General features: G+C 41.7%; 1 protein-coding gene across 6 annotated transcripts; it reads right to left on the bottom strand.

The window, feature by feature from the left end:
- Positions 1 to 256: 256 nt before the first annotated feature.
- Positions 257 to 84,202, bottom strand: EYA2 (EYA transcriptional coactivator and phosphatase 2). Of its 6 annotated transcripts, none has more exons than XM_071572596.1 (16): positions 84,146 to 84,202; positions 48,200 to 48,318; positions 44,362 to 44,410; positions 43,601 to 43,743; positions 40,615 to 40,731; positions 28,052 to 28,119; positions 25,969 to 26,146; positions 24,277 to 24,404; positions 23,718 to 23,801; positions 11,618 to 11,707; positions 6,093 to 6,151; positions 5,128 to 5,288; positions 4,003 to 4,117; positions 3,288 to 3,409; positions 2,554 to 2,654; positions 257 to 795 (listed from the first exon to the last, which is right to left on the bottom strand). In XM_071572596.1, the coding sequence occupies exons 2-16, from the start codon at positions 48,306 to 48,308 to the stop codon at positions 715 to 717; spliced, it is 1,605 nt and encodes a 534-aa protein (XP_071428697.1). In that variant the 5' UTR covers positions 48,309 to 48,318; positions 84,146 to 84,202; the 3' UTR covers positions 257 to 714. The 6 variants fall into 6 exon arrangements, with proteins under 6 accessions (XP_071428697.1, XP_071428695.1, XP_071428698.1 ...); XM_071572594.1 differs by lacking the exon at positions 84,146 to 84,202 and adding an exon at positions 83,232 to 83,308; XM_071572597.1 differs by lacking the exon at positions 84,146 to 84,202 and adding an exon at positions 82,916 to 83,048.
- Between the last annotated feature and the right edge of the window lie 59,977 nt (positions 84,203 to 144,179).

Here is a 144,179-nt window from a genome sequence, read left to right on the forward strand (position 1 = left end):
TGCCTTTCACTCATCACAAGGTACTTTTTCCCCATCCCCAACCCCAAGACGGCAGCATAAGGCACCGTGTAGACACATGCACAGACCTCATACCATCTTGGTAAGGTTCAAAACACAGCTACAGTTCTTACCAACAGTACCATGTGTCCTTACTACTCATGTACACAATATGGTTCTCTCCAAAGTTTGTTCTGGAGAAATGAACTATTAATTTAGAACAGTAAGACTTTCCCCACCCACCCACCCCAAAAAGCCAGATTAAAAACACAGGTACAGAGCTTAATACCAGAGTAATGAGATTAGTTCATAAATTAAAGAAAATATAAAAAAAATCAACAGTTTCACTCTTATTTTCAGAAGGTCCCATGAGATGTGATGGACTGTGCAGAGACTCCTTGGTGTGTCCTCTTCTCCTTTCAAAACCAAGAAAGCTGACAGGGAGACCCAGACTTGTAGCATTTGCTGTTGAAGGCAAAAGGCCATTAGGGCTCTGTGCCTCCAGCTTAGCCAGCAACTGCAGCATCCCAGCGACTGATCAGGAGGTCCTTCCTCTGTCCAAAGGAAGGAGGACTTGAGACAATGTTCTTTGGCTGCAAGTTCTTAAAGGCTTCCACTGAAAGGGTTCTCCTTCAAAAAAAAAGAAAAACTGCAGAATAGGTGGAACTGATGCAACAGTCTGAGTGAGGGCCTCCCAGTGCTGAGATGTTGGGTCTGCTACAAATACTCAAGTTCCAAAGCGTGCCGAAGAGCTTCCAGGTCAGCATGACAAGAGATTCTCCAGAATGGCATGTTGTGCTAGAGTGAAACCAAAAGAGAGGATTTTTTTGTTTTGTTTTTGTATAACACTGAGATCAAAACAACTTTCTTAGTTTGCACCCTCGGGATCAGAGCTTTGTATTTGGCAACAGTTTGTCACAGCGCCACAGGCAAGGAAGTTCATCTTAGAGAGGAGGGAAGGGAGAAGAGGGAGGGAGAGGGAATTGTCTCTTTGCTGATCTGTTTCTCTTGTGCAGACAGGAAGACACATTCTCCACAATTTAAGTCTGCTGCTTCACAGATGATGGAGGATGTGGGCTTAACTTTCTGCATGAACTAGATACTAAACTTTACTCCTGTTTTTGTTTTTCTTGTGCACGAATTAGGAATGTTTCTAGAACTGCATTATTTCTAGAAACAGTTTTAGGCAAATATCAGTAGTGGAAGCTGTTCAGTGATTCACAGACAAGTAAATGATATATACCACAAAAGGACAGTAATGTAGTTTTCTTGGTATGTTCTAATGAGCCTGAGGTTTGTGCTACATTTGTTTCTTCTCCAAAACTGATAAAGCAGTTTTACTTGAGATCAAAGACACAGCTCATTTCTGCACTGTGATTTTATAACATTTGAGAGTGATCTTCTTCACCTTCTCCCGAAATGTGGTATATATGCAGAAATAAATATACAGAAAGCCTTAACTGACAGCGCTTAGTCCCTTCCAGTATAGGAATAACATTCCTAAGAATCTTTCATCACTAAGAATTCACCTGTAACCATGCTGCTTCTGAACAAACAGCTTCCATAGAGTTTCAGAGAACACAAACTTCCTAGATAGATGATTCTGATGGAGATGTTCCTTTTCCAGTTGTACCTACTTGTAAAAACTCCAGTGGTTTCAGATGTTTATGTTACAGTGTCTATTTCCACTCCTCTAATGTTTAAATACAACTCAAGCTTTCCTCTGGTATGTTACCTATCAGTAAACAAATGTTTCCTTCAAGCTATTTATCAGTGTATGTAAGGACAGGAAACCCAGACAGCTGTAGGGACTGAAATCCACTGCTATGCAATTTCACTTTATAGGGAAAAGTTACTTCCTTCTCCCTCCCCAGTTGCTATTAAACAAAACCCTTCCATTAAATTATCTATTTTTCTTTCTTAAACCAGAAGAAAACTTGGTCTCCCAACCACTCCTGTTGTCCATGGGTTACAGATTTATCACTCATCAGACAGGTGAAGAAAAACGACCCACAAAACGAGATATTATCAGTGCTGTCAGCAAAAAAGCAAAAGACTGCCCCCTCCCTTTTTTCTATTTCGTTTTTTTTGTTGTTGCTTTTTTTTGTATAAAGCTCAGGTGTGTAGAAGCTTTGATTAATGACTGTAATCAATCAAAGGAGGCAACAACCCAGCAAAGAATGTGCTCTCCTAATGGGAGAGCTGCTTAGGCCAGGAGACAGGAGCAAGAGGCTCCTGAAATCCCAGCACAGGAGACGGGTGAACCTTCCCACTTCCCCACAGAGGCAGAGAGCCCCTGCAGCCTTTGATGGAGTCCTGGTCACTGACCCACTGCCTTTGAAGTGTGGCACTGAGCTGTCCCAAGCAGCAGGCAATTATCACTTCAGCACCAGTCATGCATTTTGGACTCTTCCCTAACAGCTCCTTAACCCTTCACGAACTACATAATCACCTGCAATTCTTCACATGGAGGAAGCTTCATTAAGTACTTAAATAAAGAAAGTGTAACTGAAAGGAAAACTGGGAAGAATCCAGCACAGCATCCACAGACTGTACCTTTTTTGCTCCTTGTTCCTCTTCAACACCATCTCCTATTACAATGTACACAGCTTTCCTTCCAAACCTCTGCATTATTCTTTCAAAACAGCTCTCTTTCCCTAAGCAACACAAGAGAAGACATTTTTTTAATCTGGACACAAACTGCAGTCAGAGCTAACACTCAGGTACTGAACATGGAGTTGTGACCTTACTGCTACATCCATGTTTTCTTTGGAAGCCAACTGAATCTCCACCTGAGGTGGACTCTCTATCTCATGACAGTTACCAGCATTTTCTTTATCAGCCAAGGACTTCCAAGTGCTGCCAGTTTTCCATAAGCTTTGTGCCTTTGATGCACCCCTTAGACCAGCAGCTGGCAGACAGAGAATGACATGAGTGTCACATCATTCCAGAACCCCCTCCTGTTCATTCTGGTTGCAGTAAAAACATGAAAACCTCAGAGGTTCAAACACTTATACCAGAAAGAACAGAACACAAAAAAGTCCCAAGCCAACCCTATCTGTACATCAGGCTCACTTCTCCATGGAGACACTCAGAAGTCTTTTTTTTCTTCTTTTTTTCCCCCCTTCTGTACTGGTGTACAAGTCAGGATGTGAATCACAAATCTGTAAATAGGGAGCTAAAAAGAAACCTCACACGTTGCTTGTTGTGATCAGGTTGGGTGGTTGTACCTGACTTAGGGACAAAATTTCAGCCTGTCTTTGATAAGGCCTAAGTCAGTTTGCTCTTACCTGTTTTTGTTGCACTGTAAATGTTTTCAATGGGGAAGACAGTGCCCAGTCCATAGAGAAGCACTTTAGCAAGAGCAGGTATAAGCTGAGTTGTGGTGACCAACACATTCACACAGTTGGGCCTAGAAAACAAAAGTTATTAGAAGTGGCAATCTGTATTTCTCTCTTTCACTCTGGACTGAAAGATGGTAGGAAGCAAACCTTTCCTGCCACTGGAAGTTCCCAAGCCAATGAGGGATTATGCAGCCAGAGTCAGATAATGCGAGTACCAGAAATGCCTTTTGATCAGCTTAGTAGAATGAAAAAAACATAAACCAAACTAGCAGCAGTGATGCAGCACTTGCCAGGATCTACTTGGTGCAGAATTAAACACCACATGGTAATGGTCCATGCCGGGTTCTTTGAGTGTGCTCAGGGAAGAAGGGCTCTTTTCTCCCTGTCCTCTTTTGTAAATCTGCTCACACAAAAATGGTGCCACAGATGAGAGAGCCAAGGAAAGGAAAGGCAAAGGACTGTTTTATTTTTGCTCAGTTCATCATCCCAAGCTCACCCCAACTCTTGACAATTCAAGCCTGGCAAACGTGCAGACTGGCCTCCCACAGGCTTGGCCAACAAAGTCCTATAAATGTGTCTCAGTTTGTTTAGAGGGGGAAAACAAGGGAAGCAAAGGAGCTCCTGGATCAAACCCGCAGGCAATTCTTTAAGCTGTTCTTACCGGGAATGTATCAAATTCAGCGCCTTCAGAGCATGTGTGAGCCAGAGATCAGTCAGCGCTTCCAGTTCTGCTCTTAACTGCAGCCAGGTTTCCCTCTTAGGAGCTCCTATTAAACCTGTAACAGGAAAAGCATCTTTGCAGAAGCACAGAAAGGGAACTACATGTATTTGTACACAGATTGCCAAAGGGCTCCTGTCTGTGTTCAGAGCTCTCCCAGTGCCCATCCCTTGGTCTCAGTGCCAGCTGCTTCCCTTTGTCCACTGCCACGTGACTCCAAGGCTCTGCCTGAGGTCCATGAGGCCCAACTGCAGCACATTCCTGGGCTGCAGCAGCTCAGCTTCCTCCTTCTCTGGGGAATGGTTCGGTCAACCACACGCTGCAGGACCTCTTTGGGACACCTTTCTTGGAGTGAGCGTAAAGCTTGTATGGGAAGTGAGCAAGAGGATAGAAGAGCTGTGTAATGTGGGCAGTGACCTGGGCAGACACACCTGAGGCCAGGATGGTTTTGTTTCCATGTCCCATTACCAGTACATGTGAGCAGGCTTGTCCTCAACCAAAAAACAGGTTGTGGTGATACTCTGAGTTCTGCTGCTTTTCCTTTCTAGTCAGAGACCTGCACTAATGTCCTGATAGAGATGCAGAACAGCCTATTGGAAGAACTGTCTGGCACTAGGTGAGATGAAGGAACCCAGGGTGTCCTGGTATATGGTGGTATTGTTTTGGGGGAGTTAAAGACAAGTAGTTATGATAAAAGAATGCTTCAGACAGAGACCAGCCATGTGTTCTGTGGAAAAACAAGCATATTTAGCTTTGAACTGTTTGCTTGCCTACTAAACTTTCTGGAAAACTGGAGAAGGTTGCTTTTCCTGCCAAACAAATTACAAAATAAAGCCCCACACTTGCAACTTGAGTACTTCTCAAACCACTAAAAGAGGTATTTTAGCATGTCTCCTGCAAGCCCCGCACAGAACTTTGTTAAAGGATGACTGAGGAAACACTTGCTCAGCTCCCTGTGAAGCATTTTTATTGAGAGGCTCCTACACCTCCTCCATAGATGTCCCTGCAGGGTCAGCAGCTTTTTGGGAAGATGAAAGGCACACTGGTTGCCCAGGCACAGACACTTACCCCCCACATTGTTTTTGTAGGTGTTGTACATCTCTTTCACCCGACGGTAGCGAAATGCTAATTTCCTCATCCAGTCAACTCCCCCGTGAACACCCGAGCCCAGGCACAGGTTTGCACTGGCAGAGGAGTTGTGGAAGCCATCTGCAGAGAAGTTGTATGTGCTGGGAAAGGGAGGAGGGAAGGGGAGAGGTCAGTGTAATTACAGGCTGTACAGTGCCAGCAGGGAGGGGGAACAATTGAAAAGAAGTGTGGAGACAAGTGGCAGCAGAGACACACACAGGACACGCTGTACAGAACTAAAGTTCATCTTTAGCACAATTAGTAGCACAGATATAAAAAATGTTCTTTTTCTGCATCAATTTTTCACAATAAACCATCCATAAAACCACAAATTTCAAAGTTCTATATGAGTTCTGCACATTTCATTCTCATCCCATGACTCTGCAGGCAACACTTTGGGAAAAGTACACGGAATTGTACAGATGTAGTTCCTATGAACATGATGATCTGACTTACACAGATAATAGTAATGTTTGGTGCAGTTTTGGTACAAGTTTCTACCAGTGACAAGGATCTGGTGCAGCAAAGTCCAACTCCTCACTGCTAAGCCCATCCACTGCAGACTGAGCAGTGGGAAATCTTTCAGTCTGGTTTTGAAGCACTCTGGTCCCATCTATGACAACTGCTGGGTCAAATAGTATCAGAAACTGGTGTGGTGTTCAACCTAGTTTAGATATATTTCACAGACTGGTTCAAAGCTCAGTATAGTCAGGACTTGACAAAAGGCACAGGCACAATAATGTGAGAAAAGGGACTCTGGGCTTTGCTGTGTTTGTTAAATGCAGACAGCACAGAGCCAGGCAGGGGATGAGAGTGCATGTTTGAGAATCACTGACCAGGCCTCTGCTATTTTCAAATGCCTGGGGACAACCTGACCTGAAGCTTCCAGCCCAGAGATCCCATACCTTAGATCTTGACCATTATCATCTGATGATACATCATCTATGTGGATCTGGTCACAGTCCTGAGAAGAGAATGAAAAAAGATACAACAGTGAGCAAACGTTTTCAAAAAAAATTGAAATAATATAATGCCAAATTATTTTAAGTGCAGTATTGAGGAAATAAAATCTTGAATACTGCTAGCATTGTCTGGCATAGCCTAGCCAGTTAACTGTTAGGAACAAGTATCACATACTTGAAATGAATATGAACAGACAGAGAATGTGTGTGAGAGATCTGCTGTTATCTAAGGTACAGCAGCTCTTGAAAAACACAGTACGTGGAACTCCTAAGCAGACAGGAGGGAGAGAGATGCTTGTGTTTCAGCCAGGAAAGCTGTGGTTTTCTCAACTCTGTATGCATGATAAGGCAGAAATTTGGCAGCTTTTCCCCTGTGAGAATACTCCTTCAGACAGGAGGTGTATGCCCACATAATTACAGGGGGAAAAGATCTGTCCCAAAGAAATTTCCAGAAATGCCTGTCCTGCTGGTGTTTTCCCAGTTTGTTCTGAGGGGCTGAGTTTCCTTTGATGTGCAGGGGAGCTGGGCTGAAGCACTGAAGGCAGCACCCTCTCACTGTCCCAGAGAGAGTTGCAGAACACTGTTTTATCAGTAATGAAAAAATCTGTGCACGAGATATTTAACCAAAATACACACTTGGAGCTCAGCCTGCATGAAGTATGTACTCTGATCTTATCTTCCAAAATTATTCATTGTTTGAATGGTGGAGACTCTGCCTCAAAAATGTGAGAAATGTTATTCCTTTGGTTTCTTTCCTAGTTCTAGCATTAAGATTAGAAAGAGAACAATCAAGAAGGTTCCCCCAACACCTTAACCCTCCCTTCTCCACGACCCTCGCAGGTGAGAACACAACAGAAAGCCTGTGAACTGATGAACACTATCTTTTTTTTTGAATGATTTTTCAACAGAGGCTGAAAAGTGTTGTACTTGGTAGAAAAGGATTCTGCAGTCAGAAAAACTGCAAACTAACCAAGCTATGGTAATTCTTCAGTGTTCTGTAAACCACAGAATTTGTTTTACCTTCCTTGTACAATTGTGAGTTTGATGAATTACTTTTAACTAGTCCCTTTCAAAATAAGAATAAAGCCCCGGAGAAGTAACCAAACTTGCTATCAATAGCAAAACATGACAGATCTTGTTCATAACGATGAGATTTTCTGCACCATTTATTTTAGATAATTCTCAAAAAGACATGGGATTTTATCTTCTCATCTCATCAGCCCTCTTATCAACCTATCACTGGAGTGTATATTTCTGTATATAATGGGAGCCAAGCAGCTGAACAGCGGATCTCTGCTGGCACCTCTCTCTCACTCCTCCACCCCCATAAGTTTTTAAGCCCCCCTCCCAATAGGTGTTGTGAACCATGCTGGGATAATATTGATGCAGCCCACTCCACTTCAGCTGTACGATGCAGGGCATTAAGTCAGGGGAAAGGTATTTGTGGAGGGATCTGTTTTTCTCATTTGTGAATGAATTGTTCTGTACACTGAAGTGTGACAACAGTAGCTATCACATTTCTAACTTAATAAAATACCATGACACTCGGTGAGACGCTACCTCATAGTCCTCTGGCTGAGCCTCTCGTGTTACTGGGGGGAACTGAGGGAACTGGCTACAGCAAGAATGTGGACCATGTTTTACTACTTGGTTACAAGACCAATTTTTCATTCTTGCAGCATTTCCTTGAAATCTTGGTGAGCAGGGACTCAAGGCAGGATATCTGGGTTGTTGAAAAGAAGGTCCAGATTGTTTGAGTGGAAGTCTGTGATGAGGACATATCCCAGTTTTCACATCCACTGATATTTCAAATTGCTACTCTGGGATCTCAGAGTGTGGCGCGCAGAGCCTGTAACTGAGTTCAACGTGTAAGAGATCTCAGTCAGCCCTCGCAGCTCTGGCACTGAACTGTTTTACTGTTGGATATCTCTGGGTGCTACACAAACTGACTCTCCAGGTGGGACCAGACCCTTTTACCCATATGTACAGGAGCCCGAGCTAATGCAGCTTTAAAATGGCATTGCTGGCTTGGAGAAAGCCTCTGCTGCCTCCTTGTGAAACGCAGGCTGTGCCTGAAGACACTTGGAGAAGCTGCTGTTATCCCTCACACTCCCTCTGAACACTCTCAGGTATGTCTCATGCACATATGGAAACAACTTATGAACACACACGTTCTCTATTTGTGTATCACGACTGTGGTATTTGACCATCTCATGGATTCACTGATCAGTGGAGCTTTCACCCCTCATTAGATGAGAGTTAACAGTTCCCACAACACAAACCTCCAGGGATGGCTCTGAAAGGCAGTAATTGTAAACACACTAATCCCCTCGTTCGTTAATTCCTCATCCCCTTGTCAGCCCTCCTGTCCTTAATACCTGTTTCCCAGAGTGTTAGACAATTATATCTCCGGAGGGATTGGCGGTGGAAGGTGCTGTTCTTTAGCCAGCATTGTACTGTGAACAAAAGGCATCTGGGAGAAAAAGCACAACCCTGGAAAGCCCAGTTTGTATTTTAACTTCACTGATTTGTAACCTTGGGTAATTCTTTCTTTCCCTGATTTCTCCAAAGGGGAACAGAGAGGGATAATCAAGTGAGTATGTGCTGATATATTCTGCAGCATGATCAGAGCCTTTTGTACACAACACCTTGCATGTCCCATATTTGCAGACTGTAGGGATTTCATCTGCCTGTAAGTCTGAAAATTGCTGGCAGGGAATCTTTTTCTGTAAAGAGACCAAAAGTGTTTGGTAGGAGTCCAGATCTAAGGCCTCTCCATTCACCCACCTGCCCCAAGGACCAGTGAACAGCCTCCTTCCATAAAACCACCTCAGGCTGGGGCTGAATCCAACGGGAAACTGGCCTCTCTACTAGGCAGCAGCACTAAGAGAGGATGGTTTGAAGTAGGATGGATCTGAATGGACCCATCTGAATGGATCTGCTGGTTCACCTTTTTACACATCCATGCTTCCCACTCCCAAACGGAGCAGCAAAAATGCATCCAGGAAACAGTTCCCTGAATTCCTTCTGAGTAAATACTGAGAAAAGACAAAAGCCCTGGCTAACAGGAGAGCATAAGAATCATTTTATGATAGAAAAACAGGAACATTCCAGTTCAGGTTCCTCACTCAGACTTTGAAGCCAGTTTTTTTGCTGTGATATGAAATCACATCCTCACCAGACTTAAGATCACACAAATGCTACCAAAAGCTGTACACCTTGTTGTATCTATGGACCAATGTTCTATTCTCATCAGGAACTTCATGGGAATGCTTCAAGAGGGCTTTGCAGCCTAGTAGCACTTTCTGCTCTGCACAGCATTGAAAACTGCAGCCACAAAAATAGACCAGTCTCTTGTACTAAAGCAAGGGAATTGATTTCTGTGTCCAACTTGCCTCTCTGGAGTGGATGGGAGGCATTTCCTCCACTCCTCCACTGGTTCCACTGTCAGGACCAAGGCCAGCCATGCTCTATTTAGTTAAATCTGCTGGACCCCCCAGCTATCCCAGCTTTGGCTGTGGATTTGGGCCACAGAAATGTTTTGGTATGTTTAGCATTACCCAGTAAAGGAACACTTGCTTTGGTCTCAGATGGGCAACTATCCTATTGCTTTCTCAGTTACAGCCTCTTGCACTCTAACCCAGCACAGAAAATGGGCAAAAATGGATTCAGCCCTGTGCAGTTTTAGCTTATTTTGTCTTGTACAGGCCAGCATTAGACCACATGATGGTGCTAATGTATATAGTAATGCTTGTGGATCTTCTGAATCTGCTCCTGTTCTGTTTTTTACCAATTCTTTTTTTTTTTTGTTTTTAAGAACATTACTCATTGCACTCTTTTTAAGTCTAGTACTCAGTGATGTATGATCCTTAATTATCACTTTGGGAATACACAAACCTAACTTCTATTTATCATCCTAAATGAAGGTGTAGGGTGAGTAACTCTGGCTGACTCTGACATTGCAAATTCTTCCAAACTGAAATGGCTTTTTCTGGAAAATGAAATTTTGTAAGGAACATTTACTTCTCTTGAATTCTCTGTCATCATCTCTCCACTTTTTACTAAAAAGGCTCAGCTAAAACCAAACCACCAGTGCCCAAAGCTGTAAAGTGACTGATAAATGTGCACAACTTGACTGAGGCCAGACAATCTGCTGCTTCATTTAAAGTTTTAGAGCAGTAAGTGAAGCAAGAAAACTTGTTTTAAAACTGGTATTTCTTTCGAAAGTCTAAATAGGCCATGGGTTTCTGGAGTTTGGCTTTGCAGGACATGGAGTTTTACTGCATCACATGTGGAGATCTGATGGGTGGAAGGTGCTGGTTGCATATAAAGTATAATCCCTACTTATATTAGTGCTCTGGGCTCCTAAAGAGAAGCTCTCTTTTCTTTTTCCCTAAGAGAAGGATTTTTTTGCTTTGTACTTTCTGTGCCTTCACCATAAACTCCTTCTCTGAAAAAAGTTGAAAGAGTAAAAATCTGTCAGTTCAGGTGCTACCCACTGACTTGTCTTTGAAAGGAAATAAAAATTCTCAGCAAGTGAAACCTCAAGACTTAAGGAGCCAGGTGGCAGGAAAGGTTGTACCTCCCATAACACAGAGAACCACAGTGCAATTAAGCAGTGAAGAAACCAGAAATTCTTGCTGAACTCATCAGGCAGAGAAAAAGTTCTCTCCTTTCATCTGGCACAACAACAAATTCTTTTTCAAGTGAAAATAAAAAGACCACAGAAGTCTGCCCAAGGATGCCAGATTTTTTTCCCTCCAAATGCCTCCAAGCAGAATTGTTACTTCAGTGTGCCCAGCACAAACCCCACCTCACTCTGGCCTTGACCCATTCAGACTGTGTCTACTGACTGCAAATGTGAACAAATTTTCATCACTGCAATACAGCTGCTTCTGAGCTGGTGACAGAATTCTGCAAGCATCTCTTTGCTTGGGTTTTACCACATATTCAAAAGGAATTTTGCTTTGTGTAAGAGCTGGCCAGGTCTAACCATGACATGTGCAGGAAGGGATTCTTTCTCTTGGTCTTTTATGTTGAAACTGCAGTGTGCCTGAGCTTGAGCAGGCCTGCTCTGTCTGTGTGTGTAACAGAGCTTCCTCAAGAACACAGACTATTGTAAAAACTCTGCATTGGCTCATAGCTAATTGCTACCTGCCCCATAGGATCTATGCTAATTTACCTTAATAATATTATTAAATAGCAAATTTTAGGAGAAGCAGTAGCAACATCTTTGTTATTAGATTTAATAAACCTGCCAAAAGCCATTTAAAAAAATTCCTTAACAGAACGAAGATGTCAAAGGGACACAGTGAGTATGTGACTCTGTCCCTTCCAAGGAGCCACATAAGGGCCATTTCTGTAGGGTCAAAAATGAAAGTTTCTTGGCCAAAAAACATGTTTGTAGACCACATGCAGATGATTAGAGGAAGAAATAAATAATAAAAATAAAATAATTGGCTACATACCTCCAGGTCATTAAAGAACAGATGTGTATCTGCAAGGTTGAAGATCATTTCTTCCATCATGAGACCTATCCGCACAGACGTCGTCGTGTCCTGTTAGGGGAAAAGAAGGTGCTTTCCATTCATTTCGATTTTCTTTTCTTTTGGATGAGGATGGAGATCTTAGAGCAAACAGGGGATCTACATATTCCTGAATAACTATTTATTACAGTAATTTGATTTGCCAAGTGTATCTTAACATCGACATGATTTCCCCATCCTTTCTTTTGCTCTCCTAGATAAACAAATCCTGTTCTTTGAAGGATGTCTATAGCTCACTCTGACCAATAATAGCCCACATACTTCAGATGATACAAAGATCCTTTAAACATTTGAAACTATATAAGAATTGCTTCACTAGCCTAGACAAAAAAAAATGATTTCCAATAGTATCATTAGTGAATGGTTTGGGGAGAGTTACAACCAACAGGGCACACAGAGGGTGATCCTTTCCTGTGCTGTCCTTCAAACCAGTCATTTCATCCCCACTAAAACTGCCTACTTATTTAACAGCTTCAGCAGAGTTAAAAAAACCCCATCCTACCACATAAACTCAATTATAACACAATAAAATCCTTGTCCAAGTATGACTATTGCTGCTCAGGACAGCAAGCTTGCAGAGCCCCAGCTGCAGATATAATGGCAGCTACACCCAAATACTTGCATTGCTTAAAAAGAGTAAAAGAAGACAAGATGCAGCACATGAAAATGCAAGATGGGCTCCTGTGTCATTCCAGCCAGTGTTGGAAATGACAATGCACCCAATGTTCTCCATTGTGCCAGTTTGCTCACTCTGCCATTTTCCTGCCCCCAAACAACTGACCTTGTTCCAAACCCACAACAAGAGCACAGAAACACACTGATGCAAACAAAGTTAGCAGCAGTACGTTTTCTTATTCATTAAATATTTCAAAAATATAAGCAAAAATAGTCCGTGGTTAATGTGATAAACACTCATAGCTCAAAAGCACTGTGCCTGTTCAAGCTAAACAACACAGACAACTTGAAAAGAAAAAGCATTCCCACAACAGGTTAATTTCATTGGTTTGGGGATCTCTCATCTTTATGTTTAAGTGGGCGGTTTTCCTCTATTGAAGTCACAAGCCATGCTAAAGCAGGGCAGACTTATATGTACTCTCTACTCTAATTTTCTGCAGATTTCTGTGGAGTCCTGTTATTGTATGACAGGACAGTAATGAATAAACTGAGGAGTTCTAACAGGAAGCACAATGTTGGGAGGATGAGTACACTTCAATCAACCTTTGTGGCAGAGGCTGTTGACATGGATGGTGTATTACACACTAACCTAATTATTACGCATTCTTGGTGTAGTTCTCTTTAATTAGAGCAGAATGGCTGTGGTTTTAGCCATATGTGTGACTCACAAGCACTGTGCCCATTAAAGAAAAGCTGTCACTCATGTTTGAACATGCTTGTTGCTGTCCCAGAAAGAAGAGCACGGTCTCCTCTGGGCAAAAAGTAAAAAATTCAACAGACTTGCCTTGAACATGCCTCTAATTTTAAGCCCAAACCTGCTCCCCTGAGGAGGCACAGGGACACAGGCACAATCAGGGCATCTGACTGTGGCCCCATGCAAACAGCACTGAATCAAATTTTACTACCCAGGTGTAGTTACACCAGGGAACTGTTTTGAAGAAAATATGCTGCTAGGAAGAAATTATTTTGTAAAATAGTTTTTAATGAAGCAATTTATTTTTATACATTTCAAGGATCATTAGCCTTTAAAATTCTTTCAGGAAATCTCACTGGTTGGTACCTGTCATTTATCCTCTAAGTTTTGTCTTTAGGTTTATTGGAATTAATCACTAATGGGGAGTAGGAAACATTTCCACAGTGTATGAAGTTACCTTCTCTTAAACTAAACAATATGGGAACCAAACTGTAGATGAGAGGGGGGAAAAAAATTCATTCTCTTGGGATACAGAATATGATGGAATGAAAACAAAACAGAAAAATGCACTTTACCACCCAGAGGGGAAGTCGTCTGGGGAAATGATTTGGCATCACTGCTTTCACAGTATGGACATTTCCTCCCCAGCAAGGCAGGCTTCCAAGTCTTAAAGAGGCTGATAAAGTTGAAAGGCCAATCAACACTCTCGGTATGACAGAGGTGTCTAGAGGCATGAGGCCAGTGCTCCTCCAGCCGTTTTTATTTGCATTACTGTGGCATCTAGAAGCACTGGTCCCAGACTTGAGCCCCACTGTGCCAGGGGTAATATCCACACTGAGTACAGACACAGTTGCTACAGCTGTCAATTCAACTATGAATAAACAGGAAAATCAGATTGACAGGGGAGGACCAAAGTGAGACAGGTATATCAGTCAACACGTTGTCCAAATTCTCGCTGCAGTGTGTAAATAACTGAAATAGAATTATGGAATTTGTCTGCAGATGTTGACAGATTGCTCTTCCTAGGCACAGAAATCCTGTGCCCTAAAGGACATCTCTGTGCTGCTGGGAGTGCCCCGTGGATGGTATTGCCTGTGTTGGAGCGGTGTGAGTTCAGCAGAGCGATGTAAAGTTGCCACACTCATACCAGTGATCCCTGCTAACATGTCCTTCCGCAGGAAAAGTATGCCCTGGAGCTCTGGGAACAAGCTTCCTGGCCAGTTTCCTGATACATGTGAAGCCCAAGGACCACAGACAGCCTGAAATCAAATCTCCTCCAGGAACCACTTTTTACAGTGAAAACAGATTAATCTAAAAACTCAACCCCCAGTGCTTGTTTAGTAACTTTAGAAGAGTGAGGTTCTCCCTCTGCTAATCTACAAGTCATGCTTTCACAAACAAGGACAATGAGAGGCAGGGATGGAAAACAGGCAATAAACTCCTTTTGTAAATAAAACTTCCAGCAAGACAGTGTATCCCCATATGTCTCACCTTGGCCATGTACTGGGGCACTGCAGCTTTCCTCAGGGTCAAAATTAAACAGCTCCACAAACTCCTTTTAGTGTGAACCTCTTGTGCTCAGACATGACCAGGCATTCCTGGCCCTCCAGTGCACAGTTTGAACAGCTTCTCCCCACTGGCAGGGGGAGATAAGCACCAGGGGGACAGTGGTCATTCTGGACTATTCAATTGCCCATTCTCAATATACCCTTCACTTGCACTTTTAAAGGACAGGAGTCTGATCTCACAGCCACCTGTTACTCCTTAGGGCACACCCTGGGGGAACTGAGAGGTAAAATGTCCCCTTTCCCCACTACTTCTTTATAAACAACAAAGGACCAAACCACACAAAGAGTAAGTCCTTTTTCAACATTTTCAATACAGAATGTTTGCCCTAAAAAGCATCCCTGGACATTTCTCTGCTGTTTCTGTCACCTCTGTGACTTTCAGCCAAGGCCTGATGAGCTATTGCCTACTGCTGACAGTGGCCACACCTTGTGAGCAAGGTAATTCCACTGTTAAGTGAGGCACTGCCAACTCCCAGCTTCACATTTGCTTCTTTTGGGGTAACTTTGCTCCCTATTCAGCAAATAGTCCTACTAGAATAAAACATGGGCCACAGAAGCCTGTGGAACATGCTGTGAAGGAAGAAAGAAGTACCCATTCACCAAGGGGGTAATTTTCTGTCATATCCAAATGGCACTGGCTGACACATTCGCTCCCAATGTTGCTTTCAAGTGGGTCACTTCCATCTGCTCCAGCTAGTTTGTATTTTAGCAGAGCAGAGGGAATGCAGGATGCGCATGCACACCCAAATTAGCTTTAATTTCCAAATGTGGGCACAAACAGCTGCCAGAATGTTGCCATGTGCATTGTGCTGGTCCCTGGACCCTTTTCCAGGACTGACCCTACACAGAAGCCTGCACTGCTGTACCTTCACTGCTGGCATTACCTACACAGAAGCCCATGTGTGTTGCAGTCACACCTCAAACTGCACCACCACCATCCTACCAAAAGGCTCTGTATTAAAAACTTCTTCCCACTGATTGCCTGAAACACAGAGATTTCATAAACTGTTTATATTTGCCCTAGAACATGCATTAAAAAGACACGTATTTGTTAACACTTGCAACTACCACTAATCCAGTTGGCTGCCTGTCCACAGCCAGCTCTCTCCTCTTGTACACTGCAATTTTGAAAGGAAGAGAGAAGCAGACTTATCTCTGGCAATCTCTCAAGTGCAAGTCACTCTTGCCTCCAATCCTGGATCCAAAACCCATTTCAGGCCTCTGTCTTGCAGGTACCCTGTTCAGACTTGCAGGTCATTAGCAAAGGGGCAAAACTGGCTCCATTGAGACAGGCAACAAATCAGCTTGTTGTCTGACTCTGCCTCTATTTAGCAATGTGACAATTAACTCGACATTCAAATTGTTAGGACAGTCATTCTGAGCACGGATCTTGGATTCAGACACCATCACTCCCCTTGAAAAAAACCACCAAAATAAAGCCCTAGCATTTTAAACTAATCAGTCTTTTTAAATCCCTGCCAAATACCTATTTATGCTGTGAGCAAATAATTACTTTTCTACAAGGAAGAAAGTATTAATTAAAAGCCTTCATCAGACTCCTATTCTATAGGGTTTACCTGCCACAGGTGTCAGCCAGAGGTGAGAGACGGATTAGTACACAATCAAGGGCTTTCCAAGTTAAATCTCCTCCTTGTGGTTAGCTGTTAATAATGAAGTTGTCAGCAAAAGAAAGAATTTAATAGTTTTAATTGGGTTTAATTACTTGGAAACTCCTGGAAAATGGACCAGCTTGGTTGTAGTATAAAAATTATAATAATAATCAAAAAAGACAAGATAAAAATGTCAGGGCCACATGTTTGAACAAAAAAGAGTCTGTGAGAATAATCATTCTTTTGCTGTAACATTTTATACCTTGATCAAAATTTGAGACGTGAACAAGACTTTCCCATAATAATGGGAAATTAACCATGTGTATGAGTTCTAGTTCAAGTAAGTCCATGTCTTTCTGAGGAAGAAAACACATTTAGCTCTTTCACTAACTGCACTTAAGTAGCTTAGCTTGCAACTTTACCTTTTTAATAACACAGACTAGAACCAGACTGAGTCTCCCAAAGCTTTTCCAGTAAGGGTGTAGGTATTTGTGAGAAAAGTTGTTTTAAGTAACAAAAGTAGCTCAGGAGCTAAAACTCACTTTCAGAAATTATTTACTTAAGGGACTACACTTCAGGATTTTTTAAAAAGGATCATCCCTTTTCAAACAGCTTTTCAGGGTGCAAACCTTTTCCTCCCCAAAATGAAGACACTGTTTCCCTAAGCAGGTTTATTAGACAATCTACTGAGTTAAAATGAATAGTATCAACAGATACCACAGTGGCCTTGCAAAAATGTCCGCAACAGATGGAGAGCAAACATAATTTAATCACTTTTCTTCAGACATCTTTTCATTTTCACCCTTATAATGATTTAAGAAGTGCTTCCATTATTTATTGAAGGACTCTTTTTACTGTCATGTATCTGTTCACAGATGGCTGGGGACTACACACTGGAAATTATTCCAGTAAGCAAATAGGCATGTAGGTCACCAAACCCTCCCCTTCCAGAGGCTGAAAAGGTTCACCTCCCTCTCTAAAGGAACTATGCTTAGGGACAGGCAACAATGACTACAGTGATTTATCCCAAGTCTAAACCCATAAAATCCAAAATGGATTCCAGTCCTGTGGCAGTACTGTACTTAAATACAGGTTAAAAGCTGGGTCATGATGTCATTTAGTAACACAAAAGGTTCATGACTAAAAACATACAAATAATTTTTTTTCACTCTACATGGCACACATTTCAGAAGAGAGAGTGGAATTTAAACCACATTGATCTTCATTGCCCTCTCCTCAACACAGGAAAATCACCGTATTTCTATTTGAAAGCCCTCAATAGCTCTGTGAAAAATACAAAACTCCTGGAAAGCTTGGTGGAAACACATCATGGAGTGCAATCCTAAGAACACTGGTGTATTTTGCACATGCAACTTCCCAAAACAAATCATGTCCCTTTGTCTTTTGCAAACTCTTTTTCCCAACTGGAAACCAAGTTCCCTTTACTCACGCTTGTTTAATAACCCAGCATTGTTTCTGACACATATTTTATGTCAAAAATAATCCTTTAATAGTCCCAAATGCCACATGTGCACTTTGCCTGGAACCTCCCTGTTCTCCTAAGCTCCAGTACAAGAGGTTACATCCCCACGAGCTCAGAGCATCTCCCGTGCCCACCATCCAACCTGCCCTGGGTCTGCTCTGGCTGTTTCTGCTGCTGCTTCTCATCAGTCAGCACAGATGATAAACACAGATGTTTGCTCCCGAAATACACATTGGAAATAATCAAATGGCTGGAATTATTTACTCCCTTCTCGCCAATAATGAGCTAAATAATTGATATAGCAGCATGTCTAAAGTAACAGACTTCTTTATTACCTGCAGTGATTGAATGCTTTTTTAATTTAACTTAAAAAGGCATTAAACACAAGGTTTAGCCTCCAGTGGGTAAAAAAATCTCCAACTTCCTCAGAAAATCCTTTCCAAATTGTATTCATCTTGACTTAATCCATGATCTACTGAGTGAATTAGGCTCTATTTGTTTTGAAAATCTATTTTATGGAGTTCCAAGGACTGTGTTTTCCTTAGGAAGGGCTTATTCTGCCTTTCTGACCAGGATGCCTGTGAGCAGCCCTCAGCAAAGGCCTCTGCAGGTTTTTAACGTCCCAAGGTGTCCCACACATATGAGTAACAAAATGTAAATAAACACAGCTGAGCCAGTAAGAAATTGGAAGGTTTTCTCATTAAAGAAATAAAATAAACAGATGTCCTTAAGCACTTTGGCTCATGTTTGTCAAAGGAATGGAAAACTCTCAGATGTTTGAACAGCAGTCATGATATAAGGCCACATCTCAAGCGAGAGAAGAAGAAAAAAAGTGACTCCATGGCACTTAGAATTAACTAATAGTTCTCAAGGGAGGCCGCTTTTGATTTGAACCTTAGCAACTTCTACAAATAGTTTTTAACAGCCAAGCAATAAAATGGGGTTTTATTCCTTCTCAGTTTGTAAAGTAGTAAAGGACAGACTTGGCCATTAGAGGCATGAATCACCATCAGATTTGATTAAATCCCCATGGTGTTTCAATCAGGTCCTGCTTTAGGGTCCTGTGAGAGAACAAAGCAGGGAAAAGCACAGGCCACTTGAAGCATTCAATGAAAAGTAGGAAGAAAAGAAGAAATTGAAAAAAATCAAACTTGGGGTTTTACAAGGATCTTGAGTAGAGCCAAGGAGGAACTTTTCAATGACTTTTTCTTTAATTGAAAATTATAATTCACCTAAAGGAAAACTTTTTTTAAGAACATAAAACTGCCAGCAAAACTTCTGAAGAATAAGGTTTCTTAGATCCACAACATCATAAAAAGACAGTCCAGTTCACAGCCAGCCAGCACAGAGCAGATATGGCACTTGTTTAAATGCTAGAAAATCATGTTTATGTCCTGTCCTCAACCGGGCCAAGCAGAAGTTTTACCTACTCTGTCCAAAAGATTTTGCTGTCGTTGGTGGTCCCTCTCCTGGTCCTTCACACCCCTGTGCCACTGCAAGTCCCTCACCAGAGGGGCAAAGCCCAGCCCCAGGCAGGCTGGAAATCTGACTGCATGTCCTGTCTCTGTGTCACCCACACCTGTCTGCTCACAATGTGTGTGAGTCTCACACTGCCACTTATAAAATACAAAGGTAATAAAAAATAGGGCTGTCACAGAGAAACAGCTTCTACATGGAGGAAGCAGCTGCGAGGCAGAGTGCAAGACCTCACTGAATACAGCCAGGGTGGCTGCCCCAGGCAAAGCAACCACACAGGGACACAGGGTAACAGAGGGGATCTGAACACCTTTCACGTGGAGTGAACTAACATATAGAACATGACTTTGCATGACTGATTTAAAGCTGGGCCATAATGTGCTATATTATTGTTTGCAGTATGCTTTTTTCTTAACTCCATCCAATTCCAGATGCTGAACAAACTCAGAAATTGCTATGCTTCTTACTTGAAATTTTATAGATCTGAACTCCCAGATACCAGCAGACATTGTCAAAGTACTGATAAAGACAATTTAAGAATTTACACAGTCCTATGTATTCAGTTCTGTAAGTTCAGACTAAGATAAAATCCCTGTGATTTGGTTCCAGGATTTCAGAGTATCTTGCACATAAAGATGAATTTTAACTCCAGATTTTATTTGATTCACAATTCATTTGGACACTACAATCCCAAGAAGTACAACACAGAGCAGCAGCAGAATATGTTCTGGGAACAATACAAAATAATAAAAAAAGCTATTGCCTTCACACACACCTCTCAGGGAAAAAAACACACTCAATGTCCGCCTTTTCTTTTTTTGATACTAGTCCTTCAAAAAGTGTGAGAACAAATCTGCAACTTAATACTTAAAATTTCTCAGATTGAAAGAGATGCAGAAGTTTTTTTCAAGGCTTAGACAACACAGATTATTGAACAAGCTTGCAAATATCTGAGCCAGGGAAAGAGGGACAGACTCATGATTTTGCTTGGCACAGGAGCACATGCAATCTCTATATTGTTTTTTAATTAACACCACAAGAAATTTCTTTCTGCGTTCACCTACCTAGTTCAAACAAGTCCCTTGAGATTTACCCAACTCCTGCAGAAGCCCAGCCCAGCAGCCTGTTATGGATTTTGAGCCATTTCTCTCACTGTGTGATTTGGGGGCTAGATCTTTGCAGATAAAGTAAAGACTGCAGCCATCTCCCTGTGGAGCTCAATGATACACACCTGAGGGGATTAAAAAGGCTGGATGGACAGTAGGATAATCTATAATGGTCTACATCTCCTGTGGTCCCATAGCACATGGTAAATATTCTGCACTCAGACAAGGATCACAACCTGCAGAACAGGTTTTATAAACCCTCCCAAACATAATATCCAGGGTTAACTGTCCCTGGAGCTTTTGGGGGGGTTTGCTTTTTCTTGTCAGAGGGCCTCTTGCTGAGAAACCAAGGGTGGAGAGATGTCCTTTGGTTTGACAGCTTTGCTGCTCTGATCACTTCGACTGGGACGCTGTATGTTTGGGCAAGGATGCATCCACTCAACCGTGGGCAAGGAAGCAAAAGGAGATGTGAGTCTGCAGGCTCTGACTGCCACTACAGAGGTTACACAGCAGTGACCATCTGGCAAAGACATTAAGACCAAGTGTCTGATGACTGTGCAATCCATGGGCTGGAGCAGAGTCAGAGCAACCTGGGCTGGGCTGTTCATTCATGCTGCAACCTCAAGTAAGATTTGTGTTTTAATTGTTATGGATGCTGTGGGCCAGGTATTTTCTGAACACCTGAGATTAACTCTCAATGCCCTGAGGAGCCCATATCAATGGCAAGAACCACAGTGCTTTGCTTTCCCTCAGAAACCAAAAAAAGGAGAAAATTTTCACAGGAAATCTGGTCAGAAAACATACATTGATGCATTAACAGTTAATACCTGACTACAACTGATAATCCTTTTTGTGAATTCTTCCTCCTCTTTTTTTTTTTATCACTTTTGGACAGCTCCCTATTGGTCCCATCACAAAGAAAGAGGCAACACAGAGACCATTTGAGATTTTGTAACTAAAGAACACAGGAGTTTAGACCCAAAGCTCTGAAGCTGTGGTTGATGTTCCTCCTCCCATCTTCCAAGATAAAGCACCCCAGAATGAGATGTGATTCTTCAGCTTGAACAACTTTATACACTAATTCTTTGAACGCCTGCAAGCAGCTCTACAGCACAGCTCTTACAGGATGATACTGGGACATAAATGTTGGTCAGGGGAATGGTCAAGATCATACAAACTGACATTTTTTCTTGAGGAAGACATACTGAACCAAATCTCCATGTGTGAGGTTTAATTTTAAGCATGTGCTTGTCTAATTACAGGCACGTGAATCTTTTATGATCAGTTATGGACAAAAAAAAGAGAATTTAGGTCTTGATACTTAATTTACTTTGAGATTAACACTTCCTATGCTATTGAAGTAAGAGACTATGAAACTATTAACCTTTGACTCACTGCTTCACTTATACTTGATAGTTTTGAGCTGTGTTACTGTTTAACAGTTCCCAGGACAGCCTGTCTGAGTGTGCTGTATTTCCCTCTTGGTTTAAAGTCTGTTCCAAAGCCCACCAAAGCTTCTGGTTGTCTTTGGATCAAGCCACTAGCCTGTAATACTTTTATAACACAACCATTTCCCTTATAGGAAAGCCCTGAGGAATTTAATACTGATGAAACAAATGAAGAACTGCAAAAAAATCCTTTTAAAGAAGTTTCTCAAGGAGCCAGTTGTAACTTAATAGTAAAAGGTGATTCATTCATCCAAAAGAAAATATTCCTGTTTGTATCATTCTTTAAATTAGTATGAAAGAAACAGCCAACAGAAGTTTGCCATTTTATACATTAAAAGGTCATTTCCCAGAGTCTCCATTTTCCTGTTTTCCTCTCTGCACAGGCTGCTGCTCACCAATGCCCTGTTTTGCCCTAACTCTGCTCTCATGGCTGATAGAACAGCTCAGCAACTGGTGAGTGGTTTTGACAAACATTTCTGGTTCCACTCCCCGACCCCACTTCATTCCCCCACCAGCTGCTCTAGAGATGGCACTTGCTGCCTGTGTGGCAGCACATCAGCAAGATCTCACGGGTCCTGCAGTGGTGGGACTTCTCACCACTACAGGTCCATCACACCCCTCAGTCCATCACCACCTGTCCCACGCCACAGATTCCAACCCAGCACCCTCTGACCCGGTGCAGGAGGCAGTACATGAAGGCTTTCCAAGGTTCTCTGCTAGGACAAAGTCAGTCTAAGCTTGCCCACAGAGCAGATCTACACAGCATAAGGTTGTTTCCTGATCCTGCCTAGTTCTTTCAGGTCTTTGCAGGCAGTAGGTTTGAGCTTACACATCTACACCTCGTTCATTACGTTCCCTGGGAAAAGTAACTGCTTCAATTACCTCGTACAACACGGGTCTGAGTAAATCCCCGCTTGGAAACACATGCCTGGTTTTCAGAGGGTGCTGTTAGAAGTGTTAGCAGCATTCCAAGAGCTGCAGTAGACTTCCACACCACAAACACCATTTTATATCCTTTACAACTGTGCACATCTAACAGTGAACAATAAATCTATCTTACTAATTACACATTCAGCTTGTTACAGCCATCGTAAAAAAGTACAGCTGGTAAAGCCATGAAATGATGTCAAATCATATTTCTGCTTTCTTGAGAGAAGCAGGGTTATTTTCCAGTCTCCTGGTGAAGCTGACTGTTCAAAGCCATGTGTGGAAACAGCTGCCAGCTAGGTCATCCACTTTTAATTAGGTAATGATATTGTCTCTTTTCCCACCCATTTAAAAGTGTTTGACATTCTGTAACTCAAAGTGACTTAAGTGTTTATCATAAAAAGCTGCCTTAGGAAGAAACTGAAGCACCTGGTACTAAATCCAAAAGCCAGAGTTTTCTCCTTAGCAGCCAAGTTCAGTCTGTTCAGCCACAGCGAAAGTTACCTAAAAAACTGGACTGCCTGCATATCAAGGGCGGGATCTAAAGAAGGATAACTAGACATGGTTCCTAAATCCCCTTAAAAATATGAGTTTCAGCAGCTGCGTGGAAGCAGAGCCAGTGTTATTCATGGCAACCTAGATTTGACAAACACAAAATCACTCTTAAAAAGTTGTCTGAGATTCATAGGAAAACATCAGTCTAGCAAAAAATGTGTTACCTCATTCAGGCTAAAGTTAATGCTGTCTGGCTGCTTGATGCTCTTTCTTGCAGGAGACAGACACTGAAAGAACATCCCATCCAGCAGCAGCTGAACAACACAAGCTTTTGAAAAACAAGGGGCTACTTGCAACATGAAAGGGAGAGGTAAATTAAATTTTCACATGTTCGAAGGAAATACCACAGGACACATTTATAGAAATATGTCTGAATAAAAGCAGCAGCATCTGTTTGAAAAGCTGTCTCATTAGCTGCCCCCACAGTTCCCGATGCAATTTGGCTGGACAAGCAGTAATGCTAAAAAAATTAAATTTTACCTTCCCATATCTGGATGCAAAGGTTCCCGTGAGTAAGGAGTGAAAAATAATTATCGTCTCATCCAAATCCCACACAAACACACGCTGTGATGACAGATGGGGTGGAAAAAAGAAATATAGTTACATATTAAGCAATTGCAATAGGTTCAGGGAGGAAATATGTCCTGTTGGACTAGGGGTTTTTAAGATCTCAAGCCCATTTGGAGCAGTGACTGCAGATGCTTTGTGAAAGCAGGCAAAGGGAAACATCAGGAATTTTGGAACTATGTGTGTGCTGGCCATCCTGAGAGCCTGCTCTCCTAACAACCACAGAAATCCCCTGTTGCATATCAAGTCAGGGGAACAAAAGAGCAGACTTACAAAAACCCCAAAGGGAAAAAAGCACACATATGAGGAATAGCTTGAGATGCTGATAACATAGAAATTGAGCAATTGTTTTGACTACCTACATCTGCAGGTTTCAGTTATATGATTTTATTCTGTCTCTGGGATTTGCTAAGAGATGCAACTGTTTATCTTTGCTGGATTTACTAAAGGAATATAAATTAAAAGTTATTACCTCAATCTCACTGTCAGCAGCAGGGGAAGGATCGTTGCTTCTTTTTGACCGGGCTCGTACTTTGCTGTCTGACCCTCGGTGATGTCTGTCTGTTTCTATATCTTTTGCTGGTGTTGTTGAATATTCCCCTATGAGGAAAAACAAATTCCACTGTAAACTTAAATTTTGCACCATGTCATTAAAAGCAAAGCATGAAACCTTTTAATGGAGAGCAACAGAACCACTGTGAAAACACCAAGAGAAAATCTTACTCGGTCGACATCAATAGCTAACATTGTTCAAGAAGTAAGTTTTAACTCCTAAGACGTGTTAAAACGATTTCAAAAAACCACCAAGATGGTATATATAACATTTTAAAAAGGACATGTCACTTCAAAAACCTTATCACATTTTTCACTGAAAAGAAAGAGCCTTTGAAATTTTACTCCCCTAAACTTTCTTTTCAAAGAGAGAAATTAGAAAGGGAATGGAAAAGGAATCTAAGACGAGTTCAACTTCTGAATCTTTTTAATTTGATTAATGCTCATGATTAAAAATATACTTTCAACATTTTTTATTTAAAACTATATAACCTGTAGAGCCCTATTCCATTTTAGAGATAACTGAGAAGAGACAGTTAAAGGCAAAATTCTCCTGTATAAAGTACTTCTTTTGATTGGCTTGAGTTTCATAAACCTGTCTGGCTTTCACTTACCTTACATTACAAACCCTTTTCAAATATATTTTTCTTTATACCTTGCTAAGTTGTGGCTTCTGCAGCTTCCTAGAAAAACCATTTTCTCCTTCAGAGAAGCTGGGATTGTGCCTAACAGGCCTTTTTGAAATCATCCTTTCTCAAAAAGGCTGAGATAAGATCTAAGGAACGGAAAGTCCTCCAACTACTTTAGAGCAATCTGTGACCACTTCTTTTTAAAAAACAATATTAGTTTATTTTTCTTTCAGAGCAAGCACAGATGTTCAGATTTGTTTCATAAGTCAGCAGACCTGCCATGGGTGTGTTCTGTGATCATTCACAAGATGTGTGGTGTTTTATATAAATGTTATTGCATGCCAATGAAAACCAGGAGGGAAGAGATATCTGAAGATTTTACTTGAACAGCACACTGGAGGATCATAATCCATCAGTAATTCCATAAACATTTTAAGCCTTAAAACTTTAAAAATTAAGCATTCAAAAAGAGGCAACAAATTTTGAAGGTTTGTTTTCTGCTTGGAATTTAACATTCAACTTAGACAACTGAGTTTTTAAGGAGGGATTTCTCTTAAGGTACTTATTTATGAATGCACAAATTACATGTTGTCAGAGATGAATATAAACCCTGACGGAGATATGGGCTAATAAGTCATCAGACATTCAGGAAACTGGGGCTTTTTCAGAGTATTTGTTTTAAACTCACTGCTATCCATGTTAGTCCTCATTATTGACCTGGAGTTTGTATGTAATTGTTTTATTTTCTTTACTACCTCTAGAGGAGATCAAACCCCACATACCCATGAAAACAACAAGAAATGGTTTTAGAGAGCTTGGATGTTTTAATCTCTTCCCAAATCCCTCTGTTAGCAGACCTGTTAGGAAATCTGACTTATCCATGTAAATAAATCTATTTTAAAAAACTCCAACAACAAGATTACACCATTAATGTCTACAGGTGGTTGAGACTGCCAGACTGGAGACACAAGAGATGCACCTACCAGAGAGTGACTCTGTGCTCTGACTGGTGATGTTGTGAGGAGACTCCTGCAGGGAGTACGTGGAGGTCGGGATGGCCGAGGGGCTGATGCTGTTTGCAGACACATATGGAGAGTTGTAGGATGAGCTGTAATACTGCGAGTACTGGCTCTGAGGAAAGCTTGGATATGATGAATATTCCTTTAGGAAAAAAGAAACACCTCACTTGCATGTGTCTGCCTTTATCTTACACACAGGAAAGGCACCACAAACAGTGTCACTCACATGTGCAGTGAGTCACAGTTCAGGAATATTTCACTAAAGAAATGTATTTCATTCACTTACAAAATTACATTTCTGCTTCTCCCAAATGTACTCCTATTTTATTATGATAAACAGATCAACAAGAGGTCAGAAATGAAGCAAGTTCTGCTTTTTCTATAGGATTTTAGTCATCCATGTTTACACATTTTCTATTACAGAGTTTAACAAGTTTATGTAAGAGTGAAGCAGGGCCAGGATGGAACACATAATCTCTGTAAACAGCAAAATACCTAAGAAACTGCAAGAACAGAATGAGTAACTGGGTGAGAGAAGGAACAAAACAGGCTGCATTTTCCCATGATCAGCAACATTTTCTGATCAGCTGTTGGGCTACGAAAATAAGAGAAAATAGCAACTGTTTTGCAGAAACACAACAATCTGTCCAACTATCTCAGAAATAACTAAAGCCTGAGTGATCCTTCTCACCTACAGAAAAATGAACAAAAAATATGAGGTGCAAGTGACCTTGAGGAACTGAGGCATCACAAACCCCTTTCTTTTGACTTTAACACTCCCCGAAAAACTCCACACCCATTATCTTTGCACCTTTTTTTTTTTTACTGTGAGAAGCAGGACACTGGACTAGATTATAAAACTCATCTCCGGACAAATAAAGCACAATAGGATTAATTTCTTTCTTTTCACTTTAATTGCAACTCCTGCTCTTGTCCACTGATTTGCTTTTCCAGATAGAGAAGTGTGCTCATGCTCTGGACATTGTCTTTCAGCAAATGGTTTTTATTTTCTCAGAAATTATAATTAGTCTCTGGTATTGCAGAAAACTAAATAATAAATAGTCTTTAGAAGGACGAAAACCACCTTCCTCCTTAATATCTTTGTGTGTGACACAGCTATTTCATTAACTTTCAGTCACCAGGGAGCTCTCAAGAACAAAGACTCAAGTTGTCATAAGAACAATTAGACTGAAAAGGCAATAAGATAATTTCATTGTTTTCTCTTTCAGAGTATCACAAAATAAGGAAAACAGCTCAATTATTTTTTCCCTTTTTAGGTAACCTTCCTATTTCAATGAAATGCACTTTTATGAGCAAATGCTGGTGTTTTTTGGCCCAAACTGAAGCAATAAAGGAATTGCCCACTGTTGCCATTAAAAATACAAGTCAACAATCACCTTACAAACAAGGAAATGAAATTATTTGCCAACCAAAACATATTTTCTGGGCCAGTATACTCATTTGTTTGGTCAAAACAAGAAGAGCCATTTGCTACTGGAAAACATCTGTCTTGTGTGTATGTGCATGCTGTTTATTTATACACAGACATTTATCAAGGTATCTGAGGCATGAAGCCCACAGACAGGTGTGTTCTCAAAGAAGGGAGCTCAGACAGCTCAGATGGCTCAATATTCATCAGGGCCTGCCAAGGCCTCTTTCAAATTGTTGTATTTACTACACAGTGCCAAGACAGCAGATGACAGGATTGCAGAAACAGTTCTCCCTGGAGAGGATGGACAGCATATCTGGAAGTTGTAAGATGGCAGAAGAATGATGAAACTCTTGGCACTGCTATAGCACCACAGCAGAGACTGCCAGGGCATCTCCTCCTGCACAGACTGAGACACTCATCTTAAAATTAGTCAAGATGTCCACAAGTCCAGCAAACAGACTGGCCACAGGAGCAGAGCAGAATGGTGTTCAGCAAAATACATAGCAATACCTTCCTTAAATGTATCTGAACACTGGAATAATCTCTCTGATCTGCAAATCTTCCAAGTGTTTCAAATAAGTGACAAGGTTGCCAATAACAGATGTTGATCCATACCTGATGCACAGCACTGAATCCTGCAGAATTTGTCAGGCCATTGGCTCCCTGGTAAATCCCTGTTGTGCCTAAGGGAAAGATATTACAGTCATAAAACACAGCAGCAATTAAAGCAACAGGATGTATTAATACAAATAATTTCCAACAGGAAGTAAAGAACTAGATAACTAGAAAAAAAGTATGGCACAAATCTTGGGCCGTAAAGACTTACTGGGGGATTTGCTGATTGAAAAGACATTCATTACATACACTAAAACATTGCTTACTGGGCTGGGAAATAAAGCTGGGACACAAGGATTCAGCCTAGATTTAAAATTCTGCTATTTCTTTTTCAGTAAGTAAAAGAATAGTATTTTTTATTACCATTTCCTGCAGGAAAACCCCTCAGATTATGAACAGAGCCTCCCACACATGCTCTTTCATGCAGAGTTCTTGCGGACTGGGTACCCAAGAATTTTTGGAAGAAAAACTTGTTCCTTGCTGTTGATATTCCAAATACAAGAACAATATTGCTGAAATTTCTGAGACAGCAGGGAGCAAAAACATGGCTTCATCCTGGGATATTAGAAAGGATGGACATGGTTTTGTCTCAAACAAAGCAGCTGATGTTTGTCCAGGCCCCCTTAGCTAGAGGAAGCATTACCATGTAGATTCTAAGTGGGGAGAAGTAAAAGTTAAGATACAATATTTGGGAATGGTCTTTTTTTGCCTCCCACCAGGGAAGTGGCAGGGGAGCTGCAAGCTTCCCATACCGTGGACCCTGCACCCCTGGCAAGTTCTAACCTTGATTTAACTCTATTCTACTTTAGATTTCAACGTTTTTCATTTCACAAGGCATGTGAAAGAATTCGGTGCTGCATGGCGGCAGTGGGCTCTTCTCTGGGCTTCATTCTCTCACCTCAATGCACCATCAGACTGAGCCCTCATCAGGCCCTCAGCCTTTTTTTTTCTTATCTGGCTCCTCACCATGTAACAACTCCAAGCAGTGCTGTTTGAAACATATGACACTCTGCACGTCTTCATGTGCCAACCGTTCTCCAAAGATCCACTTGCTTGTTTTTATTTTAGGACATCAGATTAGCTGGGGAATGGACAGCTGAACAAACTCCCCTCTGCCAAGTGCAGCTACAAAGCACATGCACTGAGAAATCAATCTCAGGCCAAGAAGAAACAAGAGAGAGGACTCTGCCATTCAGAACCAATTTGTTACCACATATGGTCTTTAAAAAGAAAAGAGTAGAGGGCAGAGAAACAGAGTGCAGGTGATTGCCAGGTACCTGGATGCCCCTGGGTCTGCCCAAGCCCCCTGCTTATCCTGGCTGGGTAGCTGAGCCAGCACAGGTGGGTTCAGGTGATGCCTCCTCCTGGCATTCTTGCCTTGGAGCAGTTCTGGGTGCATTAGGGTCCAATCCCTCCTCCTCCTCACAACCCACACAGGGAGACTGCTCAGAGCATCCCAAAGACAGCAACACATTCAGCTCTTGGCATTTCCCCACTTCCCACCCACGCTTGGCTTCTGCAGTTTGTCAAAAAGTCACGGATATGCAGCAGGATGAATATATTCCTGTGGTAACTAAGCATTTCTCACCACTGTGAAGGAGAGTAATAGAGCCCCAGTGCTTACAGGCAAAAACAACTTTCATAGAAGACAAAACAGCTCTTGTACACCAGAGCTCAAAACAATACAGGGGGGAATTTTTGATTTTCCTAAACTGTCATTTAGAAACAATCCATCATCCTTTATTAAAGCTGTCAAGAGGGGGATGAGTTACCTCGAGGGACTCACGCTTTATGTGTAAATTGTGATGAGAACATGTTTATTGCTGTGCTACCTGCAGATGATACCGCAGCTTCCTGGTTTCCAAACAATCAGAGAGAATTAGAAAAGGAAGGAGAGATTTGCACAACTGGATTTAACTCACTCTGAACTTTTGGGCAGCCTTGCAGAGCGAGTGTGTCCATGCACACACAGGGCAGGTATACGAGCAGGGAGAAGAGGGTGGAAATGTAGGGGTGAGAGGATGGGGAATGACTCTAACTTTCAACAAAGACTACACCTACCACGGTGGATTTTGCACTGTTGTTTTCTAGAATATATTTTTGTCATTTTAGCTGAGCTACCCAAGTTCAGGCATCCTTACAGGCCACTGCAGGCTGGCTCCCTCTGCCCAGGGGATTTTCCAGAAGAAGGATTGTAGTGCAGAGACAGAAACTAAACTTCCTGATTTTTGTACCTGCATACTTAAATACTTGCCAGAGTGCTTAAGTCTGGTATTTCCTATAAACTAAAGTTCAACAGGCCTCACAACTCAGGTTTTTCTCTTCTCAGCCCCTGCCATTGTATCCTGACCAAGGAGTATCACTTGAGCACAGTTTGTCTAAACTGAGATCAAACAAACTCTTTTTCTTGCTCTACTGCACCACAATCAAAGAATGGAAACCCCTCCCCAGGGTACACTTTGAGAGCTACCAAGCTCACTGTGCCTTGGCAGCTCAGTGTCGTTACAGCAGAATAATTACAGATAAGGACTAACAAACAACCAAAGACAGTAAACACTTGGAACTTCTTCCCAGCTGAACAAGGATGAAAAACTGGGAGAAAAAAAAATCAATTATCTGCATGGAAAAGAAAGTTCTGAAAGATTCAAGTTCAGCATTATTTCATTTCAACATCAGCCTTTCTCTTGGGGACTGCTATAGTTCAGTCTCAGTTCCACTGCACAGGACTGGAAAGACTGTGTTTTCAATGATGAACCCTCAGTTCAAATGGCAGGAAAACAAACAAGTGCCACAGGCAATGAAGGCAAAGATAAACCATCTCACTCCACGAGCAAAGAATGAGGCCAGTTAGTTACATTCTCTGTGAACATCCTTGCAGAATTCAGCAGTTCAGAACGCAAATCAGAAGTGGCCCAAAACATTTGCTTTTCCTCCCTACGTTGTTGGTAAGAAATAAACACTTCCATAATAAAATGAATTCTGCCACATGCTATTTCAGTTTTGCATCAGTAAATTTTACACTCAAGAAACTGGAAAATTATCAACAGACATTGTATACTGGCATTATCAGTTCAGCCCTATTCCCCATGCAACTATTTTTTCCCAAATGCTTTCCCAGGTAATAGCACTTCTTGCAATATTCAGAGATAGCTTGGAATGACATTTGAAAGCAGGGCTATGTGGAATGGGGCATGCCTAGAAAGCCTCTTGGTAAGCAATGGACATAAATGCCTGGCCCCCTCCCATATCTGAGTGGATACTGACCATTTCCACAGGTGTTTCGCTTTCAGATATATTGGCTTTTTTCCCTGACCTTTGAATACAGCCCATGATCTCAAACTCAGGCTGATTTTACATTTCCAATACTGTAGAGATGTGCAAGCAAGCGATTTTTTCCATCTGAGTTGGTAGCTCAATGTCAAGTAATTGCATTCAAACTTCTCCTTGCAAATCAGAAACAAGCCTAGGATCTCTCCCTTTGGATCTTCTCCATATGGAATACAGTTCACATCTGTGTTCAATCAAGCCAGTTGCTAAATGTCACAATGCCCTCATTCACAGGTAGCTTAAAGAACATTTAGCTCATAATAAAACAATCTGGACTCTAAAGCAGAACAGCTCTTCAGATGTACAGTACTGTAAGTGTTCCTGCAAAGTACGTATATCACAAACACACTTGCATGGAAAGACACCCCATAAAAGGTGTGCATATGCTGGGCATGTTCAGTGCCATGATTTTCTCTTGATAAGTAGATGTGGCCCTTCTCTCCATCAGTGTCCAAGGGCAACATGCACAGAGAAACTCTTTGTGAGCTGATTGATGTTATATTCCTGTTCTCATACAGATGGATTTCATTTGCTATTTTCCCTTCATTCACTTTTTAACTCAAATATTTTAAAAATCTATGCCATGGTCAATGACAATCTCAATGGTGCGTGATCTGGCCTGTGTTCCTGCCAAAACTTTCATGCCAGCTTCTCAACCTCTCAGTTTCTACATCTGTCTTTCAGTCTCTAAAATAACTGCCTTTCTTCTCCTCCTTGCCAGGGTATGAGCAAGTAAAGAAAAGACGGGAATATTCATTATTATTTCCAGTATATTCAGAACTAAGCTCTAGCATTGCTAAAGAAAGTTTTCTTTCAGCTCATGAAGATCCAATATGATACAGGAGTACCAGTGTCTTAGGGAGAGGTGATTATGGAGACAGGATGGGCCTGTGGTATAGCTTAAAATCAAGCAAGCTTTGAAAACAGATTTGTGCCCTTGCTTCACACAGGTCAGAAAGGTCCTGACATCAGGGAGGTGTTCTCCAAGTCTCCTGCACTGCTCAAGAGAGAATAAGCTGCTGTATTTAGAAGAACAGATAGTTTGCTCTTCCAGCGCTCAGTGAAATACTCAACAGCCAGAGGAGTGGGTACCAGGTTCAACACAGAAGGACAGTGTCAGTGTGTATCACAGCTCTCTGGGCAAACAGCAGCAACTGAGTCCAGGAACACTTAAAAGATGGAACACTGAGGATGGCTACCATGGGCATTTCTGAATATGTTTGTGTCATGGTTTAATCCCCCCAAAATACAGAATCATGGACCTTAGATCCAAGTGTTTCCTCTCACTTGTAGGTGAATCACACAGTGGTCCCATAGAGAGTTCTCTCAAAGGATTAGCTGATCATTTAGGACTAATAAAATAAATGCCTGCAGGGGTCAGCTGATTTCCATGGTATTTTACAAGACTGCATATAATGGCTTGTGCACTCTTACATCAGCAAGCTGGTTTTCTACAGGAAGCAAAGCTGACTGTGAGTGATGCAAGCAAAGGCCTCACTCTACCTCCCTGCAGGGTGTGCATTACTCTGTGCTGGGAAGAACATCTGGCTGAAGACTTGCATGGTCATTCAGAGAGGTTATTTGCAGTGCTTTAGCTCTCTGACAAGCTAATGTTTCCTGCAGTAAATACCGCCTTCTCCAAGCTGCTACTTTTTTAGTGAGAGGTTAAGCACTCATCAAAATTACCTCCCACCAGCTATACTCCAGTGCCTTGTAAGGTTCCAAATCTTACAACATCTGCCTGCATTTACTGGGCAAGAAGACTCATAAAATGCATGGCTGTCAGCAGTGGAGGCATTTCAAGACTATCTGACCTGTTAGAGGAGAACAAAAACTGAACCCATATGTACTTTGCAGCATATTGCTCAACTGTTTGCCATTAGCTGTAATGAACCCTTCCTCAAAACATCTTATATTTCTGTCTGGAAGGGCTCAGACAGTGCAGAGAAGAGCACACTATATTAACCTAGATGAAAAGCATGATTCTACAATGTTACAGCACTTGACATCAGCAGTGTCTGTTAAAGGACATTGCTCCCAGAAGCATATGAACATCTCCTGCACATAATACTCTCAGACACACGACACATTCAAAGCATGTCCATTTGTCTCCCACCACAATCCCATGCAGTCCTGAGAGTCTGACCAGGTGTTTGAGGGCACTCTAAATGGTGATATAAAACACATTTCACAGTACAGTTTTTCTGAGTCAAAGCTCTTCCCCTGCTGCTCCTCCTGGGAGTACTCAGCCCACAGAGCCTCAAAGAGCTTTAATAAGTGATGACCAGAGCAGTTTTAAGGGCCTGGCTTTTACCATCCTTTTGAGCCTGGTCACCTGTACAGCTCAATCCAGCTCAACAATGGTGTTGAAAGTGCTGGGATGGTTTATAATTATTCTCAGGATCTGAATCATGGGAAACCAGTTAGATTTTATTGTCCTTTGGGAAAGTGTTTTTAACCACTTCTATGAAATGATGCTGCAGCTATAGAAGGAAATCATTCTGGACTGTCTTCCAAAACAAATCACAAGGCAATGTTTTGGGCCAAAAAGTGAACACACTTACAATAAGGATGCAGACTGTTTCCATGCAATCCCCCTTGTTAAAGAAAACAACCAGCAAACCTGACTTTATTTGGGTGACTCCATGGAGTCACCGAACAGTAAAGATTCCTCCAGATGCAGTTTCATCCGGGACTCAATCCTACTCTGACAGATAACAAGACATGATAAAGAAAAGCTGGATTTGCCACCTCCCATGCTGATTAGTGGCCAAGAGACTCCAGTTTCTAGCTCAGCATAAAAATCTAACTACCTTTATGACATCACCTGTCATGCAATTGGGGATAAAAATATGCCTGTCAGCAAAGCTATGTATTTAGCAATTCTCTTCCTCTTGAGCTGAGTAAATCCCTAAATACCAGTGGAAAAGTGGGAACTGGGCAGCATGTTTCTGCTCTTTGACCCACTACGTAGGATCCCTGTAAGTCTCAACTGAACACTCAAGAGCCAGGCTCTTCCAGCCCCTCTGTGCACTGTTCCAGTACTGCAATGCCTCCAGGAGAAGAGCCAGAACAGTGGCCAACAGAGGATGCTCAGAGGAAAGTGTAAGAAAAGCAAAAGTAGAGTGATCTTTGCCCTGGTACTGCCTTGTCAGCTTCAATCAATCTGCCAGTTACAGCCTTTCTAAGTCCAGTTTATATCCTCCTCTTTTCATCTTTAATAACTGCCAATGGACTCTTCTTCAGACACTGCAGGTGTTCTTGTAGATCTGGAGGTCATAGTATTGTAGTGCTGAAGTGTCACTGTTTAAACCCTGCCAATATAAAGGACATCCAAATTACATATAAAAAGGCCCATACAAGTGTTACCCTATGCCAGCACAGCAGTTCAGAACCTCCTGAGCTACACAGCCTGTGCTGACCGAAGCAGGGTCAGACTGTACTTGTCCACAAATGTCATCCCAGTCTCTCATTGTGTGATTACATTCTATTTTTGCCACGAGAGCATTACCTCACACACTGCTTGGAAATGGGATACAACAAAAGCAGTACCATTACTGCACAGCATCATGAATCTGATGTTTCCTAACTTTCAAGTGCTTAACTATGCGGGTATGGTATTTCTTGACACAGAATTTTATGTGTAATTCTACACTAGCTCTTTTATTGCCTTCTAGATATTTTCAAGAAAACATCATTAGGTATACTGAATCAATTATTCAGTGAAGCTTCTATAACATTTTAGCATATTCTTTGCCACCTGCACTATAAGCTGAATAATCAAGGCCAAGTTTGTAATTTCCCAAGCCGTCACCATCCTATGCTTTTGGACTTTTTTACATCCTATGGAAGTGATGAAATTAAAATCCACAAACAGAAGTCTCTGTGACATCCAAACATATCTGTGTTTTCTATGCTGATTTCGCTCATTAACCATGTTTTGAGTATTCTATCTGACCTCCACAAAGGCTTCCAAGATAGTCAAGAAGCAGATTAGGGAAATATCACTTCTTTCTTCTCTGTTGGCTCCCACTTCCTCATCACAGCCCACAAAAATTGTATTTTCCTTATCCAGCCCCTTTGCTATTGCTCCCTGCCTTATTCTTTCTCACTCACGACTGCCATGCCTGGTCCCACCTCCCCAGTGTCATTCCTGCAAGCCTGATGACAGTCAGGCATACAAAACTCAAGCAGACACAAGATACCTCCAAAGTAAGTGTTCTGTCTTAGAGAAGACACCTATTTTTGACGGTTGCAGTTAATATTTAATATCCATTAAATGGCAACAGTTAGAGCAGAGCTTTCCTCTTGGGCAGCAGTAGCACAGACCCTTGCAGTTCACAGGGCATCACTGTCAACACCTTTGCCTCTCCCTGTGACTTCCCTCTCTTGTAAGATAGCTCGTTTTAAAACAAAGTAAATGCAGTACAGTCAGCCCCTGGTGTTTAAAAATCTTTGAAAGGGAGACTGTGCTGTTATGCTAAGGAACCTTGTATTTACAGTGTAAAAAGTGAGGTCTGACCCCTCCTGAAGAGAGGCCTCTCCCTGTTGAACTCACCACAGAGTGGAGCACAGCTTTCCTGCCATGGCTGTAGACTGCAATTAATGCAAACCAGCTGTGAAGCAGAAGCTTTTGAAAGAGGTTACTGGTTTTCTACTGAGGTTTTAATTTTATGAATCTAAGGCATCTGAGTGACAGTTTGCTGAGAACATGCTCTCATTTTCCCTTATTTTCCAGGACTTCATATGGATTCACTATCTGTAGGCTGAAGTGTGATCCATGTTTCTCAGGTGTAGATTGAAATTTCACCACTATTTTCATCACCAAGTATTAAAAAACCCCTGAGCTTAAAATTAAACATGCACTTCCTTTGCAAAATTCATGCAGGCGGAGGTAAGTATTCATGCCAAATAGCTATTTATGACCTCATTAAATTTGTAGCACACAAAATGGTACACAATTCCAAGAAATTCAGGTATCTCTTGGAAAAAAATTCCCTAGATTATCCAGATATCAACAAAGGTCAAAATGTTTCCAGCACAAGAAAACATTTTAATTTATTAATTATTCAGAACTTACTTGGTCTCAGGCCAGGAAAACAATCCATGACCAATTCATCCCACAGACATAAGTAACATATATAACTAGTCCATTTAAAATCAGTATTGCACAGAAGAAATGCTGCTTTCACTGCATAGGTCTTTGGTCCCAAATTTATGTCTGTACCAAACTCGGTACTGCTTTGCAATTCCTTGGCAAAGGAAAGTTATCCCAGTTACATAACTGAATTTTCCTTTGTAATGTAAAAAGTATTTTGTGGGTACATAGATTTGGATATTAAAAAACCCAAAAAAGCAGTCAAATCTTTCCCTGCCCAATGACAGTACCCACAGTGGTCTTTGGCCATTTTTAACTGTTGTGCAACTTCATAGCTTCATACCAGCTGTCATTTGAGCAATAATAACTGAAGAGCAAGGCATTGTCTAGGAATTAATGACAAGCTGAGAAGAGATGGCCTGATGTGCAATAAAGAGGTAACACATGCTCATGGAACCACAGGAAACACTCTATAAGATGGCTGCTATTGCACTCCCTGCATAACTGGTGGGTTTCTGTGTTAGTTAATATGCTGGCACAGCTTTCTCTTTGTATTTTACATAGCTTACTAAATGGTAGAAGTTTCTTTTATTCCAAAGATTTCTCTGCCACCCTCAGCAACAAGCAGTTTCCTCAACTACCAGTTAAGACAGTGAGCGTTTTGGGGCAGAACTGGAATATAACCTTTGTGTCTCATGTTTCATTCTTATCACTGAATGATAATTTCACCAGAAGTCTGAGAAAATCACTAACTTTCTAATACCAAGCTCAGGGTGTTTGGCTATTTGGTGCTGTAATTGTAATCCGCTTACATCAGGACTGATTAAGAAATGGCACAGACCCTGAAGCAACATTTATTTACTAGCATTACAGATTTATCACTTTGAAGATAAAATTCTAATGCAAGCTGGTACCTCCTCTCACAATTTGTGACTCGAAAGTGCCATCCCCAGATTGGCTACATACATATTTAAAATATCTTCATTATGAAACAAGTAATTTAATATTTTTAAAAAATAAATACTGACATGAAACAACATTGTACACAGCACTGGTTTAAAAAAAAAAAGATAAAAAGTCACTTCGTCAGAGCAAATAAGTGAATATCAGATTTCAGTCTGAATGTTACTCGAAATCTGATGATATACTATTACATTAATCATTACATGGTGATTAAAATCATTATTTCAATCTGCATTACCTTTGCAATATAGTTTCATGTCATTTTTATGAGCTATGGAACTTGCCAATCTCATCTTTTATATAAATATATGTGTGTGACACATTGCATTAGCTATTTGGCTTATAAACTCCTCCACATTTAATTTATTTTCATGCTAGGGAAGCATGAAAATAGATTTCCCCTTCTGGCTGGCTGTAAAATAGCTCTTTTTCTTTACCACTCAATAACCAGAAGAACGTTCTATCCTTGTTCTTGCTTTTTAGTGGATCCTGTTCTCAAGAACCAGGACACAGCTGATAGTTGAAGATGAAAAGCTGAATGCCCCTTTACACCTGTATCACCTGTGTCTGCAATGCAAACAACAGACCTGAACAGAGAGCAGAATGTGGTGTCAGAAGTGCCACATTTCTGACCACAGCCACTGGGGAGGGAAGGCTGGTGCCAAACAAACACAAGAGGAAACATCCAGCACCAACTATGTTGGCATTTAGTGAAGGAAAACATTTGCCCTAGAGCCCTGTGAGACGAAGGTTTGTCACTCAAGAGGTCACTTATCCCTTGGGGATTGGTGTAAGACACCTACAATGGTAGAACATCTTACAATTTGCTGCTGGACCACAGAAGTCATATCTGAGGGGACAGTGAGGAGAGAGTCACAAGCTGCACGATGTGACCACCTGCACCCACCTGCAGGTGAGTTCACCACATTGCTCTGGGAGCTGGTCCTCAACAGAGGCAAACAATACAAAGTTATTTCACTCGTGTACTTGAGTTATTACCACCCTACAATACTTGAAGAGAATAGCTTAAGAAAAGAGTTTTCTCCTTACACTTTAAAATACAAAACTGAGCACCACACACTGCTGGAGATATCTTTCCTTGCTGATCCCCTGCATGTCACCCTCTTCATGATGCCTCTTTCCTCTTGATGCAACTAACATTTTGTTCTTGAAGCAAACAAGTTTGACTCAAAGCCCCCTGAATTTTTTTTATAAAAATGTGCTAACAATGCCAAGGTTACAGGTTCTATCCCAGCATGGGCTATTTGCTTAAGAGTTGGACTTGATGATCCTTGTGGGTCCCTTTGAACTCAGAATACTCTGTAATTTAAGATTATCAATAGCAACCTGCCCTTATCAGCTGGTTTAGCCCACTGCCAGCAACCGGGTGACCAACAGGACTGCTGTGAACTTGGCAAAGTCTCAGTGGTCCTGGAGCTGGCAGGCAGGGAGAGCTGCTTGCTCTCATTAGGGAGACAGAGTGATCAGCTCCCCACCCCCAAATGCTGTGCGTGGGAAAGCACTGAGCCCACATTCCTCAGTAGCACTCAGCACAGGAAGGCTCCTGCCTGCTCTCTCAAACCTTTCACTAGCACTCAGCAAGGTAAATAAACCATATGGTCAGGGAGCTTCAGACTGCTCCTCTCATGAGCAAAGAGAAGGGTGGAAATATCCTTGTTTACAGGAAGACACATTTGCTCTTGCTCCCTGTGCCTTGCAGTGAGCACCTGCCACTTGCAGAAACTGTTTTCCTCTGTTTTCTTTTGCATTAAAGGCTTAGTGAGCTGACTGAAATGATCTTCTTGGAACAAATATCTGAAAAGAAGTGATTTCACCAAGTACCACAGCATTGCCCTAGGGAATGTTCATGCTCATACACATAATTCTTCTCAGCATGTTTTGGGACAACACGTGGTGGTGTCACTATTGTTTTCAAGTGTAGTATTTTCAAGTGCTGATGCACAAAATTTGTTTCTCTCAACCTCTTGACCGAACAAAGGGCCCACCTTAGAAACCTCAGTCCCAAGAAAGTCAAGAGTCTGCCTTCTCAAACAGCTCAGTAAGCTAAGAGAGAGCACATGTGGGACAGGTGAAACATGTAGGAGTCACTGTGACAAAAAACCCCAAATCCACAGGCTACCTTTTTGATTTCTTTTTGTGCCACACCCAACCCAGGCGTCTCCAGCATGTGCCATGAGGTATCCAAACTCCCAAAATCACTTTAGTGTTAGAGATAAGTGCTCTGACAAAGCTGGCATGTGCAGTCTCAGAAGAGGGTCAACTCTTAAAAGTCTTCAGCTTTCTTAAGTAATTTCTAGAATAAAATGGATTTTAGCTTGTTTCCCAGTTTTCGTAACTGTTTAGGATTTTAGTTGCTCTCGGACTTAAAATCAAAGTGGATGTCTGAGTCCACCTTTTACTTTCAAGACTGAGAATTAAAAGAATTGACAGAGACAGTATTGCAAGGGTAATGACACAAAAGGGCATTTCACCCAAAATTCCCAACAATATCAAAAAGCAAAATGACAGACACAGCTTATACAAGAACTTGGGAAAGCCATGTAATTCCTCTTCGGTTTTCCAGCCCTTGGAAAATCTCTGAAGAAGGACAAAGCCAAGACAGAGGTTTATCCTCATGTGCATTTGCCTTTCCTGCAGCAGAGTCACTCCTGGGGTTTTTTTTGTAACAATATCAGCTTTTTAAAAAACACTTAGTGGAGAGAGAATGCAGCAATTTCACCACTGAGTAGTTTGCTCAGGTCAACATAAGGCAGAAAGAAGCATAATACTGACAGTACTGTTTGAATGAAGTGTAAAACCACCTTTGTTATGCTTCCACTCAGAATGCAGGAATTCACGCTAACACAAAAATGCCAGGTATGCAGTCACAGAACTAATTAAAAAAAAGAAAACACAGTTTCTGCAAAAAGACAAAGCTTATATTGATCTTATGTGAATTTTTTCGAGGGTATGATACTGTAATCCAGTCCCTCAGTCACAAATCAATGCCTTGATGAGCAAAACAGATCTAACATAGACTTACCTCCTTCCCCATGCTGACTGCCTACACCTAAAAGCTTTCCCCAGTAATTTCAGAAAGAGAATTGGTCCACCATGGGGGTGTGAGATTCTGAGCACCCACAGCTCCTCCTGCCAGGCACTGAGCTGCACTCACCGTGCATCTGGTACGTGTATGGGGCTTGTCCTGCTGTCGGGGTACTGAAACTGGATCCATAGCTGAGAAACCCACTCTGTCCAGGGGAATGGCTCAGGCTGTCCTCTGTTTTAATGCCTTCAGGATATACAGTGGGAAGCAAGAGCAGAACATGAGTGTTTGTCATATAAAGGTAAAAATACAAGTTTAGGAATTAACGATTTTCAGCTACATTTCAATCTAACAAACTCTTTTTTCCTACACTTTCTTTTATATATTTATGTTCAAATACACATATATACTTAATTATCTGCATTACCCAAACAGGTCTCTTAAATAACAGTCAAACAAATTCATCATAAAAAATATCTGAGTCAGCTACATCCTGTATCCATGCCCGAATGCACTTCTCCTAAGATGGGTAAACCATGAATAATATTGTTTTCAAAAACAATTTCTGAACAAATAGTTTTGTTCTAGAATTAAACAAACTCACTGACTCATGAACTTTCTGAACACTTATCAGATGCAAGCAGTGATTAACAAAGCAACAGGACCTTCAGCAAAATAACCTCAAGACTTCTGCTCTCAACAGTTATTTTTCACTTGCATTATATTTTCAGCTTTGTTATCAGAACGTTTATTGGCAAGTTATACAGGAGGGTTATCATCTATTCACAGTTAGATATAACATACAGTTCAGGAACAATAGGTAAGCCCTGAAGCCACAGAAATCTTTTCATTTCTAAACCCAGGCAATTAAACTGACAATTTACAGGGGGAACAGCAATAGCTGAATTAAACATTGCAAGATGAAACCCTTGCTGGTAATGAAAGGGGTTGATATTTTATTCTGAGATGCTGCTGAGATTGCACAGCTGTATTATTAAAATAAACAGCTCAAAGGTGCATCTTATTATGAACCCTTTGGGTGTGATCCTTCCCTCCTTTCCATGTCTATTTGCACACAACAAAAAATGGCCATTGGACACTCCTCGAGTGCTGGGACTAAACAAAGACCCTGTTGATGTTTGGCCCTTGGATTTACAGACTTCCCATGCTGTTGTCATCTTTTAGCACTTGTAGGCAAACCTGCCAAAAGACAAGTGGACTTGAGGTGCCCTTTCCCAAACATGCTGTTTTCCAGCATAATGACTCTTAAAAGCAATAAGCCTGTGTTTGCTCAGGTTTGGAGAAAGTTCTTACAGATCATGTTTTCTCTAATAAAAATCACTTATTTTAGCTTTAGGTGAGAGGACCTGTGATGCAATTTGTGTCCAAGTTAGCAACAAGATGACAAAGTTGCACTGTGAAAGGCAGGACGCTCATTTGGACCCTGAGGGAACATGTTCTGGTGCAAAATTCTGGCTTGGTTGCTGCTGAGGAAGGGAAGCGTGCACAGAGAAGCCACTTCTGCTCACATCCCATGCTTTCCAGTTCCATCAGCACTCTGCATGTGAGCATTCAACCTACCCCAGTTATAATTAATCTTCAGCCAATGGGCCTTTTTGGAAGTCTAAAAAATTGTTGTTAGACAGCGAAATAACTTAGCACCAAATTAATTTCCACACAATGTTCTGTTTTGTCTAGAAACTGGCCCAGTTTTATTTTTGTGCCTAAAAACAATACTGCTTCATTGTTCTTGGTTGTCAGCCAGGTGGGGTTTTTCATATGCTGTGCTGAGTATCTTAGAGAGGCTGTATGGGCTGGGGGAGGGAAACCACTGCTCAAGGATGCTAAGAGGTCATCCACAGGATTTATAAGCAGCATATGGGCCTGACACATGTATGCCCTAAAGCCCCTAGGCAGTAGCAAATGGCTCTACTTTCACCTGCTCTAACAGGACAACTGTTCAGAGTTTGCCTTGGAAATCAGCCAGCTGATGTAAACACACAAGTAGCTCCAGGAGAGCGTCTCAAACTGTTCCTCTCATCATCCTGGTAGAGCTCTGGCTTTGCCAAGCCCACTTCTCCAACCTTCCAGACTTCTGCACTGAATCTCCCTTCAGTAAAAGCCTTGTCAATGGCTGTATAACAACTTCTTGTTGGGAGGAGACACTGTATTTTCCAAATAAATTAAGGTGTTTAAAAGCACAAAAGAAAAAAGGAGTGGAAACAAAACTTAAGCCATTTTAGGGGTGCAAGACTCAGCATTCATGGCATGATCCAGGAGTAAGAAGCCCAAAGCATTCTGTTACAGAGCTGTACCTAAACAAAAGAACATCTCTCTGGTCTTTAGGAACAGTAGGAACTTCCCAGCTCCCTCAAGAACTTGGTATTTCCATGCAGAGTTTGAGGATGCTCTTGATGCTTGGTTTACCAGGCATTCCTCTGTCAGGAGTGCTGGTTTAATTAGTTCCCTGTGAATCCCCAGCTGCTCCTGCCCAGCACTGTCTCCCCACAGCTGCTGGCAAGGCTGTGCAGAAAAGCAGGGAACAAAGCTGACTGGGCTTAGCAATGTTACTGCACCTACAGCTCATAACAATCCACTTGAAAACAAACCATCTTCCAAAACCAAAGTACTCTCTATCACTTCACCCATGCCTTATTCTGTCCTAGTTCTTCTCTAATAATATACAAGAAGTTTAATTTCTTAAAGCAGCTTGTGTCCTTGAGACTTCAGGAAGAATCAAAGAATGCAAAGCGTAGTTTTCATAAATATCATGTTTACTGCAAGAGACTCTGTCTTGGCAGTCAGTCATGGAACACTCACCAGCTACTACTCCTATGTGGCACATCCTGCTGAACCTAAATTTCTCACACCCTACTAGTGACTGGCCCCAAACTTACCCAGTTTGTAAAAATATAGTCCATGGTTTGAAGAGCTGATAGGTAGTTCAAAGTAAATCTATTATTTTTACATAAGTCAGATTTTCCTGTGAGTCTAAAAAGAGAACATTGCTGTGCCACAAATGACATTTCACTCTAAGGCTTAATACTTCAGACACATTTTGCTGGCAGCAAGAGGACCATGTCCCTCAAAGGTATTGTGACAACAGAGTACTCACTGTAGGAGGGTATTCCATAGGGCTGCCCTGGAGGAGGATAGGCTGTGTATGCAGCAGCCTGCTGGATTCCCGTGCTGTACTGAGTCTGTCCATACGTTGCCATTGTTGGGAAAGATGGGACTGTCACTATATGGGGATAATGTCTATTCAGAACAAGAAAACAGAAGGTCTAAGGCAATAGTTACTGTACATGATCTTCTAGAGCACAAGTGGAACACTTTCAGACAGCTTGATAAAATAACATCAAAAGTATCATGCTGAGTACTTTGAGAACCTGGAATTACCTAGACTGGAGCAAAAGTTTGTTTCAGTGTATGGCTCCTGACAGAAGATATCAAAATAAGCTACCTAAATGCATGGGGATTTACAGACTGCACAAAATATATGCAAGTTAAAAAAATACAATAAAATAAACACTCTATTTTCATGTTTCATTTTGAGTTTGCCAAACAAGTGAGTGTGATAGGAAGCCTCTGACATTTCTACATATCCCTCTGTGGTCACTCATAAACACAACAATATTCAAACTGATAAGGTTTGGATTCCCAGGGGTATGAAAACACAGCGCACAGTACCTCAAACCTTATTTCACTCCAGATCTAAGAAGATTAAGAACCAGTTACTCCATTGTGCCAGAAACGTGCACAGGAACAGGTGGATGGGCTTAGGGCAGATGTTTTTTAAGGTGACAGAAGTCTGCACAAAATGGCTGTTCAGCAAAACACAGTTTTTAAATTACAGCACTTGGCACGAGCACTCACTTTGTGGTGTACAGATGGAGAGGACACTGTGGTGCTGCTTTGCTGCTGCCTGGAAAACAAAATTAAAGGGTCTCAGATTTTCATTATGTTCTGTTCTGTGGCCAAGCTGATACCCAAGTTGATACAATTGTTTTCACCACTGCTGGTTTGAGAAAAATATACAGGATTTAGAAAACTTTGTTTTTAGTGAATCTCCCCAAACTGAGGTAGGTAAGAGAGCTATTTTTTCACTTAACAACAAATAAAGATATAGTTTTTAACTGAGAATTATACCAATTGATTGAACTACCAGTTTCTTCTTCTCATCAGTTATGAGGCTGGGCTTTGGAGCCATGACTCATATGCTCAAAGGTATAAAGGCAACTCCTATGATGGCTGAAGTGATTTAAGCTCACTCCACTTTTTGCTCTTTTGTTTTTATTGGTACTCTCCTAGACCATGACTCACTTTCTTAAATGCTCATTAAAACATATCAAATCAAAATAAATATTAAAAATGCAACACTGTAAATCTCCTTAATTTGAACTTTTTGAGTTAGCTATAGCCTACCTTATTGACTTGCCAGCAATTAAAAAAATTAAACTGGTAGAAGAAAACCTGTCACACCAGTTAGATGTGCAGGATGCCTTCTAATGGACTAAACAGTTGTGTCCTGTAACACTACCAAAGAAAAACGTGCCACCAGCTTCAATATTTAGAGAAAAAATTAGGTTTCCTTCATTAAAGATAATAATAAAAAAATTTAAATTAAAACCTGGAAGCTGTACTGAAAACATCATACCAAAATGCCACCTGCAGAAGCAGGTTGCCTCCAAAATGCCATCCAAATTTTGCTTCTTGGTTCCTGGCTGGAGCTGTTAGTTGTTATTTCAGCACTGTAAGTGCCAAAACACTCTCAAAATCATCAATAATCACATCAGGCACAAGTGATTCAGTCTCTACTATCTGCTGGCTGCATCAATGAACACACCAGACTAACTGCACACAGTTTCTCCACGCAGGGAGAACACCAAGGATTGCGATGCAGCACCACCACCCTCAGCACAGGCTGCTGGCACCTCTAGTGCAATTTATTGCACAGCACAGGAAATATCACCCAATCTCATGCAGAAGGCGATTTCTCCACTGCAGGTGCACACGTTGGGTGGAAAGGGAGATTCCTGCAGTGCCTCCAGTGCTTGGCCCAGGCAGGACACACCTGCAGTGCTGCCCCATGTGTCGACAGGGACGTGCCCGAAATGATGCAGGTGGATTTGTACCTTCACTACAAAGTTGTACAAAATTTCATTTGTTTAGCTGTTGGTAAGTTAGTAAATCAAACATTTAAACTGGATTTTATATAGTCAAATATGCAAGTACATATAAAGTCTAAATACATGCAAATAGTCCCACAGGTTTGGGTAACCTGTTACACCATAAACATGGACAGAATGTCTAAAAAAGATCCAACATGCTCACATATGAAATATTTGTTCTTCCTGATTTTGAAAATTTTCTCTCCTACACACCCCCTTTTCACAACATTTTACATGGCTTGATCATTTTTCATTGTAACATGGAGACTACACCAAACTTTTTAAAAACACTGCCATTTAATCTGATACCTTTTTATATTAAATTTCAACCATCATGAGTTCTAACTGAAAATATTAATTACTAGCCATTATGCTTTTTTTAGAATATGAAATTATGTAATCAACCACGAAACCTATACAGAAACAAAACCATAAGGACTCTTCCTTCATGTCTTACAACCCTCAAATACCTTAGAAAAGTAAACCCAACACCCCTATAAAATGTGTTACAGTAATCTATTTCCCAAACTACAGGCAGAGAGGTTTAGTTTAAAAAACTGACAAAGGATACGTTATACAAATGCACATATTCATTTAAACATACATAGAAAAAAGACAGGTTTTAAATCCAAAACTGGGCTTACCTGACTCACCTTCAATCTCTTTATGAAAAATTTGCTTTGACTTACCTGAAAGAAAACAGTTTAGAAAATTAGATTTTTAGATTACGAAAACAAGAGCTACACTATTACCCTCATTACCAAAGTTACCTGAATTGCATTGAAGAAACAGACATTACAGTATTCATTCTTTTATTCATATTATCTTTTACATTGACAAACAGCAGAACAGACAGTTTGAGCATAAGCTTAATTTATTTTCTACTTGGGAAAGACAACAGCTACAAATCTTTTATTTCTGAAAGACTAAGTACAGAGTAAATAAGTTTGCCAAGAATGCAAGCAGGAATTTACTGTGTGTGAATATGCAATATGCTACTGTCATCGAAAAGAAAAGGCAAAGTTAACCCTACAGGCAAAATGTGAACTTAAAATTTTTATGATGTAACTGCACATCTCATGATAAGCACCCATGAAAACAGCAGGCCAGACAGCTACATGGATATCTAAATGAGTAAGTACTATGACTAGACTTGGTTAATTTAAATCTGTATGTGTAATACAGAGCACAGATTTGTATGCATTTATTGGAGTAAGAGCTCTGTCAGTCTGAGAATTGACAAATACACAAGTATTTTCCTGTTCTTCAAATGAAGAGGAAGTATTTTCAAGGGAAAGAGCACAATCATGGTAGCACAGGGGATCATTCTGTAAAAAACAACCATAATATTCCTGTAAGAAACACACCAGCATGAGCTGTCACTGCCAAACTGTGTCCAGCAGCACAACTGTGATGTTGGCTCTCATTTACATGGCATCATAAAAAATAGTTCCTGCACCAAGATGGTTAAAAAATGATGCTCTTAATAATCATTTCTAGCTCTAATCTTTTACGCAAATAGTTACATTTAAGAAGATGTTTTCTTTATATTGTTATTCCTTCTACTGCTCTTGTAAATAGGCAGTCATGATGTGCCTGATTTAATCATGGGATTCTTAATGCCTTAGCAAACATGCAAACAAAACATCTCCTGGGCTTCTAAGAGCCTATAAATGAAGGGTTAAACATCCTACTAAAATATAATAGCCAGTGCCTTTTCCTAACTCCCCTCTAACAGGAAGGCTGACAGATTCTGACCGCAGCAAACAATAGCTGGGATTGTACTAGCAAGAACTAGTTCAGCTGCATCACTTGCCAATAATTTTTTTAGCAGATTTAACATTCTTCTGTTTCCTTCACTTGAACAGTATGATGGGGCAGGGGGAAGGAGGAGGAGGAGAGCAGATAAATTTCCATCAGAGCCTCAGCCACTGAAAGAATTTGTCCTTGGTACCTGCCAAATGTGAAACTGCAGAGCAGAGGCCAGCAGGGCTCACCTTTCGGAGGTGGCAGCAATATATCAGAACCTCAGAGCGATGCAAGCTGGGGCACAGAGCTGCTTTGGCAAGAGGTTTTCTGGCTGCCTGACACATTGCTGGGCCTGGGAGCCCCCACACTCCCCAACTTAAAAGCAGCAGCAAAAGCAGCACAGCCAGCAAAGCCCAGGGCTCATGCTGACACCACTGGGGCTCCACTGGGTCCAAACAAAAACTACCTGGTCTATACAAAATATGTTTTATACCTGCAGTTTTTCCAGTGGAACATGCACATGCATGTGTGTACATGCAGGCACCAACTACACACAGATAAACATCTATGTATGGAATATTTCTATTTCATTTGCATTCAAACCATTGCAGAACTAAAGGATTCAGCCACAACTGGAGTGTCTACAAAAAAAATACACAAAAATCTCAGTTGCTCACTTATACTGCAGAATTAAATGTCAGAAGCAGAGGCCTTGCAGTGGCCAGTTCCCTTTGGTTACATACACATGTATGTTACATTAAAGCCAGCAAACAGTAAGCAGAAGAGCAGCCTACCTTCTATGTCATCTGGAGCCGTGGCATAAATGTGAGAAAGGTTAAGCTTCAATCTGTCAGGGCACTCTCTATTTACAGTCAGACTGGGTGATATCACTAGATCTAGCATTTCCTTATACCTGAAGGAAAACAAAGGAAAAATACAATTTATTCATTAATTATGCATGCTTACTAATGATTCCATTTTTTTTCCCTAAGAGTATAAATATTAAAGCTGATTACCTAAACCCAGGCTTCATATAAATTCCACATAATAACATTCACTAAAGTTTTCATCAAAGGGAAACACTGAATTAAAATGCAGTACTTGCTTCCTTGGAGATTACACCTATCTGATTAATGCTTTCCATTTCTTCCTGGATTTTGCCATACAAAAACTAAATTCCTATCATATGCTATCAAAGCAAGAATGTACACACCAGTGTCCAGTGAGGCTCCAGAACAGATTACTACAGGTTGAAAAGGAAGCTGAGGGCAGTTAAGAGCTTTATCCAGCCTTACAAGATAATAAAGTTAGTGCTGGTGCCAGGGTCAGTTTTCCAGGGACACCCAAAGCAGGTACCTAATGACAACATCTCGGCCATTAGGTGGCAGTGACACAAGGGCAGTCCCTTTCACCTAAATAACCTCATGTGATGTGACCCAAAATTTTAAATTAACAAGATCTAGGACTTGCATCTCTGAAGAAAAACATAATTGCTTATGTGTGCGTCTGATCTGCACTATAGTGAAAGCTTCAAACCTCTGCATTACACATAGTCCTGAAAAGAGAACTAAATCATTATTTCAGACCCTATGTACAACACAAACAGGTCTACTCTGTCAACACCACCATTTTCAATATATGTGACTACCTCCAGCTATAGACCTATTCAGAAGTAGGCTCCAAAGACACCCTTGAAACAGAGCTGCTTGCTTCCCTTGGAAGTGTTGGATGCTTTGGATGGGTACAAAATATGGCATTAAGTGCACAGATTTGCACACCTATGTTTGCAAGTTTGAGTAAAGACAATAGGGTCAGCACAGTGAAGAAATGGTGTGTTACATTCGATACCTGCATGACGACTTTTATGCAAGGCAGGTTTTCTGTGAAACCTTTACCCCCCTAACATTCTCCTCTTGTTTCCTGTGCAACCAAAGCCTGCAGCTGGAACTGAGAAGGACCCACTGGCCAAAGAAAATCTGGAGCTAAATTTCTCAATTAATTGCATTTGGTTTTTTTTAAATACACACAATGCCACGGAAGCCTATTCTAATTTTCTAAGACTTAAACAAGGTATTTCACAGCTTTTGGTTCTAGCCCAGAGCAGATGATGAAAAGGGAACTCAAAGATGCCATGCCCATCTTTGCTTTCCACAGCCCCAGGGAGCATATCCTTACTTGAGTCCCCTGGATGGTGGGAATTAGAGCTATTAGGCAAAAGCAGAACTTTGCTCTTGGACAGAGAAGGGCCTGGGCAAGAGCAGATGGGAGAGAGGGAATAGGGAGGTGAGAGGATCCAAGGCACCTGGAAGTTAAAAACAACAGCACATAAACCTGAAATCTGAAAGCCAGGCTCCTGCAACGCTATTCTATGCACTTCTGGGAGAAGCAAAGAGGTTTGTTTTGATTTTCTGTTTAAAAAACATTCTATGGCTGACATAACATTCTGAGAAACAGAAAACAACAAATCACATCATTTTTATCTGAACCTCCCCAAACACTTACAAAGTCTGCCCTTTGAGGGAGGGTAAGTATTGTTATGAATAGGCACAAATCAGATTCAGTATTTCCACCTTAACCGAACAGCAAAGACCAAAGCTCAGCTCATTTTCACTTTTCCACCCAACAGCTGGGAAGGCACTCTGCCCAGGCAGAACATACACGAATCCTCTGTGAATCTGCAGAACAGCCAAAAATGGGTAGGAAGAGGCTCAACAATGCACAATGTCCTTTCTCCAGGTAGGATATGGCATTTCTACCTCCCTTGGAAAACCATGTGGGCATATGCCACTTTCATGACTAACACGACCTCAAGCCCAGAGGCCGGTAAAGGCTTCCTGAGCCCTGGAGGAGATCTTAAGTCAGCAGTGAATGACCAATGCAGCAGAAAGACAGTACTCTGAATCCAGGACTTGTGTGATCTGTGTCCTGTGTGTCACAGATTTTCTAAGAAAACAAGACCAGCACAAAAATCAATGTTGCTTTGCAGCTACATCTTTGTTGGTAGTGGGTCTCAAAGGGTTCCACCTTCAGATATCTCCCTGTAAGAGGAGCACAACTGACTCCCCCTCCTCCTTAGACACAGACAGACTGAAAATGCAGGTGCACAGGGACCACCACTTGTGCTCCCTCAACTGCATGGAAATGCCACAAGGAGTCAGAAGCACACACAGACAAAAAAGAATAGTTTCCAGGTGTACAAAATCCTACCTAAGCGACACAGTCCAGTGACAGAGCCAAGACAACAACCCAGGACTCTTCACCTAACCCCAAACAAAACACAGCTTGTCAGATACTTGATTCACCCCTCACAGCACTAGAAGCAGCTATGCTGGGAGTTTTTATTCCTGAAATGGCTTATCTCACTCTTGCTGGCACAACCAGGCTGCTGCAAAGGGCTCAGGAAGATTTTTGTGGTGCTTCTCAGTGGGGCAGAACAAGGTCTTTCCTACAAAACTATGGCTCTTAGGACTCTCTGAAAAGCAGTAGGCTGGGCAGGGGCTCTTTTCCCAGAGGAATTATTTTATTCAAATCCACTAGCACCCAATTAAATTTTGTCTGCACGGCTGAGAAGGCAGGGTTCAGTTTTATACTAGGTTTTCTTTTCCACTGTAAAAAACAGCCCATTTCTTTTCCACTTATTTCCTTAATGCTATACCTGAACTGAGGAAAAGCACTGCTGTCCCAGATCCTGCCAAGCTGGGGATGTTCTGCATTGTTTCTCAGATAACACATGCCCTTCAGCATAATCCAAAACCCCATCATTCATGACACTGCCCAGGCTGTTGCCAGGCGAACAGGAGCAGATGTTTAAAGGGAAATGATCTTTTATAATGATTAATGACCTTTAATTACATCACTATTTAGAGATTTCATTAGCAGCTCTCTGACTGATGATTTTTCTGCTGGTTTTGTTCTGTTCACTTTTGTATTAACGAAGTCACAGCACATTTTCCTGTATTCATCCTACGACATTTTCCTGGGTTTTTTTCAGCTCCCATTTTTCTTTAGAGTATGTATTAGTTGCAAGTACAAACAGGTAACTTATCACAGAACTGCCTGTCTGGTTGTGAATATCACGTCTGTGTGGTGTTAGTGGCTTTGCCTGTTTTGCATGCACCATTTACTGATTTATTCATGTGCATTTCTCACTTAAGGACTTCTTGACAAGAGTTTCTGAAATTCCAGTTTGAACCATGGCAAACCACAGAAAATAGTCAAATAATGGAACAAGGCTGGTATTTAACACAGTAAATGATATGCTGGAGTGCAATTGATTAAAATATCAGAGCTTTGTTTGCTTTTTAGAGCAAAAACATTTTCTGGCTTAAGTAATGTACAGCAAATCAGTAATAAAGTTTGCTGAATATGAACTTTTATTAAAACCAGTGATGGCAGCATCTAGCATGCAGGGCTGACAGACATCTGGAAGAGCTTTTGGCTTCTGTAATTAAGAAGAACTTTGTGTGAATTTGGTGCTCAGCTTTTGCATTAGAATCTTCTACTCAAGAATCAGTATTTTGCCCTGAAAGTTGGCCCATAAAATCTCTGTCAAGAACAGAATGTTTTCTCTTTTCTAGCATTTAGGAAGTAAACAATAGAAATAAAACTATTTTTCAGTCATTATGAAGCTAAGAATGCCAACACAGCCCCCTAGGCAGGAGTGGTACAGGCCAAGTCCTCTACTTTTAGCTTTGCCTTGAAGGAGGGAAGTGGAGACAGAGATTACAGCCTAACTGTAAGAGTAACATTTTTCTGTTGCTTCCATGACTTTATCTCATTTTAATTACTTGATCAACTACTTTCATGTTTATTCTCCTCAAAAAATGGTGCAGACAACTATGTAGTGCTTCATGACTCCAGTCATTACTCATCATTAAAGACAGTCTGATTGCCCACTTCGTATCAAAAGCAAATCAGAGGCAAAAATTGTGAAGATGGCCTTCTCAATCTCTGATTCAAAGAAAACAAATAAACAAACAAATCCCACCTCAATCCTAAAACGTTTGTTTTTCTTCATTCCTTGGAAATACAAGATTAGTTGTAATTTTTTTCTCATATGGATAAAATTTTCAAAGGCACCTGCTATGCCTCATTAATTTTCATTGGGAATTACGACTTTCACTGTTTTAACTCCATGGGAAGCACAGTAGCTTAAGCAACTTTGCCAGGACTAATTGGTTGCAAAATTATTTTCCCTAATTTATTTTGCTCCAGTACAAAATAAAAAAAAAAAAGGAATCATTCATACACAAGGAAAACACCATTATCCTGCAGCCACATTCCAGATAGTATAATCATAGGGAATCTCCCATACTGAAGATTTTGGCTACTTCTATCCACACATTTCAAAAGTAATTTCATTTCCTCTGTCAGTACATTCCTCCTCACATTGGACATTCTCTGCATCTATAATAGATTCTTTGTTCCTTTGATTTCAAGAACTCAAAAATGCTTGAGCAGGTAAAAACCATGATGCTATTTTCTTATTTTATAATGAGTCCTAGTTCATCCACAAGTACATCTGATAGATGTATGCAAGAAAGGCCTGAACAGGCATAAAGTTAAACCTGAGCTGGCATAAGTGCTCATGCACAAGAGTGACAGTACAGCCTTGATGACAAGATATCCTTTCAAGGTGACCTGCAGGGCAGTGTGCCTGGGCTGTTTGTATTGCTGAGAGCTGCTTTCTGCTGATGTAACTGGGCAATAAAAGCAGCAGTCCTTGTCTCGATTTATCATTGCCCAGTGTGTTTGAGACACAGAAGGAAGAGGACTGACAGTAGCACATCCTGTAGCACAGCATCTGGGGCAGGGGTACCCAGCTGCATTAGTCTGCAGCACACACTGCCTCAGCCTAAGGATTAGACCCAGAGGAACACGAGAAAAGTTATGTGATAGACAGGCAAGTGACAAAGCACATCAGACTGAAATCAGACATTAAACTGAGGCGGTAGTGAGGCTGCTCCAGACGACAGACACACAGCTACACCTTGTAGCTGCTGATCAGACTGACTCAAGTACAAGATGGGAAAAAATAAAGAGGTGACACAAAGAAGGAGCTGGGGTGTCTATTGACTGAAAGTTGAGCCTCCAGCAAAAAAAAAAAAGAAAAAATCTTCATTTCAACTGAAGCAGGATGCACCCTGAGCAGTGCCTGTGTGTGGCTCAGAGAAAGGTGGACACCCAAACCCTCCCTGGCCAGAGGACATTGATCTCGAGCTGTGCTTCTTCACATCCCCTCACTCCTCTCCTTGTATCACACTGTATCATCTCCCAGTTTCCAAATCTTATTGTTGTTCTTCCAAAACATTCATCTTTTGTTTAGCCCATCACTGGAATAGCTGGTCATAAGGTTATGTTAAAAACCCCCACAACTCTCATAAAGTAAATTACATAGACAAGTAGGGCTTCAGTTTACACAACCAAAAAATAAACCAAAATGAACACAAAAACAACCACTCCAAAATCTGAAATAAGAGCACAAACACCCAAGTAAGACCTGTTAATTCAGTAGTCAAATGGAAAGCTTTTCACAATGAGAAACAATCCTTCCTTTTTCATGTTAACTCCATGTACCTCTAAAATTACTCACTTCACATAAGAAAAAAAATTGTTTGGGCCAGCACTAAGATTTTCAAATTCCTCTTTCTTTTTAAAATGTGCTAATTCTAAACAAGTTTAAGAAAAATAACTGAGAAAAATAACAAAATAGACAATTTCTTTCACACTTCTGAAACCGCTATTGTTTAAAAATACCCAAAGTATTCCATCAGCTTAAAATCCTTCCTCACATGGTTTCTGTGTTTTGCCCTTTTTTTAAAAATGAGCCAGTTTTTTTCATCAATTTTTTACTTTCACTGGAGTTTTTCTGTCTTGCTCTAACTCATAGACCAGACAGTAAAAACCAGATGAAAATTCCTGTCTCAGGAATTTTTTGAGCCAAAATCACTCTTTTTTTTTTTTTAAAGGAAAGTCAGCCTGAAGATTTTTTAGTGCTTGGAACTGGCAAAAATAACTGCATGCCTGGTTTCCCTGGAAGTTCTAAATTTCCAGAAGCATTGGCGTGCTTCACCAGGCTTCATCACCTGCTATTCCAGAGTGCTTTTCAATGATTTTTCTTTAAATGCTATTTTCTTTCTTGCCTCAGATCTGCTGATCTAAAAAAAAGCAGGCTGCCTTCATATAAATAAATGCTCTTCCTCCTCCTAGAAAGGCTTCAGGATTGCCTTCTCCAGGTGCTCTTTTCCTGATCCCACTCTACAGACACAGAGGACACAGAAGAAAGAGGGGGCTGTGATTCCCCACACTTCCTGTGATTAACCTGGGAAGAGATTGAAGGCAGATAGACCCGAGGAAGCATCAGCATTTTCTGGCTGAGCAGCCCGAAGGGGATTCAGTGCACATAAAAACAAACAAGATGAGATTCCTTCACCATTTGTTCTGAAGGCACAGTCTGAGTGGGAGGCAGCTTGAAAATTCAGGTGAGCAAATGATGGGGTTCACAACACAGACTTTCAGCCTGGCAGCCTCACCAGAAATACATTATGATGATGTTTTGAGTCACTGGGTCTTTTAAAACTCATTTCAACAATAGTATTTCACTGTTTCTAAGTCAAAATGAGAAAGGGGAATATTTCAGTATGCCCCTTTTTGGTCTATCGCACCTGTTTGCCAAGTGGAGCAGCATTTGCAGATCTTATTTGCCAAAGAATAAAATTACTCAGCTCTCTTACTGTGAACAAGCAAGTACCACACAAAAAGGGCTAAGCTGGTAAAGAAACAGTATGAGCTTATAGCCTACAGTAATTTGAAAATTAAAACTGTACATGTATACATACATACAAATGTATATAAGCAATCTTTCAGTTTCCACATTCCTCTTTGACATTCACAAGCTCTTTAATTTCATCACACCTCTTCCTATTCAGATCCCCCAAGTGTGCCAGGGCTGCATGTCACTGCAGAAACCCACTCTGGCAGCTCCAGCTGCAGAACTGGGGCCCAGAATGCACAAGTCACCTCCAGAGATGGGGCTTCCCAAACCAGGGACTGCAGGGTCTGGCTCATGAGACTTGTTGTTACTCTTTATACACCTCTTTCAACACTGAAGAATCTGCTTTTTACTCCTTCTCTTCAGAATCACAAGGGCTAAAAATTCAGTTATGTATAAAATGTGGATTTTTTCCCCTCACTCAGTTTTCTGCTTCTTCCTCACATGCCATGGTGAGCATCTATGAGAGCAGCATCTACATTTGGACACGAAACTCTGGTCTTACCATCAAAAAACCCATTCTCAGAAGTTACCACAGGTGTGTGTATGTTTGCAGGGCCTTACTTTGAAAAATATTTTCATCAATACATTGTAACATAAAGCAATTACAGAAGCAAAATTATGCATCCAGAAACTGCTTCTGAGAATTGCAATTCCAGTTTTGCTCCCAAGCTCTGTCACTAATAGACTGGGCAAGTTTCTCAGGACTACATTAAGGCCTCTGTAAAACTGGGAAATACAGTATAAATTGCCAATTAAGCTCTTTTTAGGGTCTGGAAAGTGCTTTGAAATCTTTAGGTGAAATCTGTTTCAGTGCTGCAGAATTGATATCCATGCCAATGAATAATGACCAACCTGAACATGAGACAGCCAAGAAGGAGGTGAGGCACAAGAGCTGTCCTTCAGGGCATGTTCTCTCACTCATTTCTGGTCCAAAAGCTCTCCATTCCCAGACTATGAGAATTTCTTCACCCTTTTGATATACTTCTTAAACCTGTCAGAGTCCTGCAATGGCTCCAGCAACCCACTGGGAAAGGCAAGGCTGCCCCTTTATAACAGGCTTGTGTCAGCACCTCCATTCTCAGCCTGTAAAGGAGTAGCACTCAGGGAATAATAATTCAAAAAGAGCTATGGGAAAAGAACTATGAAATGCAAGTTAGTAAAAGGACTTTGGATGTGAAGGAAAAGTCTAACATAATAGTACAGGTGAGGCTGGAGTGGGAATGACATACTCTCTCCTTGGTTAAATCCCCCAAGTCAGACTCTCTGGGCAGAGAGGACAGCAAAGAGAATGTTTGTTGTACATGTGGAAGCTTGGAAACATCTTCAATTGGGACTCCCTTCTTGCATCCCCAGTGAGAGGAGGAAAGGGAAGACTCATCTGTCTGCAGGAATAAACCAAGGAAGATCATTCTCAAGGATTCAGAAGCAATGAATTCCTCATGTTTTGCATCTTCAGTGCACTGTTTCATCTATTTGTGAAGTAGCTCGATGAGGGAAAACACAAATGTTGGCCTCATTGTCCTACATGCAGTTGATGCCCGACATGCCAGAAGGAAACACGACAAACTTTGTAGTGTCTCTAAAACTGAAGACTTTTTTAAGAAACTGGAAGTATAATATAATTCAACAATATGTCTGGAAACCCTCTACTGCTTTGACTTGGCTTCATAGTCTGGACTTTAAGCAGCATCCCAATCCTGCCTCAGCTCCTCATATTTAAAAAGAAATTAAAAAATAAATCTTTGTGGGTAGTCTACTAGTACACAAGGGAGAACTAAACCTCTGACATATAACATGGCCCCCCACCACAAAGCTGGCTCTGCTGATTGTTTCGCTTCATCTGTGGATTTTTGGGTTAGGGTTTTCAGGGGGAGGGAGAGGAAAATGGCCTTTTCATTTCATTTTGGATCTAATTAGAGCTTGAGATTCCCAAGTAATTGCTGACTGAGCACATCTGTGGCAGCAGTGGGGGGCACAAGTCCTGCACAAAAGTTGGCAACTTCACTAGTAGGAATAAAGAACTGTCAATTTTTTTGTTGCTGTATCTATTACTGGAAGGTTCAAAAGGGATACTCTGGATCAAGAGACTGGCTGGTGATGGCAGTTTATAAATAAAAGTGGTGCAGATTTCTCATTTTGAAGAGCTACAGCACAACACCAGTGAGCAAAGTCATACAATCTAATAGCTGCAGATCTTGTGACTTAGGAGGAAAGAGGACAATAACCAAAGGCAATGCTTGAGCAAACTGGACCTTAATTTGTATGCACACCAGTTAATAGTATGGAAACAGCCAAGCAAAGAAGGAATTTACTCAGAGCAAATGCTCACAATGTTTTCCTTAGTAATAATTCCATTAATAATTTGTTTCTGTGGATATTTGAAAGTCAGGCTAAAATAACAACATGGGAATAACAAATGGGACAGCGTGGTTCACTTTGTATGTTCAGGTGGGCTAAGTCTGATTTCCCAGGAGTTTTGGTGCGACAACAGGCTGAAGCTTTTCTTTAAACCCAGGTGAAAGTCGACCTGGGCCCAAGTTCCCAAAGGTCTTAGTTTTTAGGTTTATTGTCAAGACAGAGGGAAGGGATTTTTGCAGAGGCAACAAGAGGATATTATCAAACAAAGAAGAGTTAGAGACCGCCTTTGCAGAGATCCTGCCATCCTGTCACTGATACAGTGCAGGGCAGCATGGAAGTGAAAATCCCAAATGCCAAATGCACCAACCCAATGCCACACACACAAACGTCCCTGTTTTCCTTTGCAAAGCCTGATCTGATAAAGAAAAACACTTCCTGAAAGTGCCATTTTATGATATTAAACAGACCTCAAACAACTTACCAAAGTACAGAGGGACACTGACATTTGAACTGCAGGAGTTTTGTTTTCCGTCTTGTTTTCCCCCCCTGTGAATATTGCATTTGAATAACCGGAATTTTTAAAATCCCTTTTCCTCCTTTCACCATGATGTAATGCAACTGTTGCACAAGAATAACAATGTAGAGCTACTGCTGCTGGAGCCAAGTTTGGCACCAAGAGAGATTAGGGTTGGCACCAAACACCACAATCTTTAAAGTAAATTTGGCAGACATAGTGCTTGCCACTGCTGCCATAAACAACAGACAGGGCAGAGAGTGGAAAAGAGCTGAAAGAGACCGTGAGTTTGTTACTGGAACAAAGACGCCCACTAGGTAACCACTTAACCTCACACCTACTCATACATGAAAGGTGAAGAGTTTTACAATGGTGTGTCAAAATTAAGGGCAGTATCAGGGACCAAAGTGCAACACAACAGTGCCTTTCCCATGTCCATCATTACCCATAGCCTAAAAAACCCACCAGCCAGCTACCTGTCAGCCAGGAGAATCTCTGTGCACAACTGCAAGTTCCACTAGATTATTCGAAGAAAAATACTTGATCCACACTAGAACACATCTGTCTCAACAAATTACTCTTTCCAGTACTTTTCAGTTATGCTTTCCCGGGAGGGCATTTGCTCCTATTAAGTGATGCTGGAACAGTGCTCTGGAAAGAGATGCATATGTGTGTTTTTCTTTTATAAATGCAGATGGAACAAAAGAGAAATCCAAGTTTCTTACTGTATCCCTCTCGGCTTGAACTGAAAGAGTGTGGGCTGATTTTCTATGCTCTTTATAAGGGTCTGATGATTTGTGATGTGGACATCTGCCTGCAACTAGACAGATGCCTCCAGCTTATTACAGCAGACAACTAGACAGCCATGTAATTGCAGCATCTTTCAATTGCTACTTTATTTTTTTAAAAAAAAAACTTCATTACCTAGCAGGAAAAACTCCATATTCCATCAAAAATTTCACCAAATTTTACAATTCTTTAAACATCAATTCTCAAATAAGGGACCACCTTCAGTAGACAGATAAAAGTCTGAAGTATATTTGGTGCTGTAACAGCTTTGTGCCAATTTCAACAACACATAAGAACATTCAAAGCAGAGTTTAAGCAATTTAGCTGACTCTCGGTAGTAATTTTCATCAATAGTACCAACAAGCACTCCTAATGGGATATCCAACATGGTGTTTGTGTGTGGAGGCATATAGAAACTACAGCCTCCTCTTGCAGCTTACTAAACAATAGATGAAAAGCAAGAATTGGTTTAAGGGTGAGAAGTTGATGTTTTTCCCCACCCCCTAAAATCAAACAAACTGGAAAAAATTTTATGTGATTATTATGACCTAATTTTTTTCCTGACTGCTTCAAAATCTTCAAAAAACCCTATCAAATCTGAAAACGGGGCAACTTTTAAATGACCACAAACCATGGCATTTTCTACTAGAAGATGTTGTTTACAGCTTCAGTGACAGAACGAGCATCTTAACGCCCACTTTGTTTCACTGAAGAGCAGTTTTCTCATATCATATTATACAGCACTTACCCTTGGGATCAGCAGTCCAACTCTCAAGAAGCTCCTCTGCAATACAGCTCATCACCTCTAAGGCCTCCTGTCAACAGCAAACACTTGAGCACAATCCCAAAATTGGGGACTGCTGGAAACATGAGAGTGCTGGGATCCAAACCTGCAACAGGCACGGCTGGTTCACTCACAGGATTGCAGGGCAGCTCGAGATAAATTCTTGCAGGTACAGAAAATGACAGCTAGAGTTCTTTCAAATCATCTAGGAAAACAGTTTCATCGTCTGTGCAGATGAAGAAATCCAGCTCCAAGTAAAATCCAACTTCAGCTATCTGGTTATTTGAGAACAAGCTTTACATGTGCCATTAGGAATGTGACTGCCTCAGACTTAAAACTCAGATCTGATCTGTGATTTCCCTACTTAAAGGCAAATTTCTCTTGAACACATGGAACTTCAAAGGCCCTCACCCTTTCAGAGCCCACAAGAGCAGCCTGATAGCCTGGTCCAACAGTGGATCCATTTCCTGACATTGGATTAGTTTCAGCTCATCACCACTAGCGCGGCTTCTCTCTGACACCTTTACGGAATAACTTCTACCACAGACAAAAGAATCAAAGTAATTTAATCCCTTCAGCTACTACAGGATGGCACAAATATGTCCAATTCACTCACAGGTAGCATGCAAAGATGCTCTGTTCACTCCAACAGTTTGCAGAAATGAGTTACAAAAAAATAAAATCAACTGTGCAAAATATTTGAAGGAAGTGTTTCACTTCCAAAGGAAATACAGAAGCTTACCTCTTCTTTTCCCTCTTCCCAGAAAACCTGATAACTCTAGTGAAAAATAAGAAAAAAGGAGACTGTGCCTAATTATAGTTTTTTGGGTTTGGTTTTTGGTTTTTTTTACTAGTACATATACAGGAGTAATACAAAAATTACAGCAAAAGTGTCTGAGTTTAGGTAAATTACAGTACTACATTAATTTCTCTCAACCAGTAATTAGAGAGCCACCTTAAAATACTGTCACAAATAAAACTGTTATTAGAAAAACAATTTTTTTCTCAAGTGAAATTGTCAGAAACAGCAAATTTGATGCCATAGTCCTGTAGCTCGGGGTTCTCCTTAGGGGGACTTGGATCCACTTCTGTGTCAGCCACAGGTTTCCTGTTACTACAGTAGTTTACAAAGCCAACTCATATTTAACCTGTTGCCTGTATTTCCCTCACCTGTTAAAAACCAGGGGTTTCCGCATGTTGAGCTCAAACCCATGAAGACAACGTGCAGGAAGGAGAAAACTATCTGAATGCCAAAGACAGAAAAGCAACACTACAACTAATAAAAATGCCATGAAACCAAAGTATTTCTGATTTTTGCTTACTCCTTCACAACCTTTCTCTGCTCTTATGCCCATGCAGGGAGCAGGCACTGCCTGCAGTTGTCAATACAGAACAGAAGCCTTAAGTCTCACATTCCTATTTCCTCCTAGACCACATAATATCTCTCCTCATTCCAACACTCCACTTTTGCATGGTTGAATTCTCCCTTTAATTCACATTTGGCTGCGTAACTCTTCTACCCCAGCCATTTCACCCCAGTTGGTCTGTCCCTACCCTGCAGCAATAGGTGCAGGTATGTTGTGCATCTTCTGTTCACACATATTCACATGAAGCAGAACCAATCTGTTAACCCCTGGACAGCTGCTGGTTTTACAGGCTGTCATCACAAAGACTGCCAGTGTGCCTGCTTGCAGGATTTTGATTCTTCAGGAGCAACTGAATTCATTCAGTTCAGCTGCAAATAAGCATGGAATTGAAATGCCACAATTAAGAGGATCAGCCTTGCTTAGTTGAGCTTCTCTTCACAAACGAGTACTGGGGATCATCGAACATCTTAAAATCCTGCATCCTTCACTTTTAACACAGTTCCTGTAGATTAATAAGGTGCATTTTCAGCAACAGACACAGCAGAGTAAATGAGTGCAAAGACATCAAACTGCAATGGACAAGAGAGGACACACTTTGCCAGAATCTCTACCTCTAAAACTGGTCTAGGAACTACTTCCTTACTTTCCATGTGTGTGTCAGTAGGGTGGAAGCTACAAAAGACAAAAATCAGTGAGAAAATAACACAAAATCAGAAGAAAGTGTGACACAAAATTAAAAAGCTCCTGGGACACGGGCCTGAGAAAAGCCTTTTGAAATGTTATAGAGTACTACTGAAAAAAAAATCTCTGTTCTTTTCTGTGCACTGAGTAAGAAAAAAAACCAAACAAAACCCAGAAAAACTTTCAGTATGATTCATAAATAAACAAAACAAGTTTCTGCTAGAATTACACTCCATCTATTTCCCTCTAATTCTTGTGGACTGCCCACAAGAACTCGAGTTTCTGGCTTGTTGGGGAAAGGTTAACAACATCTAATTGAAAAAGGCAACGTTTCCCTTGTTCTGTCACATACCAGAAAATATGTGGGAAAAATACTTTGAAAAGCACATACATACACCTTAAGCAAAAGTCCAGGTTTTAAGAAAAACAGCCTGACAGTGAGAGCTGAAAGTGTTAAGATTTTTCTCAGAGCTAAGCATACATTTTTCCATGCAAGAAGCTGAATCATGGATATTTTAAAGAGTAGTTTATTAAGCACAATATAGCATATCTCCTACTCAGCTCTATAAAATGTGTCCAGTGCTGTACAAGGCATTAAAAAGCATTTAAATCTGAAACCTGCTGGCATCCACGGGCAGAGGAGAAGAATTGAGAGAACTAATCTAACAGCTGTCTGGAAACACAGCAGATTTATACCATGGGTTTAGTCATTAACTGTAGTTATCTGACTTATACCAGAACACTGACTGAGCACTGGTGGTCTCTAGACTAATGCAATGTATGACAACACCCAAAATACACTCCTGACCCCAAGATGCTGAAATTAGTTGCCTTATTTCTTAGTGGAAGCGTTCCAGTTCAGTTAATAAAAAAAAGTGGTCAAATAAAAAGACAAATAAAGGCTATATACAAGTTAGTTTATCAAATATCTTGACACACAATGGTTCTGTTGGTCTTTTGCATTACTATGGCATTGAATTTGCAGGCAACAAAAAGCAACTGACTGAAAACTGGCATGACTTAATAGCCCAACGCTTTTTTGTTTCCTGGTGTATGTTTACTTTTTAAGGGGAAGAGACGACAGCATCAGAGAAGCAGTGGTATAAACAATGTCTTTAGCTGTATGGAAACCTCACCTAAATATGTATTTGAGACTGCAGCACATGGCAAATACTGCTAATTGGGTTTAGAATTCAAATTTGAAGTTTGGTGAATTTAAGAGAAAAACAGAGTTACGTGAATACCACACAACTCTATTAATAACTGAGTATATAAATGAAATTCTAGAAAGGCTGGCAAAAATTACTCTCAGTTACACCAAAACTTCAGGCTCGTGCCAAGAAAAGCTCTGTGGTTTTTGACAGAAGTACTCAGGTGGGTGGAACTTCAGGGGAACTTCATTCCAAACAGGGGTTTTCCTGCGGCACCTCCTACCATCTCCACCCTTCCCAAAATTAGAACAACCTGATGACCAAGTGCACTCCAGGCCTGGAGGACAGACAGCAGAGCTGTAAGAGACTTGGGAGGCAACTGAACAGATTACTATGGATACTTCTTGTGAAGACAGAAACTAAAGACACCAGAACCAGAAATCACTCCATCCTCATATTCCACCAACAGCAAGGCAGTGTGCTCAGAAGCATTTCACTGACATTTTGTTAAAATATTTTTAAAGACTGCTATCAAGGACAACACTGAGGTAATGTGAAAGCTGAGCCTGGCTTCTCCTCTCCACCCCCCATCCCATCCCATCCCCATGGCCCCTCTCCCTGCAGTTTATTTGGCAGGGAGGCATTGCACAGCGTCTCATCCAACATTGCTACAGGAGTGTTCCTGAACATGATTAATTTGCTAATGATACAAATCTCCAAACAGCTTGTTAGTACTGCTGATGATTTATGAAATGCCAGAGATCATTCTCTCACCAGCGATAAGCTCTTTCAAGCTGGTGGTTTTGTATGAAACCTCTTGCAATTGCTAAGGCCACTCAACTCCACCTCACCCGCAGCCAGCACAGAGGCAGAGCTGCAGCAAGGATTCCTGTAATGAACTGCAGGTTATGTATACACACAAATAATATAGAGGGTCAGATTATGAATTCCTGAATACTTTCATATGCAAAAAGCCCAAAGTGTGCTTTGGAACAGAGACAAGCCTCACTGGGCAAACACTCTGCTTGATCTGCTTTCCTCCCAGGATGCAAGTGAGCACCAGCAATTCCAAAACTAGGGAACACGTTTCCTTTTTACAACTGCTCAGAATATTGCCCTTGACACCCCAATAGCTCAAGATGCATGAGCAGGAATTCCAAACACAGTCTCAGAACCTTCAGTAGTTTTTCACGTTTCTTTGCCAGACACTCCCTATGCTGTACAAAGCACCTGAAATTCACAGTATGACCCCCCAAGTTACCCTAGTCCCAGCATCCTCTTGACCAGAAAACACCAGTGATACCCAACGGCCCCCAGTTATGTACTGCCTAATCAGTGTTGTGACTTTCTTTTTACTCAATCATAACACAACGCATTAACATGTGTGCATTTAACACTAGGGCACAATAAGTTACAAAACAAGACTTGTACATAAGACAAGCAGTTTCAAAGCTGCAGATTGTCTTGTAAATCAGTGTAATGCTGGTTGCATTTAACAGATAGAAGAAAGAACTTTACATATACTTGTTTAAATGTAATTCTGTGCTCAGACAAGCCTCAGGTTTGGTTGTTTCAACTCTACAGTTCTGTCCACAAGCTGGTAAAGCCATTATTTCCACAGAAACCTCAGAGGAGCAATAAAAAGCCCTATCTTCATCTGCATGCACACAGGCTTACTGATAAATATGCATGCAATCAAGCTACAATTAGCTGCTGACACTATCCCAATCCATGATGCCAGAGATCACCTGCCAAGCCATGAGGCTTTTAAACTAAGTATATCTTTTCACTCTGGGCTCTGTCTTGGTGCTCTGCTTCCAGCCTGGAATGAACTTCAATTTCAATCACAGGAGCAGGGCTCTAGGACCAGCACTGCTGCACTCCTGCAAGCAGAAATGTTTGAGCAAAGGTGAGGAGGTCAGACAAGGGCAAAGTCCAAAGTAATTTTAAGTGGTTCAGCTAAGTAGGGAAGGCTAATGGGAAACCATTTTAATTTGTTACAGTCATCCCTAGTGAATAAAAGGACAACGTTTTTCTTCAGCAGCTTGATTACAAAGCAGTAAATCCCTCTGTGTATATAAAAGATCTATGAACAGTATAGATCAAATGTCAAAAAAAGGTTTGTACTATATGTTGGGAACAGTTTTAGATATTCAATCATTTTTATTTTTAAATACTTCCAACAATTACTCTCCCTTTAGAAACAGACATATGCACATAATTCTGCCATTTTCATCTATAAAGATACGAAGTAGTGACATTCTTGAAGCAAATGTTTTTGGACTTTCTCTTCCCAAAAACACCTAAGAAACACAGCCTTGAACATAAAAACATGTCATCTTGCCATCTCTCCTGACAGCACTCTCTGACTCTTGATGGTTGCAAAAATTTATGCTGCTTCAAGCACCGGCTGCAGTCTCTACTTTACAGACCCCAGGCAGCAGAAAACAAGCAAACAAAGCCCAGCTCAAGGTGACAATATACTCGAGACAACAGAAATACCTTGAAGTAAGAATTATGCCAGAATAGGATTTTCTCCAATTACTGACAGGGTTTTTGTTCAGTGCATCAATTTCTTTTTCCCCAAACAATTGCCAGTTCTGGTAGCCCCAAAGGGCTGCATATAACCTATTTCATTGCAGTTGTCTAATATGGGATGGAAAAACATCTAAAACAGTGAAAGGCACAGCTACTCAGCCACAGGTTCTTTATTAAAGAGATTTTTCTTTCAGTCAGAAGCAGGATTTGTAAGCTTAGAAGCAGATTTCAGCCATTAGAAATTATTAAGCTTTCCCAAAGCCTTATAATTCAAAGGCAAAACCCAAACATTTGGTTTATTTCAAAACAAATGATGACACAGTCACGGCAATTTGTATTTTGTGTCCACACTGTTTTTATCTGATCATGAGAAATAAATATTCTGGGGCAAGAAGCATTGCAGCTACATCCACATTCACAGTAGATTTTGGACCTCGACCTGCTGCTGTAACCAACAACCACCAAACTGTCTGAACCATAGAACACCTTTCTGTGAAGTAATCTCAGTACTGCACACTCAGTAGCTTTGTCAAGTTTTCAGAAACCTTCTCATATTGAGTTTGCCTTTTGATAAGGAACATCAACCAGTCTTACAACTCTGGAAACTTCAAGGTAAAAATCCCAACATTACCCAGGGATTACTCACGAGAGATGTTACACAATGTCTTAGCACACATTTGCCCCAGGACAGAGGACAAGGGGCCTTTACAGAGGTCTGGGGACATGACAGCTCAGGTAGAGAGGGTGGCAATGCTCCTTTGAGAGCATTATTCACCTTTTCCTAGCTAAAGGACACAACTTCTGCTGCTGGTACCTCTATGGTGCAACACATACCTGCTTCCTCAGGCACTCACACCAACACTTCTCAGCTTCTTTTAACAATGGTAGTTGCATCCTCAACCAGGTTTTTGGAAATAACTTTTCTATACAGTGGCAAAGTTGTATGCCCCACACAGGGTAATTTTTTAAAATGCTGAACTTTTAAACTTTTAATCCATTTACCATCAATAAAGACCTTTACAAGTTTAGACAGGTTGATACTGACCCCTGGCCAAAGCAGGCTTTTGTGTTTGTGTTCTGTCTGCCCATAATACTGCCTGTCACTTCTACTGGCTCAAATGTTCTTTTCTGTGGTTTTGCAAAGTGCCCCTCCCTGCTGTGCACTACACAGCAACAGTTGGGTTTCATCTCGTATATGGCTCTTCAGAGCTCATGGGGAGCAAGGGGAAGGAGTGAGAACAACAGGGGATGGGACCCAAAGATAAATAAATCAATGTTTCTTTGCCCCTTTGGGATCAGGATGCTGTAAAAACACATGGTTATTAGAACTGTGAATTTATTGGTAAAGGAGTTGGTTACTGGCACTGTATTTCAGCATGAACTGACATTATGGTACCAAGTACAAAGCACTCATTCTGCTTGTGGGTATGAGAACTAATCTCTTCCATGTGCAGAGAGGGTGTGTGATAATTCAACTGAGATTCCCGTTGGTAATCAGGGCAAGCACTCACCAGCTGCAGGGCTTTCAACAATACACAGCTACAGCTCCAAGAGCTAGTGATGTCACTAATGTCCCTCTGAGTGCTACCAAGCAGGGCCAGAGCAGTCTGCTCATTTCAGGGTCTTCATCCAAGTAGGCTGTCAGAAACCTGAAAACCTGAAACTAGAAGGTGTCTCTACCAAAACACTCCAAACACTTTAATTTGGACAGAATTCAATAACATAGACTCTGAATGAAATTGCATGGTTCTAATATCTTGCATTTGCCTCAATAATAAGGAAAAGTCTGATCCTGATTATTAAAAATTAAAAAGTAATTTGCAATGTTTATGTGGATGGCAGCTTTACATGCAGGATAGAAATGCTTCAACTGCCTTTACAATCCAGCTGGAACAAAGTTTTCATTTTTCTTTTACATGAAATTTCATTTATTATGAGTACTGTGTCACAGTAAGGCAGCTGTTGGCAGCAAGCTGTGAAATTTAAGTTGAGCTGGTTAGTACTAAGAGCCAAGATATAATATGCTTTTGTCAGAGAGAAGTTTTTCTTGAATATATGTAATCTACATTCAGTAATTAAAATAGTTTGTCAGTCAATCCTACTGACCCCACTTAAAGGAAGAGTTAATGCTATTTTAAAATACATTTTCCAAATGGCAACAAAAAACTTGGGATTGCTATAGCTCATTTTAGTCTGGTCTTTAAGTAGGCAATGCACCAATGACTTCAGAATCCCAGAAATAAAGGATTCCTGGTTTTCATCACTGTCCTACTAACATGGTGTTAGATTTTGGGCAAGTCGCTTCTGACAAGATTCCAAATGGGAATTAAATCAGGATAAGTGTGTTAGTATTATTCACTAAGGATGTCACACACAGCCTGCACCTGGAGGAAATCCATCCTGGGCTTCCTAAAACTGGGACAAGCACTCTTACTATCCAATACACAACCATGACTTCCCTCCAGCTTCTCTGCTTGTTATAAAAGAAAGCAGCAGTAAACTTCACATCTTGCTCTGAACCTCCTCTGGAATGTGCTTAAGATGCACATTTCAAAAATATCTACCTAAAAGTGCCCTTGGGAACCAGGTGAAGGAGCAGGACAGGACTTGGCACATTTTGCTGGAAGTTCAAGTCAGGTGAGGGTTGAAATTTTAAGAATGAATTGCATAAATAAAAGAAAACATGAAAAAATGCCTAAAGTATTAAGCCTATCAATGCTCAACAACTACAATGACTACACTCTGTAGACTGACTTCTTTCCCAAACTGTTGCCTCGAAGTTATCAAGGGTAATTTCAAAATTGTATCAGCCTTTATCTCAGGATTTGGTTATCTTCTAATGACTGTAAAGATTCAAAGATCTTACTACTGACCAAAGATGCAGCCCTGTCCTGTCCCCTGCCCAGCCAAAGCTCCTGCAGTGACACAAACCTGTTCACAGCCTGACCAATGTGCAGGGAATCCAATGGCACCGACACAGAGGAAGAGACAGAAGATGCAGCCAGGCTGAGGAGGACACAGCTGCTCTCAATTACATTAATCCAGTCTGGGAACCACACCTACAATCTATCAACACAATTGCTTAAGGAGGGTCTCACTTCTCTCAGGGTGATTGCAGTTCTAATGCCAAGGCAGACAGGCTGCCCAAATTACCTCCCTCCTTAGGTGACAGCTACCTGCACTTCCCTGTAAACACAGGATTACAATTAAATACTCCAAGTTGGCACCACTTTTACTTTTTTAATGTTAACTGGCAGATTAATTTAACATGGCTTTGAGGACTATGCCCACCCCACCTAATCCACAGACTACACTCTTGTGCAGACTTTTGAACCAGCAAGTCTTGAGATCTACTGTAGGTATTTGCAGCATCTTCCTATTTGCAGGAGTATCAAACTACTTCAGGGCTTTGCTTCATGTCATGCTTACACCTTAGCAGCCATTTGCTGCAGTTAAAAACAGAGCCAAAAAGCTCTACTAGATAACTAGAAAATTAAATGGCATTTAGGAGTTGGTGGGAGACTGCTCACTGACGATTAGTATCAGTGAACACAGTGGTTGGCTACAAGGTACTTGTGAGCTGCAGAAAGCTTGGCAGGTTCTTTCTTCCATGCAATTGTTTTTCTGAAGAGCTTTTTAAGGGATAAGCATTGAGTTTTACTCTTCTGAGATGACATGCATTGTTAAAGACAACTGGATCATATCACTTTTGTATAAAAAAAACCATAACAAATCTGACTTGTCAGAGTCAAAATGAGTCAAAATCCTCAGATCAAAAATGCACTTAGTATGTTCACAAAAGATGAGAGCTGGTGGCCATCACTCCACAAGTGCTGCCTCGAAATCCACACTCACAGACTTACAGAAATGTAAAAGGCTGGCAAGAAATTGAAATGAGAATAAAACACATCTGAATCATGCATACAACTAAAGGTAGAAATTATTTTCACAGTCACTTACCTTCACCATTGTAAGTTAATATTCAGCAGAGCAAATTTGAGCAATGTATTGTGGACATTTGCAATCTGGGAGAAATATTTCTTTTAAACTCACATCAGGATAACACAGCTTCCTTTCCAAGAACTGATTATTTTGGGCTCTCCTTACTGATGAAAAATGCTTAAGACTGAACACAAGTCTTGGTTGACAGCACTTAAGTGAGCCTGGAAATCTTCAAATTTCCAGTGTTGGAAACTGCTGTGTAACTTCTAGGGGAAAACTGCAGGGCAAAGCAAACCTATACTCTCTGTCAACTCACAAGTTAAAGAAGTCAGATTTTGGCAACTAAACTCCAGCTTCCTTTTGCATAAGTAATACACCAACATCTAAGCACCATGTGAAAAACACCTCAACAAGTCACATCCCAGATATTTTGCCTTTACTAACATTTAATTTGCAGAATACAATCCAAACTGTGGTTTCAAATGTCACAAAGGTATATTGGCCATTTCAGATACCACAAAAAAAACCCCCATGACACAACTCAGAGCTTGATTTTCAGTGACACTGAAAAAAAATCCAGTATGCACTAACCTTCAAGGGTATATGCCAAGAATAATTACAGAATTTTGAGTTCCAGAGACCACAAGATTGCAGGTTCCATACTGCTTCTTCTGGTAATGGTATTTGCATCAACAGAGAGAGCATCCAGAAGAGGAAATACAGAGAGCATCTTGTTGGCACAACAAAACCCTTTCATTAAAGGGACATCTGGGCCATTAACAGGAGTCTGCTGGGGGAGGCAGCACCTCGCTAGATTGGGTTTCAAACCAAGTTCTCCATGAGGTGTTGAGCAAAAGAGAATTGGCTGCAAGCAGGACAACACAGCCCTGGTTGGTTTTGTTTACTGTGTAGTTAAAGGACCACTGGATGATTAATGAAAGACTGACAGTTTCTTTGTAAAGCAGCAGACAATATTTTGAGGCAAGACTTTGGCTTGTCAGGTTAAACACAAAAATGCTTACATAGAGCTCTGTCTCCTGAGCTGACTGCTGTTCAAATGACTTTTCTGACTTGCTTCCCAGGACAAAAGCATAACTCTAAGACTATCCTGAGAAGAAGAAAGAAGCTCAGCAAAATGTTAGTTTGCCAGCAGAGCATTTGGCATGTTAATATGTGCAATAACACTCTGCAGTCATCTTCACCTACCACCTTGTTAGCAGTTCCAGACCAATCTTTAGCAAGATTCCCCTCAAAGTAAACCTAATTCAGCTGAGAAAAGCAGGATCCTTTACCCTCCTCAGACAGAGTTTCCCCCATACTCTCCAGGCTTTTCCTCAGCAGAGTTGCCATCACCATCGGGAATGGCAAGTGGCTCACAAGGAACAGGACACACTTCTTCCTTTGGAGTGTAAGTAAGGCAGAAGAATGATGCCATACAAGCTTCAAGCTTTCAAGGCTGAAAAGCTCTGAAGAGTAACAGCTGAAGAAAACTAAATTTTTAAGCTTTGAATGCATGATTGAATTCAGAGGATGGCCACCATTTAATGACATGCCCATCTCACTTGTTTCTACACTTTAGATATGAATATTAATAGAATACAGGCAAAAAAATACCAATTGTATAAGAGACTTGGCCTCTGGAGAGACAGAGAGGAGGACAGGTCTCCGACAGCAGCCTCTCCCATCTTCAGAGCAGTTATGAATTCACAGGCAACTTAAAATCAAAAAAACACCTTTAAGAAAATGGACCTAGGAAATACAAGATTCTGTACATAAAAAAAAAAATAAATGTGTCCCCAGTTCAGGCATTCAAGTAAATGACAACACATGTAGCCAGATGTTACTACATGAGCATTTAACAACACAGCCATGTTACTATACAAGAGCAATTAGATTATTTTGAATCAAAATCAAGTCTTTAAACATCAGTAAAGGACAAGTTCAGCTTTTCATGCAGGATCACTTGTGCCCACAAGATGCCTAAATAGCCTCTTTGCATCAGTTCCAAGACTTTTGAATAGGTGGATCTGATTTTAGCTCTCAGGGTTCATACCTCAGGTGGGAAGCTGGACAAGCAAGGCTGACTGACCTTCTGTGTCACCCTTCCCTCTCCTTCCCTGCGATACAAGGTTCTAAAACTGGCAGCAATTCCTGCTGGATTGGATGACTCCAGCTCACAGTCTGATGTGAATTAATAAAGTGCCCATTTTGTCAGGCTATATCAGGTGTCTGTACTAATGTTACTGGGGGGGGCTGCAGGGACCTCTGTGAGGGGCTGCCCTGAGCTGTTTCCATCCAGCTCCACCACAGACCTGCAGCAGGACCTGGCTGGGCCCACTGGAGAGGTCAGTGGCACTTCTGCCAGGGCAAAATTCAGCTTGATGGGGAGAAAATATCTGAAACAGCCACAGTTCCAGGAGAGAGTAGGCTGGAGCTTGTTCTGACAGGAGCTGCAGCCCTCAGAGAGCCCATCCTGGAGCACAGAAGTGTGAGGAGGAGGAAGGAGTGGTAGAAAGGAAATGTTACACTCTCACTGCAGTCTCTCACTCCTTATCCCTTGGAGAAGGAAAGAATTGGGAATGTGGGAGCAAAGCTGAGACAGGCAAAGGGGGTGGGCAGAGCTGTTTTAGTTCTTGCCTTTGTTTCTCACCATCCAACACTATTTGAAATCAGCAGTAATTTTTCAAGTAGAGTCTGTTTTGCCTGTGATGGTAGATGGCAAGTCACGTCCCTGTTTTTACCCTGACTCATGAGCTTTTCCATCTTATTTTCTACCCTGACCCATTGAGGATGGGGAGTGGGGGAGCAGCTGGGTGGGCATCTGGACACTGGCCAAGGTCAACCCACCACACATGCAAGTGTTTCTTACTTATCTCAGAGCTCTAACTAAAGAACACACTATAACTGAAGGAAATGTAGCAAACCCCATGAATTCCTTTCCAATAATCTGCTTTAGACAAAAAATAAAATCTTCCTCTTCTCCAATTAACTGTAGAACAGCTGAGATCAAACCTTACTCACCAGCAAGGAACAGAGCTGTGTTACCATGGCCTGGAGCCTGCAGGGCATGCCAGGGCTTCCCCTGCGACATAACCACCTTCACCACAAAGTTGTTGTGCATGTTGTTTCCAACATGTACGATGTTTGGTGCAGTACTGCCTTCTCCTTCCCAAATCTCAAACATCACTGCAGTCCTACCACTGAATCATCAATTCTGCCATAGACATCAACTGCGAACACGCTTCCTGAGCAACTTTTGGGTTGTACTAAATGTAGGGCAAGACTAAACCAGAAAGTCCCAAATTGCTCCTGCTGCAGGGTGAGCAAATTGTTTCTAAAGGGAGGCAGAAATCCTTACTCCACTGTGCCCTGGTATTGTGACAGCTCATGGTCCTGCTCCTCGCACTGAGCTGTTGGAAACAGCAGTAATGGAAGGATGGGAGCAGAGTCAAACTCCTGCTACTGCAGCAAAAGGCAAAGTGACAACACCATGCAAGTGTCTGGACAGAGGAATGGCTTTTTGTCGGGAAAAATGACTTGACAAGACACTGATGTGGCAGAGACTCTGTGATCTGTGTTGTCAGGTTTGAGCTGTCAGTAACCACAGATAACCTCTTGCGGCTTTTTCATCTGAACTGTAAGTCTTGGATTCAATTCATTTACCATGGTGACAAAGTATAAAAGCCATCAGTAAGCAGAGTATGACTTTTTTTAACAATACAGTTCCTCCTCCAACAATCACCAGGATGCAGAACGTGCAGTTTGGAGGAGAGCTGAGCATCAGCCTGGGTATTGCTGCGTGTCAGAGCTCCTCCTCTGGAGTCCTATCGAGTGACTTTCCCCCTCGAACATGTCCTAATGAATTCCACTGAAGCCTGCAGGTACAATCCTTCCCCAAGCATTCTGCCCTGATTGATAGCTTTAGAGCTTTCCTTCACACTGCTTCGGCTGCTTTCCAGACCTTTATTTTTCTCCTTTTTGTAACTGTCTCCAACAGGAAGTTGCACTTGGTTTTTTCACTGTACTTTTCTCCTAAAACTGACATCTTTGCATTGTAACGAAGGAACCCCTGGGTATTAGTGACAAATTAGTCACCAGCTAAAGAATATTTTCTTTTCATTTCTATACCAGGTGGAAGATATTAAAATCTCTAGAGGAATTTCACCTACTCTGCTACAATAAATCATCACACAATTTTCTTTCAAAGTGACTTAATTTTACTCCCTTTAAAACTTCATCACGAACAAGAAATCCCACAATTGTGTTAATGCAAGATTAAAATAGTGAACATGGTTAAGGACATTTTACCATAAATAGCAGATAAGAAATATGGTTAATTTTATTTTGAGAATTAATGTAGTTTTACCTCACATTTGAAACAGTATTTTAAAAATATCGAATTATTCCTTTCTGAGAACAAAACCCATGTGCCTACCATAGGTAGAAGTTAGCAAAAAAGTCTTTTCCCTTCTGTGTTTAGTTACCTTAATAGGGAACAGTATTAAAAAAAAATCTACAGAAGAAACCACACAGTCTGTTAGAAAAGATGAAATCTTGCACTGACTATTCTTCATCAAAGAATGTCTAAAGTAGTAGCCAAAATAATAAAAAAACCATCAAAACCATTTAAGTAGCTCACTGAAGGCACAGGCCACTCAAATACAGCAAAACATTCAGTGCAGGCAGAGATTTACATTTTTCTTTTTTTTTTTCCTAAGTAAGTGGTCAGTAATATTTTAATAGTAATATATTATTAAAAAGGAGATCATCAAAATGTTAACTTTGCAACTACGCAGATTTTGTGTCATTTCAGTGGGGTTTTCTACTTTATATGACAGACAAACTTCCATAGTTTATAATTAAAGCTAAATACTACACAAAGGGCTTATAGTATCTGACTAAATGGCTTCACTTACCATTATGTGCTCTAAGTCATCAATTAGGTTAATTTTCCATATTATAATAGATCCATTAAGCAACCCAGCAGCAAAAAGGTTCATTTTACAACTGAAAGTAACACCAGGCTCAAGACAGAAATTTAAGATTCCTGCCCCACCAGCAAAGGGAGGGCAGGAGGGTGGCTATCAATAAATACAGCACATGAAGTCTACACCCAATTGTTTCTTCCTCTATTTGCCAAGGAAAGAGAGGACCAGAAGATCAATTAAAAGGTAGAAATGTAAAACCAGAGCATTAAACACTACCAGATATTTAAGATCCCACAGTGTTTCTTACAATCACAGAGCATCACTCCTCCGCTTCTCCCAGGGGAGTTCTAGCCCTGATAATTACTTTCTGTCTGCTTACAAAGTTCAAGTTCAAAACAATATTCATTTTCCACTTCCTGTCCTAAACCAGGGCACGATGTTTCTGTGCATCGTTCAGCAACCACCCTGCTCCACCACAGATATGGGTAAACCACTGCTGTGATTGAATAATCCTGATTTGTGGCAGGGGGGACTGCGGGAAGAAGCACTGGGCTTTAAAAAGGGAAGTATCAGGCTCCAACATCAGTGATCTGACTTTTAGCAGCAGCATCTTTTATTACTTTCCATTAGTAATCAAGCATTTGTCTCCTCACCCCACCCCTAATTTGCAGGGGGTGTTTCAAAACCAATCTAGCCCAGAAGTTTTGCTGCATCTCAAATATTTTACAGAAGACTCAGTTGGCTTCCTTAGTCCTCCTCCCCATCCACTTCTCTTCCCCAAATTATATTCATCTGCTGCAGGGAACAGGAAGGATGGTTGCCAAACAAACAAAATGAAATCATACATAATAGGCTGAATACGCCTTCCTTCAAATCACAACTTATGAGTTTTCAGGTGAAGAGACATTGAAGAGAGCGAACGGAGAGACAACAAAGGTCTGTCAAAGTGGTCATCCAGAAGATAATCTTACATTGTCGTGTACAGCGTTACACATTTACAGCATTGCTGGGTGATTATGTATTTTAGGTCAGAGACCTAAGCCTGCCTCTTATTCAGATATAAATAAATTTTATTAAAAATTAGATTCCTTTAAAGTAGATATTTACACAACAGGCTCCTAAAGCTAAACAGAATGATGATCTTATAATTTCATTTCAATAACTAAAAAGAAAATTGGTGCCTGGCTTATTTTCCTGCTCTACATCTAATTCCACCAACACACTTAGGAGCACTAGGTCAGAGGAGAGGCAACACCAGGTACTTAGTCGTATCACTGCAAATGGTTCTGGTAGCACAGGGATTGCAGTGCCTCCCTCTCAGGGATCTTCCCACACAATTTGGATTTGTCAGCTTTTTTGAATGCTGAGTTCCAAACAGGCATGGATAGCACAAAAAGGTGTTGATTCCTCCTTCCATTCTGCAAAGACACTGAAGAAACCAGTTGGACTTGCAGTGGCAGCATGGAACTGCACTGTGATTTAAATTAAAAAAAAAAACAAACCACCAAACAAACAAACAAAAAAAACCCAAAAACCAAACAAACAAAACCAACAAAAAAATAAAAAAGCACTTGTGCAACAAGTACTTGATTGAAAACTGCTCCCACTCAATAAAGGTCCAACGCTTATTTGACTGAAATTATTTGCCACCCATAGGTAAACATAAGGGAAAATGTATCTATTTTACTACAAGCATTAGGTCTGATTTACTCCTAACTATCTCAGTAGAGATAAGTAGTATCAACATAGCACTTACCAAATGTAAACTAGAAAACTCATGGCTTTATAAATTCAAAAAAATAAAGTCAGCCTATCTAAAAAAAAGGAAAATGTGGATACAAAGAATAGAACATTCACATGTTTTACTTGAAAAAGTGTCGTGTTTCAGATAAAAATGGTCCTTTTAGTTTGTTAAAGGGCGGAAAAAACAATCTCTCTTTTTCAAATAAAAAGTATTGCTCAATTCTAGGCAAGATTTTGTGTTGTTTCAGCCACAGTAATGGGGAAAAATAATAAATTTACATCATTTACAAAACCAAAGTACACGTTGACAACATTTACTGAAAGTAAAGTATTTTGTAAATATATTTTGACTTGACTTAGAATCAAAGAATTGTCAGATAGTTACAAATAAACTGCAAGGATGAGAACTGATCACAGAAGAGCAGCACGGAGGGGAATCAAAACTAGTGATACAGATCTATATTCAAAACTGATCAAAGTTATTTCCAAGTAGCTGTGGGACAATTACAGGGCAAACAGCCGAATGAAATTTGCCATCAAAAGACACGATCTGCAAGAGATGCCAAACTTGTCTTCAAGACAGCTGATGAGCCTCTCTGCGTGGTGCACAGACAGAGCTGTAAATAACTGGGGCCCCCAGATTGCTTTGCTTACTCAACCTATTTAAAAAACAAAAACATTTCAGATGCCTGCCCCACTTTCCCCTCACTGTTTCTTGTGGGTGCCTGAGTAATCCTGGAGGCATTTCCAGTTTTTAAGGCATTTGCTGAGTTTAAGAAATTTTTCCCCACGTCCCCTGGTCTTTGTTTGGAAGTTCCCGGCTTCGCTGCTCTGGTTGAGTTTCTCCTTGAAGTCTGCCCTTTCCAGCACACAGAGAGGCGTCAATTCCCTGTGGGTTAAGCAGTTACTATCTAGGCTGACTAGTATTAAATCGTCCTTTTTATTTAGGATTATTTATTGATTTAGCTGGGCTGCTTTCCTTCTCAAAAGCAGGGATGGCAAAGGAGAATTTCCACACAACAAGACTGAGCGCCTAGAGTTAGGCATTCAACCAAACAGCATGAACTTACCCATTTTCTTAAACCTTTCTGCACATGTAAGAAGGGGCAATTAAATCTGGAACTTCTTTAATTTTGCAACCCCAAAAAACAGCCCACAGACAGGAGCAGGCAGCAGAGAGAAACCCCATTTGCAGAGAGACATGGCTCTGGCCAAGCATGCAGTCTGTGGTGCTGGTTTATGTAAAAACACTCCCAAAGAAGTCTATTATTGTTGAAATAATTCAAGACTTCCATTCCCTGAATTATTAAGTGGTGCTGCAGCAAAGGCAAGTTCAGGTTCTACCGTGCATCAATTTCCTCTCCAAAAGGCAGAGGGGAGATGAATGACACCAACATTTCATGCAGCACTCAAGCAAAGACATGGACATGAAGAAATCTCAGGTTTGTAACCAAATACTTAAAACTTTCATTTCCTTAAGAGGAAACGAGCTGGGAATAAGTTAGAAGTGGGCTATCATCAAGAAAGTTTCTAAAATCTGAACAACAAACGTCAGTACATTTCTACCAATCTCTGTGCATCAGTAACAAACCCTCCACCTGCTTTTCAAACTGCTAAGACCCAAATCACATCCAGGCTCTCCCAGCCTCAATCCTATTTTCACTCTTTGTATTCAAACCTGGCAGCAGCAACAGAAAAAAACCCAGCAGTCTTACAAACAACAAAATCCCACACCCCAGTGAAACACGCACCCTGCTTCTACCAAATAAATGTCAGTCAACAAATAGGCACAAATTTCACAATGGCTGAGGTCATTCCCTTTAAGTCATTACGGTTTGTGGGTGAGTTTTCCTGGTGGTTTTAACATTGGTTTCTGTGATTGCAGCTATGCTTATTTATGCATTTAAGGCATATGATCTAATACACTTAGGTTTAACTACTTCATTCTTTTGACATTCTTTCCAAATTATAAAAAGGATTCTTGGTGTTTTCACTGCCTTGGTAAAGAAACAAAATTGCTGTCCACATAATTTCTTAAAAACACAGAACAGAGTAAGTACTTGTTGAAAATAATTCAAAGAAAAAACCCTCCACCAGACATTCCCTCCTCCAAGATAACACCTATTTTTGTTCTCTCTCTCCGCTTCTGAGGGAGCCTACTATTTTTTTAGAAATAGCTGTTTTGCTGGCTTCTTGAAAACAATATCCAGGCCTTCAGACTGCTTAAGATACAACTTATAATCAACACAGAAGTTATGCTTGTTGTTTTTTTTTTAAGCCTTTCTATTTTCACTGCTATGCTTTTAAAAAAACTGCACATTTGTGGTATGCTTTGGTTACACTGCATTTTCCACAGCACTTTGAACTCTACAATAATGCTCATTTTATTCAACACCTTTTGGTTACTATCTTCCAGGAGTCCTTGTTCGATAAAAATCCTAACAGTTAATTTTCCATTATTTTTCTAATGGAAATTTCAATTATCTTCTCCCTCCAAGGCGCAAAAATATCAAAGAGCCTCCACCATCCAAATCAGGCTGGAGAAATTCACTGACCTGTCAGAAATGTTCAGAAACACTTTTAAGAAGCTGAAATAAAAATTAAAATTGTGGATAGAGATGTGTGCACACATCTCTCCCAATACTGCATGCAGGGCACGGCTATCAGCTTGCATACATAAGCCATATTAAAGCATTTTAAGTAGCCTTTAGAATCTTGAGGCCATGGTTACTTCCCTATTTCCAGTGTCCCTGATGCAGATTCATACATCCAAGCAGGTTTCTAACCAGCAGGAGAAATAGCAGAGGACACCCCAGAAGCTTTGTGGAGGAAGAAGGGCCAGATCCTGCACTGCCCCTGCAGATGAGGTGCCACCTCTCCCAGCTCAGCATCACCACCAGGTACAGCAGCTCCAAGCCCAACTCTGACCCAGCCACACCATCAAAACATTATTTCACCGGCACACAAAGTGCTCTCCACCTCCCAAGACTTCAGATCCCCCATCTCCCCAGTTCTGGAAAACACCCCATTTACAGCCACACGCTGTGCAGGCACCACCAGGAGTGTCCCAGACTCCCCTCTCTGCTCCATCCTCTCCAAGGCGCTTTTTCTAATCAAACCCCAACTAAAACAATCCTCCACAAATTACAACAAACCTTCCTTGAAACTCCCCATAAACCTTACCGCAGCCCTGCAGCAGACTCCTGGCTTTCCACAGAGCCTCTGTACATAAACACGAGGGGAAATACCTCCGCTCGGCACTAATGAAGTGTTTCCCTGCACACAGCAGAGGTGACAAACAGAATGAGAGCAAAGCCAAGATGCCATCTCGACTTCAGGCAAACAACCTCTTCTGACCTCTGGCAGCTCCCACACACTATTAAACAAAAAGTATTCTCTCCATGTTAATGAACCATGTACAATCTAACAGATAACGCTGATGTTAAATAAACATGTTTATATGTGACTCCCAATGCCAGGACTTAGGCAGCTGCAGACAAATAATTTTAAATGGGAAGGATTATACCCAGGTAATCTTTCTCATCTCATTTTACACACCTTTGAAATAATTCAAATACATAATTAAAGACCAGGCAGAAAGATTGAGTGAAAAGAGGTCTGACTATTTTTAATTAAATATTCACTCTGTGACACACTCGCTGGAACCAGCTCTGCAGTGAACACTATTTTGGGTCCAATTTTCCTCTCACACCTTGTGCAGCAGTAAATCAAGAACAACTGAACAGCCTGATGAAGAAGGGAACTAGATCAGGTTTTGAATGCCATGATAAAAAAAAAATATTTTCCATGACGTCTGCAGAATCCTAAAACATTATTCCCACTTTCTCCTCTCTCCTGCTCCAAAGCTCTTGCACACCAAAACTGCATAGAAATGGCAGAACCTCCAGGCCCCAAATGAGCCAACAGGGGTGAGCAATTATTTGCATCCTAATTGAGGGGCTTATCCTCACCTGATTAAAACAAGGTGTTTGTTAAACATCATTACTTGAGTTAAGATCTGCAAATAAAGATGAAGTATTGTTTTAAGAATCTGACTGCCATGAACAATTGTTTTCTGATGAGATCTCTTAATGAACAGTCCCAACAAAGATGGTCCTTCTGGCCTAGAAAAGGAAGGGAAAGAGATTTGACAAGTTCTCCCTGTTCATACTAAAGTGCCAAGAGGTTTAAGTACTTGTATTTTTTTATAAGTAGACATACATTAAAAAAAATAAATCTTGTATTTTTACTAAATTATACCATTGAAAATGAAGATGTATTTAAAGCCTGAATGGCTTTACTTTTGTTTATAACTCTGAACATATGCCATTGTTTATAACTCTGAACATATTTTCTGTTCCTTCCTGGTATAATTATTTTTCTCTCCTGTGCAGTACAATGTGAAATTTAATGAAAAGAATCTGATTGTTAGTTCAGGAGACTCCATCATGCACTAATCAAGTTTATATTGCTATTGCTGTGAAAAATACACATGTATACGGTAACTAACTGTACACTGGAAATCGAGAATGAGATTTCCCTACTTCATCTACCTAATTATCCCTCCACTTACAGGATATATTTAAAATCTTCATATTAAAACTGCACTATTCCATGGCTTATGAAAAGGATTTGAATTTGCAACTTCATTTAACAGTTTGTGCCCAATAAAAGTTACCCCGGCGCGGCAAAATTAACTCAAAAATCTTTTCTTAGCATTCTAAGAACTTCTGCTAGTTTTCACAAATTTATAAAAGCATTTTTCACTGCCTAAGTAATCTTAACAATCATTTCCACAGATTAAGTCTAACAACCTGTGAATTTATTGCAGAAGGAATTTACTGCAAGGAATAATTAGTCTTCAGCACTGTTCATGCTTGTTCTCCGGCTGAAGACACCTTAAAACCATCTGGTTACTGCAAAATTTGGCACAGAAGAAACAAATCTTACTGAAGAGAATTATAGCTGATTTCAGAATAGCTGTTTTACTACTACACATCATAAATAACAGTTGGGAAGACAGCAGAAAATTACTAACGTCTTTAATTGTTTTCTTTGTCAGTAGTGTGTACATATACACACTGACACACAAATACAGCCACCGATCGCTTGCAGGCTTGAAGTTAAACATGCAACTTATCTTTGCAGGATTAATAGTTAAATTACTATATTTTCGTGGGGGAAAAATGAGCATAACAACCAGCTACACACACAACAACACAGCGACACAGGAGACTCTTCAAGTGATATTCTGAGATCAAGTTCTTTGTATGAATACCTGAGTTTAATTCCTTCTTACAATTCAAGGCGTACCCACACACACCATGGAGTCGAATATGGGGCTTATTGTTGGAGGGGGAATTATCAACAACATTTTTATTTCTCCCTAATGAACCTTTTCTAATGAAATCTAAGACTGCCGAGGTTGTGAGATACTTGAAACAGGAGCCTGTTTCAAACATTTCAACCAAATAATGGTGATAAGATTAGTGAGTCATGGGAATCAAGTCTCTATGTAGTATTTTAAGAGAAAAAGAGCTGAGAGGAGTGGGCTAAACAAAGCAAAGCAAAACAAATCGATGAGCCTAAAACCAAAAGCATACACCGCTTGTTATTTAGCCAAATGTTTTGACCTGTTGGTGGGTGAGCAGAAGAGGCACAAGAATTACGCGGACAAATTCGACTCAACAACTTCAAAATTCAATTTTACATCATGCATTTAAGTTTTTTTTTAAATTAAGAGATTTAAGTTAAAATAATTAATTCAAGTTATCAGTTGCTGTGCCATTTCAAGTGAATTTTCGAAATATGCGTAAAAAGTTTCTGGAATGTTTCCAAAGCTACAAGCACTGATTATTTTCAAGGTACTTGTACTGCAAGTCTTTCCTACCTGCATGTCTTACATTTGAGGCCACACAATGCCTTGAATTTCAAAGTAGAAATAAAAATTCAGCTTTGTTTAGGAATAAAACCAGTTGTTCATTTAAAGACAGATGAGGATACAGACTTTATGCTGAATGTAGCAACACATAACAAAACAATGCAACAGTAAATGCATGAAACTATCTAAGAAATATTAGTTTAGATACAGAACTACTAATTTAAATATGTTATCTTTTGTGGACCAGATTGCCCTAATACTCACAGATAGGAATAGGCAGAAAGAAATTTAGACATGCTTTCTCGATAAACTGGGGTGGTGGCGGGGAACCCTTCTATGGATGGCATTGCAGAGATAAGAAACTCCCAGTAAATTAATGAAGTCCACAAGTGAGACTAAACAATAAACCATTCCTGGCACTGCCTTTAACAGCACTCAGGGATGTGTGAATTCCATACTGCGCTGAACAAAATTTCTGTTAATATCTGATACAGACCAATAAACTGTTTATTGGTTCACCATATGTATTTTAGCAATCACAACTTTATACAACAGAATACACCATTATTTGAAACGTCTGCACAACAGTAGCTGTATATTGTGAATAATTTCCTTCAGAGGCCATTCAGCGGGCTCAAGCACAATTTAACACTCAAAAAAGTTTACTTAAACTGCATAAATCAAATACGAGTTTTCCTCATAGAGAGCAGCTGCGGGAAAGCGCAGTAACTCATTTTATTTAAACGCACGCTCCAGCTTTTGAAGTAATTAATAAGCGAGGCTGATTTTAAGGTACAAATCAAACGCAGCGATTAACTACCTGTGCTAATTCTTGCTCCCAACTCCGCACGCAGAACTCCGCTCGGAGCCACTCCGCGCCCGCGCAGCGCCGGAGCCACCGCCGCGCCCCGACGGACACCGCGCCCCCCGCACCCCACAGCCCGCGGAGGCGCTTTCACACCTCGGGGCAGCCGCGGGGCAGCCGCGGAGCAGCCGCAGCAGCAGCACCCGCGCACCGGCGATGCCCCCGCGGGCGCGGAGCTCCCCCGGCCCCACTCACCGGCGGCGGAGCGGCGGCGCTGCGCGGTGAGCGCGCCCCCGCCGCGGGCGCAGTGAGCATGTGCGAGGCGGACGCGCGTGCCCGCGGAAGGGCGCGCAGGGCGGCGGGGAGGCGGCTCCGCGCTCCGCGCTGCGGTCCCGGGCGCGCCCCCGCCGTCCCGCTCGTCCCCGCCGCGCCTCCCGCGGGGCGCACAGCGGGTTTTTCCGCGGCTCATCTGACCTGTTGCTTCCCCGGAACACCCACCCCCGGGCGGGCTGTCTCACCGGGGCCGCCGCGGGGCTCCGCCACCCCGCGCTGCCGCCGTCGGGGCACCTACCGCAGGCGAGGGGCTGCGGCGCGTTCGTAGCGCTGCGCGGGGCTGGGGCGGAGGAGGAGCCTCCCGCGGCTGCCTGGCAGCCCCCCGAAGCTGTCACGGCGCTGCCCGCGCCCCCCGGGCCGGAGGGAGAGCGGCCCCGCCGAGCCCGGGCAGCGCTGTCACCGCGGTGTCACCGCGGCAGGGACGCGCTGGGCGCGCTCGCTCCCCCGAGCAGCGCTTTTGTGTGTGTGGTGGTGCTGTCGGCGCACGTCGAGCTGAGAGTCCTTGAGAGAGGTTCGTGGTGTAAAACTTGGACCCGTGGATACCATGGGAATACACCGCCTTGTTTGTGGGCGCTGCTTCCGTGAAACAGGCACTCGCTGCAGTCCCTGTGTTACGGGTCTCTAGTGACAGATTTTAAATATCTATTTAAAAGGAGGACTCTTGTTGATACCTGGTTTCCTTGCACACACAGTGCCACAGAGCCATAGGTTCTGCAGAACTGCTGACACAGTGTCACTCACAAGCCACCCCTCTGAACTCACAAACAGCATCACACGCTGCTGGATCCCCCGAGGGTGAAAGACCCCTGCGTGATCCTGCTTGTAACTCCGATCTCCGCAAGGGAGTCAAAATGGATTTGTGGCCATCCAGAGGTGCTGCTGCATTTGTGTGTCAGCACAAAAATAGAGGCAGCCTCTGGTATGTGGACCTTGAGGGGCACTTCTGCTCCTGTCTCATGTGCTGGGTGCCTTTATCAGGCACATCGTCTGCTTGTCCACATATCCAAGAGAGGGGCAACAGATGGCTCATGCTGGGGAGATGGAGCTGTGGCCTCCCACTGCATGCACCCACCACACACGCAGCTTCACCTTGCCCCTTGCAGTCTTGGCCCCACTCAGGTACGACCCAGCTGCCCATTCCCACTGGCATACCTGTTCACTGAGGATGCAGCCTGGCCCCAGCGGCATTGGAGTGTTTCATTTCCACACACTGCTCTTCCTCATTACTCCCCCTTCTCACCAGTCTGAGACAGACATCAGCTCCCCACTTCTGTCTTCCCAGCACTGGGGAGGCATTGAGGAGACCTGTAACTCCTCGCCCCGACGGCTTTTATTACACCTAGCCCTTTCCTCAGGAAGGAGATATCCCATGAACCGCAGTGGAAAAGCCAAAGGAGCACAAAGGGTGTTGAGTTCAGGGTTTGAACAAGCTGCAGCCCACTCATGGATTTAACTCAAAATTTTGACAATGGAACAAAAACATCATTGCAACGAGACAGCTGTTTTTACTATCAAAGTCTCTCAGATCAGTTTGACTGCAAAGTGTGTTCCTACAATCCAAAGGAGACAAAGCTCCCAGCATCAGTTTGGAGCTGGCAGCCTTCCTAGCATGAGCTACCTCCCGCCAGCCTAGAAAAACCAAAGCTCTTTCAGTTGTTATTCCCCATCAGTTCTCGGCACTAACCCTCTGATTTCCCCATGGATTATCTGCAGTTCTGAGTTTACACTGCTCTCACATTAAACTCTGAGCATTCACTGGTTGGGGGAGACTTCCTTTTCTCACCTGTAATTTTGGTTCTGGTGAGGAGTCTCAGAAGTACAAGAAAGTCCCTAGATCCATCTTGAAAATAAATCTTTTCCTTCCCCCTCCCGCCCTGCCCAAAAGCCTGATTGCCACATTAGCTCCTTTTGAAGCTGGTCTTAACAAGTAAGTTCATATATACTAATCATCTAAAAATGCCTTGCTTGCAAAATTCACTCGACCCCGATTTCACAACATATTTGAATATATGCTTAGTTTTATGCATGTGAATAGTCCTATAACAATCAATACAATTATTTACTTAAGTGCTTAAAGTCAGGCAGGTATTTAAGAATTAGTATTGCTTGTGGCAATGCCACAGCAAGCCAGGCAGGGACCAGGACCTCATTGTTTGTACAGCACCCCGCACACAAAAAGACACTCCTTGTCCCTTTCAGTATAAGTAATTTTTGTAAGTTGTGAGTAAGTTGTGAATTGGTGCCAGAAACACCTTTATTGAGCTGGTGAGTAAACATTATTTGTCTACTCTAATAACCTTTTTATTTACTGAAAACATTGTATGCAATATTTAGAAAAGCAGATAAGGGCACAGTGGGAAAAGGGTACAAAGGGGAAGATAAAGGATGTTTTTTTCAATTAGGAATTTTAAGTAATTTCATCATTGTTAGGATGTAGCAAAATACCTGTTGTTCTAGAAAGGCAAGGTAACAAAATGGTTTCTGCCCCTCTGGTGAGATTATGGGTTGGGGTACACAGGTCATAACCCTGCATGGGGTACAGGCTGCAAGAGTAGGAGCAAGTCCGAGTAGTTGGCTTGATGAAGGACTCCATTTCATCAAGCTGGGGCATCATCAGCCATACAATGCCAGGGATTTCTCAGAGCAGGGGATTTTTTTTGGTCCAAACCGAAGGCAAGTTTAGAAGGGGATTTGCTTGATGTGTTCCTCTGTACTTATTCCTGTGTACCATAAACTTAGACTAAACTTACTAAAAGAAAACTGTGCAGAAAACTCCATGTATTCACCAAATGGAAATGCTTCCCAATCATTGGGCTGGGTGACAGTGTCCTGGACAGATTTAGAAGCTAATGGTCCTCTTGGGCATCCCTGTCCCTGGGGACCTGAGCAGCCAGCACATACCTTTTCCTTAGGACACATGGGAAGTAGTCTTCTGCTGGAGCCTGGGATCCAGAGAGCTTATCCCATAGTATGGGAGAGCCTACAGCCACACAGCCTCTCTGAGGAGGAGGTGAGGAGTTAGATCACAAATTTTAGTTACTATGGGAGGTGCATTTCCCTTGAGGAAATATTACCAGTTTCTGCTGTCAACCTCATCATCAAAATGAGCAGAGCTGCATCAGTACAAACAATGGGCCAATACTGAGCTTCACCATCCACCCTAACAGTGAAGATGTGATGCCACCATCTGGCATAAACCAAGGTGAGAAGTCCTCAAAAAGTGTTTAGAGGATTTATTGGGGTACTGAATATGTTAACCCCAAGCATAGGAACATCCTGAGTCAGAAATTGTTTTACGAAGTGTAAGAATTTAAAAGCAATGCATTTCGGGCTCTTACTAATTGTTCTCTGGCCCTTGGGTTCATGTTTTCAATTTCTCTTTGCAACCACAATGCTGAGTAATTTACTTGCCTTCTAAAATTATAACAGAGAATCTCACATTTTCATGTTTTCACATGATGCCAGAGGTCAGGCTTTGTGAGTAAAAAAAAAACAAAAACAAACCCCAAACACTCCAACACTCACATTTTAGAAGACTTTCAACAAAATAAAGTTGGCAAACATAGTATTTCCTAACACATTATTTTGTGGACTGCAGTGAAATTTCATTCTCAAGGTTGATGGTTGCTTCCTCTCTGGTAAATGACCAGAAATGCTGCTGTTGTTATTGTTAGAACATCATTAATTTATGCAGCGTTTTAAAACAGAGGAGAGGTATTCTCTCCTCCAGTAGTTAGAGGATAAATAACTCAAGCTAGAGACACTTTTAAATTTATTTGCTGTACAGCTAAACAGAATTACTTAAAAATGAGCTATTCCATGTAGTAGGGTATTAAGGGTCTGATTCTGAGAAGACTTTAAACATATATTAAATTTGAATACCACCAGACTGCTCTCAGTGCAATAAAGCTCTTAATATGGGACTGGGTGTGCCATCCAAGGGAGCTTAATGATGCTATACTTGGTTACACTTTTGGTGCCAAAAGGCTCAGCACCTTGTGGGATGGATTCTTCTCAGGATAACAGGAGCTGTGTCAGGATCCAAGTGCTAACATCCCACATTCAGCATTCAGAACCAGAGCCATCAATTTTAAGATGTTTCTTCTTATTTCTATGAATTTCTTCTTCACAAAGTCACAGGCCATAACACTAAACACATTTTATCTCGGTCTTTAATACTGATGATAAGGTAATTATGTGTTGTTTAGCCTGTTTCATCAACATTCAGAACATTTGTAACTGATAAACAAAGTGCATGTTAGCTATTAAAGCTCAAAATTAGGCAGGCAGTAAAAAGTAATCTGAGAGGACGACTGTAGCTACTGATACTATTGAAGCTGGTCTTAAAACATATGGTTTCCAATCATTGACACAATGCACAAAAATAAAACCCTGCAACTGAGGAGCGCCTGATCTATTCACCACTAAATGATCAAATATGCCTGTTTGTTTTTTGGTTTAAGTCCCCTTCCTCCTTCTAGTTTTCAAAAGTAGAAGTTTGCTATTTAATATTAACTGTAGATTTGGCTCTTTGCAGCAGCTGCAGACGGGCTTCATTAATCAATTTCCACTGGCTTGAAATGAAAAAAAGCAGAATTTTTTTACTTTTTTTTTTTAAATACCGTCCCACTATTTTGCTTGGAATTTCTCCTGTAGAAACAAAAGATCCCCCTACTCCATCCTTCCTGTTTCTTTATGCTTTAGCAGAAAAATATTTTGTTCTATGAAGACAATGAAATTTCACAAATCATGCAGCCATTGACAGAAAAGGTATGATTTGTTGCAGGCTGGGATCTTGCCCTTCTTACTGCAGCCATAGGAATAAACCAATTTTCACCTGTGAGCACAGCTGCATAACAATTGGTTTGCATGGAAAGGTATTAAAACGGAATTTTCATTAAAATGAAAAGTAAGTGTTGTGACCATTTTGATCTTTTTCTTCAGAGTTCTTTTTCAAGACCTCTTTTAGTAACATAATGGGAGAGCAAAATTCTTGTGTTGCTCTGCCTTTCTCAGCTTTACATGAAGCATTATATGCAAATACATGGTTCCTGCTGACTCACTTCAGCACGTACAGTTACGAACCCATCTCTGAATATGGGAATGGCCATGGCTCTGCTGGGGGAAGGAATGATGGTCTGCAGGAGAGATTTGAAAACCTGACACTGAGCTAGAGCAGTGTTTTAAAGTTAAAGTTTGATGTTAGTTCAATTACCAGTAATTTAAAAAAAAATCACTGGGAAGAATTTGGCCATTGATCCATTTGGAGAGGAGGTACAGGATTGTGGTGGTTCTTTTACACTACAGCAGAGCTGAGAAATAGCCAATTTTCAGTTCTAGTCAATATGTGCCTTGTAAGCCACATTAAGAAAACTTATATTAATTTTTAATAAAAGCACATTCTCTTTGAAAATACTATGTATTTGTGGTCCAAAAGGAAGACACATGGCTCGCTCATGTGGCTGTGAAGTAAAACGGAAGGGATTTGTACAGTTATTTTCTCATGGGTCCTTGGCTTTTTTCTTTCTTTTTTTACACTTCAGGTGAAACATTTTGTAGGTATCAGCTTCCTCCTCAGGGAAGACTTATGAATTCCATAGACTGGCAAACCTACTCATGAATTACAACTTTTGGCTCTGTTTCATTATGACTGGAGCAGTGTGCAGGAGGCAAAATGTAATTCAGAGCCATCACTGAAGTTGCTTCTGATCCATATAAAGTTGCATCTGACTCCAGGTAGCTGATGTTGTAGTAAGCCAAAAAAAGCTAAATTTTGGGTGGGCTCCAAATTAGGCACCGGTTGGGCTTTGATACAAGAGCATCAAAGTGCCTTGGCTGGGGTAGCAGCAGCAGCAGCTCAGCATCACCGCTGGTACAGAGAGCTGACTACTCTTCCAGAATTCTTCCATTTAATTTATCTTGTAGAACTGCAAATATTTGGGAAGTTCACTAACACATGAATCAAAAGCCATCCTTTTTCCATCTTTACATTGCAGTATTTTGACTGCAAGGAGGAGTTTGATTTTAGGAATCTGAATGCAAGCACTCCACAACTTTTTTAGTGTGCCTGTCCTGGTGGGAAGGAGTCTCATTATTATGTACATTAAAATTGATAATCAAAGACAAATGCTTCAGTCTGTTATTTTAAACTTGGAGAATGTTTACCTAAGTACTACCTACTTTCTTTTGAAAATTCTCATCTGGCTTTCTAAACTGTTCCGTATCTTTACAGAACTTTTCTTTAAGTCACATTATACTTGATGGAAAAGTAGGGACAAATTCAGTTGTACTTTGAGTGTAATTTAACTGCACCATAGAAACAGGCTTTCAAACCTTTCATCGAGCTGATTTACGAGCGGAACTAAGGTTTGCTTAGTACAACATTTTCACAGTGAGAGTTACATTCCCACAAAAGGGAAGGCTGTCAGGTAGAATGACCATGAGTCAATTCTGCCAAACCAATCGCTCTGTTCAGATAAGTCAGTCTGGCTGCTGTGAAACTTTAATTAGGAAATTTAACACAACATTTTAAAACTTGCTCCAAACCATGGCTTTTAAGTATTTCTAAACAACCTGAGAATACAATAGTTGCATAAGAACATTTTGCCAGCTTCCCATCATTAGTAGTTGTTGGACTTTTAAATTGGTTTTACAAACTAATGCAAGGGCAAAATACTACATGCTGAAGAACTGGAAAGCACCAAAGGAACTATTTTTATATCTTTCATTGCATTTAACAATTGTATGAGATTACAAGTTGTAAAGATCCACCCCAAGTTAAAAGAATGAATGTTCTTTCCTAACTCTTATGCAAATACAGTGAAATTCAAGAAAATCAGATCTAGTCAGGTAGTGCTAGGAAATCTAGCAATCTAGTCTCATTTTTTTGGTGAAGAACATAATGATTCCCTTTCTGTTTATTATGGCAGAGATCATTTGCATCTTGCAAATCCACATTACATGCAGGAATAAGCCACATCCTCAATCTGTGAGGTCGAGGGCTCTGTGCACCCTTCCAATAACTCATTGGTCACCCTTTAGAAGTGTAAAGCAAGGAAATCAATATGATTTATAGTTTTGGGAGCAATTCTCTGCAGATCAATTTACCTAGGATAATTCTTTTAAAAACTGACTCTGGTAAAATGTTTCCTTTTCTTTCTGGGCTCAAGAAGATAATTAGACTAAAATGTTCCCTTATGCTCCAAAAATGTGACTTTGCATGATCTAATTTTTACTTTGTTTTTGTTTAAGCCTAAGTGCACCTTCAGCTCCTGTGCATTAGTGCAGAATGCTCGGGCTAGAGGCAGCGCTTTGTGTCCTTCCTTGGCAGAGAGAGGCAACAAGAAAATCCCTGCCCTACATGGCACAGATCAGTGCTGACACAGGAGATTCCCTCATCTGCCAGGCTATGAGTAGAATAACTTTGGGCTTTCAAAAAAGAAGTTATTCCAAATTGTGGGAGGTATCATGATAAGATCTCCATCTGGCTTGCAGCAATTTAAGTAGTTCTACTGCCTTGTGTATACCATTTTAAAATATCTAATGAATACAATATGCTGTCCCCAAAATAATGTTGCATATAAGGCCTGTAAATTTAAAGTTGGAAGTTTCATAAAAGAACTTGGCACGTTACCTCTCTGTAAATGTTAACTGAGTGTTCCTTATAATGCTTTCCCAAGCTTCTATTGCACCCAAGAAGAAGATAAGGAAGTACATGTTGATGGGATCCTGAAGAGCCAACCCAGTGGTCAAACTTCCTCCCATTCCACTGTATTTTGTAGGTAATTTTCCACCTCTAATGACTTTTCATTTCAAGTTTATACTTTCCAGGAAGCAGCAAATGCCAACAGACTCCTAAGGGAAGGTGACCCAAGTGTGAATTCAGCAGAGGCAGTGATGGATGATGACAGTGAGGCTTGTTGAGAGTCCCAGATGTGAGGAGAAATAAACCAGGTTCAGGGGGCACCCAAGAAGCCCACTCAGGTAGGGGCAGTAGGGCACAAAGAGAAGACCAGAGATGAACCACCTACAGTACAGGACCAAGGTTCACCCAGGATGAAGGCTGGAAATACAACCACCTCTAGCCCAGACTGGGGCTGGGTACACTGGGGCTGAGCTTCAATAGAGCTCCTGGGCCATGGACAGGGGCTGTGGGTGGTCATCCCAGGAGAGGCTGGTTAGGGCAGTTATGGACTCTTAGTACATTCAGGGTGCCGATGGTATGTGGAAATAGCTGTGTACCAAATTGTTTGCTTGAGTTTGGTACAGGGCATGAGCAAACAAGCTGGGATAAACAGGGTGCCAGGTGACACCTTGGGCTTGAGCCCAGTCCTTCAGAGGAAGGTTGTTGTGCAACTGCAGCCTCAGGGCAAGCAGAGCTGGGGGTCAGGGGTGTGGTGGCTGGAGATGGGCTTGGTGCACTGCAAAGTGCCCCACGGTGACCTGTGTGACTGCACAGCAGGTACTGGGTATCTGCTGGTCACTAGTGATTTACTGGGCTGCACTGGGGTTTATTATTTACATGAATCTCCCAACTCCTGATGCAGATCACATTGGCTCTAAGAGTTGTACTTATGACACGGGCAGAAATATGGAATGCCGAGATGAAGGAAGTTGTTTGAGCCTCTTTCTGTTGCATAGTCTTTGAGAAAACCCAACACCTCATGTTTCTCCAAAACAAGTTGATGTCCCTGTAGAGCACTGAATGATAAGATACTGTGAGGTATCCACATTTCTCTCTTAGAAAATGTTTATAGAAAATAATAGATATTTATGTATATTTACAGTCACTTCTTCTTTTGCCTTTGTGAACTGATGGAAAATAATATCCTGGTCATGGAGACAGTGATTTTTCCATCGGTCATCATGAGCTTCTCTTCACTCATTTCAAATGTTGCCCATTTTAGCATTAACTTCCAGAGGGGCCGTATGCCAGTACAATACAGATCAGAAATATTGAGTGCATTACAAGTAGCAGGTTACACTTCAAAACACTTGGTTCACAGTGTTTGAGACCATTAATCATTTTTATTATTCTAAAAGACTGAAAGGGCTTAGAAACTCTGCCTAGGAAGCAGTATAGATTCTGAACAGCTGCACTACAACTCCTGCTCACATTAGGTTTTGGACAGACCATTGATTTTCAGTAAATGTTCTTGGCGGCCAGGAAGTGCTGAAACTGGCAAACTTTCTCTCACAAACTTTTTTTTTTCTCCTGAAATGAAAAACATGCTGGTTATTCTGATTTAGATCATCAGTATGGCCCTGATCTACCACTACATCACACCCTCATAAAACTGGAGTTTCAAGGGACTTCAGTTACAGGCCAGACAAAATCAAATTCACTGCAGGGAACATATATGCTATTTTTGAAAGATTGTTTTTGAGTCTATGTCAATAGGCACCATGTATGTAAACTTTTGTGTATCCATTTTCTTTGTTGTTATGACAATTTTTTAGCAGGAAAGATACTTGATAGAATTTGTCTGTATGTCAATTCAGATTTTCAGAATAGACTGGAAAACATTGCACTTAGAGAAACAGAAGCACAGCCACAAACTAACAACAAAGGTATTGTCATTACCCATGCAATTGTATCTGCACTAAAATAACATTTGATGTCTATGTTTTTGCATACTCTGTTCTGCAGATGAATATACCAGCCCTTCTACAAAGGGATGACAGGATACTTTATGCCAGGTTTCCTTCCTGAAAGTTACACTTTATTACTTGTAAACTGGAAAATACACCCTGCATTGTTCCCAAACCCACAGAACTGTTTAGGAAGAGAGGCATCTAGAACCAGGTTACCTTTTTAAGAGAAAAATCAGATTGTAGTTTGGAATTGAATATTGGACTGAAATGCATAAGAAAATCTCAATTCAATAATAATTTAAAAAGACTCCTTCTGAAAATGACATTCGAATTATATCTTATCAAAATTTCAAGAGAGAAAGGGGCTAAATAAACACCATTTACATCTGTTAGAAAAGGCAATATCACTCTTTTGGGGAGTTTTACATTTTTCTTTTTCTTTTCATTCTTCTTTCAAGTTGTATTGGATTTTTGTAGAGAAGGAGAAAGTTAAGAAATTGGAAACTCTCCTGCTATGCCAGCAGAGGTGGAAAACAAAAATATTCAACTGCCAAAACCTGAAATTATATTCTGAACAGATACAGTAAAAAGCAGTAATATGTTGTTATTTTCAGTTCGACCATTTAAAATGGAAATAGAATTATATAATATTTGAAAACATTTCTGGAAAACAGAAAGTCAGCAGTCTTTGTAATTGGCTTTTTCTTGAAAAAGTTCTTATGAAGAGCAATTATTAAAAAAAGTAGAAGTACTAGAGATCAGTTAGCAGGGAGTACTGCAGGCAGAGAAATAGAGATAATTTCTGTATTTGACATTTACAGTCCTATAGAAATCTTCTCATGGCCAAGCCTGAAGGAAAGAAAATTCAAATGCAGCATCTCATGTGATTGGTCAAATATTCAAAATGAAGAAGCCCCCCCTCCCCCATTCTTGCTCAGTAAAAATAAATTTACTGTTTGTGGGATTTTGTTTCTGAAGTCAGTCCATTACACACAAATGTCTTTTTTTTTTTAATCTTTTATTTTTGAGGCAGAATAAGTTTCTAGTTTTCAGTGCTTTTATAGGCTCAAACCCACTCATGCTGAATGAAACAAGTAAGATCTCTTAAACCTTGTAACTTTTCAGATCTCCTGGTTCCTGTGTGAATAGCTCTGATCTGGGTGTGGAGGGCAGCCCTGCTATGATTTAGTGCACACATGGGTGGCACAGCTGTGAGGGGTATCAGGCAGAGCCCACTCCGGCTTATATATAGAGACCAACACGCTTTTCATCTCCTATTGGTATTTTTATTTCAGTGGCATTCGAGATCCCATTCTTCCTGCACTTTCACATGAGAAAATACTGCCTCTCCTGACGAGCTGAGATTTTAACAGCAGACAGGCGAGAGGGGAGAGGGAAGAGAAGGGCTGCTACATTCTATTAGCTCAGCTCCAGGTTCCCAATGGGAAAACTGGGATGCAGAGCCCTGCCCATTTCAAACTGTAGGGTTTGTGTTTTGGTTAGTTGTTTTCTAAGACAGTCATGCTTTGGGATTGCACAGAAACCCAATTTACTTCACAGTGCCACTTAGAAAGTGAACTCGTGTCTTGACAATTTTCTGCCAGAGCCTGTCCAACTTCCCAAACTGTTTTCTTTTGTTGCTTTTGGGATGAACTTGACTTTCATCGCAGAGAGCTCTCTCCTTTGTTTTCAAAGGCTTTTCCTGCCAAGCAAAGTAACTGTATTTCTCAAGCAAAGGCCTCTGAAAGCACTGAAGCATGTTGAATACAGAAGAGTAATTTGTTCCCTCAGGCTGTATATGTCTTGTATTAAAAATTACAAGATGTGAATCTGTGGCTGTGCTGGAAGCACACACTGGATTTGTTGTATGGTGAGAAGAGAACAGGTTATGGCTAATCTTGTTCATTCATTGAAGATAAGAGAGGCACTGCCCTTTCTGCTTCTTTGTTTTCTTGGGTCTGGATCAAATCCCCATCTGTCCATCAACGTGAACAATTGTGTCTGAGTCAAGAGTGCTTTGATTCAAAATGATATGGTTGGAAACACCCTTTTTACTGAGAAGAAATGAATAAGGAAATGGCCCTCATGTGTAAGCTTTTGGGGAGAGACTGTCTGCTCATCTCACAAGCCAGTCAAAATATGCTCTCCAGCAGGGAAATTAATAAATAGACAAGCTTCAATAGATGGAGATTTAAGGGCAGGAGACTAATGTTGTTCTAAAATTCTTTTGGGTTGGAACTTAAATCCAATCTTAATGAGGTCATAGTAGAAAATTAATTTATTTTCTATCTTCCAAACAATATCTTCTTTGTTAAATGAGAAGATTTGAGAGGGTTTTTTTCATAATTATTTTAGTATATGTGTAAAATGTGTAAAAGCTCTGGCCTCTTTCATTTCCTGAAAACAATCATGTGATAACCTTAAGTGGATCACATGAATGTATTAATCCTAAATGTTATGGAGAATTGAGAAACCTCCATACTTTGGACTTCCTCTTTATGGGATATCAAGAATGATATGAAAGGAGTGGTTTTGTAGTGTAAATACAAAACTGCTGAGTAACAGCAACATGAGTATACAGGGACCTGCCTTGGAGCAGTCACCAGTGGAAGTGGTAGAAACTCCATCATTCAAAACATCAAAGTCTTATGACTGTTGAGAGTCTCACAATACTGAGTGTTTTTCTTGAATCTCCAGCTGCTGGATTTGATGAATTGATTGGCATTTCCATGTACTTTACATAACCAAGCACACAGATGAGCTACTAGCGTTGCTACTTATGGACAAATGCTTAGAAGCGGGACTCTGAAACATTCAAATACCAAAATACAAAGAAGTAACAGTTCCTGATTTTTTAGATCTTTATGGAAGATATTTATATTTTGAACCTGGAAGTTTGTCCACACCTCAGCAAATGAAAGCAGTGGCTTGTAAAGCGTCCACAATAAAGAAATGTCAGTGGTAAGAGGTAGTGTGGGCACCTGGGAGACTGATCTCCTTCAAGGATTCCCTGCTCATCCTTTAGCCATGGCTCTTTAGAAATGCACAGGTGTTGGATGTGTATTTTGCAGAGCTGGTGTGAGGCAGGGAAGGAGGTACAGTGTGAGGGCTTGATGAATACAGAACTGCTGGGATCCACATCTGGGGCTTGGCTTTGGGTCTGTCCTGACCAGGGTATGAATTTCACTGTAGATCTAAATCACTGGATTTGAATGTTTTCCGTGTTCTGTTTCCTACATGAAGTGTGGAAGTTCTCATTAAAAAATGCATATATTTAACTACAAAGGCCTTGGCAATACACCCTCAGGAAGCAGGTAACTGTGGTAGCAGAGTCACAACTGACCCAGGGGAATGGCAAAGGTAACTGATGGAAACAGGAGCTGCTTGAAACAAATGATGTCTGGTGGCTCCTCATCGTTTGCAGGCAGGTAACACTTCATCACATGCATGAGTCTCATCTGGATTTTGGAAGGAAATGAATGGAAGGCAAGGTAGATATTTCAGGTAAGAGTGATTTGATGGACGTGATGATATAATGATGAGGTTACTCTACTCTGGTCAGGAAACTTTCTCTGATCATGAGATCCAGATAAATGTCAGTGTATCTCATTGCTGCAGACCCAGTCATCACAGATACCATCCAGCACAGTGCAATGCAGCTTTGTTACTGCAAGGGCTTTCCATCTGGCTGCAGAGATGCCTGGAACTCGTTTACATACACCCTTCTGCAAAATCCACCCAGGATTTTGTGCCAGCAACCGCATGGCCAGGGCACCATTAACTCTCTGCTGGCTGTGTGAAGCACCACCTTGGAACTGAAAGTGAAGGGTGGGTCCTGCTGGAGCACTTCTTTGAAATTAAAATTCACTTACAAGTAGATTCCTAAAATTTCACCTCCCGAAGGGACTGAGCTAGTCCTGCTGGGATATGTAGAAGTGATCCCCAACAGTATTTTTAACTTGCTGCTTAGCTCCTTAAACCAACACATGGCAACTGCTGCCTGCACTAAATGGAAAAGAGTATTCTTTACATGCAGACACAGTTTAATGTCTTTGCCAAAGTTTTTTCACCTCCTCTGCTACCCTGAGCCATCACCTGCTAGTGCTTGTGGCGTGCAAATTGGAGAGTTTTCTTTATGAGTTGCACATAAAATCCACACCTCTGGTCATGCATGAGAAACTGCTGAAAGAGCCCGATACAGCCCTGAACGTGTTCCCTGTTTTATGGACAAGACCTTAAGGTTGTTTGCTTTTCAGAACTGCACCATGTGTCATGCCTGACCCTGCTGGCACTCACAGATACCAAATGACACACTCTTGGCAGGGGACCCAGCTGGCTAATTTTGCATGCAGTTTACCTACAGACTGGCTTTAAAAGGAGCCCAATTAAATGATTCAAGGGGTCAGAAGAAAAATGAAGGCATTACTAGAGGAGTGAAACCTTTTCTACCTCCTGAGGCAAAACCAACTATTTCCACAGTGTTCAGGGAACAAACAAAGCAGAGCAGATGTTTTCCCTTTAAAAAGAAGCATATTTTGCTCTTTATTAGTTTCGATCATCATCACACTTGACATTAATTTTTGGTATTATAAAAGAGGGATTCTCTTTCTGTTTAAATATTATTTTAATACTGATCTTTTTCTCATTCAGTAACTGTCAGCTTCCATGAGGTTCTTTTTATAGAAGTGCTAGTTTAGGTGAGCAAAGATAACAGAATCTGTCTCTCTGTTGTTGATAATTTTTCTAGTTGGGTTGGTATAACTTTAATGTCATTTGTGGAACAGAACAGGCTTCTCAAATTAGTCTGTCTCCTAGTTAGACAATTCCAAATCAAAGTTTGCTGCCTAATAAAAGAGAAAAAAAGCTAAGAATTCCTGTACTTTTGACAAATCTGAGGGACCTTCTTGAGATTTTGAAGATCCACCATGGGGCTTTGCATGGGCTGCTGCCAAACACACAATGCTGAAAGCATTGCTAGGGCCCTACGATTTTTAAATGCATGGGCACAGTCTGTGGTCTCAGCAATGTGGGCCAGTGGTCACCAGGCAGTGCAGGAGCAGCACATGGATGTTTCCAACTTTAAAGCATTTGCCATCTCAGTTTTGCTCCATGGCAGTGATGAGTTTTCTCTGGAGATGTGCCCAGCCCTTTTGGGGAATATACCTCTTGCAAAATAGGACATGAACTCGAGTTTCCTTGATTAAATCTTGTGGTATGCACATTTTGAGAGTTGCCCAGCAAATGCCTTCTGCATTTGACAGGATGGATCCAAAGATAGCTCACACTGCTGCTGTCTGGGCAAACTATTTTTCCTTCTGCTGCCTATAAAATATCTGGAAAAACTTCTTGGGGGAGAAAAATTTCTGGAAACTCTAAAGTGAGCTGAATTCCCCAAGTCATTACACTTGGTTAGTGTCTTTCACAACACTGCTAAGCTCTAGGTAATGGTATGCATAACCCCGAAAAGCAGAAACAGAAAGACAGGAAATTATGGCTGAACTAGTGTTTTTCTTAGGGCGTTTGTGCTCACTGTTGGAGCAGTCAGTGCCAGGTATTGTGAAACACAGTGAGAAGCCCCTTTTCAGCTAAGGTTCTGTTTAAAATTCAGTCAGATTATAGTGAGATATGAAAATCTCCAGAAGAGGTAAAGGCAGGAAGCTGCTTCAAGAAGTGTCACTTGCCTCTCTGGGAGTCTCGGGTACACCAAGGTCATGGTCCCTGTGAGTCTGGCAGTACTGCTAATCCCACAGCTCCAGCGTCACAGGGAAGTTCCCTGCGTAAGGAAAGGTCAGTTGATGTGCTATTTGAGCTTTTAAGGGTTTAGATTGTCCTCATAAGTGTGATTTTCAATGTACTTCGTATATTTCAATGAAGTCACATCTCATTATCTAGAGACATACCATCAGGGCTGGTGCTTTAAAGAGAGCTCCAAACACTGCAGAGTTTGAGAAAAACTACATATTCCATGGGTGCTTCTGTAGTTTTCTGTTTTATGGGCCTCTCTTACAAAATGCTCAATGTGTGTGGCAATTCTCTAAAATGCCAGTCTAATTGACAAGCCTTCTTACCATGAGGGTGCAATCGTCCTGTTACAGGACAGCCAGAAGGTGACATGAGCCCCTTGCTCGTGCTGGTGCTGATGCACAGAGTGCAGAGGTTAAAACAGCCTGAGTCAGGCTGAGTCACCTGCCAACAGCTTTCCCGGGGGATATAAAGCACAGTAGAGCAATACTTGTTGAAAGCTGTGTTAAGGACTTTATGAGCTCTGCTCTTCCCCAGTCTGGTTTCTCCCCGCAGCCTCTCCCCACCTGAACCTTTGCAGTCTGTGTGACTGGCCAGCCAAAGTCCTGCTTTCTGCAGGTTATTCAGGACAGGGCACAGCTATTGCTTAGGAGAGCAAGGAGGAGAGAAGGAGCAGCAGCAGGAGCAGCCCTTAAACCTTCAGAAGGGCTGAAGAAATCAAGTGCAGTTGTTGGACAATCACAGGAAAGGAGCAGAAGCAAGGAGAGCAAATCTCCCTCAAGTACTTACTAACAAACATGTGCTTGCACCCTTAAACACTTCCCTTTTAGAAGTGACTTCTTCCAAATTTTGTCAGAGAAATGATGGAGTCTCATTGCACATTTGATTCCAATGGTTTTTCAAGGTCTTTATGTATCAGCTCAGTATTTTTACTAGAAAACAGATGAGTCTTGTGTGGCCTGAGGAGCTGTGCAGACAAATACCCAAGATAAGTTTCACACGCGCCATAAGGAACGGATCAAGCCTTGCTCACGCGTGTTGTTCATTTACACCTTGCATCACACGCAGCCCAGCGCCTTCATCTCGGCTTTGTACTAAATCTACACAATGAGCCTGATTCACCACTGCATTCCTTTATTTTTACCTCAGGATAATTCCTTTTAAATCACAGGACAGACTGGACGAACCCAGTATTTTTTGTGCCAAAGAAATCAATGCTACAAGCCTTTGAGCTTCCTGACCTGCTGTTTTGCTTTAGCCTTGACTTTGGGGTTTTTTATCCTACTTGGGGATCTTGATGGGTTCATATTTGTTGGAGGCTTCTCTGTTGTCTCAAGAGAGCCAGTTAGGTGCTAGAATTAAATACTGAATGACAGATTTTTCATAGCATGGGAAGAGAAAAACAAAACAACTGTCTGCAGAAACCTGAAGGAGCAGGAACTAGACTGCTCTTTAAAAATAAACTTGGCATTGGAGATGGTGACTGAGATAAAGTCATAGCCAAAAATGGTGAATATTTAGGATGCTCAAAAATATTCCTATGTTAGTGGTTTGCAAATGTGGGAACAATATATTCAAGCTTTATTTTCTTTAGCATGTTCTTTGGCTTAAGGAGAAGTTCAACATTCAAAGTGACCATGTAATAATGGAACCTTTTCAGTCAATCTCCTGTTATTCTCTTTTCAGTCAGACCCACTGCCTCTAGTGCCAAAAATAAGTTTTTACTGATTTTCACTTCTGTTAGCCTGAAAGTACCAAGTCCATTGGAGAATCAGCAAACTGAGTATTCAGTTATACAAATCCAAATTTATTGAACTGTTTAAACTCATTAAAGCAGTGAGGTACCGTGAATATTGCTGAAATTCTAACAACCTCTAGAATAATGTGTGATGAAGGTATAGGGCAGAAGGAACTCACAGACACAAACCAGACTTAGATCTTGGTAATATAACTCTTATTAAACAGTATTTAGTTGTATATGTTGTATGTTACATATATTTTTATATGGAAATCAAAGTAAGAAGGAGTAGATATTCCATGATGGTGTTTTTAGAGCCAAACAGAGCCAAACTGTACTTCTGCCTCCACTGCCACATGATGGGTTCTTATGTGGACATCCCACAGGAAGTGAAAATTAACTAAAAAACCTCTTTCCCATCAAAGTGGTTCACTCCTGGCCCAGTCTGAGCTGCCCCACATGTGAAAGCACATGGCAGTCCCTGTGGTGTGTTTGTCCTCAGATCTGACATGGAATGGCAGGAGAAGGGACCATCAGGGAGATGCAGCAGGGAAATGCTTTCTCTACTGTAGCCAAGAGTGAATTAAAAGAATACTGTTTGCTGATGCTGCCACGTACACAGCAGCAAAGGATCACTTTGGTCACCACCTTCATTACCTGCTGAGCTGCTCATGGGACTGTGCAGGGGTGAATGGATATGTAAGACAGGAAGAATGTGTGAGAATAAAATGTCTGCAATAGTGTCTTCATTTTTGCATGACCTTAACAAAAAGCAGGGCCATTTCATGGGTCATGGGGTCTATTTGGAGGGACACATCCCAAACCATGGTTTGACAGTCTTTATGCAGACAATTTTGATTGCATATTGGGGATGTTATCTCCATACTGAGAAAGATCTGGGAATAGTCCAATTACAGCTCTATATTTCCTTTCCCAGAATCTTGCAAAATGTTTCCCCAGTTTATGTGTATGAGAGAGTGTCTACTCTGGTTATCACTTAGCTGCAGAGTATGAGGCCCAGATCCAGAGGGTAAGCTTAGCCTAAACTGTGGTAATCATCTCACTTGTGTGTCTAAAGCATTGTTCCCATCTTTGCTCAGTTTTCATGGCAACACAAGAATGGGTCACAGGTACACAAATTTTTCAGCTGGGAGATACTTGGTTTGGAGGCTGTGACAGAATGTGAAACCAGATTAGTTTCACATTAATATCAAGTTTTCCTACTGGCATTTTCTTTGAGTGTGTTTATCAGGGAAGCTGTAAAAGTCTGGAAAGCTGCTCAAAAGGGAGCTTTGAGGCGGGGCTGAGGCCCAAAGTATTCCTGAATGCCAGAGCTGGTAAATGAAATGCATGCTTGTTTGTCTCTATTTCACATGTATCTCTACTTTCTCAACTGTAGTGTAACTTAGAGAAATGGCTACTATATAGTCTAGTACCATATGTCTAGTCATACCTGCATGCACTTCCACTGAAATCATTAAATCACAAAACTTATACTACATTTCTCAAAATATATTGAAATTGTTCATGCACTCAAAAACTAGAATAGTCTAGAATTAATGTTGTAACTTTATTGCAACCTTTTCCCCCCTATGCTTGATTCAGTTGAATCATAACTGCATTATCCTGTCTTGCCTCACCCTCTGGATGCTCACTGGCTATTCAGGACTTTTATATCCCCCTTTATATACAGTCCCAGATCTTTTGTACAGCACATTATTTAAATGCTGCCATAATATGAAAGTTAATTTACTTGTGTACATTTCTGTGGTGGTATCACCATCATATCTGAACGCTTCTCAAAATCAATCACTTCACTTTTGCATCAATGCTGCAATAGCCAACACTATTACTAGCCCCCTTTTACAACTAAGTACAGAAGACAGCTACTTGGCTTCCACAAGCTTCTGATGAGTATGTGCAGACCAGCATTTCTGAACTCCATGGGTTAGTCAGACAGAGGCAGAGGTGTAGTCACACTGGGGACTGCAAAAGATCCGGGCTCCACACTGATTCCCACACCACCAAATGTCAAGCCCTTGCTAAAAAAAAAGGGAGAAGGGAAAAATTTTCCAGTGAAATGTATGTGAGATTGTTATTTTCACTGAATTTCTAAGTTTCAGAGGCATCACCCAGGTGGGCCAGGATGTCAGGGTCTAAATAGCAGCACTTTGAGCTTCCTAGTGTGTTGAAAACCTTACACAGACCCTCAGCTCCTCCTCCTGTTTGATTCCTTCTGGCTTGTGACTAGAAGAACCTTAATTAGTTCTTGAACGTGTCCTCAAGCAACAGGTGGAATTTATTCCCATCGTTTCTTTGTGTATTTCTTTTTCCCTAAGCACAAAAGGAAATAGTGCTGTCTCGAAGGACCCCCCCAGCTGGTACTACTTGTGGATGATGCCCCATCTATTTTTGCTGCTGCTGAAAACATGCAGGTCAGCGCTGACAAACACAGCTTGTACTCCATGTTCTGCAGTCCAGGGGAGGAGCTGGCTTGACTTTCTGGGTGAAATCTCTTTGTACTGCTCTGATGGGAGTAAATTGCTGCTTGGGTAGAAGCCAGTTATACAGCACATCTGTGAAATCTGGGGGCTGCCTGGTCTGGAGCACTGTCCATATTATATCATGTCCAAACTATTTGTACATAGGAACTGGGGGTGATGCTTTCAGCAAAGAAATACCTTTTCTGAAGCTACATGCAACAGCTAGATTACAAATGTCTGGAGGCTAGGTAGAAATTTCAGTATATATGTACATGGATCTCTTAATATCAGAGAGGTTTCTGACTTTCAAAATGTTAATGCTATACTATTGCACACAAGTTGCACAAAAATTAGCCAGAGTAACTATTAAAATAAAATGTTTAGATGGCTGTTAGATCATCTTCTGATGCCATAGTGCTTTGCCCTATGTGGTGGCTTATTGCCATCCATGAGTGCATTAGTACACTAATCAAGCATTAGCATTAATGAAAGAGACATTCAAACCTACTCTGAGAATGTCTAAATGACAGAGGAGCCAAGATACTGGCAGATATATATGCTTTACCTGTAAAAGCATACATATGTCTAACAGATCTTCCACAGCAACGAATGAGGAATTACAAGAAAATAATTTTAAAACAGATGAAGTTTAATAGGCCTGAGCAAAATGAACTGATAGCTGTCAAACTGAGCTACATCCTCCCTTAGCAGTGGAGCTTCTTTCCAGCAACTTGGGTACCTGCTTTTTTAGAGATCATTTAAAAAGATAATTTGTAAAGATCTATTTTCCTCTCTTTTGCCTGTGTGACCTTGTGTGGATGATGCAAATTTTGAGAGACCTTTGAGACTTGCTGACATGGTGATGTTGGAAACGAGACAGTATTTTATCAGATTTCCCTGTAAGCCCCAGACTTACCCTCCTAACAGAAGTTTCTCAGGCTCCCACAACTTGGCTGATAGAAAAGGGACCGTATTATTTTTAACTGAACTGCTATGGATATAATATAATAATGTCTGCAGTAAATTAAATGAGATGGAAGGACACCTGTGTTACCCCCTTGCTGGCTCCAGGGCAGTGCTCAGGGGTGAGCACAGGCACGGAGGAACATTCCCGGGGCTGCAACAAAGACACAGTTGACCCCTGACATCATTTAAAGCTAGTTGATGCCAAGGACTTCCTCACTTTTTACGGATATTGAAACAAATAAGTCATGGAAACGATGACTGACCCCAGCCATATGGGAGCAGAGAGATTAGCTGCTAATATGGAAAGTTACCTGGCCAGCGTTGAGATCAGTCACGAGAGAAGGGGGAGATCAGAGGGAGGGCTGCCGAAACCGTGAGGTAATGTGGCTGCTGGGGAAGAGGAGCTGGAGCTGGGGCTGACTGGAAGAGGAAAACGTTTTTTCTCTGCTGAAGCCAAAAACGTTCATCACCATGTGGCTGAGTGACAGAGCTGCCTTTTCTGGGACATGCTTGATACTATGGGAGTAACAAGCACAGGGAAGTTACTGTGAAGGGCATGGGAGGAAAAGCAGCAAATAAAGGACCAGCACAAGGCTGGAAAGCCTCTGTCTGGTCCTTAGCAAAATATAAGCAATAACAAGGAGCTGGGGAACAGGAAAGTCTGCAGGGCTCACTCACAGGAGAGTTTGAGTTAGGGAGAAGAAATACAGAGCAACGTGGTGCAGGGACACTGCTCTGACAGGAGTTACAGAACAACACTGAGCCATTAAACTTGGGGAGTATATACATAAAAAACCCAATCTTTGTAGCTTCTTGATTCCATGGATTCATTAGGTGATACCAGCCTTTATTTAAATATATATCCCACTGAAAACCAACAGAAAAACTTCATGGTTGCTCTTGCAGGACACAGGGAGATGATACAGTCTCAGTAAAGATTATTTTGTGATGGAATTTTCACTTTCCCTGAGCATAAGATTGAAACCCTCACTAAAACTGCTTAAATTGATTACAAGGCTGAAGTGTGTAGAACTTAATAAGCAACAAAAAGAGGACAGGTTTTAAACCAAATTATGGATGTTTTATTGTAAAGAGAGTCAACCAGTCCCTAACTGAAATACATAGACTTCAACTTCAGCAAATAACCATTGATAGGAATCAATAAGAATTGCCTTGGAAAAGACTAAAATATAGTTGCTAAGAGGATCAAAGCTTTAGAGATCCACAGAACTGGAAAATGAGAGAAGGAGAAAACAAGAAGTAAGTCTGAAGTCAAATTTTTCCTTTTCTCACCTGGGTAATCATGATGTAATCCTGCTGAAAGTGACTGAGAAGAATGTTCAGCATGAAAGAATATTCAACATGGGAAGATGTTTCTTGTTGAAAGGAACCAAAGGAAATGTGCACACCCTGGTGAAGGGTTGTGGCACGCAGACTTAAATCCAGGAAATGAGGAATTAGTATGGAGCAATTCACATGAACGATCAGAAAACATATTGTGTGGGATAATATACTGTGAGGGGTCATTCCTACACTTGTCATGAATTATTTTAAGACATAAAGCAACCATGTCTACATTTCTGTCTGTCTGTCTACCCATAGTGAGACTTCTGCTGAAATCAGATATCAGGGTTTTTATACAGAGATTAAATGGAAGTTGCATTTCCCCTCCAAAATATCATGAAAATTCTACTTTTTTAAAGAATGAATCCTTGCCCTAGGATTGCCTGAAGGACACTGCATGGATCACTGTGAGATGAACTATTAGGTCCTGTAAATTAGATCTACAGAGAAAACTGATAAAGGACAGAAGTGGAACTAAGAATTTTTTTCTTTTCTTTTTTCCTTATTTTATTTCCCTTTCTTCTTCCCCTGCCCCCCCCCCCCCCCCCCGTTTCTTTTTTTATTCAATCTTGATCATTGATGGAGTTTTGAATAAATTTCATTCTGAACACTGATTTACCCAATTACAATATCATGTATGCATTATGTTAGCTTAAGTTTTTGGCAATTATGGAAATCTGTCACCCTTAGAGCTGCCTTTTGCTTCCGTTCTTGTCACTTTGGTGGCTGAAATTTCTTTCAGTACCATAAAATTTAAGGTTGTAAAATTCATATTGTAACTTTTAACAGCCACATCTGTTTTAAACATTTTTCTTTTAAGAACTCAATGGGAATTTAATGACGAGGCAATAAAAGGAAAAGTTGAAGGAAATTATCACAGATTTGCAAAGCCATAAGACATGTTTCTGCACTTCTGTGGGCCATCAAATTACAAAGAAACAACCCAATTGCTTTTATTATAGCAATTCAGCTCTTAAAGCATTTCATGGTTTGATGTATTAGCAAGAATTAACATTTCATTTACATCAGTATTAATAATGACAATTATACCCAGGTGCAGGATATTATCATTTGCATACAGACACCCACAGCATGTTCAGAGAAAGAGTAATTATCTAGGGTGCATAGTATTATTGTTTGACAGTAATAAATGTTAAATTATAACATATTTTGTGTGCCGCCAAATCAATCTACACAATCAAAATTGTAATGAAAATCACTTTTTCCTTCAGTATCTTGCTACAGATCCCGCCTTTTGGATGGTGTAAGTCAAGAGGATGTGGCTGTTTATTGCTGCTCAGACCACATCCATTCAGCAGAACTCCAGAAATGCTGAAGGTGGAAGGGATCTTTGGAGATCCAGCCCTCAGCTCAGGGTCAGCCAGAGGAGGATGCTCAGTCAGGTTTTGGGTGTCTCCACAGCCTCTCCTGGTCCAGTGCCTGACCATTCTAACCATACATACCATATTTTTTGTTTGGTTTTGTGCCATTGCCTCCTGTTCTGCCACTGGATATCACTGAAACATCTTCTCATCCAGGTCCCATCAAGTATTTGTACACATTAATAAGGTTCCCCAAGAGGCTCCTCTTCTCCAGGCTGAACAGTCCCAGCATTAAGCTTCTCTTCATATCAGATGCTCCAGTCCTTGATTATCTTTCTTGCTCTTATCTGGACTCACTCCAGTAAGTCCATGTCTCTGTTGTACTGGGGAGCCCAGAAACATTTAATAAAAGCCAATTAGAAACTATAAACTTAATGTGATGTATAGTACCTCTGGCCCTGGATCTCCTGGTCCTCCTGTGCCTCTGTTTCTGGCCCTTTTCTGTCTGATCTCTCTCTGTGCTGATAAATGGAGACCAAATGGAAAGCTGTAAAAATCTGTCCTACAAATCCCTTAACATTGCATGTAATGTTTATGAAATCAGAGTCACATAAACATTTATGTAAATCAATTAGGAGCGAGCAGCCAGGATCCAGGATTCTTTCAGTATCACTTTCCTATTGAAAATCCTTCTAGGCAGACCTGGTTAACCCAGTCATTATGCTACAAGCTGTCTCAGTGCCATCTTTTGTATATGTTTGCAAAACTCATTATGGCAGAGGAAAGGAAGGAGTTTGAAAAAAGAAATTTAATGACTAGAAGCATTTCAGCAACCTACCCTGCCAAATATAATTGCTACTGTGGCTGGACCCTTGGCATCTGGTTGTGGCTCAATTCTTATATCTGTCACTTCTGCAGTACTTATTAAAGCCATTATAAAGAACTTACATAAGACTTTGCAAAGAATAACAGGTTCTCTCTCTGGCAGCTATTTCAGATAAACTGAATTACTAAGTATTTACAAGTAAGTTGCTGTTTCTGCAGTTCAGAACTCACCACCAGTGCAATAGTTGAAAAGTTGGTTGAAAACAGGTCCACTCAGGACAGATTTAATGTTGTTTCCTACAGTAGGTCAAAGATAAGAAAAATAGTAGCACTGCAGGTTTAAAAGGTAATTTGATTCTTCGAGGGGCAACACTGAGCTCAAAGGAGTTTCTGTTACACCAGTAAGTGATGCTCTAAGTTACCATAATACAGGGTCAGCATGCTCAGAGCTGTGGTGTTTTCCTGCTTTATCATTTTAAGATTATTATCTTCAATTCATAGCTGTTCCACAGAGCAAATGCATATTTCACCAGTTCTTTTTAATTGCTTGATAGAACTTATGAGTAGACAGGATATGACTTTCCATTGGCAAATGGACATACATTTGTGTAATTTGTCTGTTTTGTCTGCAAAATTCCATAGACTAAGTTAAAAGCATCTGCTGCAAATTTGATCCTAGTAACCCCTCTTGGATATGGAAAGGTGCTAATAACTTGCCAAAATTTGTGGAGTTTAACACTCCAGTCCAATTCTGACAGGCTCTCTAAAGTCTTGAGATGATAAAAAGCTTTCAAATTTATTTTTTTCTTTGATAGACTTCTGCATGATAATTTGTATCATCTGTGTAAGTTCACTGATGACACACAAAACAGGTAATTGTTTTTAATGCAAGAGTGCACCCAAGTTGTCAGCTGTGTGCATGGGTTCCCATTTTGCTTGTGCAATATTAATTAAGCACATATCACACTGGAACTTCCCATACTCATAATTTACTTTCTCTGTTATTTTTGGAAGGTCTAGATGAATAGACACTAAAAGAGCACAACTTACAATAGAAAGTTTTATCCCAATCCAACAATAACCTTAGCCTTTATTTTCTATGAAATCACAGGTCAAAATTTGCACAATAGCAGGTCAGCTGAATTGCAAGAGAAAAATTTAGGACAATCAACTGAATTTGTTCAGGGTACTTGATCTGCTCCATTTCTCAGGAAAAATGTCCTGAGATCACAGTGGAGACAGTAATTTAGTTATATGACTTGTAGATATGTAATTTTGTCATTTATAATGCAGCAGTGTCATACTTAATAAAACTGAAAGCACGTTAAATACTTTTGCCTGATTAATAAGTTATTCTTCAGTGTTTGTCATGAACAAAATAAAATATGTACAGAAAACTTTACTCTTTCCAATTATTTCTAGTGCTATTTTCTATCCCCAGAAGACCTAGGAGGATGCCTGCTGTATTTTAGGGTTGAGAAAGTGAAAATATGAATGCTTCTCCTTGATTTCAGTGAAGTCTGAGCATTCAAAATCGTTATTTTTGATTTATTTGGTGGTAAAATAAATACTCCAAAGGCCACTTTTTCCTTCACTGGCACTCATATTTACCTCCTGACTTTGATAGGTTTTATTACAGTATGAAGCTGAGATTGAAATTTTTTAATTTAAAACAAACAAACAAAAAAGAGCCAGAAAATTGCAGGAAGAAAACAAAACTTTGAGTTTTGTCCCAGATTTTGCCCATGGCAGTAGGTTTCATGCAGTATTAATGAGAGAAGAATTTGGATCTAAAGATGCAATTTGGTTTCTTATTTCTCTTTTCTGTCACTTCCACTGAAGAAACAGACTTAGAATACATCTTTGCTTGCCTAATGCTATTGCTAATTGCCCAGATGGGACTCTGAGAGACCATTAAGTGTCTATTGATTGCAATCAGCTTGGCTATGACAGATGAAGTTGACTCTGGTGGGTTTGGTGTTTTTCCCCCCTGTGTGGTGCTGTAAACTGAGGTCTTTATGCTCTTGCTGACCGTGACATTCTTCTGTTGTTTTTTCCTGGCTTTTTCCAGCTTTCCATTTTACTTTTTGTTATTCAGAGACATGGCAAATGCTGTCCTGGTTGGTGGGTGCACCTGCCCCTGTGACTGACTCTGGAGCATCCATGCTGTTTGCTAGCTCATTTTTCCTGTTGCTGAGGTTCAATTTTTGGGAAATTGGGTGTGTTGGAAGTTCTCTTTTGTAGGAGGAATGGCTGCCTGGGACTTTGCTCCTGTGCATACTCACATCACTGAAACAGGATTCAAGTCTGCTCCATGGTCACTGGTAAAATATGGTATTTAATGGTTTTCTCAAGAGTCATTACCCCTTTTGTAAATGAAGGTGTGCCAGTCCAGTTTGGTTGTTAGCTGATGTGAACTTGAAACTGCTTACATCCATGTTTTGCTTGAAAAGTGTGTCATGCTATCACTGCTCCCAGGGAGGGGTGAAAGGTCTGCTCAGCATCTCTCTGGATGGAAACCTTAATCTGTAGTAGGGTTTAGTGCATTGTCCAACAGCTAAAGAAATTGCTGGGATAAAAATAAAAGCTGTTCACAAATAAATAGGAAGAAGGATCTGGGAAAATGTATGGTTTCAAGAGCAGAGGAGATGGCAGAACTGAGCAGAAAAGAAAAACGAGACACACTGTGTAGGAAGTACAAACACAGGGGAAAATATGAAAAACATACTCTGGAAATGAAAACAAAGATGGTAACAAAGCTGTCAGAAATAGAAAAGGAAGTGTAGAGTTACAGAATGAGTGAAAACAGGTGTGATAAGCGAAGTGGGGAAGGGTAAGGCTCCCCAGTAGCCTTATGCCTCCTATGGGCAGTCTGTGCTGTCTTCCTGCTGTGGTCACTGCCTGGGATGGGACCTCGGGAAAGAGAAGGGAAAGTCTGAAGTCCAACAGCACATGTGAAAACAAGGATCCATCATCTGAAATGTGATAATTGTGGCATGTACAGGAAATGCTGCACCATAATGCCAGGTCAATGAAATGGCCATAACTGTCATGCTGATGACTCATCATGTCATGCTGATCACTCATGCTCTGACCACTGTCAATCAGCTGACTGGCATCAGGTTTTGTTGCTTCCCCTTATTCATAAGTGTTATTTTTTGTTTGGTGATCCTGAACATGCCTCATGTAAACCTCATCCTTTTCTCACTATTTCCTCAGGAGAGACAACTGCTTGCCCTGTAGCCCCTTGTTTTCAGTGCAGTTGAAAAATTGTTCTAACACATTGAGCCATGAGATCAGGTTTCATCCCAGTCCAGGGGCCTGCACGGCCTCTCGTGAGATGCCTTATTGATCCAAAGCACTTACAGTGACCTACTGGGATCTGTGTAATACAAGGTCTGTCTGTGTCAAGGAAATGTTCCATCTGTGTGTGCCATCCTGCAAATGGCTTGTCCACACCAAGGTCAATGTTGGCAGCTCAGCCTGCAAAGCTGTTACTTGTGGGTCAACTTGTACGATGCCATCCCTGGAAGCTGTACAGGGAGTGGGCACAAATAGACACGTGTGGGTCTATGCAGAGAGCATGAAGCAGGTGTCAACCTCTGGCAGCCAAAGGGCAGGGAGAACTGAAGGCAGATCTGCATTTTCTACGGCCTAGTGATTCAGATTTTGCTCTTAATTCTTCATAGCAGCATGAACGTATATCTGAATTGGGCCTCACGTGTTTGGTAGCAAGCTCAGGGTATTCCTTCAAGTATTGGGTTGGAGATAAGTGATGTAAAAATAATGAATAATGTTAAGTTTTGGTCACTGCAATGTAAGAAAGATTTAAGCTGTTTGAGAGAGTCCAAAGGTGGGCAACAAAGATGGTGAAGGGCCTTGAGGCGAAGATGCTGGAAGAGTGAATGAGGGCACTTCGTCTGTTCAGCTGGAGGAGACTGAGGGGAGACCTCATGCCAGCCTACAACTTCCTCAGAAGGGGAACAGGAGGGGCAAGCACTGATCTCGTCCAAGGAAATGGCCTGAAGTTGTGTCAGGAGAGGTTTAGGTTGCATATTAGAAAGAAGTTCTTCATCCAGAGTGTGGTTGGGCACTGAACAGGCTCTCCAGGGCAGTGGGCACAGCACCAAGGCTGACAGAGTTCGTGTTTGGACAATGATCTCAGGCATATGGTGTGATTCTTGGGGATGATCCTGTGCAGGGCTAATGGTTGGATTCGAAGGTCATTGTGGGTCTTTTCCAACTTTTTCTGTGCTTCTGTGAATCCACTGTGGCTGAGTGAGCCCCACTTAATGCATCAGTCAAGCCACAGACCTGCTGACTCCCGGCAGATGAGCCATTTCCCAGTGCCAGACACAAATAGTTCCCTTAGGCTGCTCAGGGACCCCGTGCACAGTGTGGGCTCTGCCTCCTGTGGTGAGCCAGGCCCCCTGACCCCTCTCCTAAATGCAGCTGCTGGGATACCCAGGTTTAGATGCTGCTCCTCCGCAATCCCCTAGAGAGAAGGAGCCCACACACCATCTGGAAGCACAGGTGTGGGTGCCCGTGCACACCCTGGCAAAGCTCTCACACTGCCCCAATTGTTCTGTGGTCGGCCCCGCTCGGGTGCACAGCTGTGGGGGACGGGGGCATGGCCATCTGCACCAGCAGAGCCGCCGCCGCGTGGGATGTGCAGACCCTCGGCTTAAGTATCAGCCGTCCAAGAGCTGACACAGACTAATTTATGAGAAATTGCTTTTAGCAGGTGCTAACCTGTCTCAACCACGGATAATAGGATAGTTGCTATTGGGAATCAAACCAGAGAGCCATAAAACCTGAGTATCATTACACAGTTTGCAGGAGAGCACAGCTGTTGCACTGTCATCATTTCTCTCTGTCAAAGACACACCAATTCCTACTGAATTCTGACCAGCTAAATGCCAGGAATTAGAGCCATACAATCACAGAGTAGCAATTGCCACGTCACTATTATTCAATCTACCTGTGTGTACGTGTGTCTGTCTGGCTGCCGTGTTGCACATGCTCTTGACACCTACTGCAAATCTCTGTTCCCTGCTATCCCCTCAATTCCATTTCTCTCCTAGAGTGAAAACTAGAAGTGAGTGTTTTTTCCCCTTCAGTCTCACCACATACGTCACTAATAGAACTTTTCAAAACTGTTGTCAGTCACCTTCTGTAACAGCCTGAGGAATACTGTAGGGACATCTCTAGTAGCTGGATACAGGATATTGTATTTCTTAGTTTGTCCAGTTGAATAATTGCTTGGAGTAACTTTGTGGACTTGCATGACTGTTACTTGGAAGGAAGTGAAAAGCCAGTTGGGGAATCAAAATATTTCTAGGGTGACTTACAGAAAAATCAGGTTAAAATCAACAGGTCAGAGTTTGATTTGAGATCGTAAATTAGGTGCCTGGAGAGAATTTTCTGGGAGGAACAATGTTTGGCATATTGAAGTAATTTGAAAAAACACTGTTGATGCACAATTTTTTCTCTCCTAAAGTGTTGGTCCTGCTTTTTGCTTTTGATGTATTTTAGCTGCACGATACTGCTGAAGAAAAGGGTGAGAATCAAAACTATTCAGCTCTCCCCTTGTCTCTTTTCTTCTGGAGAGTGCATTCCTGGAGGTGATGCCCTTTGGTAGTACTACAGGGCTGGATCAGAGAGCTCAGTTCTCACCCTGGAAATCATCTGTCTGCATCAGGTAGCAGCAGGGAGCTGAGCCTGGGGAGGAGCACATTTGGGCAGCAGCCTGAGCCGTGAGCAGGGAACTCTGCTTCAGTCTGGCATCTTTCACTAACACCAAATTTGCTTTACGGATAAAAAAAATGAAGCCAGGATGTGGTTGAGAGTGAACATATGTTGGAAGTTCAGCTTAGGTAATACAATAAGCTCTTCAAGAGTGGGTTCTCTTTCTTCTCAATGTAAATAAATACTCATGATAGCCCTAGACATATTCATTTTCTTGGGATTCTCTCCCCTCCTTATCAGAAGTGGTGTTCCGTGTGTTATTGATGTGCACTCATTTGTGAGCCTGTGCCCTTGTCCATATGCACAAGTCATTTAATAAGATGAGGAGCAATGTGTAAAATAACAAGAGTGTTGATGTAAAGTTCTCAAATGGCCAGCACTGGGATTAATAGTTAATGGCCTATTGACACAGAATATTTACTGATGACAACACAGGGTTCCAGTGACACCAATACAGGGTTGTTTCGGAAGGCTGCTTTTTTAAATAATTTTATTAGTAAAATGTATTTTATTGGTGTCTGTTACAGATTCTCTTGCTATGGTTGTGGGGAAGTGTTCACTTTGAAAGAAACAATATGAGGTAAAGAAAGACCCTCAGTAGATTTTTTGAAGGGCTTGATGAGATTGTTACAGCTAAGAGCTCTTCTAGAAATGCTTGATAAGATAATTAAGAGGAAAATCAAATTTTCTGCTTCGGGGTATAAATTGATCAAAAAATCTTTCTCATGCACAGCTGTCTAGTTAAGTATTCAAAATGTAAATGCATGTACATGTGAGTGATTGTGATTTTCCCAGCCTTGGGAACATTGGTAAGTGGGAGCAGTGGAATAGACCAGCACCATCCCTATTCCATGTCACCAGGGACAGGAGCAGCCCTGATCTACCAAGGACAGTGGTCAAGTGCAGCAGCACCAGGCTGTGCTGGTTGTTCAGAGAAGAAGAGATTATCTGTGCTTTAAGCTCCTCCTGGTCAGGCAGACTCTGGTCACTGGGAACATGCAGTGACCCCATGTGTGTACTGTGGATCTCTGTTTCTCTCTTAGAATAGCTATGAAGTGGACAAAGTCAGAGTTTGACTCCAGGGAAAGGCAGCCAGAACCAAAAGCTTCTCTGTTCTTTTCAAACTGGCTACTGTAAAGAGCATAATTTTGTAACCGAAACAGCAAACCTGCTGCAGTTGGAGAATCCTGACCTGAAGACTGTAACACAACGTGATAAATTAGTGGTGCTTCAGAGTGCTTGGATTTAGGTATGGGCTAAGCAAGGCTTTGTTCAGGAAAAAAATCTGAAGAACTCTTTCCCTCTCCAGGAAAGTGTCAGGTAAACATCAGATCTGCTCCTCTACTGACAGTGTCACTGAGCTGTGCTCCCAGTGCAGGTGTGAGGAGCCAAGTGCTTTTCCTGCCCCAGAGCTCTGGCTCTCCAGCACACCAGGATTGCTGGGACACTGCATGAGTTAACACAACTGAGCATGACTCTCCACTCCCACAATGGAGATTAAATTATGTTTTTCTGGTAACTGAACAAACCTGACCCAGAAACAAGCCAGAGCAAAAGGGGAAGGTTTTATAATAACTCTTCCAAGGTCAACCATTCTTTGGGGAAACTTTTTATAGCAGTGTATTCTACACAACTCTTCACAGAAAAATGCATCCATGATAAATAGGCAGCAGGATTACTGATTCCAGAATTACATGTGTATCTAAAGGAGCTTGATCCATATAAAAGCTTAGTGCAGATTGCTGATGGTAAGTGGGATGGGAAGCCTAAGTGGAAAGCCAGGTTCCCTTCCCCAGATTCCCCCATGGGTGACAGTCAGTACTGCAGCAATGTGTGCTTGGTAGTCCCTTCCCAACCCCTTCAGCAGATACAAACTCATTTCTCTCATGTATAATATTTCCTGACTGATTCCTGCAGGTTATCAGTGCTATTGTTTCAAGGAGAACAAAAATAAAAAAATAGTGGAATAAGACAAACTAATTCCCTGCTGTTAGAAGAGTTTTCTGGCATGCTGACCTGGGCAGGGATGCCAGTATTGATACATTCCTGCACAGATATATGAACAAATTTAATCTTACAGCTGTAGCTGCACAAGTGCTAACTGATTTTATATAAATATCCAAACATATATAGACATGTACCTGTGCGAGGATCTCTGTAAGTCTGAGATAAATGCACATTGTTGCTCCCAGACAGAAAGGCAGGTACCCATACTCTGGCACACGTGCACAGACATGTACACAGATGCCAGGTGTAATTGCAGAGCAGCAGCACATGCACACACATCTGTTGGTGAGCACTGGGCAAAATAGGTATCAGTGAACTGACCTCTACGTCTGAGCAAGTGAATTGAAACCCAGAAGCAGCAAGGCTGGGGCTTTTAATGAAGTGAATGAGAAATGAAAAAAGAGAGATTGAAAGTGCCTGGTGCTGTGATACATAATTGATGAGACTCCAAGCAGGGCTTCAGTGGCTAATAAATTATTAAACTCTGACTCATTAGGGAAAGATTTCATTATGGGATAATTTAATTAAACAACAGGCAAAAGGAGGAAAGAGCTTTAAGGGACTGTGTCCTTCTGGTTTTTCCACTGTGACACCAATGATTTAAAGAGAGAGGAGCCAAGAAATGATCCTGGGGGTGGAGAAGTTGTTTACTGTGCACAAGAGGACTGATCTTCAGCTTCCTCAATGCTCACATTTTCATTTCCCTATTGCAAAGCGGATGTGGTCTGTTATTATTCTGCTTTAAATGCCTTTTGTGGACACTTTCCCTGGTGTAAAAGACTGCCCTCGTGGCAGGGCAGGTGAGAACTCAGTGATGGTGTCCCATCTGGTGACAGACAGATTACCAGTTGTGGTTCCTGCAGAGTGCAGGGCTGGAGCTGTGGCCAAGGCCAGGCTCTGCTCCCAGGACCTCTGGTGGGGCCAGGGCTGGGGTGACCCTGGTCCATCACTCACCAGCCACCCTGCTCCAGGGGACAGGACAGTACGAGAGGGTGTCCAATCTCAGTTTTAAATCTTGAAGACGCCAGAGGCCTTGAGTGGAGCCAGATCTCCATCCTGAGAGGGCAGAGGGCCAGGTGCCTCTGCCTTTGGCTGACCTCTGGACCTGCCCAGGGCACCAACCCGTTGTCTTTCAGACAAAGTTCTTATTAATATCACCATACAAGTAAATGTGGAAGGCAGTGCACAAGACCAGGACAGCTCATGGTGTAGCTCACAGGTGGATGATCTCACCAGCCTGGAGGGCAAGCACAAAACTGAGTCAGGGCAGAACCCCTCAGCAGCTCAGGGGTCTTTGCATACAAGGGACTCTTTTTTGATCACAGTTAAAGAGAAAATGAAGATACCATCCCAACCCCTGAAGGCAGGTTGAAGGAACATTGAATCCTCTGGTGAATTTTTGGCAGCAGCAAGAGGGCTCTCCAGGGCAGGTGTGTGCAGCCACAGCTCCCTCGAGTTCCTGAATTGTCTGGAAGAGCTCCCAAAATCACCCCCCAGATACTGCAAGGAATGGGGCAAGGAAAAGAGATCGGGTGCTTGACATCATCTCGTGATTGCAGAGGAGATACGTTTTCATTTGACATTTTCATCATCAGGACAGAAATTTGTGCAAAGTGTGACTTTTTCCTTCCTTATACAAGGTGGGGTTTTTTTTCCCAAATGAGTTTATTGCTCCATCAAGGTAAGGACATTGGAAGGGGCAGCTGGGAGGAAGGATACAGGGTGGTCGGGTCAGAGGGAGCCACAGGACAGCAGTGGCAGTGAGCTGAGAATCCAGAGGAATTTCCTCCTGCATCTCTCCTGCCGAAGGTTGGTGAACCTCACTAAATTATTTCCCTCCCTCTTTTTTGCTTAAACAATATCCAAAACAAACAGATCGACAGACTTTTTGGGTCATTTGGTTGCTTTGCCCAGGGCTGTGAGTGGGATGGTTGCCCAGCTGCTGTTTCTGCACAAGGAGGTTTTCAAGACAGAACAGACAAGGTCAGGTGCATCCAAACTGATAAATAAAACAAGAAGAACTTGCAGGATGACAAGCATAGCAGAAGCAGAAAATCCTCATTTCCAAGCAGCTACATTCAGTATCTGTTTTACATCAGAAAGATCCATGCAGCTGTCTAACATTTGCTCAAGCCCTCAATTTTGGGCCCCATTTCAATTCCTTCAGGCTTTTCTACACCCAGAATGTATCTGAAAAGTAGGCTAAACTAAGGCTGAAGTTTTCCAAAAACTGTGAGGTTACTGCAAAATCAATAACACCTCCTTTTATTAATCTAATTTTTGCACAGTGTTAAGTTAAAGAATGCATTAAAAATTACCTTTGATTGAAGGAATCTGTTCATCTCCTCAGAGGGAAAGCAAGAAGGGGGAAGGAACAAGGAATGCATAGATGATGAAGGCACATGGGGCTGTTTTAATAAGAACACAGCCAGTAGGTTGGAGAAAATGGTGATTCCTCTCTGCCTCACAGCAGTGTGACCACTCCTGGAGTGAAAGGCTGGTTTTGGGCTGCCCAGTTCAAGACACAAATAAGTGGAAGGGAGGCCAGTGAAGGACCACTAAGATGGTCAGGAGGCTGGAGCAAGCAGCTGGGTAGGAGCTATGAAAGGCTAACAGGGATCTTAATTGCTTCTAATTGCCAGGCACTTCATAGGGATTATAAGAGGTAATTGTATCCCTCCAAGGATATTTCTGACTATCAGACTGTAACAAAACAAGATGTGGTTCCTGAGGTAAGTAGGAAAAATAGCGCTGTCTTTTTTCATGAGAGTTCTTCATAAATATACAATTGTAAATAACTGCAGTGATTTGCCAGCAGACGACCCACAGCTCATCCCTACACATACTTACAATTAAGCAAAAAGATGGTGGAGCAGATATAGCAGATCACAAAATTAACAGTAATTAACATATTCCAAGTCATACTCCTGAACTATTGTGCAGCAACCTGATGCTTGTTCCTTCCATTTGTTGTGGGAGTAATTAATTTGTGAACTTGCAGAGTTTGGTACTGGATCACTGACAGGACCAGTCTCCTCAGTCCCTGAAGAGCTCAGTCTTTTGCGTTATATTTCCTTCTTAAGTTATCCATAAATAAATTATAAATTTCTTTTCTGCAAATATTCTTTGACAGATCTTAGTGTGTAGAGAAGCCTCTTCTTCCCTTATAGAAGCTTTGAGCATTTTTTGCTGCTGTGCACAAAATGTCTGTGATAAGGATGCAGATAGGTGCTGTGCATCTTTCTTCCTCTGGCTGACAGTGAACATCAACTATTTCATTTTAGGAAAGACGGCACATGCTCACATTCCTATTCATGTCAGTAGGAATACTGTTCTGATTAACCCCACTTACCCTCAAGGACAATTTTGGAAAGCAGACAGTCAATGAAGCTAAAGCGTCTTAATGCAAATTAATATTTCTGCCTGATTGCTCAAATGCGGTATGTGCTGTGTTCTAAGAATTCAGTAACAGCTGTGACAAACTGAAATCTCTCAGTTTGATGCTGTTTCCTGAATTGTGAGTTTTGAATTTCCAACAATTTAGAAGTATGGCTTGGTTTGTGTAGATGCTCAAAAGATGATGCTCTCTTTGGTCTGCAGAGGGAGCAGAGAATTTTCTAAGGAAAAGTTTTCCTTTGGAGAGTTTCAAGAAAAGTTGAAATAATATGTAGGTTGCCTGTCAGCTGATGTATCAGGCTTTTCCTCTGGGATAAAGAAGAAGAAAAGAGACATGAAATAGTTATAGGGTGAAATGGTAATAGGGGGAAAGAAGAGAGTAGAAAAACCCCAGGATTTGCATGCATTCACTTTTGACTGTGCATGCACAATATCAAGATTTCCCCCTCATTTAACCCAGAATGAGCCTGGAGTAGCTCTATCAGTGTTCAGAGGTACCTTCTTGACTTGAAACCATTCCCTCCCTGCTTTTTTGACCTTCCCCTCAGCTGAGGCCATCCTCTCACAGCTTTGCACAACAGCTCAGTTAGGTCTTTGCCTACCCTTGGACTCCTTCCTGGGGCTCAGGATTCCATCAGTGTTGGCATCACAACTTGCAGACTACATTTTTCCTGGCCATGCTGTTGATAGGGGATTACTGCAGTGAAGCTGGACTTGGCACAAGCCTCCAGAGCCAGGCTGGCAGCAGCACTGCAGTCACAGGCAATCCTGGCATGGGGAGTGTCACAGCTTTCAGGTCCATTGTCCCCTCCTACTCTGTCACTGAACTAGGACTTGGATAAATAAGGTTGTTTAGGAACCCTGTTACCTGATTAAATTTGTTTCAGGTGTAACTGTCCTTCTCTACTTTCATATATTGGAGTTTAGCATATTTCTCAATCCTTAATGGAAAATTAATATAAAAGGGATTTTTGTAATGAAACAGACCATTAAAGAGTTATCTGGCACTCCCACAGTTTCATTTGGTGATCTTTAAAAACCCTGTAACCTCCTGCCTCAGTTTCTCCAAAAATAAAATGTAAAAGTGTCTCACGGGCTGTGAAAATTAATGGTTGTCTAAGACTTGACTGGAAATGTAAAGAGTTTTCTTTGCACAGGTGGCATCTTTGCATCTTTGAATCCAAGATCTCGGACTGCTTTGCAGACATTACATGGCCCCAGTGTCTGAAAGTCAGCAAACAGGACTGACTCAAATGGTGTGAGGGTGGGACAGACAAACAGACCTCCTTTTCAGGAGTACTGTTATCTGAATTAGATGTCAATTATTGGGAGCATGTTATTGGGATCAGCGTAGCCCTGGGGAGGGAAGGGTGGTGGGCTGCTGTGGCCTGTCCCTGTGCTCTGAGAACAGCCCAGAGTCACATCCTCCAGTTGGAGCCATTTCACCGGCAAAGCTCTTCCAACTGAAGTCAGGAATGACTACACCAACTTGTGGAGGAACTTCTTGTTGCTGCTCCTCCCCAGGGCGAGCTGCCCTGCACTGAGGTTCGATAAACAGCTTCTGCAAAGCCTTCCAAAAGGTTTTGGGTGGAAGCTGTGGCAGCAGAGTAGTCTTTAACATAATTATTCTTCTTTGTTATCATAATGATTGTTTTGAAAGATTTGACTTGCTGTTTTTCAAAGAGATTTTCTACCTGATATGCAGAAAACCACCCCGAGGGCAGGAAGAACCCTCTCCAGTGAAAGGCTCCCAGTCACAGCCCAGAGCAGAGACAAACCCCTCTTTTATTTTGCCAGTCTACCTGCTTTGCAGGCTGATAACTGAAAAGAATTAAAAACCTCTCTGTCTCTCAGCTTCAGAGGTGAAACATTGGGCTTGTTCTCTCTTTGTGACCTCCAGGAAGTTTGGCACATTCCTTAAGTAAGACTGACCCCAAGTTCCTTTTTCTGATGTTTTTGGATTAAGCCAGACTTGGCATTCACGTGGGCTATGATACAAGTCAGCATTCCCCAACTGTGATAGTTTGTCACGGGTCAGCACAAGCGAGAGCCTGTTCAGCAGAGGGTCGAGGTGCTGCAGATTAGTGCTGAAATGTGGAAAAGCAAAAGGAGAGGAGCATGGCTGGGAGGGCTGAAACCCTCTGGTGCCACAGATTAGCCCGGGTGTGCTGGGATACTCAGACACACTCAGGAATGTATTAAAAGCTGCTTTCCGAGCAGGACGTCTCGCGGGTATTTCAGGCTGCCTCACAGCCCGCGCAGCTCCCCACGCTGTTTTGGGAGGGGTGTGTTCCTGTGGCACAGGCTGATGTTTCCAGAGGTGTTGTGGACCATTAGACACATCTTCCATCACTCATGGCAGCTCTCAAAACGCCAACCGCAACTTCACTGGTAACTGAAACCTGTCAGAGTTGGGAGTCTGGGAATAAATGCAGCCTGGAGTACAGCAGGAGGCACTGCTGGCTCATCGAGGGAAGATCTGAGATCTCATCTCTGTATAGATGAACCAGGTGTCCCAGCTGGGAGAGCCCAAGGAATGTGTTTGTGGCACTATACCAGAGTCTGATCCTAATCTTAGATCCATGGCTCTGTGAACTTCCTTGGAGAATACTTCATTCTGCTTAGCTATGATGTATCTAATACAGTACTGATAACTTCATAGTGTCCTGCACTCCACCTGTCATTAACTAGACTTTCTATGGGTTTTTGCTGAATGTGGTTGTATCCTTTTCCCCCCTTTTCTACAGTGGGGGATGGGGGGGGTGGGGGGGCAAGAGTATTCTGTTTTTAATTTATTTCCTGTCCATTGATATTCCAAAGCTAAGAAACCAACAATCTCAGGAACAGGTCTTTATAACATAATTGTTAGACTTGGGAATAGATTATTTTTTTATTTAGTGTACTTGGAGTCCTTCCATGTTATCTGAGCAGTGACAATTGCTGGATCGGTAATAAAGGGATTCTTCACTCATCACTGCTGTTTTGAAAATGCAAAATTCAAAATTTGGAAATTCTGAGTAAAAGTCTAATTTGTGATGTAGTTTCATTCCTCTCCAGTGTTATCTTTTCTTCCTGAAGCCTTCCACCCCCTTCCATCCTAAAATCACTTCCAAGTAGACACACTAGTGTTGCTACTCACTGAGTTCTGTAAATCTGCCCTGGTCAGTGCTGGAATGAAGAGGATGCAACACTCTAAGATCTCATTTATTACAATGTTGTAAGTGTGGTTGCCACAGGTGGAAAATATTGTGTCTCTGGCACAGGTAAAGCAGGCTTATTTTATCCCTGAGCAAAACCAAGAGCTCTGAACAGAGACTATGGAGGTGAGAACAGTTACCTTCCTCACAGGCTTGCTGAGGCTGCAGGCAGGCTTGGCAGTAAGTGAAGCAGAAGCTCAGCCATGGGTGTCTGGAAGGATTTGTGCACTTAAATGCACGTTTGGTGTATTTAAAATGCAGCATTATGAGGAACCTTAATCACTTGCTTGCTGTGACCAAAGTTAGAGCTGGCTCTTCCTGCAGACTGTGCCCTTCCAGGACTCCTTCCTTTGCAGGCATCACAGGGAAATCAGCAGTATCTTTCTTGCCATGGCTCACACTGTCTTAACCATTGCAAAGTGCCTGTTGTTTCTTTAGTGTTTTGATTTTTTAAATAAACTAGGATAGGCCATATTTAATCAGAAAAAACAGCAAAATAAGGAGTGCAAGTAATGGAGTGGAGTGAGAAGAAAGATTTAAAACTCCAGAGACCTTTCAGTTACTTTTAACTGTCTTAAGAGTCATTATAAATAACTATAACAAGCCTTGTTTTTCACCCTTCATTAGTTGTTCCAAACCAGCTGTATTTATTGATGGTGATATTCCAACTGAGCAAAACTTCATCATTGTGGTACTTGAGAAAGTCAGTGAAAGACTAAATGCAGAGCTGAGGTTGGTAGACAGAGTACAGACCATAGCCAAGAAAGCTGCAATTCTGGTTCCAAATAATATTTTCCAACCCCCTCCATAGTCAGAGACTTGCCAGGTCCCCATTTAACTTCTTAAATTATTGTATGTAACACCTGAAATGAAACGTAGGCATGACTTTGTCTTTAAGGAGAGAGTCAGATTTAAAGTTATGGCACCTGGGAGCCAAGGGAAATTTTCTAGGTGCCAAATTTGGCTCTGGAGCTGCCATTTCCCAGCACAGTAGAATAGTTCACCCCAGTCCAAGAGGTCACAGCAAAGCATGAATGAAGGTGTTAATGTAAAACCCCAAATTCATAGACTTCTTGATTTATGGAGCTGATTTTGCTTTCTAGGAACGAAGAACATGATCCATTAGAAATGAGGATGGAAAAATATCTTTCATTTTTTCATGTCACAAGGCTTAGATGTGCTATTTGTTCCTGCCACTGATAGCTCAGGACACTGCAAACAAACTGTGTTTTGTGGTGCTTTGCAGAGCCTCTCTGAGTTGTGGCCCCATCAGGATCAGAGGGGCTCTACCAGGCTGATAACAAGGAGAAAGAGGGACTAATGAGACTATGAATATGTATCTATGCTAATAGAGACACATGGACCTCTATGGAGCAAAAATAAATGGACTAAAATTCTGGGTTTGTTGACCTTCAGGACTAAACTGCTCCTGTTCTCAGCCTCTTCCCTTGCTGCAGAGTACCAGCAGATACATTCTCAGCTATGGCAGGACAGAGTACTTGCAGTTTTTGGGGCCCTCAGCTTGTGAAAAACCTGAGATGTGAGAGAATCAATGCAGGGGGAAGGTGGGATGTCTAATGTCAGAGCTCCTCTCCTCTTTCCTCACATTAGCATCACTCATGTGCTGAGTGCTCTGTTACAGGATGGGAAGTTGTAGTGCTCCATGTCTCTCCCCATCCTTCCTATTAAAACCTTTGTAATCCCTAACCCTGAAGGCCTTCACCTACTGAAAGACTCTGCTGATCCTGAAATAAGATAGAGAAGTGGGAAAACTCATGTGGCAAAGCCTGAATTTGATTCATGACAGAGTAGGTAAGTTGAAGCACATCTGCTCTTGCAAAGGCTTGAGTCCCTCTGCACCTCCCCAGGTGGCACCATGATGCTTTGGAGCTGCTGTAACTGTCCAAACCCCAAACCCTGACCTCAGCAACAATGGAAAAAAAGCAACAGAAAGAGTTATCCTGCAATGGATCCTTCCCTGCCTTTGGTATCTGTAAGCTGCAGTGGGTGACCGCAGTGTGAAGGTAAACCTTGCCTTGACATGGAGAGTGATGAATAGTTTCTATCCTGAAATACAATCTCTGAAATTGATTGCACTATCATCGTAAATCCATTACTGGAGCAACCCATTTTACCAATACCGCATTTCAATAATTTATTTTAGAATAAAAGGCTTTTTAAAGTATCAGATGAAATTAAGACCAGTTCTTTGATATCTGTAAATACTGGAAGCACTGCTTCAGATGGAAGCGTCATAGATACTTCCTGAAAACAAAATTATATTTCATATAGATAACAGGCTAGAGATGGAGGTGAGGGCTATGGAGAAGGAGAGGAATCTCATTAAATGTGTGCTCCTCCCTCTTTGGGGATGGCAAATTCTGTCATATTAGTGTAGGCAGACTTGCTCAGTGGCTTGTATGTTTTGAAAATTTGCAGGATAGTAGTTAATAAATGTTCTGTGGGTCATGACTCTGCACCAATGCCCAGGCAGGTCAATGTGCTTTTATTCAGAACTGCTAGTCCATTTTGACTTTAAGTACAGACTGACCCTGGTGCTGTATCCAGGATTTTGTTCTTGCGGTACTTCACCGAGTTATTTGAGAACTGAGAAAGGTAAAAAGAAGACAACATTGATGGGTTACTTTTAGCTTCCTTTCACCATTTTCAGAAGTAATACTCTCTCCTAGTGGATGAAATGATGATTTGTAGGGCTTTGTGCATTTTTCTGTAGGACTTATTTTACCTGAAATAACAAAGCCACCTGACGGGAGCAGCAGCCCCAGTGCCCTGCCCATGCACACACCTCTGTCTTTGGCTGGGAACACTACAACATAAATCCTCAAACTGCTCAAAATAGCCTCTACACTTCTGATAAGACTCTCTTTTTTTAAACAATTTGACTGCCGTTTTGACATGACATGTTAAACAAATGATGTGTTCATATCCATGGCTATTCCCAGCACCATGGCCAGACTGTCACATCCCCCCTCCAGGCAAAGCTGCCCCAGCTTGTTGTGAAGCTTTCAGGGCTCGTTTGCAGGTAGTTGGATGTTTCCATGCTCACTGTGTTGTGCTCTGCAGCTATCAGAGGAAATGCAGGGAAATGCAAAGTAGGGGTATATCCCCATATTTAATAAACATGTAACATTTCATTCTCCAGCTTCTGTCTGTTTACAATACAAATAAAATGAACTGCCCTTGGTGTGACATTCCTTGCATTTTTACATCAGCTTAACCCTGGAAAAGCTTAATCCTGGTTTAATGGTCTTTTAATAGAAGTGGTCAGTAGTTTGGTAAATGTTTAAGTGACAGGTTGACAGACGTGGAGTTAACACTTTAATCCTGGCTGCAGGCCAAATGGCTACCAAGCTGCTTTTTCTTTAAACCTGAGTGGAGCATTTATTTCCAACTCAGCCTCAGGTGAGAGCTGGTGGCTTAGGCAGCAAAGTTTGCTCTTAGTGTTTACAGGAGGAAAATGGCTGTACACTGGGTTGTCAAGAGGTACCTTTGGGCAGTGTGAAACATTTCTATCCCAAACCTTTGACAGACAATTTCCTTTTTGGCTGCAGTATGTGGGGTAAAGTTATTACAGGTGGATCAGAATGCTCTGTAGAGATTGTCTTTCTTCTAAATGCCAAAGAGTTTCTCTGTAAGTGATTGCTATAATATAGAAATGTAGAATCATTTAGGCTGGAAAAGACCCTTAAGACTGAGTCCAACTGTAAACCCAACACTACCAAATGTACCACTAAACCATGTCCCTAAGTGCCATGTCTACACTATCAAGACTCCAGATGCAAAGTGTTAGATGGAAATTTCCCAGAATAAGCGCATACTTATAAATGCTGTAAATAACAATGTCTATGCACGGCCATCTTGGATGAATTTCACACAAAATCAAGCATGGATTTATAACTGAGGTTTTGTGGCAAATCTGGCTACAGAGCTCATGCTCTTGTAATCCAGATGTGTTCACCTTCCCAGATCACATTGCCTTCTGAGCCAGATCCCTCCCCACACCTTGTGCCTGTCCTTTTACATCCCTCCCTGGCTGTGCCAGTGCTGGAGGAGCACAGCACTGCTCAAGTAGTTAAGAACCAAAGTGAAACAAGAGATAGGGAAAGAGACTGGTGGCTCAGACCAGGTTTGAACTCAGTGCAGCTCTTGGAAGAGCGAGACATTGAGCTCAGGCTCTGCAGATGCAGAGCAGCCCTTTCTCTCTGTGCTGTGTCCAGACACCACCAGGGAATGTGGCCGTAGCCCTGCAGTGATGTGCTTCCCAAAATAAGAGACAAACTTGGGTGGAGTTGGCCCTGCCAGAGAAGAGTCAGAGCAGTGCCTGAAGGCAGCCAGGACAAGTCTCTGCCCTTCTCTTGCACATCCTGCTCCTCCTGCAACACATCCTCTGAGCCTCAGATATGGCATCATTTGATTTAATACATTTTTTATGTCAGTAGTTCTCTGGAAAGGACTGAAATAATTTCTTTTATGTTCCAGGCCATATTTTCCTTAAGTCAATCTGTTAGACAGTAAGTTTTAATTTTATGGGAACAGTCTTTCCTCCTTTATGGGGGAGGGATTTAACAGATTCATTAGTTGCTACCAGCTTACATGGGAAGCAGTGAGTTAGTAAGAAGAGACAGCTGGAATATATTTCAACTAGTCAAAGAAACTTTATATTTTTAAAATCTATGCACTATATTTTTTGCTATGCTTTATTTTCCTCTTCATTTTAGAATTTAATCTGCTAATGTTTTTTCTTATATGTTCAGCATCTGTGTATATGTTTGAATATATGTCTGTGTATAAAGCACATTGAGTTTGGAATGACCTATTCACAGAGGGATAGATTAGGAAAAAGTCTCTCCCAGTGATTGACAGTTGCACTCAGACCATGGGGATTATGGGGGATCAATGAGGATTATCTCATTTACTTTCATTAACCCTTGAGTTTACTTTGCTAGTTCTCTTCCAAATGCCACTCAACCGAATGTTAACAGTTTCTTATAACAGGCAACTTTGCTACTGGAGCTGAAGGCTGGTTTTTCAAGATGTTCTTTAGTGCTCTAAAGTGGATAATGATAAACAAAGATATATAATGCTAAGTGTCAGTAAGCATTGATTCTCTGCAATGGCATAACAAACCTGTTTCAGAATTTATCAATTTTTATCTAATTAAATCATCTCAACAGAAACAGAAATGTAACATCCAGGCATTTTCTTCCTAATGTCCCACGATTTCTTTGTAGGAACTTTTGATATAAAATTAACCAGAAAATCTGCCTCCTTTCCCCTATGGTGAGCAACTCAATCCTCAACTACTTAAATTCAGTACTTTGATGCATTATACTTTTTAAAAAATTTCTGTTGGTGTGGAAGATACAGATCTAACCCCTGCTATTGAGAGGTACCAGCCTGAGACTTTCAAGGAGCCAAAGTATAGACCAAGTAGAGGAGATGGTCCTTGGAGGACCTTGCTTGGTCCTCAGTCTCTGTGAGGTTAAGAGGTGCTGCTTCATACTTGCAAGGGGTGGTTTTATTCATGTTGATACATATTCAGCATCCAGAGAAACCCTCTGTTATGTCACCATTTCCAAAGGCAGATCAGCTTCTGGCAGTTTTAAAAGCACAAAAGGAGAAGTTTGGTGAAGGAGCCAGTTTTGCATCAGAGTCCTGTTGGCAGGAAACATTCCTTCACAAAGGCTTGAAGGAGCAAGATTTATCAAAGTTTTTCTGATTCTGAATGTGTGGTGTGTGGTTAACCTCCTGCTTCTTTTCCATACATTCTTTCCCAAGACCATCAACAAAATAGAGAAGACACAAGAAATGTGAGACCTTCTGGTGTTTTGGAGGAAAAGAGTTTCATTGCTGACGGTTGTGCAGCACAGTTGCTTGTGTGCCTGCATATTACATGTGTAATGCTAATAGCAAAACATGGAGAGAAAGCCACTTAATCCCATTTTTGCTCCCATGTGACTCTTCTAGGGAAACATCCAGTCTTCCAATGTGTGGAACTAAATGCAGAATGGATATGTATATCCACGGAGGCTGAGCTCAGCCCAGAATCCCCTGGATTAAAGGCTGGATGTAATTTTCATTGTTCATGCTTTGCACAAGTGTCTACTGTATTTCAAATCCTGTGTTATTCCCTTGCAGATCAGGAGTGAAAGATATGGCTGAACGTGTCCAAACAGATGCTTCACTGAAAAAAATGGTTTTGACAATTGAGACACAGATTGTAGGCTTGGGGGTTTTTTTGGTTTTTTGTTGTTTTTTTTTTTTAATAAGCACTAAAGAAATCAGTTACATATAAGTAAGCAGAAGCTCAGCATCATATTTTGGCTTGCAAATTTATATATTTCTAAAATGCTCTTACAAAGTATAAATAACATGTCAGTGATACTAAGGGAAATGGTTGTTAAAACTCATGTAAGTAATTTGATAAAAATTTTTAATTAAAGATAAAATTATTATTACAGACTAATCCAAAATGATAAGGAATATGAACAGTATTTTTTTAAAACAAAATCTTATTAAGCAACTTTTTAGGAAGGTCTCCCACAGAACCTCCTTCTATGTGCTCAGAATATGACTTGAACCCTAAGAATGAATTATGAATAGTAATTCTTAATGTCATGGAAGTCTCGGAAGCCAAGGGATTTCTTTGCTTGAAGTTCAATGAACTAAATAAATTAGTGCAGAATCACGGCACTGGGGAGTGTTCTGGTAAAAGGGTGAAGATACCTTCAGGCACACATGTTGCTTTGTAGTTTTACACAGAATATATAGCATGATCCTGGCAAATATACTTAAAAAAAAACCCCATTGGAAAATCCCAGTTTGCCACTTTGTATGTCCCCTGCCAATGCAGTCATGCAGGCAGATATGGAATTAGGGTGCACCAGTCTAAGCTTATTTTAAAAATCTAATTTCTGTTTCCAAACTCATCTCCAGTCTTCTGAATGTATGTGTTTTAATTGTAATTGAAAACAATTGCTTTCTCTGGTTGGTGGTTTGTTTTGGGAATTTTTTTGTGCTTCAGACACTTCCAGCTGGAATTTGCAACTACCTTTATCTAAGAATTTAGCAGCAATCTGCTAGGGCATGTCCTCTGGTTAAACAAATAAACCAGAAGAGTTTGGGAATGGAGGAATATCACATGCCAAAGGTAGAGTCACACTCTGAGAAACCATTTTTGAGGTGCCTTAAGGACCCTAAAATTGGACAGTGTCCTGCCACTGGGAAGATATTGGCAGGTACCTGTGACTGCTCTGCAGTTTGGAAATTAAGAAACACAACAAAACCAAACAATTTTCTGCCTTAGCGACTCATCCGCAAATGCAAGAAGTAGAGATTTCCTTCAGGTTACACAGTTACTTACTCTCCAGTCAACCAATTAGTGACAGACAAGGCTGTGACATCTGGACTTGGTTAGTGGAGCATTAGCTGTTCACTGGGATGTTTTGACTGGACTCTTCAATGGGATTTATTGTACTTTATAGTTGTTTATTTTCCAATCAGAGTCAGCCTTTAAGTCAAGATTGCTGCTTCAGCCCCTTCTGAGCAAAAAGAAACACAAAGAAAGAGTCTCCTCTGAGTCTGGTAGAGAGGGTTTCTCAGCAATTATACATGAGCTTAAAACAGTCAGGGCAGACAAAGTCAACAGCCAGTGCTCACCTCACTCTGGTGGTGGCAAGAGGGTGAGGTGTGGTGACAGCAGGGCAGGTATGTCCACACATACCTCTGGCACTTCTTGCTTTAAAAATAAAGGTTACTCATCTGATGCTAGGGTAAAAAAAAAAAAAAAGAGAGATGCAAGAATGGGATTTCCTACATTTTAACCCTGTCTAGCAGAAGGAAGAGGAGCAGGTGCTTGCTGCTGCACTCACACCTGGCTGACCTGCAGACCATGCATGCCTGAGAGCTGAAGGCAAGTATCTGCAAACTGCCTGTGTCTCAACTGCTGAGGTGGCTTCTGAGGAAGTATGCCCTGCTGGTGAGGTGATGTTTTCATGGTGAGATTATCTCTTTGAGATTGGAATGAATTCTGAAATGACAATTTCCTTGTTAGGATTAGTGACTATCCAGCACCTGGAAACTGCATTACAAACACAGCCTGAAGTCAGTTGAAGAGAAAAAATTCTGTCTCTAACTTTTCACCTCTTACCAGCCACTGCTGAGGTGTTTGTGATAACAGCATACAAAGCCACTGTGCAGAAATGTGCCCCAAAAAGTGGCTGTAGAAGTACTTCTTAAATACATATGTAAAGAGCAGCTGGATTATTCCTTGTGTGTTGAAACCTGAGTTTCACTGATTGTTTTAGTTGTCTAACTTCAGAGCAGTTTGGGAATAAACCATTATACACAAGTTCTGAGCCCAATTAGGAGGTTGGAAGCAGCTCCTGGTCCTGGGAGACAACTCCCATATGGAGCTCTGCTCTCCTCCCCCCACTCGCTCGCTCCCTGCACCATCACGCCAGTAGCTGTTGGTGGCATTTGGCTCAGATGACAGCTGAGGGGAGCACTCCTGCTGTCCTGGAGATGCTGGTGGCAGGTGAAAGGCCACCCACCTGGCCAATCAGGCAGAGGGGCCTGAGCGCCAGAGGCTTTCCTGGCATGGAAATCGGTTTCTCCGACACACACCTGGTGTTCCTCAAGCTCCCAGCCGTACCTCACTGCCTGGCCACAAAACAGCTCTGCACAGCCAAGGAGGGCTCGCTCGGTGTCCTTCAGCCTACACAAACACCCGCAACTCGCTGCACCCTGGGAAGGCGTTGGTGAGTGTCCCACACTGTTAATGCATCGAGCAGCAGGTCCTGTGCAGGGCTCCCACCTACTCACCACAGCCAGCCTGCAGACCTCCACTGATGCTTCCCCTCCTAAAGCAGACCCCAGGAGCTGTGTCAGTCCTGCTCAGCACTGTTTGGCAGATCTTCAGGCTCACTCATTAAACCGCCAGCCAAAAAACCTGCCATTGCAGACTCACCACCGCTACCTATTTTATTGCCCAGCTCTACATAATCTCTGTTTTTCCTTTTATTATCTGGACTGAAGTCCAGCAAAAGTACATGTTCCTGTGCTAGCCACACTTTAGTTCCTAATTCTCACAGTAAGAAACTTAGGATTGCTTTCCCACCCTCCCCCTTTCTTTTTCCTTACTAGTGATTCCCTTGGGTCTGCAATGAGCTGCTTCAGTGATATTCAGTCAAGATTAAATATTTTGCACTTAACATCATTTCTCCTACATTTTTTCCTATTTATCCTAGGCAGAAGTGTGATCCACATAGGAATACATCCTCAAATTATACTTCAGCAGCAGTCTAACTAGCCTTTTTCTAAGTCTGCTCTGAAATGAAAATGACTTCAAGCTCAAAAATGTGAAAACCCAACTCCATTTCAGAGCAGGTATTAAGACTTGACACATTACCAAATGTGTCAAAAAAATAACTGAGGACTGAGAGTCCTGGGGGCATCACACTGGCATTTGAAATTGGGTAATAGATAGGACGTTTGTTTTTCACTCACCACTTCGCTGGTAATTGTTGGTTTAATACCACAAATTTGATCGTATGAAGCACACAGAATTTGACCTCTCCTTCCCTTACCTCCAACCACTTGCACATGGTGTTCCAATGTGTTGGCATTTGGGACTGATGCTAAGAGAGACCACATGGAGTGTTTCAGATTATAGGCAAGGGAGGTGATCTTAATTCATTCTGATGTGCTCGTGCTTTCTATGTGTGTCTGTAATGTCATCAAGAGCTTCTGAGGGAAACTGCTAACCCTGCAGCCTGTCGCTTTTAATGGAGGGAATAACAAGTAAAATCACCTAATTTGCTATGAATGTGAAGTGGCAAATTAAAAATTCCTGTGTCATCACATTTGTCTGGAGGTATTTCCTGACCAAACAAAGGCTCAACTAATAAAGTGCATTCCAAATTTTCACTAAATAATGTGGGTTGTTACATAATAAAGTCTCCATGCTCCTGGCGCTGCTAGAATCCTTGGGGAAACCTCTGTAGCTCGACTGTTGGAGAGGCAGAAAGTATCTGGGCTTATTAGACCTTCATGCATGAAGGGGGTGTAGGTACAGTGTAATTTTTATAGATTTGTCTTGGCCAGACATTTGCCATGGCTGTGTCGTGCTGTGGCTGCCAAGGTTTGGAAATCAGCACTGTGCATGCTACAAGGAAAACTTTTGTCCCCTGGATTTCCCCTCTCTCCTGTATATAAGCTGAAAGTCTTTATATTTGAACTAAATATTTAAATGCTCTGTTATTCAGACAAATGAGAACATGATCTTGGGTCTGAGCTGTGGAATTAATGTCAATACACTGGAATATTTTAACTGACCTAATGTGTGTTCATTGGGATTATGCCAATCATCAGGTATGTTTGCACATATGAGAAAATTCTTTGCTTTCACCAAAGTGGCTTGGAAATCTGCTATTAAGACTACCAGGGGCTTTATCTGAGCCTCGGGTGGGCTGGGGAGCTGACTTGGGGAGACCCAGGTTGTTCTCTGTTGGATTTTGAAAAAATGTGTGGGATTTCCTTTATCATGTCTTCCACACTAATAATAATCAGGCTTAAACCCCACAAAGATTATTGTCCTCATTACATTGTTCATTTCCATAGGTTGTTTTTTTTTATAACAGTCTCAGATTTTATAATTTACATGAAACTCTCCCAGTTTTCTCTCTCCTGTATACCTGGTGCTGAGATGACCTTTGAAGGCTGAAAGGGGCAATTGCAAAGGCGTGTAAACAAGGTGGGAATCTTCTTCAGAATTTACCTGAATCCATGGTGGAAAAGATTACTTTTGAAAACAACAGGCAGACTCCAAAACCAGAGATACCTCATAAAAATGCTACCTCAGAGTGGGTTTTGCTCTTTGGTTATTTTTGCCTCCTTTTTTCATTTCTGGAAAAGACCATCAGTGGTCAATTGCTATTGATATATTTAAGGAAAAAGGCATCAGAAAACAATGATGTGCCTGCACTTATTTTGGATGAAATAACATACATGTCTGCTGCAGAACTTGGGCACCCCAGCTCAGAGGTAACATGAAGAGAGGAGCCAAATTGCCCTTGTGGCAGAAAGGTGCCTGGATTATCACCTAGACCATTCTGCTGAGGTTGAGCATGGTTTGATGACTGGAGGTAAATGATGTTGAGGAGTCAGCATCTCAGTGCCTCATGATGGGAACATATGGAAAACATTGTAGCTCCCATGGTTTTTTGAAGCCTGGATAAGGAAGGAGTTTTTCCAAGTAGATCATGAAGGTGAGGCACCTCTCTGCTTGGCCAAGGTACCATCAATAACTTGGACACTGATGGCTGCAGAAAAGCTGTGTTAAAGTGGCAGCTTTTGAGAGGATGATCAGGAGGCTGGAAAAAAAATTAAAAAGAAAGCAAGCCAAGATGGTAAAATGGTAGAAGACACAGGAGTTCTTACTAAAAGATGGGCTGCAGTATTTCTGGTACCAGGGACTCAAGGCCACAGGGAAGTTCATTTGAGGGCGCTCTGCACAGTGTGGGAGCTACTGCTAATGGCAGCTTCACAGTCACTGGAGTTCATCCATTACCATCTGTCTTTGTTTTGCACATCTTACTCAGGGAGATGCCACAAATCAAACTGACTTGGTGCGTCATCCCCGCTCTTCCAGCCGGGATGTGTGGCTGGCAGGGCCAAGGAAACTGCTCTGAGAGAGGCAAAGGGCAGGAGCTGGGGCTTCCCAGAGAGCAGGGAGCTGTATTGTTTGCTCAGTATCAGCTCCACTGCTCTAAAGGTCACAGCAAATTGAGAATAGGAGCCCTAGTGAGTCACGATAGTTAGACATAATATCTGGCTGTTCTTGCCCTTTTTTCTTTTTTTCTGTGGTCTGGCACCAGGATCCAAGTCGTAAAGTCCAGAAAGCTGCTGCAGGTGTGGTGCCAGTAACTCCTCCAAGCAGCTGGAGAAGAGTCTTTCCCATCAGCTCAACTGAACACATTCTCTGTCAAGGGAGTGATCTCTGATGGAACTGTGGCGTACATTTTTCCCTTTGAAATATAACTTTTGTGTGTAATGTTGCTAGCATAAATCCCCTTAGTCAGCAATTCTCCCTCCATACATGAATGTTGCTGTTCTGCAACATTGCTTTTCTTTAGAAATATTTAACAAGATAACAAAAACCACTGTAACGAAGGTAGTAGATAGTAACTATATAGTTCATGGTAAAGTGGATGGTAAAACAAATGCCATCTCCTTGCCATCTGCTCTGAATAGTTTGGTGATTCTTGATAGCTGTTTGCAGATTTAAGGCAAATTATTTTTGGGAGTTCTCACTAGTCTTCTTCCCCTGCTGTCACTATTTCAGTAGTTGTGTTAGGGTGACTTTATTACAGCTGTAATTTCAGTGTAGCTTTCCAATTTGTTGTCACATTTATCTGGAGGAGGGTTATAAAGATTCACGTTTTAAAGTCAGGAGGACCATCTAGTGAGGCTGAACTTGAATCTCTTGCTGATGAAAGTGACCAGATGCTGAGAATGAGGTTGCTGATGGTGAAATATTAACTGTGAACCCAACTGAGGTGCAGACATCTACCCAAAGAGCAGATCTACAGCCTCCTCAGGGGGTCAGTTCACCATCAGTGCTTTATCTTTTCTCTAAAACATTCATTTCATGAAGCAGAACTTGGGGAACAAGCCCAACTGCTGCATATCAGCCCTTGTCCTCTTGCAAAATAACTTAAAGACTCCCCCAAAACTTCAAAGTATTCTTGTCTTCATCCTGGTTTTCTTCTTTTTATGGGCAGCAGGGTGGGAAAAAGTGCTCTTTCTTGTGTTGAAAAGAACATGGAAAGAATAATCTGCAGCCAGGCCTCAACAGGCAAGAGGGAATATGATGTTGAGCTCCTGGCTGAAGCAAAATGGCAAATTCCAGTGCCGAAGCTGGGGATGCCAGGCTGGATTGGGGAAAACACCAACCCGTGAACAATCCATGACCACAGAGCCAGTGTGTAACTGAGGCTCCTGTTCCCCAGGAATGCTCTGTTGGCAGGAGAGGTGGCTGTGTGCTGCTGGGAACAGTACCAGTACAAGCTGCTAGTTCAGCCATGGGGCACTGCAGGGAGTGGACTGGTTCATGGGCCACCCTGGTCACCAGCAAATGGTGCCTTGAAGGATGTCTGGCTGGGCCACTGCTAACCCAAGGTGGGGTGGGGAGTGTCTCCAGGTCTGTGTTCCAGTAACCATGTCCTAATACAAAGGAAATTAAGGGATAAAGCAATTGTTTTAGCAAACCGGGAAACATGAGTGGATTAATAAGTATTTCTTTTACTTTGCTCCCAGATATCTACTAAACTGTATAAACAGGTTTCCTAACTAGCTTGGATAATAACTGTGGAGTAGCATTATCAAAAATCTGACAATTGCTAGCTTGAGTTTCATTTTTTCTTATTTGAACCTTCTTGCCTTCTTTCTTCCCAGAAGGGCTGAGTCTAGATGGGGAGCTGGGAAAATCAGAGAAAGTGAGGCAGAGAGCACCTCCCTTGCAAACCTGCTCCACCCTCTGGAACAAGTTTTGCACATGTGCTTTATTTACAACTATTTCTAAATTGTTGTCCCAATCTGAGACCTTTTAGACTGGGAATTTTGGAGAGTCTACTGCCTGTATAGGAACAAAATATCACATTTGTCTTTGCAATCAACATTTCTTCATTAGAATGGTTCTCTGGGCTTCTGCTCATCTCCTGGAGTAGGAGAAAGGAATACTGCACAGAGCCAGGGAAACCTCCTGACCCTCACCTTTTCTCCTTACATCCTCAAAGTCCTTTTTCCCCTCCTACGCTTACATTTTCACAAGTAGCAAGAGAGCACTTCTAGACAAGACTCCCAAATATCTGATTTACATCAAGTGAAACAGTCAGTAAATCACTTAGGCCATCCCTTGAGGATGGAACAGGGCTGCTCCCCAGGGCATGGGTCAGTCTGTATGCATGCATACACCATGGACATAAAAGAGGAAAACAAAAATCATGTAATGATTTGGTCCCATTTTCTACTCTTGATGAAAGCTGTGTTCAGATGGAAAAGTGCATCCAGCACTAATATAAGTGTGTGGGTGTTACGAAAAGAAGGAATTCTTCGCAAAAGAAAGCTTTAAAACTGGCTAAGCTGGTACTGAAGTCGAAAGGCTTCTAAATATTCCTAGGCAGAGGGTAGTATCCCAATGGCAGCAAAACAGCTCACAGTCCAGAGTGACAGCATTCAAACATTATGAAAGTAGAGCAGTTCAAAACAGTATTTTTAACCCAGATTTAATTGCACTGATCTCAGAACTACATGGGGGATGGGGCTTCTGACATCGATGTCCCTGTGTCCTGAGGCTTTATAGCACAAAGCAAACTCAGAGTGACCCATCCTCCTCTGGTTCTTATGCACAGCCGAAAGCAGCTTTGCTGGAGGGGTTTGCTCAGCTCACTGCCCACATGAAGCCCTGTAACAATGGTGTTTTTGTGGTAAGGACCAGTAAAAATTGGGAAATCAAAAGAATCAGAAAAAGTGATGAGCAGCAATGGGAAAGAGGAACACCTTCCTTGTCAAAACCTTCCCTGTCTGGATTCCAAGGACCTTTTCCACCTGGATCAGTAGCATGAAGGGACTTTGCAAAGGAGTTTGTATGAGGTTTCTCTCTCCATCTCCAGTTTCAGCATCCTGGGGATACCGCTGGCCTCCAGCACTGGCCTCTCGCGGCACAAAACACATGAACTCCGGAAGCTCTGCTCCAGGTCTCAGATAGGGAAGCTGAGTACTCAAGTCAACACTTCAAATTTATTGATGTCTTGCACAAATATTTATGAGGCCATTTCCTCCTGCAGTGGCAGGCAGAGAGCCAGCAGGGCTGCTAATTCATGGCATGGTATTTATTGACAGAAATGAACAATTATTTTATGTTAAGGGGAAAACTGGGTGCTACAGCATGGGAAAAGGGATGTGTGACCTGAGAGCTCACTGAGGGAGAGGAGCCTGAGGGTTTTAGCGGCAACTCCCTAATACAACAAAAAAAGGGCACGGCGTGACGTGCCAGCGCTGGGACCTATGGGCAGCCAGTCCCTTGCCACTGGGCTCTGCTGTTGCTCTTCTTTGTCCTGTCCACCAGAAAGCTTCACTGACAGGAATCTGAGGAATGATTTCAAGATCCAGTTGCTAAAACTGCAAAACTCCAACCACACGGCATGGACACATGGAGCATCTCCTGGACCTGCTGTCCAGGCTATCTGACAGAAATATCGATACGTCCTGACAGTTGCCCTGTACCAAAGTTCTCAGATTTTGTATTCTAAGCAAAGATCCCTCTACAATGAGAACCAGTGGTGCTCAGCTCTGGAAATACATATTTCAAAACCAGAGGGACTGCATGCTTGTAGTCTCCCAGCTCTGAAGCTGTGCCAGGGAGTATCTCCTGTTACAGCAACTGGGCTCCTTCCCGGCTCAACCCAGCCTGGCATCAAGCACAAGCTCAGTGTTTCCTGGACTCCCAGAGACCCAGTCCTTGACCTCCCAGTGGGGAACACAAGGGAGTGAGCAAAACAACACTGCCGGGCCATTTCAAACTCAGGATGTGCAAACTAGAGGAACCAAGAAGGCTTTTCCAGAGAAAGGACACAGGCACATCAAGTTTTCCTCCCTCTTTTGCTCCGGGGTGGGAAGATGAAGTTTTAAAGCACAATACATATGCTTTCTCCTTGGCAAAGCTTCCTTATGAGCTGTATCTCAGGCCCAGCCTGGGAAGTGGAGCAGGGCAGTGGGTGAGGGGTGAGCCTGGCTTGTGTCACAAGGCTCCAGCAATAAAAATTCCAGCAGATTTGCACCAGAAAAGGGGGAGCCCAGGATCCAGGCATGGATAGAATGATCCAAAGGTGACCAAAAGCCACTCCTTCCAATCTCCCCTTTCCCCTTCAGCAAAGCCCAGCAGAGTCTAATCAAAGTGTTGCCCTTTTGTGTATGCCTAACCACACAGAAAAGTCACCGAAACTGCTTGTGCCATAATTCTATTACAAAAAATGTAATAAAGTAATAGCATCCTGACATTACCATGGTTGAAGTGGATTTTTAAGTAGCTTTGTCACTGGTATGTAAAAAATAAAATAAAAAAGCAAGGGCATTAATTTAAAACAGAAATGATATTACAGTAACTCTGTGTATAGTGAGAGTTTCAATTTTAATTTTAGTTCATTATCTTTTTCCTTATTAAGAAAAGTAAATCTGTTTTGTGTTTTCATTATTTCATTAGCTCAAGAAACCTCATCAGTAACTGTGAAAGCTGCCAGCATAAATAGCACAATTTTCATATGTGAGATGGAATAATTTGCTTAACCACCTATTCAGCAGAGGCTGGAGCTAACAATTAGAGAAAGCAACGTGATTCAAAAATAAGTTACAATTGATTGTGTTTCAGTGGAAATGAAGTTTGGAATGTGCTAATTGGATTTCACGTACACATCTGAGCCACAGTAGGTTGACATGAGACTTGGGACACCTTATGAAAGAAGACTCTTCTTAGGAAATGTACAAAAATTGTTTAATATGATATTTGAAACACAATTAAAGCAACATGCTAATTACACCCTCACTTCTCAGAACTGACTGGTGACATCGTCTTTGAGGGTTTAGATCCAGATGAAAAATTTAAGACATGCTCTGCAGGATGAGACATCATGTGCTCTGGAAGTGCTTGTGAACTAATTCACTTTGGAGTGAGTATTTTAGAACATTCATAATTTCAGTACTTTTTTTCCCAAATTGTCCTATTCCAACAAAGATCCTTGTGGCCTAATTAATGATTGAAACTAAGAGAGGTAATGCCTTATTATCAATACAGTGAACTTTACACTAGAATCATAATTTTTATGCGGTGATTTTTACTCTTCAAAGTATGGAGGCAAGAAAGAAAGTTTCAAGAGGCCAGTTGATAATTTCAGCTGAATTTTCTATAACCTTGTGAAAGGCAACATTTCATGTTAAAATGCAGAATAGGAGTTGGTGTATCTGGCCTATCTTCTCCTCACATACAGCAAAGTCCAGGCTGAACCCAGGTAGGCAGAGGACATGGAGGATGCGATGGCCACTATTCAGCCATGTAGTTGGGAGCACACATGGGTTAAATCCTTCTCCCTCTCTCCTGGCTCTCTCCAGCAGGTGTGAGCCTTCATAGGCAGGCAGCTCCAGTTCCTCCAGAAGTCTGTCATCTGCTTCATTTCTTAAGCTTTTGCAAAATATCTTTCATTATATTCTCTTTAATGTGTAATTATGGTCAGAAAAGTGATACAGCACAGCCAGCTCCTGGGTCTGGAGATGACTGGCTCTTTATGAGCTGGCCAGAGATGATCTATTAAGCCACCCACTACTAGGTAAGAGCTGTAATACAGCAGTGTTTTCTCAAGGAAATAGCAGAGCTTCAGCACTAAACTATTTGTTAGCCTTTGTACTGTTTAGTGACTTTTTTTCCTGGTGTAGAGGTGTCTGCAGGGTTTGCAGTGTAATGTGGACAGTACACCATGCTGGTGCTGGTAATGCTCTAACTAGCACAGAAGAGCTCAGTGGAGGCTGATTTATCCTGGGTTTCATCTGTTCTATCAGCCCATGCTGTGCCCAGCACTGGAGATGATCAACCCACTGCCAAAACCTGAGCTCACTCACTCCAAGGGAGCCACAGGATCTGCCTTTGCACAATTTATAATAGATTATATCAGCTCTCTTGCGAGTATGTTTATAACCCTATTGCTCCCAACTCCCTCTCTGTTCCCATGGTGTTTGCCAGAGGGATCAAGGGCAAAATAATCAGTGCCACAGATGACTGTGCTCCTGGTCACATCTGCATCTGCTCACTCTGGCTGAGCTGTGTGTGCCCCTCAGCCTTTATTGCCTTAGCTCCTTATTTTTCCCTTTTTCAAGGTTCTTCCCATTCACAGGGCAAGCCCTGCACTCAGGACCCCAAATTTTTACATTCTTCTATGACTATCCTTGTTGCTGGTGGGTCTTCCCTCCCAGAGCCTGAGGCTAAGTGTCACAGTGGCTTCTTTAAAACTGATGGTCTCCTGTGACTGCAGGTCTTTCCTTGTCCAGACCCTGACTTAATAGCTCTCAAATGTTTGCTGAAAAGTAGCATGTCCTCAGCCACACTTTTGTTTACTTTTTCTGTAAATGTCTGTATTAAACTTACTGCATGCATACATCACTGCTCATCCCAATAGGCCAATTTGAATATGGTGTTCTTAAATTACTGGGCTGCTCCTGATAGTCAATAAGGCTTGTGAGAAAGCTCTGAGTTGACACTTAAATTAATAATGTGGTGAAGTCAAACTTCAGATTCCCTAAAGGTGTGGGAAAAAGGGTACATTGGGACCAGTCCCTTGGGGATGCAATTTCCACAGGTGGAAGTCTTGTTTAAAAGGTTTCTGACCTTCTTAACAATCTTTTCCATGTCTCCATCCCTTGTGCTTCACTACACCTCAATGTATTTTATGCAACCTTTCCTTCCAAAATAGAAGAGCAACACTGTTTAGGTTAAATTGTCACTGGGATGTTCAAGGTGATACTTCATGGCCCGTTTGAAAGAAACCTTACACTGAGGAGGCTCCACAGTGTCTGTGGTCAAAGCAGGTAAATGAAACAGGCAACATCCTACTGGCTGTATGGGTGTCTCCATGAATCTAAGACAAAGGGGTTTTAACTACCTTTTTCATCCTACCTGTTCTGGTTTGGCTTCACCTAGAAAAATTTATGCCATGTGAGAGCACATGTGACAGATTTTGTTTGTTATTTTATCCTGATAAATATCTATAAGTAGCTCCATTTTGAGTGAGAATGTAGTTAGAGCTCATAGAGCTGCTTGGATAGGATTCCACACTGTCCAACAAAGACACAGGAACTGCTAATCTGTAGGCAGTGAATCCTCTGTGCACTCACTTTTCTTCACATGCAGAGGCTACAGAGACAAAAACAAGGAGGTGTTTGTTACTAATAGCTATATGTGCACTCTAGAAACCCATCTGCTAACCAGAGGACCACCCACAGATCATTGTTTTGGACACTTTAACTGCAATTTTCTTTTATAGATGTCCTGCAGTACAGACTCCACCAGGATTCTGGTCGCTGGCACATGCATATGTATTGAGCACACTGACAGAAACCTAATGACTTACATGGCTCAGGCATTAAGAAACTATTTCAGAGGTTTTTAAAGGAGAAATCCTGAATTGTTTATGGAAATCTCTTTGTATATCCTTTACCAGGAATGCATTATTTATTGTGGTGGTACCACAGAGGCACAGGGAAGGCACATACCCCAAGGAGGAGAGGCGAGGCTCCCTGTCACGTTCACTGTCCTAACAAAGCACAAGGGCCTGATTCTGATCCTATTCATGTCGGTGTAAATCATGAGCAGTGTGGCCTGTGGATACGTGTTCTCTTCTTCCTTAAGTGGTGCTAGCACAGAAGTTGCCTCTCTGCTGCTTTCTTGCTACAGGTTCCTACTTTGCCAGCCCCTGGCAATAAGAGGACATGGCTGAGTGCTGGGGACTGTTCTTTCCTTCTGCAGCCTCCCAGTGCTCACTTCTCCCAGGAGGTGCACACAGAAGGGGGCTGGGAGCACCTACCTGTGAAACACATTCATTTTGCCAAGCCAAGTGTGGAGGTTTGCTTTAAAAGAAAACTTTTGAAAGAGAACACAGGATATTTTGAGTTAGAAGGGACCCACAAGGATCATTGAGTCCAACTCTTCACTGAATGGCCCATACAGGCATCAAATCCACAAGCTTACCATTATTAGCACCAGGCTCTAACCAACTGAGCCAAGCTCAGGTATACACCTGGGGCTCAAGCTTCTGAAACAGCTTTGAAAACCTATCTGTACTGTAAAATGCTCATAAGATAAGGATGCATTTGGTGTGCCAACCAGTGAATGATCCTATTTCTGGTCCCACCTTTATGTGCAACCACTCCATCCAGCTTTCCTCCCTGCTCCCTTTTTGCTGTCTTGTTGCCCCTGTCTTTGCTTGGTGCAAACTGGTCCTTGCTCAAAAAGGTGCAGAGAACCTGACTTTTTGACAACTTTCAGCAACATGGGCTGGCTGTCTGCATGTATTCTCCTTCTGGAAGAGGCAGCTTGGCCTCAGGAGGGGCAGGAAGTTGTAGCAGGCCTGACTTGAAGGAGGTGAATCTTCTCTAGTCCATTCTTGACTTGCTGTGAGACCTGGGGAATGTCTCAGACCGGATTGTGAGATATTTATGTTGGGGTGGTCTGTCATTATGGATCTTTACTGCAAGTAGAAGTGTGTTATAACACATTTTTATTATTATTTACTCTTTCTAAGGTTTCTATGCAAGGTATTTGGATGGTGTCTAGCACAACATGGGGCATTTGTGGTCTGGAAATGAGAGTACAGAGTAATAGAAATATTCCCTGGCAAATACATGAGAGAAGGACAAATCTGTCCTTTTCTGTCTGAAACAAGCAGGGCTGTTTCCTATGGGTATCACACGCAGTAAGATCAAGTGGTCACTTAGTCTGATGGGCAAAGGGCTCCTTGGGAGAGAGATGGATATTTTGACTGTAATTTCATTACTATTACTGGTCTTTAGGATGCAATATTGCAGAGCTCTTAAGCTGCATGGATGGGGTTAGAGGAGAAATGGTGTCAAGTCATGTGACAGGTGTGTCCCCAAAAGTTCTGAGTCCAGTGGTGGGAGAGAGGGTGCTGCCTGGAACAGGAATTTTAGCAGTGTGGTACCCTGCTCTATGGCATCTCTCCTTGCAGCTGGTTTGCTCAGGTGAATGAGGAAGACACCGTGGTCAAAGGGAAGAGTTTCATGCTTGCAATGTGAGCTTCAGCAGGTGTGTGTTCTGGGGGCAGGAACAGTGTGCAGTAGGAATGTATGCAAGGTGGTATCACTGTCCCAAACCACCCTCTGGGCCCAGAAATTGCATTTCAGTCTCAGAAGCACTGTTGAGGCTATTAACTGACTGCTTGCTCCATTTCACTGCTTTTTGGCTGCCTGGGTTATAAATTGCTGTTATTTCTGCATTAGATTTATATTAAGGGAACTGCACAGAGCTTCAGTCGAGGGGTCCAGCTAATTTTTTCTACATGTCTGATCCAGGGATGGGATTTTAGTGGGACAGACAGAAACATTAGCAATGCTTTGCAGTTTATGGGGTGAACTTGAGCTTGTAGGAAATCCCGTCATTCTTCCAGCACGTGTATTCATTAGAGCTAAGGGCAGTTTTACAGATGTTGGGGTGGAGGAGGTCACTTAAAATATCTATCACAGGACATCCCTTTTCAGTGGGTGTAGTTCTAATTTGGCAGAACGCTGGAGTATTAATTAGACTGTGACACTACAGAGTCATGGAAATTAAAGGGCATTTGACTTCATTTTTTTCACATGGTATTTAGTTTTTTAAATGTCATTGCAAAGTACTTTAGGGCCCTGTTTTGTCACTACATTATTTTTATTCTATGCCAATGTCACCTCATTGATTTCTGGGTGGAAGGCTGGAGGGCTCAACATACCATGGAAATTCTGAGGTTGGCTTTGAAATGAAATCTGGGATTCAGCTCATTTGTTGTCTTGGGGAGTTTCCAGGCTGTGGTCACACTGTGTGTGTTCGCGTATGCGGAGAATGAAAATTCTGCCAGTTTGAGGTTTCTTCCTGGACTAATGACAAGTATCGCTGCTGAGCCAATGGTCCCATGGCTCATCTAATGTCAGGTGCCTTCAGGATTACTCAGGCCAGATGTGAGTTGTTAGGAAAAATGACTATTTTCATTAATATTACTTTAAAATTGTTTTGTGAAAAGGAACTGGTTTTGGCACCTTCAGTAGAAAATGCATAAAAACAAGAGAAATTATTTTGAAAATATGATTTTGGTTCTGACTTTGCTTGGTTTTGTATCCTTCCTTTCCTGCTATCTTGTTCTGCTTTCTCATGTTTTTGCATTGAGGAGGTGAGGGAAGGCAGAGGAAAGGGCAGAGCACTCATCACACTCAGAGTAAAAGCTCAGCTTTTAAATTTGAAACCTGAAATATAAAAAAAAAAAAATTAAGGTTAACTAAAAATATCAGGAAAATAGCTTTCTCAGAAAGAAATTTTAGAAAATTTCCAGCCAGCTCAGCTTGAAATAAATGCTTGGAAAGCTGCCAACATGGCGTTGCTGGGGTATTTCCCAATTATCTGTAATTGTTGTGTAGAGAACCATATAGCATGAAAAGTGGAAATTTCTCCTATGGAGAAGCTTGGGCAGACAGGGATCATCCAGACATCATAAACATGGCTTGGGGCTGATTCCCAGACTTCATGAACACATCTTGGGAATGCTCTCTTTCCTTTGACTGCTTCCAGTCCAAGGGACAGGGTGCGTTTCACATCCTGGGACATGCAGTTTTTTCCAGGCTGTCACAGCCTTACTCTGACCCTGATTTCTCCAGTGCTCCATTGCCTTCCCTCCAGCCGTAGGGCAAGGGATTGTTTTATTTCTATTTCTATGCATTGCAAATATCACCAGCAGCTGAAATGAGAAGCAGGAAAGCAAAGACAAACTTTATTATTATTGTTGCTGTTATTCCTGTCTGCTTTGTGATGTGCACAAGAGCAGACCATGAGGATCTCCTCTTTAAATCAGGATGGTGTTGCTCAGTGCCCCAAATGTCTTCCAGCTCAGCTTAAGAGACGCTTCAACTGCTATGGGACATGAGATGTTCCCAGGCCAGAACCAGTAAGGAGAAAAGGAAAATTAGCTGGTTCCAGACGCATACTCTGCGGGTAGGAACCAC

This window comes from Pithys albifrons, chromosome 18 (assembly GCF_047495875.1).
Source record: "Pithys albifrons albifrons isolate INPA30051 chromosome 18, PitAlb_v1, whole genome shotgun sequence".
Taxonomy (NCBI): domain Eukaryota; kingdom Metazoa; phylum Chordata; class Aves; order Passeriformes; family Thamnophilidae; genus Pithys; species Pithys albifrons.

Coding starts and splice junctions, on each gene's coding strand:
- EYA2 (XM_071572596.1), bottom strand. CDS start 48,308: ATGCTAGATCTAGTGATATCACCCAGTCTGACTGTAAATAGAGAGTGC. Junction 28,120..40,614: donor ATACACGTACCAGATGCACG/GTGAGTGCAGCT, acceptor TCTTTCCCTTAG/GCACAACAGGGATTTACCAG. Junction 2,655..3,287: donor TTACAGTGCAACAAAAACAG/GTAAGAGCAAAC, acceptor TGTGTTGCTTAG/GGAAAGAGAGCTGTTTTGAA.